Here is a 132,730-nt window from a genome sequence, read left to right as displayed (position 1 = left end):
AGTATAGGAAGAAGGAAATAATTTATACATTTTTAGAGGACAAAGCATTTCATTCAAGCCCTGTTAATAGGAATATTCAGAAATGTACTGCTGCAATGCCTTAGTAGTGAGCCCATCAGAACTCAGGCCACTCACCTATTTTGGAAGAGGAAGTTATTTACCTCAGATTATACCTCATGCACACACATCCTGTCTCCCATGCAAGTTCTTCAGCCAGGTGGATACTTAAACCCCCCCAGCAGCTATTCAGCCAAACCAGCTTGTTAGCAAGATGCAGAGGGTACGCTAAGTGGGGCTAAATCTGGTTGGCTGCTCATTCAGATGTCCATCTACCAGTTGTGGATTGAAACTCCTCTTGACTACAGAGGCCCTTCCTCTCCTGAACAAAACCTCCTGGTGTAGTAAATACTAACCAATATCAGGATGAATAGTCTGGAGGAGAGATTAAAGAGCAATAGAAAAGCAACCATGAAGAATTCAACATCTCCAAAGGAAAAAATTCAATAGCATTGAGCTTAACTAGCTTGGGAAAATGTTACAGAGGAATAACCCTTACTTGGTAGTTAAAATTATTAGAAAAAGTAGCAGGAAGCATGCTGGAGAGAAGGGGAAATCCTGCTGCTATGCCATAGACAAGTTGAACATCATTTCTATTTTCCCTCTAGGTTGCACTCTGTTTGTGCTACTCACTCCTACTGACAAAAACACACACACCTTCAGTTAGTAGCAAGACCACATTCAGCAGAAAACTTGCACAAAGTCTAGCTCTAGTAAATCACAAACTGAAATCGTTCACACGGTAAATACTCCTATTCACAGCTTCCTGAGTATGTTCAATAGAGCTGGATATTTATACTTATATCTGACAGATCTGAATTTCTTAGCTTGCTTATACTTCCTTTGGAAAAAGCTATATTTATAACAGTTTTTTATAGAACATAGTCAATGAAACTAATATACCATACTGTAGCTAACTTACATCTAAAAGGACATTGCTTTAATATTTTAAGAGCAGAGGAAATGCATATAGGTCCAGAGAAGCAAAAAAGAAATGTTTGAAGAGACTGATGATAAGAAAAAGGGAAGATCTGAGTTTGGAGTCTGCAGTGAACCCCAGAGGAAAAAGCTAGAGGGGACTGAAAGAGAATATCATTCAGATACGTTCAAAACAGGGGTGAGAAGGAAGTAAGAAAGAAGGTGCAGAAAAAAAATTAAAGTACACAGGTAAGGAAGAAGTGGCTTCCAGGAACATAGCCATTGTAAAGCTATTATCCCTAGTATTCTTTGGCATTTTTACTAGATACAGTTTGGTCTGAGATGAGATGGAATCTGATATTAATTTGAAAATACTCAGTAAAATGTCCTATCTATGAACCCTACAAGGACTCCCATTCTTCTGCATTTATTTTAGTATAAACATTTTCTTATTTTATTATTCTAAAAATGTTGTTTATTTGTTTTAGTATAAAAGAAGAATATATGCTGCAGAGTCCTGGAAGAAGGTTAACACAACAGAACTTTTCTGTCACTAGGGCCCAAACTTAAAAGGGCACAGGCACTCGAACAGCCCTAAACTTGGGCTGGGTATTAGGTAAGTGACATTTAAAAGATTCTGGTGGAGAAAATATTATTGAATATCAAAGTGCAATTAAATGGATTTCTGGAATGGTATGTTAGGTTGCTCTGAACTATATCAGAAGACAATGTGTATACATTCAGCAGGACTTTAAAGCACAATTTCAAACAATAGACTGCTGAGGTTAACTCAGTGACATCTGCTGAACATGCTCTGCAATTAAACAAAGCAGGAGGTTGCCAAGAGTCATATAGGTAGCAAAACATTTTATTCTCCTTTTAAACAGTTCTTTTTTCAAGAACCAACCTTCCAAAATTGAGTATTGAGAGGGGGCTCTGAGCTCCAGCTCTAAGTACAAAAAAAGATTTTGGCACAATTCTGATCATATGCTGGAAACAACATGTAGGTCTAAGTCCAGTTCCCAGATTGCTGCTAGGGAGAGCAGAACACTGCAGAGCTTGTGTGCAAGTGCAAACTGTGAATGGTTTCCACAGCAGCTGCAGGCCAGCATGGCTCTTGACATAGGTGATACTACGGGAGGTACGAAGAAGGCCCTATGTGGTACCTACCCATGGTAGGTACTAAGGTACCTATACTATGGTATGGTACCAAGGTACCTACTTTAGGGTAGTTACCTGCTTGATCTGCAGTTGACTGGAACAGATTGACTAAAAATCTGTTAGTTGACATCAGAAACAGTATCAATTAGCACATATGCAGCAGCCGTTTGTTTCAGGGACAGAGAGCTTTGTGTGTCGATGAAGAAAATCGTATGCGTGACAGCAGCAGATCTTCAGAAGTAAAGGGCTATGGGCTATTCTTTTAGGCTAAAACTAATGACACGAGCAAACAATCCACTGTTTATAGATCTTACTCTTTTATTGATATTAGGTGTGGAGAGCAGGCATTAGCCCTCCCACAGTGAGATCAAACTTGTTATGAAAGGCTTCATCTATCCTAGGATCTTAAGTCTTATCCTGAAGCCAAACCGCTCCTTGAATCACAAGACTGCCAACTGCCAAAGGGCAAGTCAGAGATCTGGTTGTGGGTGAAAAAAGAAAGACTTCAGCGCAAACTCATCATTCAGCTGGGACACCCCTTTTTCTTCAGCTTACTGCTCTCAGCCTTGTCTCCTTACAGCTTCGTGTCTCGTTCCTTCCCCATGGTTTTAACCGGCCTAACACAGCAACAAACCAAAATCCACCCTGTGCCTTGAGGGGAAAAATAGCAAGCAAACATTTAAACCATTTTAGTCATCTCAAAGATAAGAGTATATCAAAAGTCTAACTACATTAAAAATACATTAAGTTCTTCCTGTCTTCTAAGTCTTTGACTTTCAGCCTTACGAACCTTACAAGGTGACAATTCAGAAAGACAACTGTGCAGGAACCAGGAGTTGAAGCACAAACTGTTCTACAAGGTCAGCCACTACTAATGAATTTCCACACTAACTTTTGGCCTAATCAGGCCTGGTTTTACAGTGCTACAATTACTTGGCCAACATAGTTACACCAGTATATGCTCCAATGTGGAGTCCACTCTCCACTCCAGTTGGAATTATCTGTTCTAGCCTAAGGCACCTCCAGCTCAGGGCATTTCTAATCATCTGATGCTGCTGGACTCCCTTCATTATAAACCTACAATCATGAACAAGGACTTCTACCTTTAGATGGACACCAGTCTCTATTCTAGAACAAGATGTGGAAACTAAAAGGAGTGGTAATGGCTTCATACTTCTTACAAATACCTCCCCTTATGCGAGTATGCTTCTGCTTGAGAACAGCTTTTTCCTTTTGAGAACAGCTTCTTCCTTTTAACTTTTGGTACCAATTTGTTTAAACTACAAAGTAAGGGCTGTGTACATGCAGAATTAAAGATGAGATATGATCTTTAAAAAAAAAAAAAAAAAAGCACAGTTATTTTCCCACATCCTGGGCAGCTGCAAGATCCTTTACATGTTATTAATGACCTTTCTATGTACTTCACTTTCAGACTCAACCATTCTGGGAGATTACCTTGCTTTAATTGGCTAGCATCAACCTGAACCCCAAAATTTTCTCAATGTCTCACTCCTGTGTACCACTCCTAATTATGGCAGACACTATCACTCTGAGAATATTTTCTTCGCTGCCTGCAGGGCTGCATATCTGCATCAGCATGGAACTGATCTTTCTCTTAAAGGCTTATGGTACTACTTCAAAGCTGTTTACACACCTGTTTACAACAGTGTATATGTCCTCTTTCAAAGTGATCCAGAAAATGCCAGAAACTAAAAAGGACTGGGTAGCCACCAGCTGTCCTAGTGGGATAGACCTTCCAGTGTTTAAGTGCCTTTGGGGCACGTGCAGCAGAGTGTGACTTACAGGAAACACAGATTGTTCCCAAGTTATGTAGAGCTCGGCTGGTACTAACAAGAACTTCAGCCAGAAGAGTACACTCTGTGCAGGCAACATCAGCTTACTAGATGTTACAGCACTCTTAAGAGATAAGGTTAAAGATATCATATGCGCTGTGTGCTAAATTATTATAGTCAAATGTCTGGCAGGAAATTGTTGATGTGTTCTCTTCCAGGAACGTTTCCTGGGAAAAACAGCTGGCGATTCAGAACAGAATACTTCAAGGCTGCCTCTGTATGCCCGCTGCAGCTTTGCTAGTAGCATAGAGAGTAGAAGTTAACTTATATTCATATTCAGAGTGTGCTTCCACATAGTTAAAGGACTCTATAGAGAAAGGGCATCTGTGAGTAGGAGCAGAGTAAATTCTGCAAGCAGGGCTAACTATTAGGGGTTAAAACAACCCACAAGCTCAAACGTAGCTGGAAAAAGCACTCTAACAAACACAGCCTGTCCTGGTGCCCACTCCCAAATGATACAAGGAACTCAGTCACTTTGCAACCTCAAATTTAGGCAGCCCTTGCTGGTTTCAGGCTATGTCTTCTTCTCTCATATGTATTTTTAGTATAGGCAACTGCCAAAAATCTGAGGATATGGAAAACTTATCTTCTGCATCAGCTTCTCCTTTAGCTTGAATGCACCCGTAGGAAGAACTGATCTAGTCAGCTGAGCTAGAATAATAAGCAACTTCTTTGCACTACAATTGCTTTTGTGGTCCTTGCTGTTCTGTGTTTGCTTTTTGCTCAGGTGATGGGAAGGAAGTGAAAGGAGAGAAGATGTAACCAAAGGGGTTTGCCTTGAGAAGCTGTTCTTTCACAGGCATTTTTTTTTTCCACATCATTACAGCATCAGATTTTTCCAGCAGTGCACTTTGAAAGTTGTAAATCTTTGGCTAACAAGGATCAAAGTTCCCGCAGACCTGACAAGCTTAGAAACGCTATTCCACAGTACACTGCACATCATCAGAACCATCATGTCTTATTTAAATGCTGATGCTCTGACAGGTGCAGGCCATTTTCATGCCTGTGGTCTAATGTACATGAGCTAGATTGCACATTGCTAAAACAGCACAGCGCCTGCTAACTGTGGACACTTCAAACTGTGCAGCTCTCTTGCCTTTCAGAAGAGGTAAAAGAGCAGGGAGTCCCTGCAGATGCCTCCACAGTGAGCAGATATATGAAGCTGTCATCATAATGATGACTGAGCAGGATCCTTCCCTTGGGTACATCCTGTACCGAAAGCCAGAAGTGTATAAGAAAACTAATAACCAAATATCCTGTTATTTCATCTGTCGTGTATGGAACTGAACATGTTGGGGTTTTTTCAAGGACATTACCAGCACTTCAACTTACAGAGGCTGTAAACCCAATCAATCACTGAGGCAAAGGATGAAGCATCCTTCCCTTTAAAAATCAGGATGTTCCTGTGGGAAAATGATGCATGGTAGAATGCGACCTAGAACTGCATGGCAAAAGAAGAATTTGGTAAAGCTGTTAGATGAAAAAATGGAGAATATAATTGTTGTTGGGTAAAAGTCAGAATGGATGAAAATAGCAGAATAGTTTCAATTGTGCTAATCTGCAGTTTATTAATTGTGCAAAAGCAAGCACAGCTGCATCTGGTGACCTCAGATTTGTGATGCAATTAAAAATAGGATAAAGCAAGCAGTGAGGGAGAAAATATCATGAGGTGACCTTGATGTGTCTTAACACTCAGCAAAACACAGGAGGCTCAGGAATGCTCAAAATCTCTGAATTGGACCCTGGAAATTGATAGGATTGAGTGCAATTGTGAAACTTTACTGTTAACTGTGGATCCTGCTGGCAAACAGGTTTTTTGGTCTGGAGTCTCAGACTTTATGGTTTGTATTTGTCAGCTTTTTCTCCTTGACAAAAACTTGTTTTTGTTTGGGAGATTTGTTTGTTTTTGAGAACAGACTGAGAATTTTATATCACTAAATATTATGAATCCATAATGAAACTGAGAGATCTGATAACATTGCCAAAGCCACTGCATGAGGCAGGTTTTCTGCTGAGCATTCTGCTCAGCCCTTCACCCATGCCTTGCACTTTGTCTGAGTTCAGGTACTCTTGCCCAGATGCAGTGCTCTAGGCACTACGTGACCTGTTGATGCTTCCAGCTGACCTACCCTCACCTTCCCTCAAGGAGACAAGAACCAAACAGCAAACACTGGCCAGTTTGCTGCCTACCACATCTCCTACCTGCCATGCCTCAGAGGGCTGATTCGATGCAGTGAACCTTACTAGTGTCCTCTGCTAGTGAGGACAGGAAACTCCTGCTAGCAAAGAGGAAAGCACTCAACATCCTCTGTTGCTCTCTTTCCCAAAACAGCAGCAGCCCTCTGGGAAGAGAGGGGTTAGCTACTCTCTGAACGAAGGAAGCTGTGGCCTATAAAGACAGGGGTCTTAAATTCCAGCTCTGATCCCTGTGGCTGCAGATGTTGGACCAATCCTTGCCAATTAAAGAAATGACATAACTTCCTATTGCAAAAGAGTCCAAAGGTTAAAAAAGAAGGCAAAAGTGACATAGGATAATCGCACTGCACAAAGTCAAATCCTGGTGTAGCCAAAGTAAAACTTAACCAAGTTACAGTCTTTAGTAAAATCACAACACTATTCCACTTTTCAGATTGGTAAGAGACTTGCCCAAGTAAGTAGAGAGCTCAAAGAGCTGAAAGAGCTCAAAGAGTGAGGTATTGATTAAATATAGTCATGACCTTGATTGATACGGACACTAAAGAGTCTAGGTGTGTTTCATCTCAACCTAAAGCATAATCTAGCATAATGTAACACACTTTGGGGAATTTGTGCCTTCAAAATGCTTATTTCAGTGAGCTTAGGGTACACACATCCATGCTATAAGTAGCTAATGGCCAGGGAGGGGAATCCCACCTCTGCTGTCCTGCATCTCAGTATCCAGTGGTCTCTCCTACCACAGAAGCAGGCACTGTGTGGTGGTGCCAGCTCTTTCAGCTGCACTTTTTGAGAAGGAAAGGAGAAAGGGTGTAAAAAAAAATATGGGGGTAGGAAGAGGGAGGCAGTTTCCAAGAAGAAAACAAAGAATCAATTCAATTGAAGGAAAAAGCAAAGAAAAAGTAGCCTGAGGATAACTTGGCCTCTGAAAAACAATGGACCATGAAAAAGGAGGAAAACATGGGTAGGAGAGACGTATGGATTACTTCAGTTTTTCTGTTAGAACATGTGATTTATAGGAATTTGAATTTCATTTCAAGGGAAACTGCTATTTCTGCCCTCTCTTCTGAGAAGCCTTCTGAGCAAATGGCAAAGATGTGCCAGCATCCTGCTCCTTAGGTGACCCCTCCAGATATCAATGATCCCTTGTTTTCCTTGGAAAGCCATTAACAGGTGTACACAGAGCTGCCTGCTCTCTGCTGCAGCTGGTACACATAAACATCCCTTCAGGTGATCTGATCAGCTCCCGGCTTGATTTACTACCTGGCAGATCCTCAGCGGCTAGTCTTTGTATTTTGGGGTGGAGGGAAGAATATTTTGTTTCTGCAGGGATTAAAACTGAAGTCTGGAAGGAGAAATCCAGTTCCCTTTTTCTGAAACCTTGAGATCTTAGTCATGCATCAGTTATGATGACACTGGGCCCCAAGAGGAGGCCTAGAAATAAGCCACAAATGAGCAGGGAGCAGCACAACTGATATACCAGCACAGCTGTTAGTGCTCTGCAAGGAAATCTTCCCTGAACACTGCTGGAACACAGTCAGCAAAACATGGCACGAGTGACTTGGGGGCCTCCCACTACTGGCACTCTGTCAAAGGACACCATTTCGATAATTAGCTGAAAGCAATTTTATTATTGCCCTGTAGCATACTGCTGTGGGTGTCTGCTTAGAGTCACAAGTTACCTTCACTGATCATGTGTACAGGCAGGCTTAAGCAAGACTGAGAGAGGATGTTGTAAACCTCCTGTTCCTTGACTCCTTTTCAAGCTTGTTTGCTCTGTGGTATCCTACTCTCTGTGTCCCTGGCACTCCTGCTTTCACCATTCTCGCTAATTTAGTGTTTGCAGTGTGAGTTCTCTCTTAATTTCTACTTTTTTTTTTCTTTTAAAATTTAATTGGAAAAGGAAATAAGTAAAAAGAGTGCTGCACAGACAGCCCTTAAAATTGCTGTGTGTGAGCTCGGCTTATGGAGCTTTGTAACTCTTCCAGCTCAGGTGACTGGGATGCAAAAAATGTACTGCAAATCAACACCCTTATGCATCACACCTCCCTGGTGTGACACCACACACACACTCAAATCCTGTCTCAGCCTCTTCCTCTCAAGATAAGGGTAATGCCGTAGCAACCTCCAGCATAGTCGTATGACACATGTAAATGATTTTATTAATGTTATTTATGAAAGGCTCACCAGAGTCTCTGTCCTTAAATTATGATTTAAGGGTGGGGATGTTATTTCATTAGGAGATAAATCACATTATAACTCGATGGCAGTTTTTAAAAAGAAACTGCCCTACAGCAGTTGGACCAGCTGATTAGATATTTTCCTCCTGAGTTTACAGGCTGGCCCCAGAAATGAAGCTGCTGAGCAGAACTGAGCCCATGCCAAGTTATTGTTATGCCAGGACAAACACCGAGTTATTCTCCCTGCTCTTGACATAATACATCCCTGCACAAACATGACTGCTTTGCAAGTCCCTTCCCACCCAAGAGAAAATCCTGAAACAGCTGGGATCTCTATCACCAGGGCATCAAGCCTATTTCATTCACATGACAGGAGATCTGTGCCTGTGTTGGGAGGCGGGGAGTGTTGAAGCCCCACCTTTCCTCTGCAAGAAAGGTTCATTTAGCTGACTGGTAAAGCATACTTAGAAATCTAAGCAAATTTTGTTTTTTCAGATGAAGTCATTCATGCTCACACCACCTGAATTTAAGCTGATGCTGTTTTCATTCCTGTGGATGAGCTTTAGAGCACATAAATATGCTTGTTAAAAATAAGGAAGAGGCCACAGTCTTTTGGGACTGAGTATCACAGAGGACTACTAGTGCATTGTTCCTACTGTTATTTGTGGTCATTGGGTAAAATCAGCATCTTGGCCAGAATTCTTCATTTGCTGAGCTTTGATACAGGAAAGAAATGGAGCTGGAGTTTTAATTTGAAACAGGAAGAGGGAGTTTTTGGTCTTTTCTGCATCTGCCACAAATGAACCATTCCCTGTAGATTGCAGTCAACACACAGTGAAACCAGAACCGTCCTCTCTGCCTTGCTCCAGACACTGCACTTTGGCAAGAATTGCAACTGCTGTGTGCCTGGCAGTCAAAGCCAGCACTTTCCTTGCTCAGAAGAGGTGCCAATAAGAGTCAAAGCTTTGAACCAGTGAGAAGAGTACAGAGCACATTGTCAGTATGGTAGATTCATAAGTGCCTAATAGTAAGATGAGAAAAAATGACTCATAGCACTATGTGTACACCCCTCAAAATGAAAGCTTTAACTTGTGAAGTGTAGAGGAAGAGAAGCCTCATTAATCCTAGCAGTCCTTGATCCACTGTGTCTGGGGAAGGGGTCACTATCTACCTGATAACATGGAGGAAAGAGGTTCCTTCCTAACTTTCCCTCCTTCTTCCCATATCTCCCTATTCCCCCATCCTCAAACCTGATGTTCAGCTCTGCCAGGTATACTGCTGTCACACTTGTCCTTGAATAACTCCAGTAAAGTCAAGCAGATCAGAACAGGCATAAATCTAACTCACTGGCCTGGAAGACCAATATAGCTGCAGTATTTGTACTCAGATGAGGTTCCCAGATGGGAGCAGCCAGGCTAGGCGATGGCTGGACACGCTTCTCGATGGCTGGACACGCTTCTCGCAAACAATCCCAGCTCCCAGGAGAGGGGCTGAGTCAGTGCTGGCCCCCTGTCATGTGATGGGAGGGGGCCCACAGCTCTCTCACAGCTGGTTTCTTCAGGAGCAAGTCATGTTTTGCTCTGACCTCCATCTGCAGCTAGATTTTGAGAGAAGCAGCACAAAAATCAAAGGACCTGCTCTGTAATCTTTGTTTAACCTGTCACTCATGCTCTGCAGCTTCTCTTAACAAGACTGACATTGTTGGCTTTTTTCTGCTGAAGGGAGGGCAGTAGGGAGGGGATTAACGCACTGTTTTGCACTACATCCCAAGTTATTGTTACGTTGCAAGCCAAAGGCACTCCAGGCCAGTCAGTAATTTGATGAATCATCACACTTTTGTTCCTCAAGACCCTTCACTCTACCAGTCACAGACAGATCTCACAATCAAAGTTCCAGATTTGTCTTTGGTTCAGCCTTTTTACTCAGACCCTCTGCTCAACATTCCTAGGATTTCATGTCTACCAGCATGTTTAATTTCGCAATTAAGCTGTCACATATCCCTTGTTTCTGGGGGCAGAAGGCTCAATCATAGGCCATCAGTAACTTTTGATACCAACACACAGACATCATGGCTCATCCTACACATACCACAATAAACCACTAGTCATTGCAGATATATCTAAATGTCTTGGAAAGTGCTGTGTATATACCAATAAAATCCAAATAAGTATTTTATATTTTGAACTAACATATCTCTTTTCAGCATAGCACCTGCTAATCAAATACTCTAATAATCCCATGAAGTACCACATTTGATCACAGGCAAGGATCTGGCAGCACTTCAGAATAACTCTCAGAGGCTCACCCTTTCCTGGAAACTGAGGGCACTGGCACAGAGCCAGTTTCCTGCCCCGAAGAAGGTCCCCTCTGCCTGTGTGCCCAGCCTCGCCCATCTGCCCTTCTCCTTCCCAGCACCAACCATGTGCTTAGTTAAGCTGTCATCAGACAGCTTAAGAAAAAGTGAGGCACATGTCCTTCCTCTGACTCTCACCGTCCTCCTCACTGCTGGGTCTGCCCACTGCCAGCATTGCTTCTCCCTCCAGAAGCCAGGGGAGGTCTCCCCTCTCCCTTGCACACACAGACACAGTCTTGCTCATGCAAAACATGGTTTTGCTGTCCCATGAGTCCACTGCTTCAGACAACTGTTGGTTTGTGCCAAAGAGGCCCCTGTGAAGGTCAACACTTACAGCCAAGTACGTAAGACACTAGGAAACAAAGCGATCCTTCCAAAAGCCAGTGTTAGTGGTTCAGGCTGTAACAGAAACATAAGGGCCCTTATGTTCAGTTGTCTTTAACACTACCTTTCTTCTGTTATCATTAGTATTTGCCTGGTCCCTAGACTTCTCTTAAGCTGACCTCCCTCCAGTTACCTTCCGCTGTCTCTCTGAAACCATGCTGCTTTAATTTTCCAGCTGCAAGTCAAGTTCTTTTCAGGTGAAGCCCTTGCACAGAAGCATGGCATTGTGGAACAGTTTTCACTGCATAATCCACTGCTGTGCTGAAAAACTTGCTTCTGAAGTTGCTTTCAAGCAAAATTATTTAGCTTGGGAGAGCTAAATAATTATGATTTAGCTTGGGAGAGTGTCACCATGCCTCATGTTTCTCTGTACATCTCCACACCTTGCTGTCTAACCGAAGTTTAGTTCAGAAAACTTACTAGCTTTTGGGAGTAGGATGTTAAAAAATTTCCCCAGTGAATTCTCATCCTTTCCTTCAGAAAGTTTAATTAATAAAATAAATGTTTCAGGTTACACATTTGAGCTGCTATAAAGTAAACCATAGCAAAGAGCCTTGTAAAATGCAACTACTTGTTTTGTGTGGTGCAACTCAATACAGCATAGTGTTCCCACAGCTATGCAATTCTCTGTCCTTACATCCCCTGCATGGCTGTGGTGGCTGCACTGATGCTGCAGCACACCAGTAAATGATTCCACCGAAGACATTTCTGCAATTCAGTCTCATTTCTGAGAAGTGATCAGAATTTTCTATGGTTCCTTCAAGCACTTCTTAAAAACCAACAATGGTTTTAATAGAAATGTGGTCATTATTAATATTTGACTGAGGCAGAAGGTCTCTGATGCGGGGAAATGGGAAGTGGAAGATGAAGACACCAGGGTGAAGGAGTGCGCTGTGGCCGTGCAGGTGGCACTGTGGCAAGCATCGAGGGGCAGCAGTGATTTCTAATGCAGAAAAGCTAAAGACAAAATATCTCTCCTGTTGCTGTACTGGGAGGAGAAAAATGCTGCCTCCTGCAGGAAAGTCAGTCAAGGGCTCTCTGATTCCCATATGTTTCTAAACAATTTGAATCTTTGCTTCCTCAGTTCAAGGACACAGCCTTAAATTCCCTTTTTTCTTCAGAGACCACAATCAATTTTGGTACCAGTGATACTAGTATGGGAAGCTGTAGAAGTCAGGGTTTCAGAGACCGGCTTGTATTTAGGACAGAAAATGGTGACAAAGGCATAGCATAAACTGAAAGTATAATCTATTTTACTAATGTTCATACCTCACACAGACACCTGAACTATCTCCTTTCAAAAAACCCAGCCTGGCAAAAATGTCCGTTTCCCACATGGTAATGTCAGTCAGGATCAGACTCCAGATTCTTAGTCAGAAAATGATCTCTGTTCCTGCTCTCCTTTTCCCAACAGTAACATCACAATATATCTTATCAAGTCTCAGCACTTGTTCAAAGAAATGCAGCGTGTAAGAATCCCCTTAGATTTACCAAGGGGAAGTCATGCTTGACCAACTTGATAACCACCTATGAGGAAATGACTGCCTTAGTAGATGAGGGGAGAGCAGTGGATATTGTCTACCTAGACTTCAGTAAGGCTTTCAACACTGTCTCCCATAAGATCCTCATTGAGAAGCTATTGATGGCTGGATGTGCTGACCTTGAAGTGGATTGAAAACTAGCATGAAGCCTAGTTGGAGGCCAGCAACTAGTGGTGTACCCCAGGCATCAATACTGGGTCCATAGTGTTTAATAACTTCATTAATGATCTGCATGATGGGGCAGAGTGCACCCTCAGGAAGTGTGCAGATGACACAAACTGGGAAGAATGGTTGATATACCAGAGGGTTGTGCTGCCAGTCAGAAGCACCTCAACAGGCTGGATAATTGGGCTGGCAGGAACCTCATGCAGTTCAACAAGGAGAGGAGAAGTGCAAAGTCCTGTACCTGGGAAGGAACAACCCCATGCACCAGTATATGCTGAGGTCACTCAGCTGGAAAGCAGCTTTGCAGAAAAGGACCTGGGGGTCCCAGTGGACACCTAGTTGAACATGAGCCAGTGATGTGCCCTTGTGGCAAAGAAGGTGAATTTGCGTCCCAGGCCGCATTAGAGAAAACATTGCCAGCAGGTCAAGGGAGGTGATCCTTCCTCTCTGCTCGGTACTGGTGTCCATTTCTGATGTCCCCAGTACAATAAAGACACGGACATACCGGAGAGATCCCAGTGAAGGGCCACAAAGACGATTAAGGAACTGGAGCATCTCTCCTGTGAGGAAAGTCTGAGAGAGCTGGGACTATTCAGTCTGGAAGAGAAGGCTCAGGGGATCTTATTAATATATATAAATACCGTAAGGGTGGGTGCAGAGAAGATGGAGCAAGGCTCTTTTCAGTGGTGCCCAGTGACAGGACTACAGGCAGTGGGCACAAACTGAAATACAGGATGTTCACTCTGAACATCAGGAAACACTTTTTTACCAGAAGGGTGGCTGAGCACTGGCATAGGATGCCCAGAGAGGCTGTGGAGTCTCCATCCTTGGAGATATTCAAAAGCTGTCTGGACATGGTCGTGGACAACTGGCTCTAAGTGTCCCTGCTTGAGCAGGAGGGTTGAACCAGCTGACCTCCAAACGTCCCTTCCAATCTCAAACAGTGCTATTCTGTGGTAAGGATATCACCCAGTAAGTAACACTAGCACAAACATTCCTATGCCTACTCTGCTTATCAGCAGTTGTAAGCCTAACAGCTACATTTGAGCATATTCTAAGTGAAGAATTCTTTCATTCAGATTCCATCATGTCTGAACAAATTTCTGTCTTAGCTGGAACCAAGTAGTGGAACTATATCTCCATGAACTTAAAAAAGCTCATTTTCATGTACAAGTAGAAGTCCATAAGCTAAAGAATAGCAATTTGAGCTCTGTTTTCAATTCAGCATATAAACACTTCATGCCTGGCAAGGGCAGAATCCAAAAGCACAAAGTAATAGAAACTGAAACTAATTTCCCATCCACCTGAAAACATCTTATTTATATATGTATTTACTTTATCAACCATAACAATCACATTTCTATATAGCACAGCATCAAACCCTCCTAAAGACAAAGAACAGAAAATCTGTGGACAAATGCTATGGCTGGGACTAGCAGATTTTTTAATTCTCATTGCAACAGACTTTTTTACAGCCAGAAACTCCTATGTTGTGTGACTTCCATTAGAAGTGGATGAAGGCAGAATTGAGAAAGGCAACTGATTTAGAAGATGGCAACATCCAGCAGGCACTCAGGCAACATAAAAAAACCCTAGTGAATCATGTTTCACACCACTCACAGTGTAATATATAACAACAAACACACTTACTGGCTGAAGTCTCTTGGGTTGGTAGGACATGGCAACTCTGAATCTGCTGTACACTACTATGTTATGAAGATGTCTGAACTGCAGTGAAATTTCCTCTTCCCAGGAGCCAAGATCTCATTCAGTCATATGATGAACTGTAAAGAAACAAGACAGACGTTAAGAATGAAAAAAGCTTGCCTGAGACAAAGTTACTTTGAGAACATCAGTAAAGGTGGATCTAATGTAAAGCACTGAGAGTGCTGTACACCTCCAGACCTGCTATAGATAGAGATCTCTCTTATCAGAGACAGACAGATACTGTAAGGAACCCATTCATTGTTGACTGCTTTAATTTCCCACATAGCTGCTATATAATAAATGTTTCCAGCAATGATAGAGCCCAAATATTTTTGTATGGTACAGTTAATATTTCTTTCAACTATTACTCAATGAAGTTTTGGACTTGTTTTGGTAACTATGAATCTTCTGCCATTTACTTTCAATCTGATATTGATGGGCATCCTGCATCCTGGAGGTGGTTCCACACAGTTATTTTTTGCAGCAACAGCTTATTGTCTGTTTTACGATGAACAGTTTCCTAGTTGTTTAATCAGTGACTTAATAAAGGACTAAATGCAGAAGAATGGCCACAGATGGGCTGGTTTTGAAGCAAGTTAATAGACTAGCCATAGTATGAGAGATAGCAGTTAGAGGATCATCAAAATACTGTACAATAGAGAAACAGCATCATTAGCCTTAGCCTGCATTAATTCACTGTGTAATGTGCTGAACGCAAACATCGGCGCAGGCTCTACAGTGTTCAGCTGTGTGGTGATGCACTATGGTCAGCACAGATAATTTTAAACCACATAAACCTTAGCTTAGCATGAACTACACAGTTTGCACTGATTTCTTTAACGAGATACCGTAGCTCCCATTAAGTCAGGAGGAAGTAACTCCTGTTGATTTCACAGGAACTTCCCTCAGATAGTGTAATGGTGTGTAGCATAATCTAAATTAAAGCTAGATGGGAAATTTTCTGTGGACTTTAATAGAAGCAGCTAGACCTCTACTGCCATGCTGAAAGGCTCCTTCCTGATAATGCAATATAGAATACCAAGTTTACAGCAAGATACAATCTGCAACAAGCTGCCCACTGACTTTGCTTAGTAGTTTATATCCACCAGTTTCTACTCAAGAGATTATTAGAAGGTTAATTTTTTTCAGTAAATCTACTGAGGGAAGAAGTTTAAGGAGAGTAAAACTGCCCTAGATGAGAGTCAAATAAATTTTTAACAGTTTTGACTGATAACGTTCTACTCTGTGCTTGCCTGAACCAAAGCTATCCAGCTATTAGGACTATATAAACCTTACACATTATATGATGGAGAAACATAAGCTTACATAACAGATTGCGCACACATACAAAGAGTTTTATAAGATCTATGAGGGATGTTGCCATACCTCTCATGGACTCTAGTCTTCTTATTTACCTCCAAAATAACCGTCTGGGGATGTACTTCAAATTTAAATTCATTGAGATAGTATTTGGTTACTGTTTCCTCAATGGTATTTCACTGCATAGCTCAGAGCTCAGCTAGACTGTGGTATGCTGGATGAGGCAGGTAAGCCTTCTTTGAGAAGTTATAGGAAATCCTCTCAAAGCCTCTCTCAGTAGCTTTCTGAGCTTATTGGTCTCCTGATCATTCTGCCCCATCCTACTGCCCTCTGTCTTCTTGCAGAAGTTTTCCTCTAGTCAGCTTTTGCTAAAATGCTTTGTTGAAAAGAAAGATGTGCACATATACATATCTCATATTTGTATAGGCTGAACTGGCTCGTGTTCTCTACTCTCCAGCAGTCTTTCTGGCATGGTTTCCTCCCTCTCTCCTAAAAAGCAATTTGAGAAACATCCTTTGCATTACTCGTTGTGATTTCTGTTGGCTTACTTCCGATACCTAAAATAAACAGAAAGAAATAGAAAATTGGCCCCTGCCTAAAAATTCATCCCTCTTTTCTTCCCACCTCCCAATTACATCTGGAAGTGCAATTACAGCTCGTGAGCATCTGTGTGGCTTCTAAAGGGCAGTCAGAGCCCAGAGAATGCTCACAGGAGGAAGATTCACCCCCCAACAGACACAGAAGCTTATCACAGCCAGAAGGATCCTGAGGGAGACTGTAACATACAAAAAGCACTTTATTTTGTGAAGAACAGGAACCTTTCTCCTCCCCCAGTCATAATGCTTACACTGAGCTCAGCCCCAAAAATGAGCAGGTAAAGTCTCTCTCTCTGGACAGGGATTGTGGTAACATCAAAGGGAATGCTCCTACATTGCTTTACACAAAGTAAAATTTCTCTGTTATGGGCTTCATTCTAGTGACTTGCTGGGAAGTTACAGAAAATGTGGCTTATTTTTGTCCCGTTCCTTATTATAATCAAGTGTTGGTCCTAGCTTACAATTTCCATTTAACAGCCAGGGCTTTGTATTCCTAAAATGTAATTGCATGCTTCAGTATTGTCCTTGCAGCATCATGCACCATTACAAAATCCTGAGCTGTGCCAGCTTTAACAAAGAAATCTATTGCCTTATCATTCCAAGAAAAGACTGTAAAATTCCAACTATTCCCTGGCCTTGTCATATTTGCTTATCATGGACTGGGAATTTGGTTATAAAGCCTATACAGTCACATTTTATTACCTAACAGCAATTAAGAAAAACAAATTTCACCTTCTGATGAATCAGATACTACTTCAGTGTTTCTAAATGCTTCAGTTGAGCAAGTAATTATCTGCACATTTCATGGAATGAAAACAATTAGCAGAAACAGAAAGTGGATAGTCCTTCTTCGGGAAACATGTCCTAGGGAGTTTCAGTGATATTAACTAGAAAGGAGGAAGCAGCAGCAATGATTTAATTTTGAAATAATGAAAACTTCTGTATTTTTACATTAACAAAGTCTCTGCTGAATATATTCCTTACTGCTAAGGCCTATTCGCATACATACATCCACACCAGATATCCATCAACACTGTAAGTCTCCTTCAATTATACTAACACTGTAAATCTCTAGCTCAAATGCCAAGTGGCAGCCCAACCAAAATATGAGGATAAGCCAACCTTTCTCTAGACCTATCTCATCCCAGTCTATTATTTCCTTCTTCCAGTTCACCTAAGTTCTGATCCTCCTTCCCCCATCCTGGTGCAAACCAGAAGCGCTTTAGGAAAATATGGTATAAGAGAACCTGGAGTACACCTTCCTGCTGTGTTCAAGATGTATGTGTTCAGAGTATGAATGGCTTTGGTAGAGTCAACAGATGACATAGATGGGAGAAATGAGGTGGCAGCTTATATAGCTCTGGCTAGCCTGGATCACCCTCTAGTCAACTCTAAATATAACCACTCATATAGGCGCTTTTGTTGTATGGGTTATAGGCCTCCTTGTTCCCCAGCAGCAGCTTTTGTGCATTGATTCTAGTTACATGTTATCAGAAATCTGTTGTAATCAGAAAACCCCTACAGCACTTGGGTCCTTGACTGCATGGAAACATCTGCAGTTGATGTAAGGCTGCCTTCATATTAAGGGCAAGATGTATGGAAGGGGGAATTGGAGATGAGCTTTACAGAACTCGTTAAGGGTTTGAAGGTACTGGGCCACAAATCATCATATGGATATACTGATAGGATTTTTATGCAAATACTTAATGTCACCTTATTTACCTTCAGAGTTCTGAATTTTAATATGGGGCAGCGAACAAGGAGTTCAAGTTCAAACAAGGATTACTATTTGACTATGCTCAAATCTGATTACAGCCTTATCAACTTAATGTTTAATGTTTGATTCCAAGTTTGTTTCTTTTTTTCAATTTTCTCGTCTTTCCTGGAGCACAGAAACAATTATCTAAGTTTACAATGAGGTCTTTGCTACATCCAAAATACAAAACCCAAAGTTATTTTCAGGCTGGGATCCCTTCTGAAATGGAGAGTGGGTTTGTGCGATTTGGTTCCTCCGTATTTTTCAAAAGAATTTAAAAAAATAATTTGAGTATACCTATGGTAATATCTAATTGAAAATCCAAGGTAAGCTTCCATGTAATAAAGAGAGGCCAGAGAAGGTGTCAAACTCATATATAACTATGGCTGTTTGAGTGCTAATACCATTGCATTATATCTAGGCAGAGAAGAGGGGAAAAAAGTAAAATCCAGCTAAGTAGTAAGTAACTTTGGTACTTCATCTTTTAACATTTTAAGATGAAAGGAAGCCATTTTCACAAAGTCATTGTGATCATTTCACTCTAGTTAGGAGTTCCTGAATTCAAGAATCTTTAAAAACACTATTGTTATGATCCTAATATCACACCCTTATACATGATGAAGTAATACTAACCAGATCAGGCTGTTTTAGGAAAAAAAGCATGAATGCAACTGAGGAAACAACAAAACAAGATGTGGCAAAAGTAGTTAGTGGGTTTTTTTGGATGCCTGGTTACCCAGAACAGATTATTGTGCAACTTCAGTTCCTAGGCATCGGCAAGTAAAAATACCTAGTGGCAGTAAACTGACCTGCTACGTTTTCAACCATTAAACCAACACTCATTTATATTTTGTGGTCCACACATAGCCAGACAAGCTTTCTGCTGTATTATTTTTGAGCACAGAGGCAGTTACAATAGTATGAAAGACATATCCTAGATCTATAGGTAAACATCAAAAAACTCTCAGGCCTACTGGGTTTCTCATTTTAACTGCAGTGTTGCAGCTGAAGCACAGAGGCAAGGGAGATGCAGGCTTAGACTCAAGCAGATGGAGAGATTACTGAGAAGTTTCTACTCCCAGCACTTGGAGCTCGTGCACAGGCAAAAACCTAGAACAACTCTTTGTGTTTCCACTGCCAGTTTGCCTGGCTCTTGTCTATCTGCCATTTAAGTACCATCCACAGCTCTGCATAATCTCCAGTGACAAAAGGGATTGAGAAGTGCTTTCAGCTGCAGCATTAAAGTCTGTCCATGCTTGCTTATAAAGGAAGATAAAACTTTCTCTGTTCCTTTCCCTTTAAACAGCAAACACAAGACAGTGAGGTTTTGGGGGTTTTGTTGTTGTGGTGACTTTTTTTTTTAACTAACATTAGACTTTCTTTTTCTCAGGGAAACTCAGCACTGACTTACAGCCAATGGGCCTTACTGGGTAGCTGCCAGATGACGATATCACCTCTCAAAAAAGGTTTCCCTTTTTAGCTATCTCTGTGTTATTTATAGGCAAAAAGCAGTGGCTACAACTCAGGCGAAAAGGGAGGGGCAGCATCAAGGAACTGGAGACTTCATTCAATTACTGCCTGATAGAGAGTATTTGCCAAGGTCTTTCTGAATAGCTTAAAGAAAGTTTCTAGTACAGGGAAAAAAAGTCCATTATTCATAGATCTGGCAGCCTGGAGATAAGGAAGAGGCTTGAATTTCTAAACAAAAGGACACTTGGTATTAAAGCCATCTGCAATGTACTCAGTTCTAGAAAAAGATGAGGCAGGGTTTGTTTGCCTTTTGGGGGGGGGGGGAGGGAGGGGAGGGGAGAGGAGCATGGAGGATGGCGGATTGTTAGCTTACTTTAGAAAGAGTGCCTAGGATAGAAAAACAGCTGGAGGAGAAATACAGTGTAGGCAGAATTGTGGTTCCATGGGACAGCCAGGAAATTTCAGTGGAAAATTAGGCATCTGCTTATGCACATAGCAGAATTTTGCCAAAGTGCACTTTTTTTGTCATGATTTTTCTGAGAAAATGAAGTTCATGTTATTGTGCTGCTTCTTCTGCCTCCTATTCCTGCCATGAAGGCTTCAGTGGGTTGGTCAATTCCAATCTAATTTGCTACAAAGCTTGAAATACTGGAGTTATTCACTGCCTCCAGCCCTTTGAAGACCCGCAGTTGCGAAGAGAGGGGAAACTGCTCTATTCTCCTCTACCCACCTAATCTCAGAGGAAAAAGTACAAACAGCTCAACTTACATTTGTTTGGGATGGCCCACCTCATATTTGGGAGGCAACAGAGAGCATCTACTTAGCTTTTAACCAGGCACAGGAGATGCTGCTCCCTGCCTTGTGAGCAAGCTAAATAAAGGTAGGTGAAGAAAGTGGAGAGTGCTGAGAGTGTGTGTTTGGTGGGTTGGGTTTTTTTTTTGGTATACATGTGTGTGCCCACATGTGCATGACAACAATAGGAGGCTAGACCACTACATACTGAAACAGGGAGGGAGCTCAAAGTACGTTTATGTAGGAGTTTATGCAAGACTTGAGCTCAGAAATGCAGGACAAATTAATAAGAAGATGCAGTTCTGTGATGTCTGCTGTTAATGGCCTAGCTGCTCTCCCACTGCACTCATCACCCAAGAGGCAGAGCACCCTCTTTCTTAATTAGCCCTGGAAAATTAATGACCTATCACTTTAACTTGCTGTATTACAACTTCTGTTGATAAACAATAGATAAACCACTTAGGGAGCAGCACCAATAGAGAGAGACTTACTTCAGCAATCATAAAAAAAACCACCAAACCCCAACAAGCCAGTACTCAAAGGAGGTTCAGTGAGGAACACTTGAACATGCATACACATTTAAGGAGCCCATGTGCTCCTAGTTTGTCATGACAGGCAGTTAGTCTCATAATCAGTAGAAACATTAAACTAACTACACTTGATGGAAGGCCTAGTATCTACAGACCTTCCCTATACTGCTAGACTTAAATTCCTATGCTTTTACAACATTATAACACAGAAATTAAAAGCAAACATCAGAAACAAGGCTATGGAGCAATCAATGAAATTTCTGATAAGGCACTGAAGTCCAAAAGAAGCAAAATTTCAACATTTTGCCATTTGAATGTAATCAAGTCTTGATTTAGACAGTTATCCAGAAAACAATTAAATATATTGTCATTTTATATGGCCTTTTCATAACAACCTGTAGCTCAGTTATCTTGCTCTGCAAATACAGAGGAGAGGTGGCAAGGCAGATCTAAAATGGGACAATTAACGTTGGATCTGCAGGTTAAAAACTCCCAACGCCAGTAAACAAGGCCTGCTATCATTCTTAATTTAAACACTAAAGCTCTTTGACCATTAAACTTCTTTTAGTGTTAATTAAACCACTACAACATCAACTCTTGAATTAAACTAGGCAATTTCTGTGTTTATACAAGTCTGGCATTCTTTCAGTTGAAGGTAGAAAACCTATGGACTAGAGTCCACTCACCCGGCTGCTGTGCCTAATCTCCTAGAGTAAGTAGGTAGCAGCAACCCTCTGCCCTCTTCAAATGTCTTACTGCAGACCTATCCAGAGAGATGAACCATCTTCTCTCCAGAGGCTGTGATGGACAGTAAGGGTGATCAGGTCCCCCCAGATTTTGCCAGCAATTGAACTGAATAAAGCCTTTCTCCAGTCAGCTCTTTGGCCAGTCAGGCCTAGAACCATGGTGACATCTTAAGTGTATTGAATTTAGATCTTGCTGAGGATTTTGTATATTATTTATGAGAATGGATTGATTTTTCTTTTCTGTGAGGGAATAATATAGCATGTTGTATCCCTCCCTCCCCCATCTGTACTTCTGGTAAAATAATTCTTACATAAATACTGATACATCACTGCCAGAAGTGTTGTACAGTTTTAAAAGACTGCCTCATTTTGTAGCTCCTATCTTCACCAGGGATTCACAAGGAATTTATCAAGAGGAAAAAATCTGAATACAAAGGAAATTCACAGTTACCTTTCCTGCTTGCTGTTGATTGTGCATTACAGTATAAGGTTAAGTTCTCTAGCTACTTGCTTGCTGTCCTTCAGTCACAACTACATGTTATACAAATATTTATTTCATCTTGTTCCAAAGCACATTAAAATTGAGACGAACTGAAGCATGGAGATGGGTAGTAATAGTATCTTTCTTCCTCTCACCGTATATTATGCACACTTGCTCTTTCCTAGCTTACACTTGATAAATCAGAAAGATGTACACAACTTACACTCATGCTTTTCTTTCATAGGATGAGGTTTCAATTCTTATAAGACATTTTTAAAAAATAGCCTGTAGGGCAAGAAATATAGGTTTATGAAAGGGGATTATAGCAGAATTTGGGTTCCTAAATTCAAAACTGTGATCATGAATGTGTGATTATGCTGAACAATTGTTGGGCCCTGAAGGTGCTCTTAACTCCAGAGATTACTTTTGGCTTTACTTCTACAGATTTTAAATACTGTGTGTTGAGTTGAGCAGCTCTCCAGACAGCATGCTGGGCTTGGATCTGATTCTAAGGGTGGGATTATAACAGAGTTCTGAATTATGGCTAATGCTATCAGTGTAGCAGAGGTAGAATGCTTACAATTAGGTGCCAGTGGATTTGTTTATCTGGAGCATTTGATCTCCTGTGATCCATTCTTCATCAACCATTGTATCAGAAGTAGTGTGGCCAGTAGGACTAGGGAAGCAATCATCCCCCTGTACTGGATACTGGTGAGGCCGCACCTTGAATACTGTGTTCAGTTTTGGGCCCCTCACTACAAGACAGACATTGAGGTGCTGGAGCGTGTCCAGAGAAGAACAATGAAGCTGGTGAAGGGTCTGGAGCACAAGTCTCATGAGGAGTAGCTGAGGGAACTGGGGTTGCTTAGTCTGAAGAAAAGGAGGCTGAGGGGAGACCTCATCGCTCTGTACAACTACCTGAAAGGAGGTTGTAGCCAAGTGAGTGTCAGTCTCTTCTCCCAAGTAACAAGCAATAGGACAAGAGGAAATGGCCTCAAGTTGCACCAGGGGAGGTTTAGATTGGATGCTAGGAAAAATTTCTTCACTGAAGGGGTTGTCAAGCATTGGAACAGGGTGCCCAGGGAAGTGGTTGAGTCACCATCCCTGGAGGTATTTAAATGACCTGTGGATGTGGTGTTTAGGAACACAGTTTAGTAGTGGACTTGGCAGTGTTAGGTTAATGGTTGGACTTGATGATCTTAAAGGTCTTTTCCAACCTGAATGATTCTATGATTTTCTAGAACAAGGTTGTCCCTATTCAAATAAGCCTTTGCCCCGCATCCTACCTTATCATTTTTGCTTCATTATTTATTTCAAAGCTTATCTACTGCTTTCTGTTAATGAACTTGTCTCTGCTTCTGTCCCTGTTTTCTCCCCCTGCTTTCTCCCACAACTATGAAGACATTAGTACTTCCATACACTCCCTCAAGGAGAATAAATCAGGCTAAACCTATAAGCAGGAAGACAAGGAGATGGGCCTGGGACTAAGCAAGGTTTGCTCAGAAATGTCCTACTGGGAAACAAAAGGCTACAAAAGTTAGCTTAAATTGTGAGCCAATTTCAAAATGTCACAGTAGCTACTTCTAAATGTCTTTTTTTAAAAAAAAGTGCATGCTGAAATCAGAAGAGGTCCATCTTTTTATTTCATGAAAGCAAGTTTTTATTTATTTAAACTAAATAGAAAGATTTAAAATTACTATTTCTGCTTCAAAACTCAAGAAGAACAGTTGTATTTAAGCAAGTGCCCTACCATTCACTGCATCAGGGAAATGCAGTAAATCCAAGAACCTGAAAGTGAAACTTACAGTCTCGTAAAAAGTTAACTGACTCCGCTGAGCTGCAGCAACTCAAGAATTGATGAACAGAAACTGAGGCATTTACAAGAACACTGTCATACTAGTTTTCAACAGCCAATCATGTACAAAACAGCTGCAAAAGAACACACATGGCTTCCCACCCCCAAAGTTGCTATTAGACAGTTCAGTGGCGACACAAAGGAACATCTTAAATCAATCAACAGGTAAGCAAGAAAACACTCAGTAGAAAAATAACTCTCCTCTCAGATTTGGGAAAAGCTTCTGTATAGAAGCAGCCTTGCTTGGTGCTGAGGGAGAAGGGGACAAAAGTTTGGAGGAACAAGCCTCCAATGCTGAGATCAGTTCAGCTGCACCAAAGTCACAGTCTTGCAAATACACATTGATAGGATTAATACCCAGACTGTACAAAAGGCAGTTTATCACTAGAGTTGCAGTGCCACCCCCCCGACATGGCTGTTGGTTATATCAAGGTTAAAGTGGTATAGCTAGAAGCTTGGCAAGGAAAAGAATAAGCTTAGTTTTCCACTGGCTTAATCAGATCCAGGCTACAGCAGTTGCCACTACTGAAATTACCCTGCTAAAAAACCCCTGCTATTCTTTCTTGTCCAACGTTGCCTTCCCATTGAGTGTGCTAATGCCAATCTCCCACAAGTCCAGATAAAAAAACAGCACTACAAATCACAACTGGGCTTGCTCTGCAGGAAGTTACTCTAACATCTAGGACTGGGCCAAATACTCACCAGGGAAAAGAGCTTCACCTCATTCGTAACAATAAAACCACGAAGAGCAGTTTACAGGCACAATGGTAAAAGACTGGCCTGTAATCATAGTACCTGCATTACACCGATATAGTTATACTTGGCCCATGCTGCCACTCCTACATCTAAAGTTTTGCAAAATATTCATATGACCTGCCAGACATCTCCTCCAGCACTCACTCCAACTTATTTGCTGCTGCTGTGGCAGCACAGCCTGGGGGTGCTCTGCACCTCAGCACCCTTCAAATGTGCTGGGCCTGGATTCTGTGGGCAACACACAGATGGAGACACTGTCAGTGGGAAAAGCCTAAATGTAACTGCACAGCCCAGTCACACCTATTGCGTTAGTGCAGAAATGAGCATTTGAGAAATTGTAATTTTTGCACTTGGAACTGTGCCCCTGGACCGCTTACCCTGCATCGGCCAAGCCAGCATCTTCCCTCTCTAGACCATCCCTCATGCTCCAAAGAGCAAACTGAACCAAAATAAAAAGCAGAAGAATATAGACTCTTCTGGCTCTGACACTGGATGCAGTGACTCAAAAATAAGGCATCCTGCTTTTCTCCTTCCCCTCTCCCCTCCCTTTCCCCTTTCTAGGCATTTAGAAGAAATCTGTTCATATTGTCTGAGCCCTTGTTTTAAATGGGAAGGATACTGTCATCATGCCATTAAGGACTACTTGCAAATACAGTTTTGATCTCGAGCCAGTGCAAATCCCACAGATCTGCTCAGCACCTTTCACTTGATACTTCAGACTAGGAACAGAAGTAATTCTGTCCCTTTGTGTGCAGATATTTGTATGATAGGTAAAAACAAAAGGAGGCTACAGTCCACAGTACTGGTGTACATACAAAGTCCTGACGAGGATTAAATCATAGCTCTGAAGGGCTTCCTTTAAACTGGATACTGATGCAGTAGTCATAAAATGAATTATAGGTTTCATTATTGAGATAAGAAGGCAGGAGAAAGCAGCAGCAGCAAAGGCTGTAGCTCAGAGAAAGCACATGCCTGGCACCCAGGGCCTGGGACATGCTGAGAGTTTTGAGTAAGATTTCACAAAGTTTAAGTGAATCTCAGCCAAGATGCTGTGGTCCTGTGCCTGTCCCTCCCTCTTCATCTCTCTCTCGTGCCAGCAGTAAAGTTCATGTGGCTCTATAACAAAAATGTGTAGCAAAGTAAGATGAAATAAATATTGGACTTTTATTTCTTCCAGTTAGAGTTCAGGCAGATTAGCTCCCTCACCACAGTCACAGGAGCAATATTATAAATGCAAAGGAGAGGAGAGGCAGGGCTATACAGCAGACTCCAGGGAGAAAGGTCTGCCAGGACCCACAGCAGACCAGCTGAAGCTGATGTGGAATCATGCTGCTGTCACTTGATTCTTTATTCACAGAATGGAGATATTGATCCTCTTTGCTAGTAAAAAAGTTCACAAAGTCCTTTCCTCAGTTCTTTGCACACTTCTAGAAAAAAGTATAAAATAAACCAAATCTCAAACACTGACAATCCACTTGGGTCAACAAGGGTAGCATTGCCTTAATGAACTGAACCACTGGAGCACTCTGTCTTCAGACTCTCCAAGTTGAGTGCAGAAAAGCTTTCCATCTGAGCTGTATAGGCTATCTCTGAATACCAAATGGACAGTGATGGAAGGGGAGAAGAATTTCTGCTATGGGAAGATGACATCTAGCCAGAGAATGTCAAAAGCTTGGAAGCCAGTTCTTAGGAAACAGGCTGTGAGACATAGAAGGTGCCAAAGCAAACTTGTCAAATACATGCCAAGAGAGTGAAAAACAAAACCAAGGTTGACAGAAAGTGACCGTGTCTTGATATCCCACACCTGAGAGCAGAAAGTGGCTGATGGCTGGCCAGAAAGGTTCTATATCATAAGCCAAAACAAATGAAGGAGATTCCCACCTTATAAATGCTGACACTGAGTGGAAATCTGCACAGCCACAACTAGAGAAAGCATGCTTCAAGCCTCTGTTTGCCTCCCCTCCCAACAATGTGACCATGTCCTCAATATCAAACTATTTCAAGGTTATGAAAATGTGTTCCCTAAGTGCACCTCTTGTCAAAACACAAAAAGGTTTCTGAACAGGACAGGAACAGGTAAGATGGCATGGTAATGTCTGTAAAACACAGGCAGGGTAGGAGCAGAAAACATCCTTCTCTGCAAGGTCTCCAGGCACTGAGTATCAAACTCTGGAAAGAGTCTAGATTGCTGCAAAATACTCTACAGTAAATACAAACACTGCATACTGCATCCTTCAGTTTGGTATTCTTAACTTTCCATTTTGTCGTCTCCATGGGATTATCAGCTGGAAACAGACACACTTGATGGTTTCTGAGACTTCAGATTCCATTATTCTGCCACAACACTTACTAATTATAAATGCTGTGCCAAATATCTGATGTTTTCACTGGCTGAAAGCCCATGCTTAATGGGCTGATAAAGAACAAGTGCTGTCAGAGAATGGCATGTGATTGGTTACAAGGGTCAGCTGAAACTGTGCCCTCAGGAGGTGCCTGCCTGAGCAAACAACATAAACGAACATTTCCTGGGTGAGAAGCTGAATGAATTCTACTCCTAGAAGAGAATGTCATATGTTTAACTATTCTCAGTGCTACTAAAGCTTCCCCTTATGTGCTGAAAGTTGAACATCCAATGCTTGTTACTCTCCCAAGAATGCTGTGTCCTATCTTCAGTGACTAGAAAGCAAAACATCAATCTGAGTTGGGCTCAAAGATGAGTCTGTGTTTGGCATAAATACCTGTTTCTCCCTTTTCTGGGCACAGTGAACATATAGGAGGATGCTTCCAACGCTAATCTGCATATTCTGGGTGCTGTATAAGACATTGTCCTTTTTCCTCCTTCCATTCTGCTTCCTCTCGTTTGCTCTGATGTCCACAGTTCTCTCACTCTGTCCTCTCCTTTTTCTGCATTACTAGTCCACACCATCATCAATTCACACCCACAAACCTGCAAGAAAACAAAGAGAAATGAAAGTTTCAGTCTTCTCCTCCACTCCATCCTATCCACTCCCACTTGATCACTTTGAACACTGTTTCTTAGAGAAGGTCTGAGACCCAAAACCCAACATGGGTCACTGCCAGGTGCTGTATGAGTAGTGTTCTATCTAATCAGGCAGAACAGACCTAGGCTGCGGAAGGGACAAAAGACAAGCAGATCTATAGCAACGTGATAGTGCCCACATGCTCCAAGTACTTTTTGGTTTTAGGATTAAATCCTTTTTGGGAAACCATTAGTTAGTACATTAGTTAAACAAAGGGTTGGAGTGAGATAACAGAAGACCAAAGAGCTGAAATAAGATGGCAATCAGCAATAAAGCTTCAGAAAGGATGTCAGTGGTATCAAAGACTTGTTTTCCAAAAAGCTTAAACAGCTGTTCTTCTGGCTTCAGACTTTAGTTGGCTTCCTTTGCTTTGCCATTTCATTTTTCAAAGAAAATCTTGTGCTAGTGGAAAGGGGAAAATACTGAATGAATGTTAGTATATCTGGCTCCTAGATTCCTCAGGCCTTTCTCATCCAAGCTCTCTCAACAGCTAAAAATGCCCTTCTCTCAGCTTCTAGAGGTTACACTGATGACATGTCTAATTTGACTTATCAGCTGAGTGGATGCTCATTCAGTAATGTGATGGCAGGCATTTGTAGGAAAATTTCCAGAAAAAAACCAAATACTAATTTTCCTTGAAATCAAATATTCTAGTTCCTAATAAAAAAAAAAAAAAAAATCACTTATTTCTTAAACCTTGTTCCATGAAGTCTTTGCTTCTATTGCAACAAATTCAGGAAGTTAACACAGTAGAGACGGGGTGGGGGGGAAAACAAAGCAAAAAAAACTCCCACCCCATCCCATCACTGAAACTTGTCAGAGACTTAGAGGAACTGTGCAAGGGAACGGCAGGGAACTACAGGAGAAGCAGTGGCACAGGTGTGCAGAACACTCTGAAAATGAATAAACCCCAGGGGTGGCTTTCTAGATACAGTCAGTTCCTGACTTTTGCTGTTATTATCATTCATTTTACTTGCCATCTCACTCATATTCTTTTGGTAGTGCTGTCTTCTTAGAAATATATTCAGTAGTTTATTCAGTCCTGCCAGGGAAGAGAAGGGGAACAGAAGCCGCCACCACCTGGAGGCTGAGCAACTAATCTCTCTAAAGTATTTGTAAGATTACAGAACTGGGTTTTACAGACACCTTTGTAGGGCTGCCTTTCTATTACATCCAACATTATCAACTCAGTTCTGGTTATGATACTTAGGCTTAATTCCATAACCCATGTCGAGTGAACACTTTGGTATCACCACATCAGCATGTAGTGTCATATTAAAGGTGAAAGTAACTTCTGTGAAGGGTGCAAGGCAGGGGAAATTAGGCCATTTAGTAGCATCAAAGTTAGCATTACCATAACCCATTCAGGTTCAAAGCTAGCCAATATAAAAGGTATCTATCTAGTTTGTTGGGAATTCAAAGACCACATTAAAAAGGAATAAATATATGTTTTAATATTTTCACAGGTGGTTTAATAAAAAAGCAACTTTGAACTGAAATAACTTTGAAATGACATACCTATTTCAGTGGTGGGCATGCTACAGCACAGTCTGCAGACAAGATTTTCACCACCTGTGGACTCCTGTGTTTTGAGTCATTAGCTGCTGTAGCTGCATCAGCAGAAAGCTAGAGGGTGGATCAGCAGAGTAGCAATTTGTAGGAGTTGAGCCAGCTCTGAGTTCAAACTAGGTAAAATCTTAAATTGCTGTTCATCACTGACTTTGTTGAAATCTCTGAAGTGGCAATGATAGTTTCACTTTTCATTTTCCCGGTTCAGCTGTTGTGCACATCACCAAGGGAGGAGCTCAGTTTCTATTTCTCAGCAATAGCCTCTTCACTGTTAGGTTTCCTGCACTCCAATGAGGAATTTTTCCAAACTGCAGGATTCTTAAACATTTCCGCAAACATTCCCAGGTTCCTCAAGAAAAGCAAGGACATTGACCACCCACATCTATTCTTGTTTGCAATGGACCAGCAGGTGCAAGGCCATTCCTTCATAGCAATTGTTCAGTGCAGTGGGCAGTTTTAAATGTCTTTATACGCATTCTTCACTTTGCTGAAACAGCCCAAAACATATATTTTGTCATGGGAACCAGCAAACTTCCATGACATAAGCACTGTGTTCAAAGGTCACTGGCAGGGAATGCATAAAACAGACTTCCCCCTCCCGGCTACTTCAAAATACAGAAGTTCTGGTATTTTAGTTCTGGACACAGTTCCATTTATTTGAGCTAAATTTATGTCTGGTGTTTCATTTGTTCTCACTGATGGACTAAGCATGACAAAAATACTCCTGCTAACAATTCCACATGAGCTACTTCCACTTTTTTTTTTTTCCCATCTGGTATATTTTACTTTTTTGTACTTTCAAATCCATCTCATTTAATCAAAACTGGTTGCAACACACACAACCCAAAAAGAGTTGCATCAATATATACAAGGACATGGAAACCTGCAAGATAAAGGCAGGTGCAAATGACTTTTTAAACCATTTTCTGCAAAAAAAAATATATTGAAATGACACGCTCCTGAATATAATTTAAATTTAAGCTTCTGCATGACTAACTTGACATTAAAAGTCCATCTCTTGAACACAAATAGTGAAATAGTCACCTATAGGATGAACTTGCAGGCATGGTCTGTTTCACCAATGGACAAAAAAGGATGATTAGATACTTTTTCCATTCAAAAAATGGTTTGGGGTTTAACTAATTTATTTTGGCAGGACAAGCAGTCTGTAGTGGGTATTACTGTCTTGATGGTATTACTGTCGTGATGCTTTGAAGAACACTTTTTTTTTCCATATTCCCACAGAAAATCATTTGAAGGACAAAAAAAAAAAAAAAACCAACCCTTTGCCTTTTTATGTAACAAATGGCTATGGACTAAACCAATAAGAGGGCTTAAAATTAGTGCTTCTAATGTGACCACTGAGACATTTCAGACTTAATTACATGTGAGGCAGGCTTAACCACCCATTTCTCTCCAGTTTCACACAAGCAATAATTGCCCCTGCAGCCACACTGCAACATTGTAAAATTAACCACATCCTAGAGGAGCTGGAAAAGAAAAAAGGGAAACAAAACAGACTCCAGAGTATCTGTCCAGGCAGAACAGGCTCACTGATTGGTCAGCAGGTCTCCCTTCTGCAGTAAGAATTAGAACCATTCAACTGAAGTCAGAGTTTTCTGTACCAAACACCTAAAGCAGGTAATGATCTACTTCCTCATTTGCCTTTCCACTTTAGCTCTTGTTGACTTAGATGAAGCCAGAGATACAAAGAGATTATTCCTGAGTCTGTATGTACACATGTACTTATGATCATCCTTATTAATCTACTTTCTAAAATTTTTTTTAAGAAGCTGTGGAGATTTTACTGCAAGCTGTAATCTTGTGCACCAAATGATATGCTACCCCAAGGCAAAAAAAAAAAGTGTTAATAAAGTTAGTGCGCTAATATAAACCCAAATAAATAGCCTCTATTAATAAAAATGTTGAAATTAACCCCACATAAATCTTACACCTGGATCTTACGTTAGAGGCTACTGACCATACCGTGGAAGCTGGAATGTGGTTCTGTTTCAGTATGGCTGGACCACTCCAAACATGCTCCTCTGACAGGCAACAAATCCTTAGCGAATGAAAGAGATAACAGAATACTTTTCGCACACTTAGGTCCTGTGAACGAAGACAGCAAAATATACACACTTAAGTCCTGTAATCAGCAGGGCTATACATGAGCTTATCTGTTAAACACAGAGCTAGGATACTGTGCAGATTCAAAGCCCAGAGGTAGCAGAAAATTCCAGGAGTTTCCTGACATGGTAGATAGTACAATTCAGGATGCCTCTGCCTTGCTGCAGTGCTGCTCAGCACTATGATACTCTTGCATAGGGAGATAATCCCCTCTCATTTTACAGCCCATCTCCGCTGCATACTGTTCAGAGTGTACAGCTCCCAACCACCTTCCCACTACTGCATGTTCCAGACCGTCTCTGGAAGCAGCATGGAACAACAAGCTGCTTTGTTTGCTCCAAGGTTGCAAAGTTCATTGAGGGACATGTACTTATTTTATGCCTTGTACATATGGGTTTTGTTTTTCCATCTTAGCTCAAGCACGTTAGGTTACAGATTCCCACCTTATTCTATTTCTTCACTGCCTGCTTTCATATAACAGGAACAGGATTTCACACTGCACATTGATCCATCCTCCCGAGTCTCCTGGAATGGAGGAGGAAAACTAACAAAACAAGGTGGAACTGCTCTTTGTTGCCTGCCAGGTTAGAGTTTGCTAGAGATCCTCTTGGTTCACTATACAGAAGTGATTATTGGATCTACCACCTAAAAATAAAACAAAACACCTTACAGGAACACGTTACTGTGCAGATAGATTTCTAATTGCTCCAGAATGAACCCTCCACATTGTGAGCCAAATGCGTCTGAAAGGCTGCTGCTCTCTCAGCCAAAGGAGTGTCTGAGTGAAGAGGTACAAGTTTACTTCTCTGAGTGAAGCTGTATACAGCTGCAGATCTAAATCCCAGTGTAAGCACATGAGTGCATCTTTACAAAGGCCCAGCTCAGAGGTTGTGGAAGTATGTATGTTTTTCATTTTTCTTTCTTACACTGAAACTAAAAAAAAACAACAAAAAACCCCAACCAACAAAACAAAATCACAACAGTAAACTAATAACTGTCCTAGAACTCAAGCCTGAGCTGTATCTCAAACACTGACAAAGGCAGTGTATTTTGCTGTTTGTACTGCAATGTCTGAAAATTACCCATTTGTGGAACTATCTATACTTTAATTCTCAGAGTTGAGAAATACTGTGGTTTTCTTTCATATTGTTTCCCTAATCTAGAGGCAATTCAGAGACATGGAGACTGCATGTGTAAACCAGAATAACGAGAGCTAACACAGACATCTCCCTAGCCAGAACTAAATCTGTCCGTTATGTCTGCCTGCATTTCCCCTCTGACATTTTTCAGAGCAAAAGTGTATCCTACTGAACTCTGAAAGACACCTCGTGCCTCTGGTCTGGTTGGATAGAAGAGCTAACTTCTTGCAAGATTTCTAGTAGAGTAATTTTGGCTGAGGTAGGTTTGCATAAAAGTTGCTTAATACACTTTGAATGAAATACTGTCTCATTTAAAAAACTGAAATATCCATTTCTCCATTTCCATTTTCTCCATCAAAAAGCTTGAAATCATATATTTTGTTCATTTATTGTCCCCTAAAATACGTTGGTTTAGATTCATCATATGTAACCAAATGACGAGTCATGTTTGAAACTTACCTATAGCCCCCTTTAGGCACAGCACTTTTCCCTGCATATGACATGAAATACAGTCTGCACAGGAAAGAGACATAAATGACCATACAGGTATGAAGACTTCTCAGCTACTATTCCTGTGAGGCTCTGCAGAAGTGTAGTTGGACTGACTGGGATCATCACTTCATGTCAACGTTAATATTTCTCTGAACTTTTCAGATTACAGAGGAGATGGGAAGTGGCTCTTCAATCAACTCTTGTTGGCAGCTGAGGCAATATCGCAGATGATTCTCATTCAGACCGGCTGAACAAACATTCTGAGTCTCTCCTATTGCTTTTCTCAAAACATCTATTTACTCATCATAGCACACCATTCTAAGGAATAGCATTACATGGAAGAGTTTCCTCATACATACTAGAAAAAAAATCTTGTCTAGAAGACGTATTTTAACATCGGATATTACATATAATCTCTCTCACTATTGGAAATACAGATCAGTCACCAGTAAAGGCACTTGCTTTGCGTTCAGTTCTTGAGTCATCCACAGACTTTATGTACAATTTTGAGCAATCATCCTGTGATATGCTTTCCTCATCTTTAATACAGAAATGATGCCACTACCTTACACTCAAGTCACACACGCTACCCTACACGCAAGTCATCACTGCAGACTGTAAACTCTTTGTAACAGGGTTCGACTCTTAATTCATGTCTGTACAGAACCTAGTACAACTCAGTTTCAGTGTCATCAGGGACATCTGTGCAATATAGTGGTGGAGAATGAGAAGTTCTTGAATCAGCTTCTGGTCATCCAGCTCAGAGTCAGTAAGGAATTAAGAAAGAATACAGCATTAAGTGTTTCAGGGCTTGAATTACACATTAATAAGGTTCATCATGGGACTATCCAGAAAATTCAACTGCCAGAATGAATGATACATTATCCACCAGGGAGCTGAGGAAATCCTGCCAACAGACAGGGGTACATTCTAACACCAGGCTAGGGTGACTTCTGCATTTGTTTTCTTGAAAATACTGAAAATCAACAGACTAGTTTCCCTCAGATACATTCACTCAGGATAATCTTTAAATTATTGTTCTAATACATACATAATGAGTGAGTCTTGGTTAAGTCTCATTGCTAATAGTGCCTTACAGGAGCTAGACTGCTGGCCACTTTTGGTTCTTCATTTTGGAATATCTAAAAAAAGCTTTACAAGGATTTTTTTTATTTCTTTCTGTATACAGACTTCCTGTTCCCACTCCAGTTGTTCTCAGCTGCTTCCTGAGAAATCTTTTTCTAAAGACAAGGCTCCACATGAAAAACTGTACAGAATAGCATACAGATACTCTGTGCAACAGACTGATAAGTGGGATTGTTCAGTTATTCTGATGAACAGTTATATATTGGATTTGAACTTTATTGTGGGTTCTTATGCTCATAGATGCCATATTTTCAGTACTGTTACTTATCAAGCTCAAGCAGTTGAAGATTTCTTCATGCTTAGCAACACTTAACACTTCCCTCCTTTGCCCTATGAGAGGGAAGTCTGTCACAGGCCCAACTCAGAGACAGCAAAAGGGAATGTCTGAGAGCTACTCACCTACACCAACCCTTCCACATTATTTCAAAATACATTTCCTGTCACTTTAAGCTAAGACATCTGACCGCCACTGAAGCAGATGAAAAGTGTTCACATGTTCCTTTCTAGTAACTCTGGTTTTGTACTGTAATGTCTTAAACTGTGTCATTTTTGCGGATTTTTTTTTCCCCCAAAATAATTGGGCAACCTGATGCTTTTGCAGAGATGGCCTGTACATCATACTGCTATGGCTGAATTTAAGGCAAATGGCTGAATTTAAGGCATTATCTTGCTTTTCCTATGAATTTTTTACTTTAAGTTTCATACTTCTTTTACCCTGTATGACTCTTAGAACAGTTTCAACATTCTAAGACTGACTCACACATTCAGTTTGACTTCTTAGAGGATAAATAATTTCCTTACTACCATTAGTATGAAGCAGGAAGGATGGAAAATATTCTAGAAATACTGGAGTTTTTCTTCTTCTTTTTTTTTAAATTACAAAGAAACCAGGCTTCTTTTCAAACATCAAAACTCTTACCACAAACTAATCAGACTGAGTAATTGTGAACCATTGCAAATTATGACCAAAACTTAAATCAAACAATCCTACAAGATAGGAAAAGACTTTTTTTCTTAGCATTTGGAAGTTGTTCAGATGACTCAGAGTTATGGTACAAATGAAAAAACAAATTTTTTTTGCAGTGACTTTCAAAGTTACAGGTACTCACCGAGAACTACATTCCTTGGTGCAAGCAATAACACTGGAATGATAATTTTAACAACATTCCTTTAAGACATGTAATTAAAAAGATTGTTAGCATCAACGTCAAAGTGCTTTACAAACATGAACTAAGCTTCACAAGGGCACCATTAATTGTTTGATAAAAATATATTTGAAAAGCGTGAACTAAGGGACAGGCTGATGATCTATCCAAAGTCTTATTAAGCGAAAGCAAAGGTGAAGCCTGCTGATGCCAGGATAACACACACACTGTGTACTCAATGTGAACTAATCTAAATGCAGCTATAGAAGACTCAGATCTGATTTCCCATAACAGGTCTGATTTTCTTTTCAGATTCAAAGAAAAAAAACAAACACAAAAAAACCCCAAACCCAAAACAGAGGAAGCTTAGCTCCAAGACTGTGGTTCAGAGAGATCTGTGGTTTTAAAGAATTTGACAAGTCCTATCCCCTGTTCCACCCCCCCACCCAACATCTAATACAAAGATCTGTTCAGGAACTCACAAATAAGTTTGCAAGACCTATTTCAACCAAAATTTAGCCGAGCCAAGCAAGACATTTTCCTCTAAAGCATTTTGGCAGCTACGTAAGAATTACAAGTTATCTAGCAGACAGTGGTTGCAAACAGCACTTTCGCAGGAAAGCCTTGAAGCTGATAAACTGTGATAAGCAAATTCAAGTGAACTGCATGATGCAGAAGCAGCAAAGCAAAAGCCGCTCACATCTTGTTCCCAAGAACTTTGGAATTAAGTTACACCCTTCTCACACCAGCAACAGGATTTGCATAGGATAATATGCATGTGGTGTAGAAAGAGTATGACTTAAATACAAGTGTGGCTGTGGACAGTTAAATCTGATATTCTTAGATATGACATATGTTTTTTATAGTTTTTTATAGTATCAGTTAAGTAACTGATATATTGAATAAAGGTCAAGATTTACATATAAAATGCTATATACTGATGTTTTTTTTTCTCTTGGACTCTCCTGTCAAATTAGCTATTATTTTGGTTCTTTGTATGACTTGGAAGTCTTCTCTCTAAAAACCTCAAAACTTTGATACCTGAAACAAGAAATAGTTACATAAGTTAATAAAGGGTTTCAACTTTCTTATCAGAGAGAAGCCCAAAATGGAACAGCAGCCAGGGAGCACATACCTTTCAAGTCATCCTCTTGGGACAGAAGGCCAAGGAGAATCTTAATTCGCTTTCTGCTTTGACTAAGATCTTCATTTTGGTCCTGTAGCATCCCCATGGCACTTTGTATGCAGGTCCTCAGGAGTACAATGGTGTCCAGGATTTCACCCTTCCCAGGAACAGTGTGAAAACAAGTTCATTGCACTTCAGTTTTACACCCTTGCCCCCAACACATCCCTCTTAAAACAATTATAGTACTCTCTAGAAAGGGCCTGTCCCCCTGGCATCCCACCTCCCAGTTTTCCTCTCATCTCAGGCTGCAAATCTAAGTTCTTCTTTTGGTATCAAGTACACAATGCAACTTCTGTGGCCCTTTCAAATTGGCATGCCCACAGCATTTGTATAGACCCCTACAGGGGAAAAATTCAGCAGTTCAGGGAAAACAGGAGAGCAGACTTTGGCCTCTTCAGAGATCTACTTGGTAGAATATCATGGGACAAAGCCCTGGAAGGAAGAGGGGCCCAAGACAGCTGGCTAATATTCAAGGGTCACCTCCTCCAAGCTCAGGAGCGACGCATCCCAACAAAGAAGTTAAGCAAAAACACCAAGAGGCACCTGTGGATTAACAAGGAACTCCTGGACAAAGTCAAACAAAAAAAGGAAGCCTACAGAGGGTGGAAGCAAGGGCAGGTAGCCTGGGAAGAATACAGAGAAACTGTCCAAGCAGCCAGGGATCAGGTTAGGAAAGCCAAAGCCCTGATAGAAATTAGTCTGGCCAGGGATGTCAAGGATAACAAGAAAAGCTTCTATAGGTATGTCAGTGATAAAAGGAGGATGAGGGAAAATGTGGGTCCCCTCCAGAATGAAACGGGTGACCTGGTTACCCAGGATATGGAGAAGGCTGAGGTACTCAATGAGACTTATTTGCCTCAGTCTTCACTGGCAAATGTTTGAGCCACACTGCCCAGGTTGCAGAAGGCAGGGACTGGGAGAATGCAGAACCGCCCACTGTAGGAGAAGATCAGGTTCGAGAATATCTAAGGAACCTGAAGGTGCACAAGTCCATGGGACCTGATGAGTTGCATCCGCGGGTCTTGAAGGAATTGGTGGATGAAGCGGCCAGGCCACTTGCCATCATATTTGAGAAGTCCTGGCAGTCCAGCGAAGTTCCCGCTGACTGGAAGAGGGGGAACATAACCCCCATTTTTAAGAAGGGTAAAAAGGAAGACCCAGGGAACTACAGGCCAGTCAGTCTCACCTCTGTGCCTGGCAAGATTATGGAGCAGACCCTCCTGGAGACTATGCTCAGGTACATGGAAAATAAGGAGGTGACTGGTGACAGCCAACATGGCTTCACTAAGGGCAAATCACGCCTGACAAACTTGGTGGCCTTCTATGATGGGGTTACAGCATCGGTGGATAAGGGAAGGGCAACTGACAGCATCTACCTGGACTTGTGCAAGGCATTTGACACTGTCCCGCATGACATCCTTGTGTCTAAATTAGAGAGACATGGATTTGATGGATGGACCACTCGGTGGATAAGGAATTGGCTGGATGGTCACACTCAAAGAGTTGTGGTCAACAGCTCAATGTCCAAGTGAAGAACGGCGATGAGTGGTGTTCCTCAGGGGTGGGTACTGGGACCGGCACTGTTCAACATCTTTGTGAGCGACACGGACAATGGGATCGAGCGCACCCTCAGCAAGTTTGCTGATGACACCAAGCTGTGTGGTGTGGTCGACACGCTGGAGGGAAGGGATGCCATCCAGAGGGACCTGGACAGGCTGGAGAGGTGGGCCTGTGCGAACCGCATGAAGTTCAACAAGGCCAAGTGCAAGGTCCTGCACGTGGGTCAGCGCAATCCCAAGCACAGCTATAGGCTGGGCGAGGAATGGATTGAAAGCAGCCCTGATGAGAAGGACTTGGGGGTATTGATTGATGAGAAGCTCAACGTGAGCCGGCAGTGTGCGCTTGCAGCCCAGAAAGCCAACCGTGTCCTTGGCTGCATCAAAAGAGGCATGACCATCAGGTTGAGGGAGGTGATCCTGCCCCTCTACTCCGCTCTTGTGAGACCCCACCTGGAGTACTGCGTCCAGCTCTGGGGGCCCCAGTACAGGAGAGACATGGAGCTGTTGGAGCGAGTCCAGAGGAGGGCCACAAAGCTGATCAGAGGGATGGAGCACCTCTCCTATGAGGACAGGCTGAGAGAGTTGGGATTGTTCAGCCTGGAGAAAAGAGGGGAGATCCAGGGAGATCTAATTGCGGCTTACCAGTACCTGAAGGGGCCTTCAGGAAAGATGGTGAGGGGCTGTTTATCAGGCAGTGTAGTGACAGGACAAGGGGGAATGGGTTCAAGCTGAAGGAAGGTCAATTTAGATTAGATGTTAGAAAGAAATTCTTTCCTGTTAGAGTGGTGAGGCACTGGAACAGGTTGCCCAGAGAGGTTGTGGCTGCCCCATCCCTGGAAGTGTTTAAGACCAGGCTGGATGAGGCTTTGGGCAACATGGTCTAGTGGAGGGTGTCCCTGCCCGCAGCAGGGGGGTTGGAACTAGATGATCTTTAAGGTCCCTTCCAACCCAAACCATTCAATGATTCTATGAGTCTGTGACCAGTCAGACAAAGCAAGGGGACTTTATTTTGAGCTTATGGTATGACCTATGAAAAATGCATGCCTATGCATACTGGAGAAAATGGCTTTGGTTTGAGAGATGTGAGCAATCCTAAACATTCAAAAGGTTGTTAGCGCATATGGAACATTATATGTCTGTCTTGTTAAAGATTCTGGAAACTACTGTATTCTTTTAAGACACTTGAGCTTTTTTTTTTTTTTTTAATGTAAGAAACTTTTTTAACTCTCATCCACTAGAAATGTATGTAAAAACTTCCCAAGGTGGTTATTCAGAAAATAAGACCCCAAGATGCTAACTTCAAATTTTGCAGCAGACTCTTCTGTTTTACCAAAATTATACATCAAGTAGCCAACAGTTTTGGTATAAATTCTTGAAGTCACTCTGAAACATTTAAATGGCTCTTAACATGTATCACTGTCAGCAATGTGAGAACCATTTAGGCCATAGGTAAAGTACCTCCACTCTGCCATCTTATGGGAGAGTGCAAAAAGGTGATGGCCAGAGTTACCAGGAGGTAGGAACAAAATAATCACACACAGTGAACTTCAGGAACTTGCTCCTTTTCATTCTTGTCTTGCAAGCATTCAGCAAGATGTGCTCATTTCTCAGGTTACTGCCCCCTGCATCTAACAATTCTCATTTTGCTTGTTGGGACCTTTTTGAGAAATAGGAATAATGGATAGAAAAAGGCAGAGTTCATTCTACTATTCGTGATTTTTCATTTTCCACACAGCCTCTACAAAAAGAGGTAGAAGCAAGCCAGTTGCTCTACCTTTAGCCAAGCCTCTATCCTAAGTTGTAATCCTCACCACAGTTACTACTTGCAATGCCATTGGTTTAACTAATTGGGGAGGGATGTGTTAGCTAATAAGCAACAGGTAAATCTCACATTTAAAGACAATCCCTCTGTAACATACTCATTTCATTTAACTTTAGAATATCAGACAGAAATCATAAGATGTGCCAAGGAAGTATTCCCAAATCATAACATACCCCAAACTGTATTTATATAGATTAACAGATGTATCAAATAAGGTAACAAATACTGGAAATACAAGGTTAGATTATGACTGTCCAGCTAGATTTTTTTTATGGTGTTTTGCTGGGCAGGTTAGAGAAGGAACTGCTTCTTTATCGGATCCTAAGCCTCCCCTTAGAGCTAGAAGCCAGCAGTTTCACCAAATCTGAAACATTCAGGTGGTAGACCAGCACAATTTTGAATCTACTTTGAGGTCTTGTTATTGATGCTTTTGTTCTTACTCATTGGCAGCCGCCCCTCACCAGATGTGCTACAACCACCACTTGTGCAATTTCTCCTGTCCCATGATGGACGCACACCTAAAAGACAGTTAACTCCACTGAACAACATGCCAGTCAAGGTGCACCTGAACAACAGTTACCTACATCTGCGATGCTGCGCTCTCAGTCCCCAGAAAAAGAGGATAAAGATCTTAAATAGAAACCAATAACAAAACACCAAACCATTTCACACGCTGAATCAACAGTGAGTCACAACACTCCTAGACTCTGACTAACAAGACCAGAGAATGAAGCAACATTACAAAGAAAAAAAAAAAACCTCCTCTATTTAGTATGGCCAATAAAAGGTATTCTAAGAAATAATAATGGGAAACAGTAGCTTTTTTGTTCAACTGTCAACTGCATTGGTGATTTCTTGAGTGGTGTTTTTTTTTTATATTTATTTATTTTAATTTTTATTCCCTGGCAAAAACCCTCTTGTAGTTCATAAAAGCCAAGGGTAAATGTACTCATCCTCACATATCTTCAAAAACTGTTGAAGTTCTCACCTTAACCATGATTTGTCAATTAGTACTTGTTAGTAAGGGTTACTAAGAGAGATGCTTCCCTCCCAACGAGGATATATTCCTTCCCACCTCCAGTTTGTTGCAGAAGTATTAGGGTATTTGTTCACTTTTAGCCACCTAAAATTGAATTTCCACCTTCAGAATATTATCCTAAAGCAAAACTATGTAAATGATTTGCAATTGGGTTTGCAAGGGCCCAGAACTGGTAGGAAAATTTTGCAAAGCCATTTTCAGGTATTTAAAAACACCTTATTGCCTCTTGCAGATGAGTATTTTTTTTGAGCTTCTTGTCATATTTTCTCCTTTTTAGTACTTTCTCTATAGTTTAAACAAGTTGAGAAAGGCCTAAAGTTTTCCTCAAAATTAACTCAGAGAATTGTTTTGGTAGAAAAAGAAAAGCAGCTCTTCCTGAACTGCATGTTTTAAAATCGCAACAGAAAGTCCCTGTAATGGTTTATGTGAGAAAGGTTTTAAATCTCAGAGGATCAAGATTCTGCTCAATTTTACCAGCCTACGTGAAAGGATTACCATCTTCTTGTGATTTTTCTAAAGCCTTAAAACAAAACCAAACAAACAAAAAAATCAAGCTTAATTTCCACATCCTGAAAAACCCTAACTACATAAAAGCAGAGGATAAGGGCAATTAGAAATTTAAGTAATCTCCTTTAAGAAACTAGAAGATTAGATAAGAGGCTGACAGAATTTTCTATTATTTCCACTTTGGCCATTCTGCAGAGACTTTCCTTCTACCTTCTGACTTTAAGAAATTTTAGGAAGGACAGTTGTTGAAACTGAAACTCTGAATGCTAGCCACCAAAAAACCCCAGTGAATATACTCACTGTCGCATACTCAAAAAGCAAGCCTTATCTCTGTATGTCACCGGTCCTACCCACTACTCAAACAGGTTGTCCTAAGCATGCCATCTCCCTGCTGAGGAATCCACCTCCAAAGCTGTTTAGTAGATGTTAATGAGTAGTATTTCCTGTGCATGTTATTACTCATATCACCCTGATGTGTGACAAAAATTACATGAGGAACTCTGCTTTACCAACTGCATAAAATCTGTTGCAATGACAAGTAATATAAAGTTGCATCCTTCCTACACCTAATCTAAGACAAGATGCAAAACAGAGTCAAAGGAGCACTAGCAGCATGTGTGGTCTTGCCAACTCTTGTGATTTTATTATGAATCTTTTAAACATGGAAAGGTTTTTAGAATCCTAATATTGGAATAGTATTACCTGAGAACCTCATCTTTTACTGAATAAAAGCGTTTCTAGCCTTTGGGACAGGTCAGAAAAACAGGGATACAGAAATCTACTCCAAAAAGAAAAATTGAAATCCTCACACAAATGAGCATCAATAAAGGACTATACAATCTCTGAGTGAATTCATGCTGCTGTGAGAGATCCCCTCACTGATGAGACACTGAAGAATCATCTTCCAGCTCTTCCTCTCCACCTCTCTTAGCCTGAACAGGGACATCAAGAGGACTGGGGGCGAGGGGGCAGCAAAATGCTGCATTTGGTGGTAAGGCATACTCACCTACAAACAACTTCTGTCTCTAAACTATCAGAATTTGACGGAAGTACATGTCATCATCCACTGAGACGACTTTGGCTCCTTTTTCCCCTTCTCAGCAATATGTAATTTCAAAGACCTTACGTACTAGACTTAATAGTATATTGACAACATTATAGTATTAATTAGTAGTCTATCAGAATGTGTCAGAGGAGTAAAGCATGTGGGATAAGTGTGAGTACAGTAATTTTAGTTCACAAACAATAGCCAGGAGTAAGTCTGATTGTTATTGCATAGTCTATTGGCTTCTTTACTGCCTTTATTTAAGGGAGGAATGATGTAAGTCATTTTCCCTCAGCAGAGTGTTTTCAGTTTTTCAGGGCAGGAAAAGTGTGTGCACACCCATATTATCATTAGAACCAGGTTCTCTTAGGAAAAGAGACTACTTTTGTCCTTTGTAGGCCCTACCTCCCTCTGCTGACTTGAAGTTCTTTTCTCTAAGACGTTATGGTGGTTCTGCCTCTCTTCTCCTTCAGAAACTCTTTTACTTCTGGTAGCTCTAGCTGTTGCGGGAGAGCAACAAGCTCTGTCTCTGTAGTGGTGATATAGTCTGACTTGGCTCATTTATCCATCAACATGCAATTTCAAACAGCAGCTGGAAATAAAGAGCAAGTTAGCATAATCGTGTAATCAACTTTTCCATAATCCCCAGTTTAGTCACTACTACCAGATCAACACAATCCTTCCCAGCCCTTTAGTAAAAGGGTGAAGTTGATATATTTGAAATATTACTGCAACAACTACAGCTTTCCAAAAAGAGCTTGTGGGGACGCTGATGCTGGTACATACACTGAGGTAGCTCAGATTTCAGTTAACTTCTTAGCTTCTTGCAAACTTTTCTTCTATTGCTTTGACTTCCTATAGAAGTCTCACAAAGTAAGTCATGTTTACAGCCCATTTAAATCATTGACAAGAGCCAGGTTGTTGAATTAAAGAGCGAAATGTTTCCTGGGAATAACTGACCCATTTTGGGAGAGCAGCAGAGGTAGGAAGCCTCAGGAAGTACTACTATTAATGACTGTACTAAAATGAACCTCCTCTCCAAATTTTGTAACAATTGTTTTAATAAGTTTTCTGGCAAGAGGCTAGAATAAATTATACTCTTTGCTCCCGTGCCAATCACATTAACTCCTGCAACCAGCTTAGCTCAGACAACTGGGTCAATACAACTGTTCATAGTACTCATTTAATCTACATAAGTTTTAAGTGTACCTTGTTGTTTTAGACATTTTTCTAAGCTTTTCAGCAGCCTAAATCTGCTTCAAATAAATGACCCCAAAATGAGGACAAATTTACACAAAGATGTCTTCATCCAATTAACTTAAAGTCAAAATTTATTTCTGCAATAAAACAACAGCTTGTTTTCCCATCCTGTGTCACAATGTTTATTGTATACTAAAGCTGAGAAAAATGACGTGTAACTAGGAAACAGAGCCTGAGTATTCCTCTGTCCTTATCGGTCATCCAAACAGGCCAAAAAAATTATACTGTAGCCTATGTGAAATATAAACCTTTATTTGGGGGCAAGACAGTGAGGATGGAATGATGAGATCAGTATTTTCCATTAAACAAGCACAACATTTCTCAGCTTTGTAGAATGAGTCTCTGAGGACAGGCAAAAGCCTTCAACGTATTTCAAAAGATCTCATAATCTAAGCTTGAATAGTAAGGCATTTGATAATCTAAACATTTCACCTCCATTTAGAGAGAAATCCATTTTAGAGAACTGGATTTAAGAAAAAGCACTAATAATTTTAAGACCTAGACATGTTTGTAGATAAGCTGTTGGTAGAATCCTTGAACTAAAAACAGACACACAACTAAACACCATCCAACCAGACTGAGTTATTCCCCATCAGCTCAACTGCTTTAACTGTGTATGATAACTTGTCCAAAACCTTTCTTCTAATTTTGCCAGTGGACAGTTGCAACTCCAGGTGTTGCAGCTCTTACCACCTCTCCTTATTTGAGTGATAAAAGTTACCAGCTTAAAGTTCAACAGAATTTTCAGGGAATACACTCACATAAGCAGTTAGCTGGCATTCCCAGTTGTATGCATCACATATTCAAAAAGATCATCAGGAAGTGTCAATACAGCTTTTATCTTGACACAAGCTTTAACGTGGCAGCATAAAAACACATTTAGGGATGCAATTTCTTCCCCCCTACCAGACAGCTGCATCCATGCAATTCCAGTGAACTCTTGCCTTGACATAGAAACAAACCAAGCAGTTTGATATCTTTATTCTTCGACACCTAATCTCCAAATTCTGCATCTTTACTTAGACAAGAGTTACTGTGATAAACACATATATATTGATGCCATTTCACTTATTTATATAACTATGCTGCAATGAATTCTTAATGATAAAGATGTGGATTTACCTATTAAAGGACTGTTCAAATGGCTGCACTTATATATTCACAGCGACTAAGAGTGGACTAATACAGCATTGCATTTCTGTCAAGTTCATTTTCATCCCAGTCAGAATGAGAAGACGGCTTGAGGCTGTGCATTCATTCCATCTCTGACCATTAGTAACGCAGGGCAAGATGCTGAACCTGACTCAATGTCCAAGTCTAAAAAGATCTTGTACAGAAAACAGAGGAGACAAGACAAAAGGCTGCAAAAGTTCTGAGGCATCAGAAAGATAAAGGAACCACAAAACAGTTTCAAACAAAAAAGGGAACTTCCTGGCCACGAATTATCCTTAAAGCAGTATTCTTGGCATGATGTAGAAAGTCTGACTGTCAGGTGCAGATTTAAGCTCATTTTCCCCAGTACACCATGTTTTAATATTTGCATCTTACAGAAAATCACAGTGTTGTCTCCTACCTATGATATCTAGCTTGCTTATTTCACAGTACAATGTGATTTAATGTCTTCCTAAGAAAGCTTCTGAAGTAATGCCTAGTTTGAGAAATAACATTTCACAAGGAATGTATATTGACTGTAATTAATTCCTATAGATGGAGAGGCTCATTAACAAGAATCCAACTAATAACTTGGTTGGATTTAATCCATATACTGAACTGGCAACATGCACCAGAGAAAAGAGGCAGAGGGTGCAAGGATATATTTGGGGAAGAAATCACACATGACAGGCACTTCCAAAGTGGTTCACAGACATTTTAAATGTTGCCCAGCCACTCTTAACCCTTGGTCTTGTCTACTTTCCATCACCTCCACAGGCTTCTTTCCTGCTCTCACTCTCATGGTATGTCTTTCCTGCATACACAATGCAAAAATACCTTGTCTGTTTCAGTCTTCTGCTTGAAGATTAAAATGCCTGACATTTACATATGCACACCATTCTTCTTAACAAAAGCAAGCTTCTGCAGATTTTCCATTTCACTGTTATTGAATGTCCTTGTGCATCAAATCCAGCAATAGAACATGAAAGGGAAGGAAGTTTTCTTAGTAACACCATTTTTATTGCCAAGTTCCATTTACAAATAAAGGTCTATTGTTCATTCCTGTTCAGGTTTTCAATAGCCATGACACATGATTAATGCCAGCAAATACAGACTCAGCTATAAGAAATCTGGATTTCAGAAACATACACCAGTATTTTCCAATTTCACTCCCTTCCCAGACACTTATTTACATTTTTCTTTGAATTAACATAAGATATTGTCACATTTACTCCAAACATCTAACATAACTTACATTAAATAATACTTATTGCCTGTAAAAAGACATTTCAGAATTCAATTCACCTTGAGTTTGGGCTTTTTTCCATGTAGATGTAAGTGCATATTCAGGACTTCTTGCTCCCCCCCGCCCAATGAAGTACATTTCAGATACAAATTTATTGAAATATATATTTCACGGGAGGACAGTCCTTCATGTCATTAAATGCTTTATGTAGTGTTTAAATCCCAGGTACATTCATTCTTCTAGAAAAATACATTTCCCCCTCTTTGCACTTAAAACAACAAAACTTACAAAACAGCTCAAAATGAAGTAAAAACTTTGCAACAAAAATATCAACACATCTTGTCACAAGTGGAGATGCTTAAAGTTATTCCCTAAAAGTTTAAAATGCTTGCAGCAGGTCCCCTAGAGCTGTAACAATGTATTATTCAGTGCTATCCCTGGGTGAAACAAAGCTTCTAGAAATTCTAATAGTCTATAAATTTGCACACTCTATCTATTCTCAACACTTTTCAAAATTATCTTTGTGTTCATTGTAAATATTTTTGCCACAGTTAGTGCTTAAATACACCCAAACACAAAACCTCATTCCTTCTCACCTCCTTATACGTACCTAAGTTATCAGATTGCAATTACTGTGTCTTAAACTCATAGTACCCATAACCAAAAGTAACAGAGAACAAGAAAAAAAAGAATCTCATGTATCTTAAGATTACAATCTTAAAAGAATCCTGGGAACACTACATACTAGTCTGAACCTTATTTTACTCTAATTTTTGTCATCAACAACTATTCTTAGTCATTACCTGCTTCTTAAGCCCTTTTTAGTTTTGGGTTTTTTCATAAATGCACTCCATTTATTTATGCTAACAAGACAGTCACAACAATGACTCAAGTTTTTCCTTTTCATATTAAGAACCAATGAATTCAAGTTAGCAAAACCATAAAACAGATACCACCACCGTGCACATTTATTAGACAAGCAAAATTTAGCCTTACATGTATAATACATTAACATACAGAAAATACATATTTTATAACACCTTGCAGAAGAAATCAAATCTGAGCAATGCGCAAATCTAGAAATTTTGGGAGATCAAAATAGGGAAAATTCTGTACAAATGTAATATAAAAATATGTTTCCATATGAAAGAACTTCTCTTTGAGACTCAGTCCAGAACTGCATCTTCCATGTCTTTTGCTGCTCAAAAAATCCTGAGCAGCAGAAAAAAACCCCAAGCACTTCTGCCCTCCCACCCCCTAAAAACATCCCACCCTAGCAAGCCCTGCTTGGATCACAATCTGCTTTTCAGAAGCCAACAGGAGACAGTAAGAGTTACTATATTTGTTTATAATTCATGCTGCAAATGTTGGGAAAGGTCAGAGCAACAGAGCAGGCAAGCACAGGAGAACCACTCCAAAAACTTCTACGCAACAGAAGTGCAGCGCCCAGGTTATCCTAGGATAGGCCAGTGATGGTTAGTCAGTGACATACCACAAAACCTCTTTCAAGAAGAATGACAGCAACAGTTAGGAAGAGAATTTTCAACATATATTTAGATGCGTAACATTAGGCTGCCTGAAAATAAGTAGGAGACTCATCATCTTCGAGGCAAAATGCCTAGATCTCACCAATACCCCCATGTGAAGTCTCTTTGCAAATCTTCGATTCAACTATAGGACTAAAACACTTAGTTTCCTAGGCAACAGCTGCCTCTGCAATGTTCTTTTAAAAGCAACTCCCCATTTAACTTTAGCTGGCTAGTGAAGACAACATCAGAATGTTTAGGATGGTGGGGGTTTTTTGGAAGAGTACTACACGCAGGTTAGTAAAACTACTCGTTAGGCTATTCTGTAGTTATCTACCTATAATGTGTGTGGCGAAAACTGATTACACTAGAGCACTGACAGCACCATGTGATTAAAGTGTTTACTTTTATGAAGTGGCTTCATACTTATACATAGTTTGACCTGCTTGCCGGATAGCTTACCTACATCTTCAAGCACACAGTTTTAAGTTTAATTTACTATTAGCAAAATGACACTCAATAGCAGGGCAATTATTAAATTCCTAGATTGCTTAAAGTAATCATCCCAGACCACTTGGAGTAAGTGCGGGAATTATAGTCACTTGTGTCTTACTGCATAATTCGAGAAAAAAACCCCAAACCACAGTAATTTCAATCCTAAAGATTGCTGATTTTGCTATAAACAAACTATTTTAACCATCAGTTTTAAAAGTCTATGTATAAGAATACTCCAAATCCACAAAAGGAACATTATTTTCTCCTGTATTCTGTCTCTACTGGGCAAAGGGTTCATATGAATCACTGGACATTGACTTAAACTCTGAATACTGATCTAGATTTGAATCTTAAAAGTCTGGATATGGAAGAAGAGTTTTTAAATGTCACATACCTGTCCTTTAGCAACAATATTGCAAAAGAGTAAACGAATTCTGGAAGATATTCCCAATTTTTCCTCACCAAGTGACTTCACGGAAAATTCCAACTGTGTTGTAAAGTGAAGAACGTTGAGGAGCTTCTTTAACAGGTGTAGTATCTTTTTTTTTAAGCTCAGCTTAATTTAAGGAAGAGAAGTCAGAATTTTAGTTTATCATGAATTAGCAGAGGAGAATACAAATGAGATCAGTTTATACGAGATTGTATATAATTCATGACTCCACACACAAAATACAGTGTTTAGTGTTAAATATGTGTGACCACATTTCTAATTAATTTGGTTTAATCCACAGAGCTTATAAAATGATGTGCAGGAAGCTTAACCTTTGGTTTCTTTCTATATCACAGAATTTCTGCAAAACAATTTTTCACGCAAGTTTTACACTGCAAGCATTACTTCCGTGGTGAAGCAGACATTAGAACTGGGCACTACTGTTTCCTCCCTCCTCTCCTTTACCAAATTACTAAGTGTATGCTGCCATTACTCTCTCCACAAATGAAAAGCTCGAGTCTTGCTTCTTGTTGTACACTGGATGACAGAAAAGCAAGAGGGACCAGCAAGAGGCAGTAAGACCTAACAGTGATGGCAACACATAGTTCTGTTAAACAAGTAATATCTTGGTAAAATTTTATAAGATGAGACACACAGACCATAAAATAGCAAAGTAACATTCAGTATGCCTTGGCTTCTTTGGCTTCTCTTCTCAAAAGGAAGAGAATAATAGTACTGTTTTATGTTAACAGAATATGGCTGAAGATAGGCATTGCCTCTACAAACATTGAGAATTTAGTATCTCTCCAAAATTTTGGCATTTTTCTTCAGAACATTTCTACATTTATTTTAGAGTGATTCTACCTCCCCTCTGCAGTACTACACTGAAATAGTGAGCCTTTTGAATGGTCAGTTGTTTAGCTGCTGGTCTCATTTGCAACTTGGTATTTGGTTAAAAAGGGTGATGTTACACTGACTCAAATCAGCTTTTGTTTAGGAAAAAAGTTACATTTGTGGCTGGTGTGCTAATGCTTTCTTGGTTGAGTTTCCTTTTTACAATGAAAGAGGGATAAGGAAACAGGCCTTGAGTTCTTCTGATAAGGGAGAGATAGATACGATACTCTTCAAGGAATTGTAGATTAGTAACACCAAACTTACAGAGATAAGACTGCCGATGACAGATTATTTCAGCATCTCCAGAGCTTTTACATTCTTAAGTCTCCTAATGCAGCATGAAGCACAATCAAATTGTATACACATATGCCTTAATGTTAGAAGCAAACAAGTCAACAATCAATTGCTTCTGTGGCATAACCATTCAGCTATTAAGGTTGGTCTGTACGAGTTGTAGCATTTATATAAGAACACAACACTGGTAGAGCTGGTGCAGTCAGAGCTTTCCTAGTGTAATTCCATCTTTGCAGAGAGCTTTTGAAAGAACTGCTGAAAGATATCCCACCTTATCACCCCTTGACCAGCAATGCTCTGCCAGCAGCAGACTAGACAGTAGACCTTAGATACTATTATTAGGAAAATGGAAGACATCTCAGTCATTTCCTGTGAAGCTCTCAGTAGACAACTCATCATGAGATTTAAAAGCCACTCAAAGGCAATGAAAAAGCACAAAGTCAGCTTTCCTTCCCTTTGTCCCATCTCTTGTGCAATATGGCTCAAGGGTGAGATTATGCATACCTATTAAAAATTCTCTTTGTGCATAGTCCTAATCTTGCTAGAACTGAATTTGAAATTAGATAAAGATCAAGGTTTTCCTGTCCAAAATTAATTCTATTCAAGGGAACTCAGCCTGCATAGTGGCATTTTGTGTAAATTAGGTCAAGAGTTAAGGTTAACAGCTAACATAATGCTTTCAAATTAAGTAAGGCATCATATTTTATAATGATCTTCAGAATATTACTGGGGCTACAGTGTAACACTGCAACATACTATAGAAAGCAATCAGTTCAGCTAATAAAAATGTATGTGGTCCTTGTGCCCAAATTGCTACTGATGTCTAGGCTTGTTCAGGTACAGGTACATTAGCTGCAGTGTAAACTCACCCTAGGCATATGACCAAAAAAAGGTAGGATCTTACTCCAGCCATGCCAAATTCTCATCCCATACCCACAGCAGTGCTTAGAACGCCTAACTCTCAGAATTCATTTAGAATTTGGGCCACTGTGGAGTGGTCAGAATATTGGTTAATTCAATTTGAGACAAAGTAGAAGCCACGGAAAACTAGAAATCAACAAAACTGCATGCAAAAGCTAATAAGGTAAGAAAAAATTGCTGGTGTTCAATAGCAGACACCTTGTATACACATTTTACAAAGATTAAGTTATTACGTGAAAGAAAAGGGAAAAAGTGAGCAAAGTTATACTTGTGGATTAGTCAATCCCGTATATAAACATAACATTTAGAATCACTTCAAGTATTCCATCTGACAGTCAGGAAGAGGTATTATAAGAGACTGGGAAGTAGGTAAAAACTTTTCAGATTCACCTAATTGATATGAAGTCAATGTTAGTAGAGACAGAATGAGGAAACAGATTGCAGTGATGACTGGCATCACAATACCAAGTAAAGGAAACGGTAGTCTTCAGTCTTTGAGAGCCAGAAAGCACTGTGTTATGTGCAGACCAATAATGACAATCTGCTAATTTTCCTATTAATTTAAATTAACACAGATGGAAATTGTTGAGAAATGTTAAATTCCATTCATGTTAAATTACGTATCAAATCCGCAAAGAACATTCCAAACTTTAATCAACACTTTTCCACTACTTTCTGTCAACTTGGTATCAGGATCTAGAAAGCAAAGTAAGGCAAGCATAAACTCAGAATCACTTTTATGTATCAATGTTGTTTAACTGTGATATTATCCCAGATAGGAAGAAAACTACACAATACCTTTTCTTCTGACTTTCAGATTTGCAAAGGAATTATCAGTTAGCAGTGGTGACCCTTCTTCCTACATGAAGATGAAACATTTGAAAAACCTCCTTAGAACAAAACTGCTTCCATCTGCTTCTAGAAGTTGTCCTTCAGTAGAAAGAATATCATCATTCCTCAGAGGTGTAGCAATTTGACTGTCAGAAGCAAACAAACAAGCTATAGCAATCTCCTAATACTTCATGTTCCTCTGTAGCTGGCTAAGCAAAGACTAAAATAGTCTCAAAAATCCCTTATGTTAATTTGAATAAGCATCTGTCATTAAATTTCAGGCTTTTACCTTTTAAAAAAAATGGTTGATATATATCTTGCTTTGAATTAAACCTTGAAATAAATATTACACATGGAAAATACCATATTGAATTCTGGAGTCCTACGAAGACACTATGGAAAGCAGCCAAGCCTGCTGGTATCATGCAGACCTCCAAAAGATGAATGAGATCAGGATTTAAAACCAAAAACCAAACAAAACCAAAAACCAAACAAAACCAAAACTGAAAAAACACACCATGTCTCAAATGGAAATGTTATTTTGGTACTACAATATATAATTTTTTTCTGGTCAATGGTACGTCTCCAGTTTCAGAGAAGTAATGATACAATATCCTGAAGCCAGGAATCCAAAAATTTCTTCACTTTGCCATAATACTGTAGACCTTTTACAATTAACTTAAGTTCCTGCAGCTGGAACTCAAATAGAAAGAAAGTAGGTGCTCTGAAATACTTTCCTGTTCTTGTATAACATAAATTGGTAGGAAACAACCAGTCCAGATTCAGAAGTAGGTTTTTTTTTTTCGGTTTTTTTTTTTTTCCTTTTTTTTCTTCTCCAGTTGAAATATGCTGAGCATCTGATGTTTACTCTAAAAGTTGCCCACATTCTCTTTCATCAGTGGGCCTCCTCTTGTGGACCAGATGGCCTCTCAGACTTCAAGAAATATCTGCACTCCCAAAGAGGAAACAATGAAGAATTTGGTTGCATTTACTTCACTGTTTATCAGTCTGCAGGTTAGCTTTAGTCAGAACATTCTTCCTCTACCTCTTTTACCTTGCAAACTTCAACTTCAGATTGCAAAGAGGACTGAAGAATGCAGCTGAATGTTCGAATGCTGTGTGGATCGACTGGTGGCACTAGTGTAAGTGACTCTACACTTAGTGCATCTGTATTGTCATCTGTTATTAATGATATTGTGGGCTGCTGTGCAGGAATCAGGCTAGGAGATAGGTTTGCCGTTTCTATGTCACTGTTTTTTACAGCATTCTTGCTGGACTTTGAGACAGCTGAAAGAGTTTCATCAGTCAACATCGTCTGACCAGAAATGGTCATCTGAGGCTGCTCTGGAGCTGAAGCGTCATCTAATAAAAGAAAACACCAAGAAACAATCAATATTCAACTTGGTATGTACATTAAGTCTAGCAGTATACTATTATTTATGAATATTTAAGAATAATTGGGTGGAAAATACAGTTCTGTGAAGCACTATGCTTACACATTCACTTTTTAGTAATTAGAAATAAAACAAAATATTATGAAGGTGTAACATAAAATGCCAGCAGGAATCTGCTCAAATTAGGAACTGGAAAAATTTACACATTTAGTATTAGAATATGCAGCAATATCAGAAATATTCCTAGAGAGAAGAAATTGAGGGGAAGAGTAAGAAAGCCTCTCCATTATTTAGTATAGACTAAAATGAATAGCCACACCACACCAGGAAGCTCTTTAGAAACAATAAATTTAAAAAAGAACCCCTGTATATCTAGTTTTCCCAAGAGGTGGCTTAATCCTTACAAAAATTTGGAAGTCCTTCTCTCACTTCATTCTCCAGATTTCACATTTAAGTGACACCTCAACCACAGAAAGCAGAACTATGGAAGGAGAATAGTGTGCTTACTGTAACTGAAAGGTGCTGCAAAATATGCCTGTTTTTATACAGGCTTGTGTTATACGATTTTGTGTGTGTGTGTGTGTGTGCTGCTAAGCATGGAGCATACAACACAGATAAAACTGGGAATAAGCATTACATACAACAGAAAAACTGATATGCTACTACACCTTCCCACACAATGAAAAAACCCACCATGTTAAGAGCTACTTGTACTGTCCTTTCCCCCCTTAAAATCCTAGCTAACTATTGAGTAAACTGCTCATTTGGCTCAGATGGATAGTGAAGAAAGGGGATGAGGCGATACAGCCTTATATGAGCAAGTATGCCCAGAAAAGTCAGGGTTTTTTTCTTTTCAGACTAGAGTAATAGATGCCATTAAAGGAACAGGTATCCAGCTTCAAGACAGACCATTTTTAGAGCTCTTGTAAGAAACAGCATGTGTTCAAGTGTACAGGCATCTGCAGAAAAGTCTACAAGGCAATGTAGTGAATACAGAACCTAAGAATTAGGTTCTGTTTTTAATACACAGTGACCTTAAAAATATTTCAGTTTCAATATGATTCCAATTAATCCTGTAAAAGAACAGAAAGCACAAATATAAGGAAATAAAAAAGACAAACAAAGCTGAGAATGGAATGGATATCAGTAAAGTATCAGTGGGATAACAGTAAGATTATTGGGGGTTTTTTACCTTTCTGGTAAGATAACCCCAAACAATGGTATATTCTCACTTCAGAAAAACACTCAATTTTACTTTTTGCTGAATCGGTGGCTAAAGCTTCTCACTTCAATAAAAACAAAATTTATAGATCATAAAAAAAGTCTCCTTTTAAATAAAAGGGACATTACTGGTTATTTTTGAAAAATAAGGACAGATTCAAAGTACCTCTGCAGATTCTTCTTTTTAGCTATCAAGAAGCTTTAGTGAGAATGTAGCGATCAATAACAGAGGAAGTGATGCAAGACTTGCATGGAAAAAGCACTGCTAAAAACATTGAAATAAAGCCTTATTTCTCTGAATTCCAAAATAAATGCTAACATTTAAGTATGCACAAAACAGTGTCTTTGTGGTAATTTTACTTTCTGAATTTATAAAATCTTAAAAGAATATAAAACTTTCTTTGCCAAGATTATTTCTTAATTATAGTATGAATATTCACCAAAATTCAGGATTCAGAAACCTGAGACATTCTGGTAAATAAAGTATTATCAATCAATGGCATTCTGCTCAGGAATGTTATACACATTTTTATTGCAGTTCTGCTATTGTATTTCTGATCCTGCAGTTTATTTGTTAAATAATTCCTCTCCCTTTCCCAACAAAATATTAATATATTTTTTCAATACTTTCATTTACTGAAATCATGACAGACATACATATTCTTTTGTTATGCTGTACTGTCCCCAAATCCTTCCACACAGGATCTAAATTAATGCTAAAGTGACTCCCTTGTTTTTCTTTGTGACATTAAGAAAGTATTTTAAAAAAGTCTCTGTAAAAAAAAAAAAAGTAGGATCTGGAGTCAACAAGTCCAAAGTTTCTATCCAAAAGTCTGAAAAAAAATCAGAAATACAGAAAAAAAAATCAAAAAATGTAAGCAGAAAATATTCTGTCCAGTATTTTAGCTGCAGTATTTACAGAGAATACAAAATTAAAGATCTTCCCTCCTGCTTTAATTACTATTGATAGAAGTAAGTCTCTCTCCTTTCAATATTTCATTAACCACTGTCAGAGCTTCACTTCTGTTACTCTGTTACTGTATTTAAGGTAGCAGTGACAGACTTGCGTAACCCACCATGGCATTACTGCCAAAACGACCAGGTATTCGCAAACTGCTGCTAGTCCCTGCTGGGGCAGAAAGCAAATACCAGTACAGAAAGGGGCAGGGGAAGGAGTATTTTTAACATTGTCTAGAAAAGGTCAACAGTTCTCAGTACTATTTTGCAATATATTATCCCTTCTGGACTAATACTTAACTAAAAATCCTACTCTTTGGTCACAGCCATAAACTACAGCTGTGAGAGTGGTACTTACAGCTTTGTGACCAAACTCTCAAATCCACAGGCTACTTGAGGTGTATACTTAGCTTGCAACTGCAACTATAAGCTTGTGCTAGGTAAGTTTTTAAGCGTGACCATCTACCATGTCTTTTGGATACAAGGATAGAGGAAAACAATCCTAGACTACAGATGAATGAAACTAAATAGAAAAATAGAATACAGAGATTCAGCGTTTTGGAATTAAAATGTGGTATGTAAGAGGCATTAATATGAAAAATCAGACCATCCTCTTGATGTAAAAAGTATTTACATATAACATCTACCAGTTAATTGAATACATAGCTTCAGGACAATAATTATTAATGAGAAAATCTTTGAGGCTCAAAATTTCAAAGCCTTTTGAAGTCATACTCAATTCAGAGAAGGATCCAAGTAGATAAATACATATTTATGTATGATCTTAATTCTTAAAGTCCCTGAAACCGGAATAAACAATTGACAAAAATATGCACCCTAGCTGGAAAAAGAAAAAAAGCTCAAAAAGGGATTATTACAAGAATGTCTGTCTCTAAAATCCAGATCGGTACCAAGCTCTTGATTCAAGAGAGTTTCAAGGCACCCAGTATGTTGAGAGATTAAGTTCTCTACCCGTTATCTGGAACTTTTGTCCATATCACACATAAAAATACTAACTGGCTTTCAGAAAAACCCGAACCCCTAACACTTGGTTCCAGTTTGACTTTTGGATAGAGAGAGCAAAAACAGTTGTCATTTTTACCTGAAAAAAAATAACTAGTCACTAAGATATGCTCTACTCTTAAATATAAAAAAGTTATCATCTAATATGGGAAAATAGCATTTCTATTTACTGCTCCCCAACCCCCATGTATTTAAGCAAGAGTGTTCTGGCAGAAATTATATGCCAGATCTGCAACAAAACCAGGGAGAGTGAACTCAGTTTCTTAAAACTGTTGTGATGTTAACATTTATTTCTAACAAACACCTCCCACATACCCCCAAACTTAAGTACTAAACAAGGTTTAAAACAGGGTGTCAGTTTGCAAGTTTTTGGGTATTAGTGCTCTCTGGTTCCAGTGGCTTCAGCAACCTTAGATGTTTTTCAGCACTTCTACAATGCTACCAAGATTATCGTTACAGCAAAAAAATCCAAACCAAATTGCTCAACTTCTGTTATTAACATATTAACTTATGTTAAGGATGATTATTAGTGAAAGAAAATAGAAAAGAACAGGAAAAGGAAAGAATGAATATCATCTACAGAGAAGTGTCCTAAACTGTACAGCAACATATTATGAAAGGATAATAAAAACATAAATAACAGGACATTAAGTGAAAAGATACAAAGTAAATCTATAAAGATGAAAAAGGATGTTTATAGAATATTAACAGAGTAAAATATCTTCATGCCATGATAGTAAAAGAAGAAATTAATTAGATACAAGTTAAAACAGGTAATATAGATAAGAAGGTAGTCTGAAGCGTATTTTCATCTTTTTTGCATCTGCTTCCCCTCCTCACCACCTCAGGCAATTAGGCAGTCCATAAAGCCATCTGCCTGAGTATGATGATCATAGAAATATTAAGCTTGTACCGTGACAGTCCAAGGACAGTCTTATGCTGAATGCTTGTCCATTTAACCCAAGTTATAAATAGTTTTCTTGCTGCTAGTCAAATACCTTCATTACTGTCCGTTCAGGAGCCTGTGCTTACTAAATTCCACTACAGCCATGGCTGCCCCTGTGCAAATGAAGACATAGCTGCTTTGAAGCTGGAGGCTTGATAGCAGAATTTCCATCTTTGGCAAGAGAGCCAAGAAACATGGGAGAAGTTGCAGATAAGGCTTTCAGAAACAGCTAATTATTGCTTTACAATTCTCCCCCAAAAACAGTAGAGAGAAATATTTAGGATGCTTTATTCCGTTTCCTACCTCACTGTCATTTCTGTCAGCATGGAAACCAAATATGTTCTATTAACTGTTACGGGCTTTTGAAAGCTTATGGAGGAACCTGCCTGAATTGATATTGCGCGAGTTTCTGTTGCAGCTGCTGCTTGAAGACCTAAACCCAGTGTCCACCGTGACTGTCAGCCTCCGACAGACTAAACACCCGCCGACGTCCTTTCCTGCCAGACCTTACTAGAGGAAAACACAGCGATATATCATACGAAGGCTTTAACAATGAAACAAGGAAGGGAAACTGGAATGAAGACAAAGGATAAATGTTAGAGTAGCAACGAGAATAAGTGACAAGGACATATCTGTAACTGCTGGTATCTTGAATACAACTTGACACCACACCAAGAGTCTTATAAGTTTGGGAAATACTTCTGAAGCTGGAAGTATTCATTCTTTAGAAATATGCAAGTTTAACTGAATTTATTTTTTGCTTACCTATCTGGAAATGTTCATTATACAGTTTGGGCTATGTTTGGCAATACTGATAGCACTTACAGTGAGGAGGGATGGAGAGGCGTTTATTTGCATTACAATCTACTCACATGCTTTAGAAATCCTGAGAGAAGCTATTTATCACAAATTCTGGTGGTATACAATAATTCTGATTTCCACTGGCCATAAATTATAAGACGTGCATTATTGTGCAGGTGACAATACTTCAGACCATTCAGCGCTACTATTCTATGATATGAAACTGAAGTATTAGATTTGGCTTATAATAAAGCCAAACAGTGTTTTAAAAAAGATAGCAGCAGTTCAGATGATGATGCTTGGTACGTAGAAAGTTTCTAGAAAAGAAACTTTCTAGAAACAAAAGTACTTCCTCACCTAGTTAGAAAATTACTAGCATCATAGAACAGAAGAGATCAAACCACATTTACGTTACTGCTTATAGAGAGAAGAGACAGGGATGGTTTCAGTAAGATGGCAGGCACTGCTCTTTCAGGCTCTCCATGCTTGATTAATCATGCTCTCCTTGGAATATATAATTTTATTTTACAGACTGAAATCCAATATATTCTCTGCAACAAAGGACAGCTCTTTGTACTTATTTTAGACCTTTTACCATCAATATCTGCCAGAAGTGTGAAATATAGCTAAAGTGGCATAGAAAATCAATGCCTTCTGAAGTCCTCAATATTCATTGCTCCAATGTAAATATTTTCTTAAGTACTGAAGCCAATTGCATTTTAAAGCTTAAGACAACTCAAAAAGTGATAAAATGCAGCATAGATGACATTACACATACATAATTCTGCAAGATTGCTAACTTACAGTAAGAGACCTTCTTTATCTCAATCCTTGGCATATATAAAAATAAGCACTTTAAAGAAATGCACAGTTACAGCAGGTGTAGCGAAGAAGAGACTGTATGTATTCTAAGCTCAGAAGCTTGATGATTAAAATCTGCCTAGCAAGAGAACATTTTTATATTATGCATAGCAACACATCAAATGGACATGTTAATTAAAAAAAATAAAATCATGTAAATACAAAGCAAAAAACCAACCTGATAGCAGCATTTGCAGAACCTGATACTGCTTTTTCTGTGTTGCTAGGGATTCTCCTATAAGGGATGACTTCTGCTTTTTCAGTTTTAAGGAACGGAAATCTTGTAAAGGGCTAAGCTTAATTCCCAAATACTGCAGATGGGGGAACTACTAGGCTTTAAAATATCTGTGCCATGAAGTATTGTGACAATTATTAGGTAGGACAGTTGATAAACTAAGGAATCATAAGAGTTTATTTTACTCATGACAAAGCAGTTAATGCAACTATTGTTCTCTTACAATGACTGAAACATGCACAGCAGTCATATGATTTTATCTAAGCTCAGTTAACCTCCCTCCTCACATTAAGATAAGGTGTGATTGATGCAGGTAGGAGTGATACCAAGTAAAGTATTTTTACAAAACACCAAATTAAAGTTATTTTTTTCCTGTGATATATTTTTGAAAGCTCTTTTACTATTTAAGCATTAATATATATTCTATCTTGTAACACTGTTTTGTCTCAACTAACAATTATGCAATTTGTCTTTATTTTGTTGTCATCTATCACTATTTTATATAAAAGACAGTGTGTACATTCCAAATCTTATTTCCTGAAACAACTCTGTGAAGTTCAGAAGTACCATCTCAAATATATCAAACTCTGAACAATTTAAAACTGTCAGTAGACAGTAACTTAGAACTCTATAATCACAAGTTTACAGTAGAAACAGCTGTTGTGGTTTAAGATGTTGCTCTTAAGGAAGGTAGTTGAGGTAGTTTCCTTGAAATCCACATACACATCTCCCCTTTACCTTGTCTGGCCTTCTTGACTGAAGTTCCTGAGCAATCTAGCATGTTCTTCATGGTGAACAACCTGAGCAGCCGCCAGAACAAACAGGGGAGCAGGGAAGGAGGGAGGGACAGAGAGCACGTGTGTGTGCTCATATGCATGTTTAAAATGGAATGGGAAATGAGAAGGGAGATTCAAATGTCACAGACGGCGGCAGCATTCAAGTGGGCTTATTGGGGCACAAAACAGGTCTTGGTAACTGCTTGCTGTTCATCAGCTACTTGTTACTTCCTCCTTGAAGGAGCCACCTCACATCATGCAAGCCGCCTCTCCTGCTTCACAGCAGAGTAAGGCAGTTGAGTTTCAATTGCCCTCAACAGGTTAAGGGAAAATCACATTGTTTTACACTGAAGTGGGTGAATACCAACAATTGTTTCCGTAACTCAGCTGAGCGGTCAGTAAGACCTGATGTAATGCAGACAGTGGTCAGGACACTATCGCTTATTTCAGCAGTATACTTCTGTTCAGGCAGAACCTTAGGGAACAGCTATCTCTTTCATGGTCATGCTCCTGGCAACAGTTTTCAATACAGATCACAATTACGTACAAATACTATAAAAAGAAGAACATTCATTACAAACTTGCAGTAAACTGGTCAAATCAGTTAACGCAGAAACATTGTTCCCAGGAATAGACAATACTATTGATCTGATACTGAAGATTAGCAAAAAGTGTCAACAAAGCTCCTCCGGTTGGAGAACACCCTCCCCACCCCTCAAAGACTCAGCTTCAGGGATTTCAGAATCCTCTCTAGTTTATACTAAGGACCTTGAGACACCATCAGCCACTCAGCTATAACTATTTGAAACATTATGTGCTCATTATTGGCTGCAACTACATTAGCAGTTTGGTTCAGACCAATAGAGCAGCTTTGAAGAATTATGCACACTTAACTGCTTTAGTCTGATTTTAGGAACAGTTTCTGTGCATTAATGAGATTCTTTCACAAGTAAACCAAACTATAAGATATGCTGCAACTATGCACCAAATACACCTTAAATATTAATAGCAACATACGCCTGAACTAGTAATTTGTCCTTCAGAAAATCACATACAGAGCAGGGATGCTTGATCCTAAAGGTCAGAGTAAGCGTGGTCCACAGCAAAATCCTTAAACCACATGCAGATTAGATGCACGTACCTCAGTACCAACTGTTCATCCTCCTATTGCACTGAATTACCTGCTCAAGCACATACAGTCAGTGTCTTCCTCTTTCTTACTGCTATCAGAGTTAGCATAACAAAATCCAGGAGTTGAGCTCAAAAGTCATCCCTGCAGCAGGTTAATGCAAGCTGCTGACTTGGGATTGAAGTAGCTGACACAGATTCTCCTGTTCATTTCCACTGACTTGGCTGAAGGTTACTATGCTTATACTGGTAAGGCAGAGAATTGTATCCTCACAACTAGATTTGCTAAAGCATCTACATCTGTGCACCTAGTTCCTGTGCAAAAAACCAAAACCCACCCAAAGACTGTTTTCCTGCATCACACATGGAATTTTGAACATACTTTGTGATTAAGCCACAATGAAGGTCATACTAAATGTGGACAGTTCATGCAACCCTACCCGTAAAGTGCAGGCTGCAACCAGGTATTTAAAAACCCCTTTCCTCTGTTTTTTATTGGGTTTTGTTTGTTTGTTTTTGGTGGTGGTGGTGTTTGTTTTTATGAGGTTTTTTGGTGGGGTTTTTTTGGGGGTGGAGTGGTTTTGTGTTGGTTTTTTTTTTGGGGGGGAGAGTTTGTTTGGGGCTTTTTTTAGTTGTTTTTATTTCTTCTTTTGTTTTTTGAAACCTATGAGCAGCCTCCTGTCATCAGGCTTTTTAAACTGCAAGAACAATAAACAGAATTTTATCTTATACAAATGGGAACATATTGTGCAAGTAGATTTTAATTTTGTTAACTACAGTCTATGATTATGCTTCAATAAGACACCATGTTTTTATGCTAGATGAGGAATTACGTGTTCTGGATCTACTCAGTTTTTCACAGAAGTCAGATTATATGCACTTGAAAGACCTCAGTTTCAAACATGTAGTATAGTCTTGCTTGGTATTTCTGTGAATTAGCATGTTGCTTACAGCAACAAAAATAATTTAGATTTTTTTATTTTAATTTCTTTTACCACAGTTTTCTCTTAGCCACTATTGCCAAGAACTTTTACTTGCATTTCACTTCCTGATCACAGGGGATTCAAACACAGCAAAGGACATCATAGATGAGCCTGTTTACACTGCTAAGGAGAAACATGTAGTCAAACAAATGTTTTCTTTTAGTGCCAATGCATACTAACTTTTAATAAATGATACCACTTCTCTGTGCAATCACTACATATTATCTATGTAGGCCATCAAGAGACTGGATAACAGCACTTACCAACACAGAAAATAAAATGAGGTTCTTCCAAAGTTTTGAGTAAATTGCATATAGAAAAATATTCCAAATTTTATTTTGGAATTACACATATTGCAGCAATATTTTGACTATCTCTTAGTCTATCACTGTTCATAAAACTTCACAAGCAGCCTTTGCTTACCCTTTCCAGCAATATCTCTTGCAGGGGTAGTCACTTTGGACGTATAATGTACATTGATCTCCTGACACTGTTCAGTGAAACCTACAAAACACTGTATGTCTAACAAAGATTGCATCATTTCCTGTAGGACTGCAAAAAAATTTAGATCTACACGAAGCTTCCAAATAAAAGCAAATTGAAGTCTTAAAGTGGGCAGAATCAGAACAACCATTTCAAGGAGCGATCAGCATTGGAAGTGACTGTTAAAATGAGGGGGCTGTTTGAAAAGGTCTTGAGAACCAAGACCTCTATTGTTTTGTAACCAAAATGAGGTAGAGTAGGTCAGTTCTACCATGAAAGCGTTTCAGTACGTACCCATCAGGATTTACTTCTTGTTTAGTCTCCAGCTTGAGGCTTTGTACCTCACACGTAATTTGTACTCAGATCAAGCATCGTTATAAGACTCTCTCCAAACACTATCCCAAAAAGGAGGAACGAAGGCATTCTAATGCAACAAGAAGTCCCAGTATAAACATATCCACTAAATATACTGACCAACTCAAACACATGGTAGCTACATTTGTGAGTTATACTGTCAGTCTGTTTATATGGCAGCTTCTTCCGCACCAATGAAACAGCATCCTCAAATGTGGTGGTGTTCAGCCAGAAGAGTGTTAGCGCAAAACCTTTATGATACTAGCATCCTAAATAACTATTTTCAAATATTACATATTTGGCCCATTGTTTAAAATTAACATAAGTATCAGACAAACATACAAATGCACGTGTCACCAAGTTCAAAAAAGACGCTTCATGTGGAGATCAACTTATCCACAAGGGTGAAAAGTTAACGGTTAAGAGTACAAATTTATGCAAAGCAATACTTCAGTTTCTAAAAAAAACCAAACCCCAGCATTTTAAGTTGTATGTGCTAGGAGACAAATCAGACAAGCAGGACATTATTTCACCAGTACTTAAAATTCTGGAACATACCAAGTATTTACTAGAATTCCAGAACGCTGCAGAGATCATTAAAATTTGCACCACAATTTACTTTAACTGGTTTAGTTAAATGATCGGGTGATCTAAAAACATAAAGCCCTACTCTATATTTAAGCCAATAACCTAGTAACTTAATTTTACAATAAACTACTCTGCATCACTTGGTGCCTAGGCTGAAAATCGTGATTTAATACCTGATGGGCTCTGTGCAGCAGAAGGAGTGGATGTTGAGCTTGCAGTCACTGAATCACAGCGCCCCGTACTCCCACTGCCACTGGAAGGTGATGGTGATGACAGCGGTGATGGATTGTGCTGATTTATACACTGGGCTACAGCAAAGCCTGAAAAACAGGACAAGGAAGTTTATGAGTTAATAATTAACTTGAAAGAGTTAACCTACATCAACCAACTGAGAAAGGGTAAGAGTGAATATTGCAAAGTGGTGTTAATTTCATGCAGTGACCCTGAGGATGCACTCACTCTCACCTTCATCTCAGAAGCCTGAAAATCTGAATGAATCTTACTGAAAACATGCTATCTATAAATGCTGATCAATGAACAAGAAAGTAGAGGTCAAGGGATTCAAAACATTTTAAAACTTAGACCTTACACAAACACAGTCAAAACATGTCAAAACTCTTCAGTTTTTGGTATATTCAATAAATTAATGGGTTACAGATCTTAATGTGATAAGGAAAATGGTTAGTAAAAGTGAATCAAAAAACCTCTTGGATGGAAAGCTTGCATTACATTTTTTTATTGCAGAAATGATAACTTCAGAAAATTTTATCAATCAAATCTAATGCTGCATTGGATTTCAACCACCTTCTTGTAAGTCAAACAGTCTATACAGTGTCTGACAGCACTTTTAAAATAAGTCTTCTTCTGGTTTTCAGTCTAATATTTCCTGAAATTCTTTGCACTGTAGCATCCTCTTCTTTCTAATATAATCTTGTATTGATTCCTTTCTCCTTCCTCTGCACCCCCCTGCTTCCATCTTTGACATGCCTTAAAAAAAACCCCAAAAACTTCATTTTAGTTCCTTCCCTCCTCACATACAATGACTCACGCACTTTCTCCTACAAGATGCAATTTCAGAAAGTATCAAGAACCTGCAGCACAGGGAAATCCATTGGAAGTAAGCAATTTAGGAAAGAAGTGCAAGGAAGGGATTCAAATCCCTGGTTTCTTAAACCAAACATCTCAGAACTGAATAACCTGAGAATGATGTACTATAAAATATTTAATTTCAGATTTAGTCAAGATGAGCATTCATTACATAAGACTACACTAAATGAGAAAGTAAACAATAATTTTACCCTGTACGCTGTGCAAAATATTTTGTGAAGCATGTTATGAGCCAAGACAACTCAAATTTATTCTTCAGGTTATGTGTAAATGCGTTATGTTGCCATTCAGTCATATTCTACTAAAATAAGCGCCCACAAAGGTGTCTCCTCTAAGTCCAGTAGCACTGCAAGCACATGCTGAACATTTAGTAGAAGTAAACAATTAGTTAATTTTTCTTTTATGGGTGAGAATTATTATATGGTAACTTTGTACAAAACAGATACTATATAAAAAACTTATTTGACATAACTAGCTTGTATTTATGAACATCCTTATTTTTTATTACCTTATTGGTAATCTGTCTGGTTTACATGATTCACTGGTGATAATTTCAAATTAAATTTAACACTAAATTTCAGACATTCACGCGTTTAACCATTATTTCCTCTCAACATAACCAGAAATACAAGAGTATCTTTGGAAGAGAACACTTTACAACATCAGTCTTGTAAGAATGTAGTTAGTATTTGAGAAGAGTTGTAATATTGAGCAAAAGAAAGAAAACCAAAGAGTCTACTTGGTGTTTCAAAAGCATGTTGCTTTAACAAAGGTTTTTCTTCTTTTTCTTGAGAAGTCATCTTCTATTATACCTGAAAATACATTTTTGTTTATTGTTTAAAACATCTTGTGTTTTCCACAAGTGTTAAGACTTTTTTAAAGATAATATTTTCATTTAGCAACAAGATGAGTTTATCATTGCTAGGACAGAAGCAAGTAAGCATGCTCTGGCTTTCAGCAGACTTCAGATCGAGAAAGTCAGAACACTTAACTCTTGCATCAATCCTCTGCCAGATTATCAGAAAAAAGTTGTTCAGTGACACTATAAAAGGTCCAGGCTTGATAACAAGTTTACTTGTTACTCCAGCTCTGAAAAATTTCAGAAATTATTTTCACACACTCTGTTGATCCTAATATGTTGAAGACCCGTGCTTTGGGATGACCTGCTAACTCACTTGTGATTAGACTGAACAAGTCAGGATATCTCCCAGTTGCCCTTTACTGTATCTTTCAACTAGTAGTAATTTTCCCTGTTTTGCTCTGATTTTTCAGCTGAATTTTCAACTTGCTGTTTTCATAGTTGTTGTTATGTAAGTCAATCATTTGATCTTGAACCACATCGGTATTACAAAAATGCAGAAGAATCAAAATCTTAAAGGTCTAGCATCTTAGAATGCTACGGAATTACCTGCTGGAATTTACAACATGCTCTGAAAGAAAAGTTCATGAACTGCCCTTCCCACGCAAGTCCAATGAAGACAAGAACCGCTGTTCATATTCCTCGATCTCTTTCTTTCTTTAGATTACACCCTTCTCGTGGTTTTCAGCAACTCTCCTCACAATGACATGCCTATAGGGATTCCTCAGTTATATTAGTAAGACTTTCCTTTGGCAGACATTTCTTCTAGTACTTGGAAGCTTTTAGTCATGTCTTCAGGTTTTGATAGCAAGCAGCTTTACAGAAGTTGAAGCACTTCTTACAGCAAAAGAAGTATCTTTAATATGGGCTGTATTTCAGGTGATGTACACAACTCAGTTGCTTCTGCAGCCCTCCTTGCTCTCCCACGGAAGAGTATTAATGCAAAAATTTACTTTTCATTGGTAGTCCTCTGAATTATGGAAAGTAGCCACAACGTGCACTATGAAACACCAAACTACATACTACTTGTTGTCTTCACTGCACAGTGAACACTGAAAAGGAAACTATCTGACAATCAGGTAAGAGAGAAAGCAAATGCACCACACAATTCTTTACTCTCTTATATCAGGAATCTCCCATGGCACTGGATGGACCATTCACTCATTATAGAAAGTCTCCTATATGGGGCATTTGCTGGTGCCTTGCAACAGGCAGCCAGTCAAAATTCAATTTAAATGGACTTGTTACAAGAAGCATATGAAAGCTTTAAAACACAGGCATGACAAGTCAGGAAAACGCTGTTAGCAGCAACACATACTGACAGCTTGTTTTACAAGGAAAAAAAGCCAGAATGGACGAAGAAAGGAAAACTCAGAGAAGAAGCTAACAAACATCAGTCCTGTTAATAATCTGACTTAATTCGTGGTCCCACCTCTTACCCTCTACCTCCCCTGCTTATACTCAAGAGCTAGACTAAAAACCATTTACCAAAACACAATGCTATCTGAATTGGTGTAGTAGTTGCATAATAGTTTGAGATGGGTACATGCCACTTTTACCAAGCTTTTCTCTTATTTTAAGTTACCATTCATTATGTCCCAGATGAACACCACTTGAAAGAATTAAATAACCACCATGGTAAGAGACATCTATTTTAGTTAAAAAAAAAAAAAAAAAAAAAAAAGTACTTCGGTAAGCAACTAATTATTCCATAAACGTAACTAAATCCATGTATTTTATTTCAGAAACCAAACTGATTGATCTTCTACAATCATTTAGATAAGTTAAAATGAGGTTACACAGAGTGACGCCTGATAGTCTGCAAAAAGTTAACCACAAACTAAACTACCTCAAACGTGAAAGACTTCTATAGCACTCAGAGCCACTGATATGTATAGTTTTTAATACAGCAAATGTGCATTAGGTTTCTCATACATACTTCATATTTTGAAACACCAATTAGGATGGGAAACAAGGAATAATCAATGGACTTGTGACCACAGAAATGAGGCAAAGCCATCTGTTAAAATGAATGAAACTTGGTTTTGGAACAGTTACTAAAGCCATTTGTATAAAAGTGCTTATGGCAATATATTTTGTTTCCCTTATAGGGCTGGAAAAAGTTGTACACATCCAAGGCATTCTATATCCACAAAAGGTTTGCACTTCAAGGCAGAAGAACTCTTACATTCTCACCAAAATAGTAGAAACAGTAGAAAAAGTAAACAAGGTCTACTGTGACTATCATAGGAAAACCTGGTCTAATTCAGTAAGATTGCCTGCCTCAAGTTTCTGCAGAACAGTGCTCAGATTCATGGCCTTACACTGAAACATTGCTTGCAAGTGATCTTAACATATTTTCTCTCCCAACACAACTGCAGAGGAAGGATTTTAAGTGTGCTTCAGGAAGAAAATTTAGGTGACAGGGAAGTATAAGTCTAAATCATTCAAAATACTGTAACTGGGAAACTACCGATCAAGAACAAATATTCTAACCAGGAAACTCCTTCAGGAACTACCCGCCAAGAAAAGGTGAGCAGAATTAATCATGGCTGCAGGAAGTAAAATAACACTCAAAAGGTTCTACAGGTGCCTTTGTTACTACTTTATGACTCTTAACTTTCTATTCAAGACTCAGTAAGGTATTACTGTAAACTTGTACCTTCCCAGTTCCTTGGAGAAGATCTTATTTCCATAATCACAATCTTTCGTAAGTCTGGGTTTCTTTCATAAAATATGTATCATTAGTTATCCTTTTGTCATGTTTTACACAACAGCAGCAAAATTTCATGCCAAAACCTGAAATAGCTTTGCAGCTTTTCTTTAAAGAAACTTTTTCTTAAACAATTAATGCAAATCTTTCTTGTAAATTTGAGAAAAATCTTCTTATTGTCTTATAAATGATTTCATGTAAAAGACTGCCTGAACTATAAGATCTCCCAAGATTAAAATTTGAAGATGAGAAGGGGAAGGGGTGGTGGTAGCAGAGGACAGGACAAGCAAGACAAAAAGAAAAAGCCTGACAAGTAGAAAAAAAACCCACGGCCAAGAAAGCAGAAACTGTCTTCTCATTGTAAACCATATCTTCATTACACCAATATCTTCATTACCCCAATACCCAAGAAATATTCCAATTTCTTTCTATTCTGTTCTAAGTGTAATTATCTCAAAAAAATTCTCAAGTCCTTCCACATGGTGGAGGTCAAGGCAATGCTGAACTCAGGCTTTTTTGCAAGTATGAATGAAAAAAACATCCTCACATGCCTGAAAATTATTTCTTTCATTAGTTATGTTGCATCTTTGCAAGGTGCTATTCTGCCTTATAAAACCTGATGCGCTTTGTAAAAATTTAAACTTGTAGGGATTGTTTACATTTAAGAAAGTCTGTTACAACCTCATAAAACTGAAGAATAACTGGTTTAATGCAAAAACTGTTTTTGATGGCAAGAAAAACCACGTACAAAAAAAATCTCACTTGGAGCCCTGTTGCCAGTAGCTGTTGCAACTTCAACCAGCATTAAAAAAAAGGATTAACTGACATTTTCAGTCGCCACATTTGCCATGCAATGCCACTATACGATGACTGTACCTTTGTTCGCAGTTCTTCTCATTGATTTAGTATACTCACAGACTAGTTTCGAGTCCAGTGATCAGGGGACTTAAGTCTTTGCCAGCACATCCTGATTATAAGCGATGCTTTGTTGAGACAGCATTTATTTTGCCTGTCCTTTAATGCACAAAGGAATTCTAATACTAAAGAATGCCACAATTTCTTCTATCAACCAGAGAAATCCCTTCCACAAGTTGAAAGAAATTGGAATAGTTACTGTAGTTCAACTGGCATGGAGAGAGCTAAAGCATATGTCAGCACTAAACCACAAGACTTGAGAATTCTCAGTTTCAGACTGTGCTATTTTGAAGTGCTGGGTTTTTACTGGAAATAATCCTTGTAAATAGTAAACTTCCCAAGTAGTAACAGTGAACGATTGTTTTCAAACCTATTTCTTATTAGAAAAAAATAAAAAAAATCTAACTAGCAGTCCCGCATATTTAACTCAGTTTAAATGGCATCCTTCATTTCTTGCATACAAGCAGTAATTCATATTACACAAATTGAGTTAGTTGTTATCTTCTGTAATCTTAGTGCTGTCGAACCACCTTAATTAAGCACTTTTGCTTGAATACCTCTGCACAGAAATAACTTAGTTCTAGATCATTCTGATGACAGGAAGATTAGTATCTAGTTCATACCCCATAATTTTGATGAACAGGCAATATAAATATGTATAAAAAGGTAGCAGAGTTGGGTCTTTAAAAGCAGCAGCCATAAGTAAATATCAAACTTCGAATGGTTCAAAGAATATTAATTAGAAAAAAACAAACAGAGGTGACAAACTGAGTTAGCAGTTGTCTTCCATTATTCCTATGTAGAACAAAGGAATTAAAAACTACTGGGCTATATAAGCAACTGTATCCTAGAGTTATGGAGCATGAGACAATTCAACCATCTCGCACTGGAATTCTCCCAATCTGTTGTTGCTATGGTAGTTGTGGTTGATGACAACCATGAAAGGGTTGATCAGAGTCCCACAATACAGTTCCAGAATAACTAGACTATGATATTCAAATGTGCTGAGCAATCTAACCCCATGAAATCAGTTAACAAGTATAGATGCTCATCACCTGTGAATGTCAAGCCTCTCATTAGTACTTTGATCAAAACTATCTGCTTTCTTACTACAGATGGAGAAGGCAAATTACAAAAGATTATATGCATTTCAAGAATACATTCATATTATTAATTAAAAAAAAATCTATGATTTTATGCCCACCTGTGGTGGCCTGCTAAAGAAGGGCACACCATTTTTTGCAGCGTACAATATGCTTTTTGAGTGAATAATATTTGACAAAACTAAAATACATTTTCTTCACATAAACCTGGACTATCTCAAACACTGCTTGAGCAATTCTTGGGCTTTGTTTAAAGTTTTCCTATTCCCACGTGATGCAAACTTCATACAGAATTCTCACATTTTCTCTTTCATTTAAAGGGTTACAAAGCTATAGAAGACCATTTTTCTTCCTTCAGATTTTAAAATTAAGATGGCTATACTTTGCTTGCAATGGCTAATATTAACAAGAAGGGTTTTTTCCAACTTTTCCACCAAAATCTTATTACCATCATCATGTACGAAAGTATTAACAATGGAGAAAATAGTAAGAGAGATCTATTGATTTATTTTGCTTCCCAAAATAAATATTTTCACTAGAAAAGTGACCACACTTGTTAAAATATTTAGGTGTACATTTTGCAGGAAATCATTAAGATTTCCCTTAAGACACACTGAGCATATACATCTCAGTACACAGCTGGTATTTGAAACTAGTATTTGTGTTTGCTTGGAGAGGAAGTGATTGTTTACTTACCTTCAGTATAAGACCTATGTTCACAGGGCACCTACTGACACTGCTTGTTTCTTTGAAAACAATGTAATTATTTACATAAAGAGTGCTCAAAAGCATCATATGAATACATAGCAAATAAATAAGATGGTGAACAGTCCAGCCAGCTAAACTATCCTTAAAATGCTCTAACATTCTGGCAAGGGCCATTAACCTAAAATAGACTCTGAAGTCACTTAATCAAGCGAAGGATTTTGCTTCTGTTCTTCTCTGCTAAGAATCACCCAGTTTATCAGGCCAGTCATCTGGGATGATTATATCATCTCACTGCATTTGCATAACCCATACTTTTTTATAAAAAGTATTAACAGGGATGTTCTGAAGCATAGTCTGTTATATTTTTGTCACCTTTCACCCATCTTGCACAAAACCTAGTTTTAAGCTATAACAACCCTCACCCTCTTCCCCCTAGATATCAAGCAGATTTTAACTTTGGACCATGAAACAATAAAGTGAAGCACAGCTTGACTACAATAAGGTAACCACATGCTCTCTAGTGAAATATGTAGAGCTTTATGTAAGCACTACAATAGAAACTGAAATAAGTGTTCTTTAAAATTCTGAATTCATTGAGAAGAGGATTTGGGGAATTGAGACAATAGTTGTATTAAAATTCTCCACAGACTGAAACTTGCAGGAGGGCTGAAAATGTTTATATCATTGTCAATTTCTTAAAAACCACAGTGGATGTACAGAACTGACGTGGTTCTTCTAAAAAAAAAAAAGTGATAATCTTCTAAAAACATAGCTCTCCTTTAAATGAACAAAACCCACAATCACCAAGGGAAAGCGTAACTTGTTTCTTACAAGTACAATCAAGTTAACATCTTTCTATTATTAGGTTTCTCACAGACTATATGAGCTTTGCAGAACTATTAAACACCACTTAAAGTGGCATTAACAAATGAATAGATGAAGCTAGTAATTTAACTGCAACTTGATCAATAATTTTTTAAAAGGCACAAAATCTTTCCTTTAAAGTAAAAAAATCACTCCAAGCCTGATTAAGGGATAAACACAAACAGATTCCTATGAAAATCATTCAGAACTAGGACACCTCATTCATTCATTAGTGAAGATAAGGGGAAAAAGAAGAGGCATTTGATATTTACTTTGTAATCAGATTTAAAACAACATTTTAATCCATTTTTATTATACTACTAGCTATTATAAAATGCATTTTAAAAACGTAGCATTTGAAATACTTCATGTTCTGTGCCTGGTTTCTCATATTTGGTATCAAATAAAAGGTTCAAAATACTTTTTCTTCTAGATTTGCATGTGCATACAGTGGAAGTCTCCATTTCCTGGAATTCAAAGTAACTATGTGGCTGTTTGAAGAAAGTACAGTGCTGCACCACCCCCCAACACCTCCCCCTCCGAGGGGGGGTGGGGGTGGGTGGAAAGAAAAAAATTAGTAGATGAAGTCACTTGTTATGAACACAAGCACACTCTTCCTAGAGAAGGCTAATTCTGAAACAGTAACACTGGCATCTTTTCAACCACACCTTTTCCATGGAAGTCATGTCAAATAAGGAAATACATTCCCATCATACAACATAGACTTGTCTTTTGGGAAACCTCACCAGCAATACAAATGCTTTTATGATTTCTGTTCCCCAGACTCAGGGCTCAGGCAAGATGAGCTCCAATTTAGTCCTAAGGCAGTAGAACATCTGCTTTCTAAGTAGGGCATTTAAATTTTGAATTACTGAATCACATGTAAAGAGAAAAGCTGAGTTTTGTGAAATGATTGGCTGCTAGTGGTAACAAGATTGCACCTTTTTGTACAATTCAGCAAAACTAAGTACTTTCAAGCAGTATGAGATTCAACTTTAAAATGACTCAATCCAAAAGGAGAAAAGTTCACCATCTGGGAAAAAACCTCTGCAGAGAAGTCAATTTGTGAAACAGACAATAAGGAGACAAAAGAGCAAAAACCTTATTGATTTAGAATCATTCCTTTAATCTCAAATTCAAGCTAATGTTTTAGGAGTAGCTCTGGCCCTTTTCTATCTCGCTAGCTCCAAGGTAAATGAAGCACTGCACAGTATCTCATCTATTTTTACAAACTGGCAAGAAAATGATCATAACCAAATTAAAGGAGGAACTATGCACAACTGACATATGTGTTGCATAAATACTGAGTATGTGAAACATGATTTAAACTAACTCAGCTTGTAAAAAAAGGCAAAGTAATAAGACACTTCCAGTGTATTTGGAGAAACTGCCGTGGATGTACTGCTCACAACATACCTGGAATACACACCCAGGTACTACTTGTTTCTCTAGGAGTAAATTTTTCCATAAGCCTCATCCTGCACTTATGCATTCAGAAACAGATCACAGCAAGCTTTTCATTGCTTATACAAGCTACAGTTCAGCTTTTGCAGATACAAATCACAAAGAAAAAACTGCTTGACAATAAATGCTAATCTTACCTGGAACTTTGTCAACAGATGCAAAAACAGAGCGTTGCACTGTAGGATCACTGGTACCACGTCGTGACTGATCATAAAATCTAAATGGGAGGTGTTGGGCTGTAGCTGCAGAGCTGTGTCCAAAACCCATAACAATTTCAGTTGAAGGCTGAACAGGAAGATCCAGGAGAGCTGTGTTTAAATTGATAATTTTTGTTACTCAAAAATACATAAAAGGAAGAGTAGGTGAAAATAAAATTGATAGCTTGCTCAGGATCTTAAGACTAAACCAGATTATTTAACATAACTTGCCTGCATTTACCTCTTAATTACGGCTGCAATTGCATTGGAAAAGAAGAGACACAACATTTCTGGCAACTTTTTCTACCATTACTGTCCACACCACATTCACACTAAGGAAGTCTCAGAATACAGTGGAGGAGAAAAGGATTACAGTCAGCTCCTTGCATTAAACAAGCCATAGGAGTTATTTTAGAAAAAAATCTTCAGTTTTTCCCTGTACAAATGAAGTAATTCATTAGTTACAACTGAATAACGCAGAGAGCCATTTAAAGAGACAATTGGCTTTAAAATGGAAAAAAAATGATTTTGCATTACCATTGAACCTAAAGTTTTACTATCGAAATAGACCTGTATTAACCACAAACTTGCTTTGAAATTTTAAACATGAAACAAGCCATAAGAGTATGACATTTTTATTTTGTAAACTCAAAACATAAAACTGTCTCTAGTTAGCTTCCTACAGAACCATAAGACACTAAAATAATCTTATACAGTCTGTAATCAGAATAATTCTTTGGCCAACTCAATAATTTTAAATGAGCTATGACTTTGTTTTTCACAACTCTGATTAGTTCATTATTGCTCTTGGACAATCCAAGTAACTGAGATAGCTGGTGTCCTTTTACCATTTGCCCACCTATTTTCCTTCCTGTATTTCAAAGTTTCCTTTTTTAAACTCACCAATTCATTCAGTTTATTGGTAAGCGTCAATTTATTCTTCATTCACTTGAATATTTAAGTAATATTTTAATCACTCTTTGCTATTCACTCAAATTAACTCTTTCCTTCATCCCTTCGCATGCATTTTCTCCAAACACAGAAATCTAGCTGCTGATACTCTGCTTAACATTTTGGATTGCTCCTCATCACCACATCCAAGCATTAAGCATTATCATCAACATCAGAATATGTGATTCCTTCTTTTTCATTGTTTCTTTGATGTGCCTATCATTAAATATGAAAACACGTATTTTACTCCAATAAAATCTATTGCTTGGAAACTAGACACTGGTTTACAGTTTTCTGTGGCACACCACTTCTTAGATTTATCTAACACATCCTTATGTTACAGAGTGACTTGCTACGACATACGTGTCTTGTTTCTCAGAATCATTTCAAAATAACCGATTACCTGCTATTCTCTGCATTTTCATACGCCGCGCTTGGATACGGCCTTTTGCAAGACGTTGTTTTGCAATAATGCAGCGAATGTGATCAGAAAATATAAATGTAGCTTGAAGGATAGGGAAAGGCTTAGAATGAGGACTTGAGGCAGGCTTATGAATAATTATGTTCAGAGCTCTACTGTCATCCTCTACCCCCGTCACCTGCATATCCTAAAAAGAAACAGAAGGCAAGCAGCTAATGAAAATTTAGCATTTTTAAGCTATAGATTAAATATCAACATTAAAAGAAAATCCTGTGAATGCTCCACTACAGCTCCTAAAAAACCCAGTTTCTGTGTTAAAAATAATTAAAAAAAGACTATGCAAGTTGTATAACCTTGCATTTAGTTCTTCAGAAATTTGTACTCATAGAGATTAAGTCAGTTTAAAATTCAATAAAATTATTTGAGCATAGTGAATTTTTGGGAAATACAAACAGTGAAGGCAAGAAAGAGACATAAATGAGAGAAACTTCTTAAAGCTTCTGAAATCAATTAGATAAACACAGCTCATATTGAAGTTACAACTTATCACCTTCCCTACCTATGTAGGAAGATCAGAAATCTAAGAGAGTTCATTACTGTGCCACTTAAGGAAAGTGCTTGGGACTCAATCCTAATTGTACATGATTTTGGTGTTCATTTGAACACAGCCCAATATATATTGGAGAAGTTACCTCATTTTCAAGTGTGCCTCTAGTTAGCTATGTAAACTTCTTCAGAAAACCAGAAATAGTTTAAAAGGCAGGAACTAGAAAAAAGACTAGTACGAAGAAGCAAGTAAGCATGGTACTGAGCTTAAATATGTAAGCTAATATTGGTATTACTATTTATCCAACATAAATGTAGATTTTCAGCTGAGAAAAAGTAACCACCCAGATGAAAATTTCTCTTACCTGCAAAAGGCCTGCAAACTTAACTACACCCCATCCAAGTCTGGCAACATCTGGCTCAACCAAACTCATCTGGTAAATATCCACAGCCAGGAATCTTTGAACTTGACCCCCATCCTTTGTTATGACTGTGCAAGCAATTAGATCACTGTTATCTGAATGAAGGAAGGAAGAAAAAAAGTTACATAGCTGCTGAAGTTAACGATTCTGGGTTTTGGTTGTTTTATGTAACATAAAATGTTAATATATACAAGTGTAATTATCTTTACAACACATGTTTAAAGTTATTCAATGCTGGGTTTTTTTAATATTTATTTTGCATTTCCCTATCATATTTTAGTTACATAGAAAGGGCACAATATAGTTTATCAGCAGTGATTCAGATATCTTACAAGTTACACATAAGATGTATATTATATGCACCTTGCTTTCTCTTATCACCTTCATTATATTTTAGTATCAAAAGTCACTTTGTTTCAGGGGTGAAATTGCAACAGTGTTGATTTCTCTTATTAAGTGGAAGTCTCAAAAAGTCTTGTGGAAATACCACAGATACAGTCCTACACCACTGCAGGCAATTACATCTACCTCATCATAAACTTAGGTTCCATTCTGACACAAACTACGTTTCTACAGGTCTGAAACCTGACTATTCTGACTGTTGGAAGCCTTTCAACCTTTAGTCTCCAGTAAATTGTATCAGGTTCTTGCCAGTATTTGTTAAATGAAGTGAAATTTTTTTCTTTATCCACCCATTTTATTAATTTATATTGAACAAACATATCTTCTTTTAACCATTACTCTAGGACCCCTCAAACAAGCCCCAAAAATTATCTTAGAGGTCTTTTCCAACCTAAATGATTCCATGATTCTATATCAGGAAGTAAACACATCATTCCCTGATCCTCCTGCATCTCCTCTCTGCATGTGTTCCATTTCAAACCCATCATTCTTGAAAAGTGACTAAATCACCTTTTTTACACCAGCTGAAGTCTACTAAGTGCCCCATAAACTGGCACTGACACCTCCTAGCAGACCTTTGCTAATGAGTTGCATTTTCCTTTGCTTCAAATTGATCCTTTCATTCACATACTTAATACACACAGGTCTTTTTCCCCTCTCTCATCTAGTACCATTTATAGTAAGTAAAAGATTCTATGACCACGCATACTGTCCCACAGAATTCATCATCTTCGCAATTCTAGGTAGTACTCCACACAGTTTGATGGATTTAGCCAGCTAAGTTGCAGCATTTTAACTATTTCCTGCAATAGTTTTCATTGGGTTTTGGTTCTGGTTTGTTTTTTTAAGGATAGAAACCATCCAATTAGAAGCAAAACAGTGAACTCACTGCTTTCAATCTTAGCTGTAGTTTTTCAACACACTCATTCTCCTTAGCAGTCTCATTCCTTAGTATTGCTAAGGCATTGATAGACTCAGCAGTTTGGAGTTTTTCGTTCAGATAGCCTTTTCTAAAACGAGGGTTCAGTGCTATAGGCATCAATTGCTGCTAAGGTGTATGAGGCTTTTCCCCCCCCTCCTATTTCATGTACGCGTACTATTTTTAAACACGCTATATTTTTAGACATGTGTCTTTATATTGAAATCAATTTGATAAATGGTATCAGTTACAGTAAGGTAAGTATCTTTCAAAAAGGCTGCCTTCTTATTCAGATTTTTATATCTATCTGAAGGGAGCTATTCTGATACATTGAATTCTGTTTACCTCTAATACTTATAGCAGTATCTCCATACTGAACACTGACGTTCGGTGCTCTTGCATCTGAAACCCAGCTGTAGCATTTTTCATGTTATTGACACAATGCATTAAAAATAATCCTGCTAAAGTTCAACCCTATGTTCAATATCTGAATCAAAATGATGGGAAAAAAAATACCTGACTAATGTTTTTCTCCTCTTTCGTTTCCCAAGAAAAAAACACCACAAAACCAAACAACTAAAAATAAAACTAGAAGAATTAGCTAAATGGATAGGTATGAGGCTGCAGGTTATACGAAACAGTAAAACTTAAATTTACTTATCCATTTAAACAAGTAGTTAACACTATATTTCATACTAGAAACATCTGTGGGATAGATACAAGCTACAAGTGGAAGCATATAGCTCTTTGCAGTGGCAGGTCATAGAACTGGGGACAGCAACCACAAATTATGGTCTGGGAGGTAGAGGAAATTCTTTTGTGCATAATACAGCACAGCAGGTTACCAAGAAAGGCTGTGGAATTTCTGTCACCAAAGGTTTTCAAGTTTAAAACAAAACAAATACTCCTCCCAAAACCAACCTCCTCTTCCCCTCAAAAAATCCCACACACTACAGCTGAGAGGTCCCTTCTAACTCACATTTCTATGATTCTACTAATTATGCTTTACTAGCAGGATACATTCAAAATTGATTGGGTGGTAGGAGAGAAAGGGAGGAAATATTGAACCTTAATACAATTAAAACATGATAATTAATGCTAATCCAGTGTGGATTTAGTGCGAGCTTTTGAAATTCGAGAAAACAAGTTTAATCAATAAATACAACACTGCTACTTCTCTGCAATACATACAGGACATGATTCAGTTATATGAGGATTGATTGCTATTACCTTCTCATAAGCCCTAGAAGGCTCAAGAAATCCATACAGGATTGGCAAATATTATTACAGGAACCTATGGGAGATTTATCCCTTTTTATAGAAGCAGCTGAGCCACCAGGCAGAAAATCATAGGAGATCTAAAATGGCAGTGTAGGCTATGTTTACACAACAGAATCCTACTCCAATATTATTGTACCAATGCCATTTTAATAATGTGAAGAATAAAAGATAACCTATTAAATGCATCAAAAGCTCTATCTCAATTTTTGATCCAAAAGTGTATCTGTATTTGTATACATTTTATACATACACATTAGAAGTGGTAACAGAGGTATAGACCTAATACATCCCTCCAGAAATTACTTTCCAATACCTAAATTATTCCACCTTTTTATTTATAACTGGAAAGCCTGAAGTTATTATCATATTTCTAAGTCAGGGGAAAACAAGAATAATGCAAGTGTCATCTATTCTGAACTGGCCTGTGAATTTAGGCAAAAAACACCCCAAAATATTTGACTATTCTGAAATGCATAATGTTAAATACATCAGGGAATGAAAAACAGAAGCTTTCTAGTAGGAAGGATTGTAGCCAGGATTTAACTTCTCTGAAAGAGACTGAGAATTACAGTTGATAACCAAGTGAATGTATTTCTACAATAAAATGGCATACGTGATCTCTGAATGTACACAATGGGGTAATACCTGTGCTTTACTCTGGTGTATTACTGTAGCACTGTGCCAGCTTAAGTATATATAGTTTTAAAGAAGCAAGCTGAAAGAAACTTGAAAGACCACCACAACATAAACTGACATGAAAATTAGAAAAACTTTTTTTTTTTTTAAATGAGCAAAAAGCTTAATAATTCAACTAACTTAGTTTAAAGAATACCTGGGAGGCAGGAAGATTTTAATCCATACATAAATAGTACAAACAGATAAGACATTTAATACAGGGCAAAGTCTAATAGACAAAAGCTACAAATGGCAACAGTTCCATGGTGAAATTAATTGATTGATGAAACTGCACAATCAGCAGTCTGTTCCCTCACAGGACCAAGTCTCTAATCAAGAGCTAACATTTTTCTAGGAATACACTCTGGTTCAAACACAACTAGCTTCAGAGAAGTTGTAGGTAATGCACAGGATATATGCAATGTTTTTCTTCCAAGCCACAGAAACAGAATAAAACAAGAAAATCCCTATGAATATAGCTATTAACTGAAAAGGAATTAATTCTCAAAGAGTTGGTATGACTAAACAAGGATAGGCTTACTATGTGGCCTAACCTCTATATTGCATAAACTTCTATAGCTGATACCTTTTTTAAGCAGTTTCAATAACAAGCATAAAGTGTTATCAGTGTTAATGAGACCTTAAGGCTTTCAACAATTACAGATGTTTTTCAAAACAGGACTCGAACATGTCTGGTTACTTCTCAAGTTGGGATCCTTTATTTATTGCTTCTTTCCTTCTTTAATCCAATTAGTCCATCAACATATTTATTTTAGTCGATACAAATTCCTGGAACAGCCCTATTCTTCTCAAGACCTGAGGTAACTGGATTTGGACCCCTCTGAATACAAAATGTGAGGTTGCTGAATTTTGTGGATAATCTGTTGTGAGATTCTCAACAAACAGGCCACAAGACCACAGAGAGTTGTGAAGTTCTCAAATACTTGGTTTTGTCCAGTATTTATACAGTTTTTAGTGCAACAGCAAGCAGATTAAGATACTTGGAATTACTGCTGTACAAATTCAACTGCCTGACTACAGAAATGTAGTACTTAAGGTAAAGAACTCAAAAGGCAGAAGTTGTTTTCCAGAGCAGAACGTTTTCATTTTAGATTTGACAAAAATATTACTGTAAGAGTTTATCAAAGAACAGAAAGGAAAATTACTCATTTATTAGGCAACTCTTACAGGAATCTTTTAAGTTTATACAACTGAATGTACCCCATTTACTGTTTCTAGCTAAGAGCTGCTGAAGGGTCATAAACTACAGTCATCCTTTATGACAAAAACAGAAGAGAAAGTGTGGTTAAACACATTTCCAGTGAACTGATCTGAGAATACTTACAGCTATGCTATAAAACAGTTACAGATACCCAACTGCATTTAGATGAAAGAATTTAAAGCACAGTAAACTTCAGTACTATTGACATTTGATCTCGGGATCAAAGTGAACCAGAGACTGAAAGGCTCACTGGTGTGACACCGCTGCAAAAAAGTGTAGTGTCATTTCTGATATTAACAGCAATGCTTAATTTTTTTCTCATGCAAAATGAAGCTTGCAACCAGTTTGGACACTACACCTCCAAGACATGGATCCAAAACTTCTCTGGACTTTCTCCAAGAAAAATACAACTTTTAGGAAATATAGCCTAGGAAGGAGAGTTGAAAGACTTCAGCTGCTTGCAGCAAAGAACACTTAAATTAGGTGAGAATATTGCATGAACACAGGCAGCTGGTTTGCTTGGAAAGACTGTATTCTATGAAGTCTTTATGAATATAACAGCTGCTTTAGGAGATTGTCTAAAGGTACCTGACCTGCCTCAGGGCTTGATTTTTAATGATTTTATAATTTACAGTCATCACAATTCTAGAAATCATCTGCAGACATTAAAAGCTCTTACAGAAAACTTTTGGCACTTTGTGTGCATAGCTGGCAATCCAAGATAAGCATTAGACTGCAGATAGTTAATGTACCACCTCCCACTTTACATAAAGAAGTTTTTCCAACAGCATGTAGCCCATTTGGTATGATATTCTGCTTTCTTACTTACTATGACAGTCTTTAATTGCAAAGAACTTCCCTGTTAAAGTTTTGCACTTTGATGAAATGAGTTTATAGAGGAATATATATATATGATATATATTAATATATATAATCATATATATGTGATCCTTGACAGAACTACAACATATTCCCCAAATATACTCAGAGTTTACAAAGCCATTTCAAATTTTATGTAAGTCCTGTGAAACAATTATCTGTACCACACTCTCTATCCAAAATGTTTGACAATCTGTTTTGATCATGTTGTTGAACAGTTTAAAATGAATTATTTATGTTACTCTTCACAATAAACTGCCCTCCTTCAGACAGGCTCAGAATTACTTTCTCATTATGTCTGCCATCTCTCTCTTGTCCAGTAGAAAGTCAGAAACTTAGTTCACATATTAGTCCCTCCTCTTGGTCAGGACAGGATGCCACCACTCATCTTGAGCAGGGGAGCACTGTTCCAATCAGGAACAGCAGAAAAAAGCATGAATAACTGCTAAGAGTGACTTGAAATTACTGTTCTTGCAAGAAATACTAACCACTTTAAAAGAAGAATTCTTTAATGAATTTTTCACCACCTGTTTTAGATAAAGAAATAGGACTCAAAGACACTATTAATGCTAAAGACTTTTTATAAAAAACAAAGACTGTCAGGATTTACTGAACAAGAAGGAAGATTTAGGTAAAGGGCAAACAGGTTTAGGATTACCTTAGAAGGAGGGGAAAAATACAGAACTGTATACACGTGAATTGAGAAGGGAAGATAAACTGAGGAGAAACCCAGGGGACACATTTCAGAATGTAAACCAAAGGACAAGTCACATTAAAGGTGGTTTGGGTTGTGGGGGTTTTTCTTCTGTTTTCCCTATTACTGTTCTTGGTAATTTTTTTCCTCTGAATACAAAGATTTATTTCTGTACACCTCCAAATAACTGAAAATAAGGGACAACTTATAAATGCTAATCACACACAGGGTACTGCAAGCAAGCAGAAGCACGCTTGCTCTAAAACTTCTTTTCCTGTAAACACAAGACTACTGATTACCAGGCAAAGGGACTCCATATTGCAGCATCATTTTCTTGAATTATCACAAGATTCTCATGCTGGCCTTCTGACAATTTTTTTTTAAATTATTTAAATACCTCGATTATATATTTTTTTAAACAGGTACCAAGTTGTTAAATACAAATCTAGCATTTTCTCCTACCAGGCAGGTGTATTTTAAAAATATTTCAAACCAGTACTTATACATCTAACAGACAAAAGATCACTATCACAAGTAAAACATTAAATAATTAACTATTAGCAAACAAGCAAAACAGTCCAATTAAGCTCTTTCCCATTACCACCAATAAATATGAAATTTGAACACCACACATACTACAGGTGAGTTATGTCACTAAGTCCCGAAAAAAACTTGCCTCCTGATGTTATTCAGGAACATGTGGATGTTGGCATTTAAAAGGAGCATCTGCTGGAATTTCTTATAAAAGATGTGATTTCCTCTCAGACACTTACTGTGTTGGGTTTGTGTGGCAAGGTTTTGGTAGTGGGGGGGCTACAGGGGTGGCTTCTGTGAGAAGCTGCTAGAAGCTTCCCCTGTGTCTGATAGGGTCAATGCCAGGCAGCTCCAAGATGGACCTGCCGCTGGCCAAGGACAAGCCAATCAGCACTTCTGTGATAACATATTTAAGAAGAAAAAAAACAGTTAGAGAGAGCTTTTGCAGCTGGAGAGAGGAGTGAGAAGCTGTAAGAAACTCTGCAGACACCAAGGTCAGTGCAGAAGGAGGGGGAGGAGGTGCTCCAGACACCGGAGCAGAGATCCCCCTGCAGCCCGTGGTGAAGACCATGGTGAAGCAGGCTGTTCCCCTGCAGCCCATGGAGGAAGGATGAGGGGGTGTAGAGATTCCACCTGCAGCCCGTGGAGGACCCCACGCAGGAGCAGGTGGAGGCACCTGAAGGAGGTTGTGGCCCTGTGGGAAACCCGCGCTGGAGCAAGCTCCTGGCTGGATCTGTGGACCCGTGGAGAGAGGAGCCCACACCAGAGCAGGTTTGCTGGCAGGACTTGTGACCCGTGGGGGACCCACGGTGGAGCAGTTTGCTCCTGAAGGTCTGCACCCCGTGAGAGGGACTCCATGCTGGAGCAGGGGAACGATGAGAGGAGTCCTCCCCCTGAGGATGAAGAAGTGGCAGAAACAACATGTGATGAACTGACCATAACCTCCATTCCCCGTCACCCTGTGCCACTGGGGCGGGGGGGGGGGGGGGGGGGGGGGGGGGGGGGGGCGGTGGAGGTTGAAGCCGGGAGTGAAGTTGAGCCCGGGAAGATGGGAGGGGTGGGGGGAGGTGTTTTAAGATTTGATTTTATTTCTCATTCCTCTACTCTGTTTCGCTCGTGACAATAGTGAGTGATCTCTCCCTGTCCTTATCTCAACCCATAAGCTTTTCATTATACCCTTTCTCCCCTGTTTAGTGAATGAGGGGAGTGATAGAGCGGCTCTGGTTGGCACCTGGCCCCCAGCCAGGGTCAACCACCACACTTACCAAGTTTCAAGCACACTGAACATAATCCATTTTCTCGTACCAAGTGTGCTAGTACTCACCAACTTAGTAGTGTAACCTTGTTGAAAAAATTTAGTTGTCAGAAAGTCATAAACCTTCACACTCATCTCAGTGGCTCACGATCATCTGGAAAATGCTCAAGACTAGTGTTTACTAGCACCTACAGTGATGCAGGAATACAAAATCAGATACGATATTCTCTTCCGCAAAGAATAAACCTAAAATGACTAGCTATTTTTGCTCAAACTGCCTCTTTTATTTTTAACATAAGTGTATATGTAATTTATATATATGTATATGTGCACACATATAAAAGCATTTAAATAGATGCCATTAAAAAGATATTTTCATCTCTTAAATGCATTATAAATTATTAGAGAAGTATATGGGAAAATAAGCTGTCATTTCAATTTATTTAAAATCAACATGATTCTGTAGCAAATGAGAACTGATAAAAGCTTAATTTTCAGCTTGTAATGAGTATCTGGATTTTAACATTAGCATAAAGTTCAGACAGATCAGTTTTCAAATCAACAAATTCAATTCACTGATGTCTGCTCTGTCATTATAAAAAAAAGCCCAAAATTAAACACCTTTTTACAGAAAGCATCTATCTGTGACATTACAGAAAGAAAAAAATTTGAACTGTGTTGTTTATTAAGCTGTATGTAAACAAACTTCAGTGTCTGAGGAATGACAACACTGGAGTGTGCTAGACTGATTACGTTATTTTGTTGTTACTGTACTCTGACCCCAGAAGGAAAGGCTTTGTGTGAGATTTGGCAAGTGTGATTTCTCAGCTGGACAGAATCTGTAATAAATTCCTGAATATGACAATCCAGAGAGCAAACCAGAAACATTTCTGGGGAGAAAACTTTTCTGAGAGGAAGTATCTGCAGAAGTATGAGGAATGACAAAGACCTTGTTTTACATGCAGGTCTTCCTAACAGGAGGGAAGCCTGGGAACAGTTACATTTTTAACAGGAAAAGTATGCTGGTCTTGCTCTGAAATAACCTCTTTTTAAGCCAATACCTCACTTTTAAAGTGAGAAGAAAATGCCACCCATTCACCTCTGAAGAAAGCTTAGCAACTGTATACTCTAAAACCTCCAAAGCATCTGTTAAAACTTTGAAAATCCCGGTATTTCACTCACAGAAGTATCATTATTTACAAAATAATGCAACAAATCAAGCATCTACCTAGGTATTCTCATGAAGTACATTTAGTTTATTTATATTCCTTGGAAGATATTTAATAGAAGAATTATACGTCCGATGATAAAATCTCTTATGAACATCCACAAAAACCTGTCTGGGGGGAGTAACGATGAAGAAGCCAGTGGTATCCAATAATAAGATGAGAAGCACCGAGCACAACTGAAATACAGGAAATTCCATGATAACACTGAGGGAAAAAACCCAACAAAACCCCACAAACCTTTTTTATTGTGAAGGTGGTCAAACACTGAAACAGGTTGCACTGCGATGCTGTGAAATCTCCATCCTCGACGATATGCAAAACCTGACTGGTAAGAGCCCTGAGCAACTCATTCTAGCTGACCCTGTTTTGAGCAAGGGGGTTAGACTAGATGATCTCCTGAGGTTCCTTCCAACCCCAATTATTCTGTGATAAATTTTCCTCAAATTCTATTAAAAAATTGTTGACTATGATGGCCTTAATGAAGCCTGTATATTTGGTAGAGACAGAGTGAACAAGGAGACTTAACTATAATGTTACTTTTTTCAGTTTTAGCAAAGAAATAACTGCTTTAAATTATTATCATTTACCTCTTGGCCATGGCATTTAAAACATTGTCACCAACAGAATCAGCAGCCCGAAACCAAGCACCGAGGCTGTTAACGTTTGAGCTGCCAGTGAACTTCACACAAACAGAGAGCTGCTGAATAAGATTAAAGAAGCCACCTACATGAGACACCTACAAACTCACGTGCAGTCTAAGGCAGGCAGTTATCACATAACACACAAGTGCTTCAAAACTATTTACAGTAAAAAAACAATACTGAAAGGTAACAGTATATATCATTCTGGTGGCAGCATACCCAGCAATATGTAATGAACCTTCTGTGGAACACCTGACTCATTTCTAAACATACAGTCATATATAGTGCTGACAACCTTGTAAACCTTTAAGTGTAGTTGCAATGAACATATGCACATCAAAATATTAAAATGCTTCTTTACAAGAAACTTCAACCTTTCTCATCGAGATCCCATAAAGCACAAGCATTGCATTCAGGGGAAAAAAAAAAAAAAGCCATTTTGATAAGGTGAGTTTTTCAGGATTTCTCAAAATCAAAACAGTAGCCGAAATAATTACTGGCTCTTGTTAACCTCTACTCCTTCTTGACACTATATGTATACGAATAAGCATAACCACTGGAGGTATCTCAATGTTAAAAAAAAAAATTAAAAAGCATTGCAATAATATAGACTGAGGAAAATGTTAGATCAAAAATATATCCAAAGTGACAATTAAAAAAAGACACACAATTATAATTTTTTGGGTCATGTTTTGCCAACTGCTAAGTCTCCTCTCAAGACATGGCACCCATGCCACGGCATGTATCCCATGTGCTTTATGCCAAAACACTCATACTCTCTTGGCTCTCTTTCTTGGGTAACAAAAAGAGTTGAACTAGAAACTATGTCTTTATGCTACCAGACACACTAGAACTTCATCACTGTACTCACTCAAAGGCCCCAAGGAATGCTGAGTATTTGCTAGTAGCCTTAAAAATATTAAAATTAAAAATCACAAAACAACTCTGATGACTTTGAACAAAGAGTGAGCAGTACTGTAAATGGGAAGAAGCGATAAAGGGAAAAAGGTAAACGTCCCAAGGAAAAGGTTAAAAAACCCCCCAAAACAACAGAACAAAACAGGGAAAACACAGTTAACAGCAACCTCATAATCATGGATACTCAGCAAGGGACTTGGTAAAACCAAGATCAGATCCAAATATTGGTATCTGTGCTACAAAGTATTCTTTCAGCAATTTACTGACAAGAAATGCTCCTCCCAAGGAAACAATTAAAACATGACCATATTGTGTGGACACAGATACTAGTGCCTCTTCTTTGGAAGAGGTCTAACACCTGTCAACTTGATCTGAAAATGAAATCAGTCTATGCCTTTCTAGCTAATGAGGAAAGAAAAGTCTTTTGAAGCCAATGTATGAAATTTTACATCAGGCACTGATTGTTCAAGACAGATTCTGACTCAAAGACAAGCTATGAGAAAACTCATCAGAAAGGGCTTTTTATAGCCTTTTCCAGTTTCTTTCAGTTTTTGGAAATAGGCTAGAACTCTGTTCAAAATTTTGAGATCTCTGACTGACTGACTCCCTCTTCAAATACCGGCTGTTTTCACCAATAGTGGGGGTAAAGTGATGTGTTTAACTGAACTTCTGTAACTCTGCCAACTGTAGAAAAAAATTGTTTACTAATAAATGCTGGAGTATATAGAGAGAGTCATGCTTTGAAAAAATCTATGGCTGTAATTACATATTGCCATCCCAAAATAAAGACTAAAACTTTCTGTGAAAAGATCAGAAAGAAGTGAATAGACTAAGGCACAGAAGTGCGATCATTATGTGGATACTTTGTCTTTAAACTTAAATATGTAACAACAGGACATATAAGGAATGAATAAAACTGTAATACTATTCAAGTGTGTAACACTTCTTACTATAATTCATACTGTTTATAAAGTCTATTATCTGCACTAGATCTTTATTAAACAGTATCTCTGGAGTGTATCTGGAGCTACCAAAACATTTTATAATGAAAGTAATTGTCATTTCTCTAGAGTAAGGACAAAAGGCGTTCTTTTTCTTTTATTTTGAGGGCGGGAAGGAGGAACAAATAACATTTGGAAACAGTATGTCAAATCCGATCTACCTTTTGTTCAGTATGTTCTTAAAAACCTAACAACAACTACTTAATAATCACATTTCCAGTTAATTTAAGAAAAACACCTTTTTTTTTTTTTCCCAGTAGAAGCTGATTCATTATTTCATCTTACCCTCTGAAAAAGGGCCAACATTACAATAAATACCTAACTCATTTGAAACAGGAAAATGAGTTAATTCTATATTACTAATCCTAAAGAAAGTCAACAGTGACTAAATTATGGACATAATTTTTTACCTGACAACTAATAATTGCATAATGTAATTAACATCTTGTGCTGTTCACTCTCTTTGGGAAAGCTTTTTGGGAAAGACCAGAAGTGATGAGTTTGCATTAAGCTCATTCTTACTGCCAAAACAGTACCAGTAGGAAGAGAACAGAATACAACTATTGAATAACACATTTTAAGAAGTATTTTCCCTGTACATTTTCTTCAATCTTTTAAAAATACAGAAATTCAGCAAGTGGGAATTGCAATGACTCAACTGTCAGTCTTCCACACCATCAGCCATGTAGCTACCAAAAATGCAAACAGTGGACTGATATCTTAATATTGTCTCATCTATAGCCTAATGATTATATTTACTTAGTAAAAGCCTATCCATATCCTACAGCTTGTACATTTTTCCAAGTTCAGTTAACTGCTTTGATAGCATTCTTTCCACATTTACAGAGAAACGAGTTTATTCTCAAAACCTTTCACTGCTCTAAGCAACGTGGCTCGGACTTTATGCCAGAGGGAGTGTCCTCTGAAATTTTCAGTATTGCAGACAAATATATTTTCTGAAAATTAAATTTAATAAGTTTTAATAATAATTTTGAAATAGAATTTTTTTATTTAAGGTTTAATCTGGATTTAATCCATTAAGCTACTGCACAGCAGCTCTGATATCACAAAACTTTTGCTTAACTCATTTGATTTCACTATTTTCCTTTCACTCATTATTAATATTCTTGATGGACTTGGTACACAAAAAGGTCTCTGAGATACTGGACATAATCCTATAACATCTACTAAGGGAACTAGGGCAACTGGTTTTTTAGTTGGAGTAAGATCAACAAGCACTTAAACACAGAGAATAAAAAAATTAACATCTGAAACATCAAGCATTTTTTCCCTGTTTTGTAAGAAAAAGAACCTTAAAAAATTAAAACCCTAACAAATACATACACTCTATTTTAGCAATCACATGCCCTCTAAAGCTATGAATGGTACCTGCAAGCTCATATTAAGACAACTGCCTGAACAAAAGTTAAGTACTTATCAGCTAACACCAATATGTCAAATTCTTCTAGGACTTGATTACAAGACATGGAGTTAATAGTATTTGTATTATCAGGCACTTTTCAATTCTAGCCTAAAAGTACACTTCTCTAGATATTTTAAACCTTTAAACAAAAAGCAAATGTCTCACACCATAATAAGATTAATTTAAAACATGACAACTATGTCAGTACTAGAGACAGCTTTATGATTTAGGCCAGAGTTACTTTAGAAGTTGTACTGTTTAGTAACACGTAAGGTCATCTAGAGATGAATATTCCAATGTTAAATAAACACAGCTATACAGAGTTTGCAGACAATTGGTATACTTCATGATTCTTTTCCAACTTTTTTGTTTCTTCAATATGGAGAGTGCAGTAGTATTACATAGTACTACAGGAAGAAGGTACTTTGCCTTTACTCTATAATAAGTACTACTTAATATCACAAGGTCATTCTGGACATTACAGACTGATTCCCCTTGGGAATAGCTCAGCATCCTGTTCAACTATGGGAGTAAAAGCTTCCATATGCCAATTGTAAAATGACAGAAGAGATGTGAAGTAAAAGATCTCCAGGGCAGGGGGGGACATGATGATGACCAAACCCCAGTATTGGTAAAATCATTATCAGCGTAGATAATTACCTCCAGTCTCTTAAAAGTTCGTGAATGGTTTAAGTGCATTTTGAATAGGTGAAAGCAGAATAGAAGAAAATCCTCCTACGATCAGTTAATTTAGAAAACTAACATACCAGGAAACCAGATGAAGGACTCTGAATCCTTTATGTGCTAATATTTAAACACTGGAATATTTATTAACAGTCTTTAAAAAAAAAAACCCACCTGAAACAACAAACCACAAGAAGTGTTCCAACCAGTAGAAGACAAACTTAATACAATCATCCTTGGCAGTCGATTACACAAACAAGGTAACTATTTGGGGTCTTTAACTTTAAAAAAAAAAAGCCAGCATTTTTTCCATGTCATAAACTATTTGGGAAATTGAAGGACTACTTACTCAAGTCAAGAACATCATCTGTCTTTATCAGATCTTCCTCCCTTGTGAGTGGTAACTGAGTTTCTGGCTCATCTCGCAAGTGCAGTGATAGAGAACGGAGCATAAAGAAAACTCTGATTGCCTTGAGAAATTAAGAAAAGAATATTAAACTATTGCTGCACTCAGTCCTACGTATTTTAGTAGGATCTTACAAACGTATACTCACTTCTACAACCCCTGAGTTTGTTATCATGCAGTAAATCTACTTTTTAAATAGAGAAAGTAGAATGCAATTTCAAAGTTAGTTAAAAAAGCACATGGAAGAAGTTGAAACATACTATTTATTTTCAATGAAGTAGAAGCAGCAGAGCTTTTATCCTACTGGCACACTTACACAGATTGTGACTGATAGGCAAATGATTACAACAACCTTGGATTACTTTTTTTAATCATTATTTTAAGACTATTTACAATACCTGTATGCTACAGACAACTACACAACCAACCTTCATAGACTCTCATATTTTGAACTTAAGACAATAATAACTTTTCTGGCTGAGTCTAGCTAGGACATCTACAAGTTTGAGAGAAAACAGTAGGGATTTTTGAGTTTTAATTTGCTGTGTTCATCAAAACTAAGCACGTGCAATATAGTATTCTTGGAGAACTTCATCTATATTCTCAGAAGGTCTACATGAGGGCAAAGCATTCTGAAAGCTGCACCAGTCCCAAGGAACTTTCAACAGCTGCTTTGTGAAATTAATATTCTTGTTTTGATTTAGAAATAAATGACACATGGTAAGCAAAGACTATATAAAGTGCCAAAGAACACTAATCATTTTATCAGCCACATTTTGAAAGGCACCATTTATAATACTCTTCCACTACAAGAACTGTGTTTTCAGTATAGCAAATGAAAAATCATTTTTTATTACTTCCGGTGGTTTTTTTAAAACAGTTTCCTACATGGTAATTCTGTGGTATACTGGAAGTTAACTGCTGCCTTACAGTAAAAGCATCGAATTCATGGATCAGCTGCAGTGCCCAGAAACTCCAGATTGCAGGAAGTATTAGGAAAAATAAATCTAAAATGCTTTCAGGCAAAACCCTTCACCCCTCTACTTTTAAAATCAACAGAACTGTAGCTCCCATGAACCAGAAATGTGAGTGCTTGGCCAGCTATCATACTGGTGGTGTTTTCAGAAACTTCTGGCAGAACAGGGATGAAGAGAGGGAAGTCATGTATCTGGTTCCACCAGAGCACATAAATTTGGTATGCTGTTGAAATCTAACAGGGTAATATGATTATTCAGAGCAAAGAAAGTCAAAGGTATATAACAAAAATATGATATTAACACTACCTTATGAGTAAGAGCAGAGTCACTTTATAATGGGAGATCTCTCCCATTTAGGCAGATTGCATTCTAATGTATTGAGGATTTACTGAAATTAAATAGGATTACTATAAAGCAGTTTTACTACCAGATGCTTCAAAAAGAATTCATGGTATTGGGTTTGAAAGTTTCCAAATTCAATCAAAACCAGCAACATTCTTGCATTTTTGGTAACCCAAAAGTCAAACTCAGCAGGTTGAGTTTTTTTTAATTCAGAGAGCAGCCATCACTCAGTCTGCTTTCACTTATTTTCCCAACAATCCTCTTTCCCTCCTAGGCAGAGCATTAATTTTCCTCGCATAACTTCCTTATAAAACTAATGTCACTCATCTCCAAACATGTAATCACATTTACGACAAAATAATGTACAGGAGTAGGGAAGAAAATTAGAACTTCAGCCTTTGCAAAGAAACAAAAAAATAAATCAAGAACATCAGATGAAAAGGGAACCACACTGTGCTTTACACAATACTGATAACCCCCAGTTTGCTAGCAATATCAATATAAACCCAGAAGCACATGACTTGTGACTTCCTATAACATTTTACTAGATCTCAATAAAATAACAGCAGTTCAATGGCCTAGAATGCTTTTCAGCTGACTTCTGTTTTCTTGGTTAAATAAGAACAAATATAAAATGCCATCTATGTTAAAGAACTATGCATTATGATGAGACATACTTTACACCAATTCCTTCATTTATATACACATACCATGTGCAAAGAAATAGCAATTTGCAGGGAAACCTACCAGTATCTTACTATATTCCCATGAAATAGCGTTCTCACAGATAGTTCAAAACCTTCTCTCAAAGTCTTTGCTTGCTATGTACTCCAAGGTGCAGAGTTCAAGACCCATACTGTTCATTACTTCCCAAATAAGCATGTAAATTAGTTTGTATTAATCTAAATGGCTGGTAAGCAGTACCATCTTTAGGACTATAGAAATCAGAAGGAAGAGATGCGATCAACAATCAGTAACTGGACTATCAGCATTTCAAAAGAGCATCTGATACGGGGCAGGAGGCTTGATCAAGCAGCAGTAGCTGGTTCCAGAAAGCAGCCTAACAGCTTCTGGTCATTTTAATGTTTTAAGTCAGAGAGGCTGGCCATCTGGATTTTGGATATGTGCCTTTGATAACTTAAGAGTTATCTGATTTCTGAGAGTTCCTCCTAAAGTTGTTAAGAGGAAAAGAACTGCCACTTAGAGGGACTTTCTACAGCAAAAGAAGTGAGAGCCTAGAGATCTGCTCTCTAATAGTTAAAAGCTCATGATATAATCAAAGTACAGGACTTCTCAAGTGTTATTTCGCTACCAAGTGGAGAACTTTTTTAGAATCATGCCATGGGATGCTCAGACTTGAATCACTATCCATTTGAAAGCAAAAAGGACCTCCAGCAGGTTAAGCTGCAGCAGCAACGTCACAAGACATACCTGAAGTTCAGCATATTGTTATGGCAATTCATCTAAGAGAGGTAGCCTAGCTGGAAGAAAGTAGTATAGGAATTCTAAGAAATTCTAAAACTTCTAGAGCTATCAGGGAAGGAGGACCAACAAGGAAGCATTCTGGGAGTTCTTGCTGATGAGAAAGACCCTTCTATCCCAAACAATTTACAGTAATATTTGCATTGATTTTTGAATTTCCACCAACATAAATTATTTCTTATTTAGCACATGAAAAACCATGGAGCAGTCAGTTTCCATTAACGTGCATTTCTAAGTATCATTCTGTTAAATGCCTCAGAGAGAATTCTAGGAAGCATTCTTGCTTTCTAAGAACAATACTTTTTAAGATAATTCACTGTACTTTATGAAACTTAACTTGATGTGATAACAAGAGTTGTGTGGCTTATTATAAGTAATGAAAACAAAAGGTTTTCAGAAGATTCCTGGAAATACGTTTTTTTTTTCTCAAGAGTACTTGAATATACTTACACATACACTTACATAAATGGAAAGCTACCCAAAGAACAGCACTTTTCAAATAATAATGTCATGCAGTAATATATCTTTAAAACTTAATGGCACTGCAAGGCTTATAGGTCACTGCCAGATAAGGGCCAAGAACTGATTATCCCAAGAACGCTGATAATGATGTTATATAGGTCAGCATCACCTCTAGAGATTGTGTCAGTCATAAAAATAGATATTTTGCTGTTTTTCTCCTCACTTTCAAGATCTCTATCATGAATTACTTTGGCAACATGAACATTCCTGAGTAGAATTTTTTTTGCTGTGTCTAGAAACACAAGCAATCTGAAGCCAGCCAGCCTTCCACTGGAGATTCTTACTATAGGAATAGAATGAAAGACAGACTGAGATATCAGATCATGAAATGAAGCTGACAATATATTAATGAGCGTCATCAAAATGTCTTTTTACGTAGATGTCTCCACAGTCTAAAAAATTAATACCCCAGTGCAAGAACATATTGAATTGACTAGACACAAGAAATCATAGAGAAGAAGTTTCTCCGCTGGGACAGGTAAATATTATATACTCTACACACAGGTATGTCTTCACCAAGTCTTTATGATTTTATGGATAAAGCTTCCAATGAAAAACATCTGTATTTCTAGAATTGTTCAAAGCCTTTGGCATCATTCTGTCATGAACAAATGTAAGAAAAATATTCTTACTCACTCTTCGTGTTCTTTCCACATCTCCACAAGGCAATCTTTTCACAAAATCAATACCAGTTAGTGGTGTCCCCGTTGGAGGCAACAAGATTGAGGCATCCATCATCAAGTACTCTACATTCATGGGTTTAATCTATAAAAATATTTTAACATTGATTACTATACAGAACAATAAGCATTTGCATCTTTACTTTCAAATACAACTCATGATCGTGTATTTTAAGAGGAAGGAATTGTTATAGAGGTATAAGAATTTTTTATACCATCTGTCTTATTTTAAGCTCCTTACATGTAATCTCTATTTCATATTTGCTCATCATTCCCTAATACACTGTTGAAGTTTCCATACTGAAAAAAATACAGGGAAAAACTCTGAAAGATTAAAGAAAAGCTATTTCATAAGTACTAAACCCCAAAGTTAATCCAGTTTGATTTTAAGTTTTGACTCAAATTTGTTACTACTTCAATCACAAGAAAGTTTCCCACATCTTTTTCTCTCCAAAAAGAGCTCTCCAGTCTTGAATAATGCGATAGCTTTCACACTAGACAGTTCCCTTCAATCTTGCAACTAACAGATTCCCTCCCTTACATGGTTGCTTATTTTCATGAATAAATGATGTCTGAAATATCTATCCTTCCGTACCTTCGGGCAATTTAATCCAAGTTCTATTATATACACACGCACTGGAGACATACTTCTTTTTGCCAGAAAGCCAGCTGGAATAGCTAAAACATCTAAAAGGCCTTCCCACAGCTTGTACGATATTCTGCATAGAAGAAAAATGCAGTCATGTGGGCATGAAAATAGCCAACCATAACTAGAAGCATTCCTGGCCACTTTGCCATGGTCGGATACCATAAAAAAAGTAGACTGAAACAAGGTCCAGAATTTTTTTCACAGTGCAGTCTTGAACTGCTGCTTTGCACATATACAAAATCAAAAATAGTCTTTAGCCAATTTTTCTGATCTCAGAACAATGAATCTTCAGTGTCTAAACCACTGGATTAACAAATTCACTTGATGTGTAGAAAGATACAGAAATCTCATAGACAATGAGACTAGATGAAGACACAGAACTAAAATTTCTAACAAGTAAATAACTACTTCAGATGTAATTCACATGAGCGTACACTGGTTTAAACAGCATTTTACATCATAAAGGTGAAGAATGGTAAAGAAAACACATTACTGTAAGCAAAAATACTACAGACTACAGTGTTTGGTTTATCTGCTCCTCTGAACTCGTTCTTATCTATCGACAACAACTTTTTCCTTTCTTTGTCATTCAGACAAAGTAAGTATACTTCTGCCTTTGTAGAAGCTCTACACCATGTTATTTACATAACTCATCTGACAACACAACATCAGTGTTTCTTAACACTTAAATCAGCCCGCCCAGCAAGTCAGTTGCTAGCTAGGCAAATAAATACACTTTAAGGAAAATAAAGTTCAAGTTCCAGGGTGTAGCTCTGTCTTTTATGGAAAATAAAAAAAAAATGCAGTCTCAGAGAGAGATACAACAGAAAAAACCCACACATATACTGAACTTGCAACATAAAAATAATGCCAGTATCAGTGTCACTTCTAAAACTAAAAGTATATTAATACTCACCTACTAAAAAATTAAATGTTTCGCTAAATACTTCTATTATTTAGGCTGGTAAGATATGTGCAAGATGCTTCCCGTATTAAAGGACTTATTGCAACACACCAACTGTAGATTGAGCTTTTTCAAAAGGACAGCTAGTGGCTGCTCATTAAATCCCTGTACCACTGTGGAAAAAAAATCCCTGTAACTGACTACCCAAAGTAATTTTATCTGAATTGTAACTTAAGAACTGAAGCAAATAATTAGTTTTAAGACATATTTACAGGTTAAATATGAAACGTCTGAGATTAAGTTTAGCAATCTGTTAAAACTTTTGCAGCCAGTACTGTGGCACAGGCAGTACCTCTCCTAGAGCAGACAAAGGCCCTGATATTTGCTCGCTAGAACCCTGTTCTCTACTGGTAAGTAAAGTGGCACCACTCAAAACTGAAATGTTGCTGGGCTTCAGAAAGATATAGGAAGATTTTCACATTGTTTAATAACTAGAAAAAATATTAATCCAATGTCTCATTTCCCACGATAAAGTAATTTTTGTGTACTCACTTTCAGAAAGTGATGGACTTTTATTTAACAGAGCTGTGAAATTTCACATAAATGATTTATGTAAGTGTAGACACAACTCCTCAGAGACAAAAAAACCCCAACCACCCACATTTTGTTATTCTGCTCCTGGAAATAGAGATACCAGCATGTTCAGTAGTTATCATTAAGTACTTGTTCTTGCTGCTGTGCTGTATCTGGGTTTGAGGATTTGGCAGGGCAGAAGGGGTGTCACTTACTGTCATACTCCGGTATTCATCTTCAAACATATCCAGAAAAATTTCTTCTCCCTTTCAAAAAAAGGGATATGGACATATCATGAATCATTATGACTAGGTAGCCATGCTTTTTTGATTTAGTTTATTGATATACTGGGTGTTCCTGCCCAGGATCTGGCATGGGGGTTCAGGGGCTTCTGTGAGGAGAGGTCAGGGCTGCCCCAAGCTGGACACAGCTGGTTCCAGCCACTTTCAACAGCCCTGCTGCAGGACACAGCTGAGCCTTCAGCAAGACTGATGGCACCTCTGGGAAAACACGTTTAAGAAAGGGGGAGAGATTCCTCTGCAGCCCACAGAGAGGACCACGGTGGAGCAGATATCCACACTGCAGCATCGGAGCAGGTGGATATGGCCTGAAGGAACTGAAGTCTGTGGAGGACCCACACTGAAGCAGATTTTTTTTTCCTGAAGGACCAGGCCATGGAGGAGAGGACCTACACTGGAGCAGGGGAAAAGCGTGAGGAGGATGAAGCAGCAGGGATGAAGTGTTATGGACTGACCCAGACCCCCATTTCCCCCCCCCCCCGCACCACTCAGCAAGGGGAAGAGGTAGAAGAGTCAGGAATGAAGGAGTAAAGTTGAGCCTGGGAAAAGGGAGGGGCGGGGGAAAGGTGTTGTTTTAATTTGTCTTTGTTTCTCACTATCTAAATTTATTTTTATTGGCAATAAATTAATTTTTGGGTCTGCTTTGCCCATGATGGTAATTGGTAAGTGATCCCCCTATCGTTATCCCAACCACAAGACTTTTTCATCTTACATTGTCCCTCCATCTTGTTGAGGAGGAGGGAGCAAGCGAGCAGCTGGGTCTGGTAGCTTGCCAAGGTCAACCCAAGTTACTTATTTTTTGTAAAACAAATAAACAAAAACACCCAAACAACACACCACCAAAAAAACCAAACCAAACTCAAACATAAAGCTGCAGAGGTCTCCAACAAGAAAAAAGATTAAGTAAAATTTTAGATCATCATTTCAGATAAGACACAAATAAAAAGTAATGCCAAAAAAGAAACACATTCCACATTAGTGTTAGTAATAAAATCCCAGAAGTGTTCTAATAGTGTGTCTCTGTTCCATGAAATATGCAGCAGTTGCAACAAAAGCACAAGACTGCTAACTTGATCTCCAGTACAACCCCCGAGAGACTTATAACAGCCTTTTTGTGGCATATGGCAGTGTGGCACAGGAAGGACAGGAGAGGAGAGGAATCCTCCAGTGAAACACTTTCTTCTCTACCACAAATATGGAGTTCTCATCTTAAAAAAGTGCTGCCTTGGGCACTATGTAGAGACTGGGCTGCAGACTTGCTGCTAATTCCACATTATGTAAAGGATTATTTTTTTTTAATAGCATTTTGCATATATACCTTATAGAAACGACGAAGTAGATGAACACTTTCTTCCCTTGCACCCTAGAAAAGATAAAGTAATGGTGTTTCAGGGAGCAAACACAACATTTACTCAGAAGTCACATTTAAAAAAACCACCCAAACACTCATACAGAGGAGACTGTTTTCTAATATCCCCGTACTTATAGTCTTCAGCCCAGAATTTGATAGAACACAGTTCTTGCACTTATAAAAACACAGCTTATATGAGCTTGTTAGTTTCAAAAGCACTTTTCTTTACATTGTTGAGATGGATGACATACAAACTTCAGAAAGAAAATTAAACATAACTCTGCTTGTGAAGTTAGAGTTTAAACAGCAAGGTAACAGCAAAGCTGAGAACAGAACATGATTCTTCACATTCACTGCATAGAGCCACCAGTGGAAAGATGTTCTAGAAGCTCAAATTTCACATTTATGCTTATTGCAATCAGAAGTGAAATAAATTTATTCAACTACACTACAAGACTCAAAGACAAGTAATGCTGTGACTGGTAATTTGAAAGAAAATACTTACCTCAAGGCAAGCAAGGTGAACATCTTTTATGATGCTGCCATTTTTAGAAAACACAAGCTGCTTCAGCAACAGGCAGCCAAGTTCTAAAGTTGCCAAACGGATTTTTCCATCTATGAAAAGAAAATGTCAATATACAAAATAGTAGCAGTTTAAGTATTGCTCTTCTCATTACTGATGTTCTTAAATGTTTCTACTTTTCTCTGGAATTGCCATACACTTTGCTCCTCTGTCATACACACCCTATCTGACAAGGATGAATGCTGCTGCTGACTTACAATGCTGATGGCTATAAAAAAGGAAAAAAAAGAAAAAAACAGAAAAAGAGAGAATTGGAAGAGTAATTTAAAGCAGAGGAAAATTTAAAGCAGAACCATGCAATGAGGTGTCAAACAAGATTAATACTATTAGAACAGAAGCCAAAAACAATGCCTTTATCAATCTCAAGCACATGTTTAATTTTAAATTACACTAAAATTATGAAAGAATCGCAGATGTTTGGCATGGATAAAGTTACAAGATGAAAGGAAGTTTTGTATACAACATATTAATAATGGCATAGCTTTTCCTTAAAAAAAGTCCAAAGGATTCAGATACAGCCTGGATGTGAGAGTCAGAGTGAAAAAATGCATTGAGATTTTAAGCTTATAGTTTCAGAAGGATTTTAAAAAAATAAAAATATGAGAAATGTACAGTCTGAGCTCAGTGATCAATGCTAAGACAATATACCCGAGACACACAGACATTTTAGCTTTTGACCCTAACTCCCATCTATTTTACAAGTTTGCACTATGCTGTCAGAAACTACAGATACAAAGGTCAGTAGCCCTAAAAAGAAGAGAAAACAAGATGTTCTACACAGCATTTAGCAAGCTTAATAAAACCCCACTATTTCAACCCCTCCCCAGAAGTGTTTTTATTTAAATAAATGCATTTCCTCATCTTGCAGTCTTTCCTTCTGCAGTATGTACAAACTCTTTATATATAAAATGTGCTTTGAATCTGTGACTGGCACATCAGCATAACAAGTTAATACTCTGTAGATCAGTCTTGCAAGTCAAACAAGCATTAGATTTTATTCTGCAGACAATCAGGAATTTAATAGTGCGTCAGTTTCAGGGGAAAAACAGCTCTACTCATTTGAAGTTTTAAGAGGGAAGTGCAGGGAGAAGAGCTGTGGCTTGCACAAAAAAAACATGTTTCCATGGAATAGGTCACTGAGCCTTGTATCCCTCATTTCACAAAAAAGATGAAGTCAGAAAAAAAAAAACCCCACCACATTTTCTGCAAAACAGTTCAAAACTGAAAATACAATTGGTAATTAAAAAAAAAAATCAGGGGAAAATTTGCTATCACGTCTAGAGACAAATGACTGCTGTAAGCCAGGGTACTATATAGTTTTCAAGACGACTACTCCGCTGGTATTACTTTTACAAGCAAAGGTGCCACACATCATATTTTCAGGATGAAATCCTACATTAAGCTGAAACCACATCTCATAATTTTTGTTTATTCAAAACCACAGAAAGTAGGAATTAAGACAACAGATCCCTGCATAGTTCTGAATATAAAAAACAACTATTCAGCAGAAATCCATGGTTTCTGGTTCCTCAACAACCAAGAAAAATCTGATAATTGTCTTTCACAGACCATATCTACCTATTGTTCATCAAAGAGCATGCTAAACAGACACTTTCCCCTCAAAGACAAGAGGTTAGGTAACATTTTTTATTTTTTTTCCACCTTCAAAAATTTCAGCTTGGCAAGAAAACAAATATTTGAGAAGTGATACCTGGTTGTGCAGCATAATTCATTATCCTGATGAGTCCTTCTGCAAGTACATGATTATATGAATTTCTCTCTTCAGCATGTTGAGCTGGAAGTTGAATTCTCTCCAGCTTGACTGGGTCAATTCCTTTTGTGGGGGAATGAAAGAAGAAAGGTAAATTAGAAGACAGGAGTATGCCTTGAGGTAAGTATTTAATAGACCGTAGCAGTTTTCTCAGATGAGTGTAATTAGCAACACAAAACTGAGCAAGTTAGTTTTGAATTTCTATCACAAGGAAAAAGAGAAGCAACAGAAAGACTAAATGCATTTATGTATCACTGAAAAATCTCAGCCTTAGAAGTAGCCTATTGGGTAAAGACACTCAAATCCCAAAGTGGTTGGTGACATCCAAACCATTTTGCTGCATCTGGAATTCTCAGACTATTTGTTTGCATCTAAATCAAATCGAAGTCAAGCCATACATCTGAAAAACATAAAGGCTAAACGGGAAAAGACCAAGTCTTATTTTAAATTCTGCTTTGGTAGTAAGTGATCAGTTCATATATGTTTTTTAAAAAATAGGAATTTTCTTTTGTAACTAGCAGCCCTTTATTTAGTACCCTTCCCAGCACAAACCACAGATTCTCAATGACCTGTTGTATAAGGAAACTAACCCCATCTTTCTGCAACCTATTCTTCTAAAACAGCAAAGTTATTTCTTCAGAATAGACTGGTTACTGTAAGACCTCTTAGAACAAAACATAGTTATGCCTTGCTGAGGATCTCCCTATCCTTGTTCTAAAGAATGGTAATAAACAACCCCATAAAACAGAAGATGACTATATTGCGGTTTATAGTTTCTTCCAACTCTGAACTTGTAGTTAACTACATAACAACACTATTTGTGATATATGATTTATTTCTTCACTAAGCATATGTACTTGGAACAGTTAATAAAGGTCTGTTTGAAGATTAACGACGGTGATAAAAGTGTTCTCTGTCATGACAGGACTGAAGAAAGCGGGGCGGGGGGGGGGAAGGAAGCATTTAAGGAGCCAGGGAAATCAGATTATTAGTGTTCACAACAATCTGACATTTTAGTAAAAAGCTACAGTTTTTCTTCTGGAAAGCTGCTTATGAGTAACATTTCTTAGAGAATATCTATATGCAAATTAAGCTCTCACTGAAGGAGATAGTCATTAACCAGCAGAAAACAATTAAGGAGACTAAAGAAAACACAGGGGAAGAATGAGACAGGACCAGGCAGGTGTTCAACAAAGTGGCCAAATTGAAATCATGGTGAAAGAATTCATGTTCAGCGTCTTTCATTTGGTTGTCTGCCTGACAAGGATGCAGAGTTCTGCATTCTTGATACACAGTACATGCTCTAGCAATACATATGACGGGTTCCTTCTGGGATTAAAGATCTGAGATACAATTTGCAACAAATCTATTTAGCTGTATCTCTTGTGATTCATTCTTCCTGTTCACAAGGATATTTCTTACCAGTGAAAACAATCACATTTTCTTTAAACTTGTTCAAGAACATGATGCAAAATGCAGACTCAGTATCCAAATGGAAGAAATCACGATCAAAAACCTCATTTAGTGCCAGAGACTGAGAAGGCTGATTCCCTTAGAAGCAAGGACAGAAACCAAAGTTCTTGGTTAACCTAGGACAAGACAGATTTTTTTGAATGAGTTCTGTTGTAGCCTTCTTCACAGTGCCAGAATCAGTAGGATGGGGGGTTGGAGGGAATGTGAAATTCAAACTGACCAGCTAGAGAATCAGAAACTTATCTGAAAAAAACAATATACTGAAATGGAAAACTTCAACTCATTTTCCTGTGGTGCAGAGAGGACAAGCTTGTGTTGCAGTCACAAGAAGTTGTCCTAAATTTCCAATTCATTACCTGTTTGTTTGAACTGATTCAAGTGCTCACTAGAGCATTTATCATCTCTGCCAGATAGGCAGTAAATAGATAATCAGATCCTAGACACACAACTCCTAGAGATTTATTACTTCCTGAAACTGGGGAAACAACTTGGCCTGTCCACGTTTGGACAGAGACCTTCATGCCCTTTTGTAAAAGAAAAGAATCATTGAGCCATACCTTGATAAAGTTTGTAAGCAGACAGATCTCTTGTATTATACTGAATTCAGACATAAACATTGGCCCCAGCTCAATCCTGAGGCACCCTCCATGACTAATATTGAATTTGGTGTAGAAAGGAGCAGCTGTACAGCTCCTGAGCTCGTAAAGAGCAACATTCCACTCTTGTGTCAAATAGGGGCACTAAATCAGCAGCTTGTAAACCCCCTCCTCTTCAAGACACAGAGAAACTGATTCTGTGGCCCCCAAGGTTGAAAGCAGTCAACAGGGCACGAGAGGAGTGGGTTGGTGAAAGACAGTGAGGACCAAAACTAGATGTCATTACTGTCTAGCACCTAAGATCTAGGGTCAAGGAGAGGGGGAGAACGGAAAATAGCTTCCAAAGAGCAACAGGCTAATATAAATTGTTGACAAGGAAAGCCAATGAGTATAGCCTAAAGAATTTTTCATTTAGAGAGGGCTGATGTGACCACCAAAGAATGAAGTACAGATTTTGACCCCTTAAACACATAAAAGGTATCTCCAGTTTTAGGGCCAGGATACTTTTAGTCTCTTAAAAGGAAGATATGTCACTGCCCGTTCTTTTTCTCTTGGTAACCCTGGATATTGGGTGAAAAATAAACAGCACACAGATTGCTGAAACTAAGCAGCAAGAAGCTGCATCTGCTGCATTCCTCACTCTTTACAGCAATGCTATAGATGAAAGTAAATCTTCTTTGAAACAAGAGAGGATATCAGACTTTTTTAATGGGAACAGTATATAGAAGAGTGATTAATTACACTGAAAGCAAATACAATGGGCTGAAGGACTATGGTCTTAAATAGAAGAATTCTTAAGAAATATAACCCTAGAGTGCAGGCTTACTCCTTTACAGTGATGTTGAAAGACTTCCAGGGACTCTCTGAAGCTGCAACGGTTACAACTGATGATTTTGGCTATTCACAGCTTCAACTAATGAATTTTAAGAGAAGAGAATCCATCTCTGACATCAGGGTTTTCTAGCACAGTGATTCTCAAAAGTCCCTCAGGGAAAGGCGTTTTCTGGAAGAAGTATACTGGTTGCAGGGGGAGGCGGGGGGGGAAATCAGAGATGCAAGTCAGAGAGGGTTGGAGCACGGCAAGGCTGTGGTGCTATCTTTGGTGATATTAGTTGCATTATTATCTCTTGTCATAAGAGACTGTGAAAGCCCTGAAGTTGTTTGCAAATTATAATCTCTGAAAACCACTCCTTCATTCCTGGAAAAAGAAAAAGCCATCAAGAGGATGGAGGAGAACAGGAGGGGCTCAGCTTAGCTAGTTCCCTCAAGACTCTCATTTCCACTCTATTTGCACATTAGAGCTACCTTGAAGCTAGAACAGAATCTTTACTTTTAAGCATACCATCACACCTGATGTTCTTTTGCTGAGATTACTGTAGCAGTTGATTTAAATTATTAGTATGTTATAAAAACTATCCTCATAACCAGAAAATAACTTAAATTCAGACCTTGATTCCTGAAACATGTTTATTCACATGTATGTTTACATTATTGCTTCATAAGGAATCTATTTAAAATGCACATAAACAGCAAAACAGCTAACCACAGTCATCCCTTAGAAAAGGTTATGTATTCTCACACTGTCTGAATTATAATGAAGTACACATTTAACATAATTTTGCTAGTTTACAAAATAGTCCAGGCTCCTTGGAAGACTTGCAAGATGTACTATGACAACTTAAACAACCTTTCAATCAACTATGGCACAATGGATGAGAAGGCTGCTGAGGAATTGCATAGTTTAAAAAGAATTACTGAAGGACTATCAAAGCTGGATAGAAAAAGGCAACACATAACTTCCATAATCACACCTGATTCTCAGGCCTTGTACATTATCTGCATGCTTAAAGTATACAAAGATTTCATTTTAACATACAGGGACAAGTTTTACAACATTTTATACTTCGCTTACATGTAGCAATCACAGTATATGCCAAGTGGGGAAGAACTGGATCCCATATATACATAGATTGAATACAGTAGGCTTCAAATGAAATTAAGAGCTTGAAAATGAAACACAATAATCCTATTCCAATTCCAAGAAACCTAAGGAAGAACAACTATCTGATGTGCAGAAAGCTTTCTACCAAATGGTTCTATAAAATGCTGATCCTTAGCAACTGTTTTTACTTACAGCATATTTATTTCTGTCTCCCTCATATAAAAAATTTCTTACCATTTCAGGTATGCATAAATGTAAGTTACAAACAGATCACGCCTGTCTAAAACCACGTGTTTCACTTTGTTTTCTCTGGAAAAGGCAAAAATTGCTTACCTTTGTTGTGTGACATTGCATATAGAAGACAGAGCACAAAGAGGGCATAGTAATCATCTTCAGCACAGTCCAGTGCATTATAGACCATATCAAGAAAAGGCCTGCAGAAAGAGACATTTTAAAATGGTTAAAAAGACCATATCTACAGAAAAACAAGTAACTGTTTGTTCTACATGTAGCTAACGGAAGAGGCAGATCTACAGTAATGTACCTTTTCAGGCATTAAACAAAAATTTACCTGCTTAAGAGTACTCAGATTATAGCTATGCCTTGTATTTACATTCTGACATTAATTCTGATGTTTTAATGGGATTTGTTACATAATGCTTTCCCAAGAATTAATTGTTCACACATTTACTGGCTTGTGTGTAGCACATTTGTACATATCTAGAAGTGATGCACAGCTTGTTTTAAGTAACTTCAAGGAGTTGCTATCACTGTTGCACAAAAAAGACTACCTTAAAACTCATGTACTAGAGTTGAAAAATTTTTACTATTAAAGCCATTTTCACAGACAAAAAAAAAATTAAAAAATTAGGGAAGTGTCAGTGTCACCCAAAGAATAGAGATTAGAACCTTGGTTGAAAAGAGATAATTCTTACCTCTCAAGTAACTTTTTAACATTGAAAGGAAAAAAAATCCTTACATTACCTAAATTACATCCACATAAAATACATTAAAATAACATCCAAAGTCATAAAACCAAATAATTTTTCCTATTTTCAGACCTAGCAGACAAGAAGCATCCACTACAAACTCATCATTGTGGTTAGGTATGGGTCAGAAGGGCTATCAAAGATCAGAACACAACATAATTCTACACCTATTTCAGACCTGTGACACCCTCATGGTCACACTTAATGCATCCCAGTAAGCCACTCAGACAGTGTCATAACACTGTATTTAACGCATCTCATCAGCTCCACACACATTTCAACAACATGCTCTCTTTTACTAAAACAAGGCTATGACAAGAACAACAGAACACACTGTTCAGATCATGACATTGAAGCCATATGTTTGTCCCTTTCTGAAGCTGGAGTACAAGCATCCTCTATGATATACTTAAATGCTACTGAGTTACAATCCCTCTTTGCCCAAGTTCAACACTGCTGCATGTTCCTAAGCCAAACTTCCCACATGCTGTTCCTACTGTAATCTCAAAAGACTGTAACGATTCAAGCAAAAACGGCCTAAAGAATTAGCAATGTTGAAAATAAACCAAGAGTGCCTTCAGTCTTCCTAAGCATTAAACAAGTGCTACAAGCCCCATGACATCCTGAAACAGGGTGCTTTACATAGTGAAGAGAGCTCAGCTTCAAGGTCTAAAGAAGAAAGAGGACCAAGATATCCAGGATCAAGATTATTAAAATACTTAAATGCTAGATAACACTAGGTCTGTTGTCAGACCAACAATAGATGGTAATTACCTTAAGAACTGACCTACAAGTAAAAGTAGTATTTATTTTAATTTTATTTAAAACAATGTTTAGGAGGTCAAAGCTGCAGAAATACCAGTAGCTGTTCCATTAACACCACTACTACATGGTATTAAATGACTTCTGTAATCTCTAATGCATTTTTCATTGTTTTTCCCCCAGGTACTACTTAGATTTGTGAAATTACATAAATTTTTAAAAATATGATTACAGCAGTGAGAGAAATAATTTTCATTGCAGATGCTTCTTCAAAGCATCTATCTATCTGCATTATCAAAGTCTCAGTGGCAATAATCTGAAGCCAAAACAACTTCTAGGAATCCCACTCATCAACAGGTCCTCATATAGACTAAATATAGGAGAGACTCAGAAAAGCTTCAGCTGAAAGAAAGCAACAACAGAAGGCACAATGTAGCATGAAGGTTTCACATTCTGGAAAAAAAACTTTGCTGTCTAGCACATCATAAAAGGAAGTTAATTTAAAACAAGCCTTTAGTCTTAACATCAAAATAAAATTACACCAAAAAATACGTAAACTATCTCTTATGTCCTTCACAGTAGTAAAAGGGCTAAGGGAAACTGAAAACTTGACTTACCTGTTAGAGCTACAGATTTTTAACTGCAAACTGTGCTGTTTTCCATTTATTTTTCAACAACTATTGGACATTTTTTAAAAATCCCTTTTAATATTAAGGCTATATGGCAAATATTTTCCAATGTAAACATTTTCTTCCTTTACTAGCCGTTTACTAGTGACTTGATAGAAGAAACAGATCAAATGCCACACAAGTATTCTTCAAATTATTTATTTTTGTGGAGTGTGTCCACAATTGAAGATTGCAAGACATTAAGAATCACTATCATCACAATCATTAATAATTATTCCAGTTACGGAAGTTTCTCCCACTTCAAGCATGGCATAAAAGATCACTGCATTTTCCACTACCACATGGTTCACCTTATCCACAAGACTCAGTGATTCCAATCAGTGTAGGAAAGAAGCTATACACAATTGAGCAAGTTTCTTGAGATTTAGTTACTGTTTCAAATATTAAATTTAGTATATAGAATAACACAAAATCTTAATCTATAGCAGCTTATCCAGCTGTATTTCCAAAAACTCATGTACAAAACTAAGGCCAGAAATGTCCTGCACAAGGTCTATCCTTATTTAAAGAACATTTTTAGCTCTGCACATTCTTTGATGCAGTTTATTTTTAGAAAATATGCAGGAAGTTGTCAAATCATATCTGCAGATCAAAAGAGTCCTGACATGCAGACATTTGCCAAATGCATCGGCATCTCACCTGTAAGTATTTTGCACTTTTTAAGACCTGAGCATCCTAGTTGTTTTACTATTCAATGCAGTCATTGCCAATTTCTTTCTAAAAGCCATTTGGCACATATTTTAGTCAAAATATCAATAATCTAGAACAATGCATTTTAAAGCCAGTTCAAGTCAAGGTTCAATTTCACTTTTACAATGAAATTAAATGTTATCTTTATTAATGAATGTAATCTAAGCTACATCAAAGCTATAATGGAGACAGAATGAAATTCTGGGAATACCAGGCAGCATTCCCCTAGTTCAAAAATAAATTTGAAAACCTATTAAACATGCATTTCTCCAAGGGACACATTTGCAATTACTTTTGTGTCAGAGATAGCATATTAGGTTTCTTTTCTTTAGCATTCTAATAATAAGAATGCAAAATTCTTACTGAGAAAGTGTCTTATGGGTATTTAATATATGAAGTTTAAATTTTGAAGTCAGAACAATTTCTGCTCCCAGAAACACTTACAAACTGCATTTCCTTGAGAAGTTTTCCATAACACTAAGATATACTAATGGACCTTGGAAACTGTACATAGATAAGTACTATATAAAATTCTACAAAATTCAGTACTGAACTGAGGATTTTTCCCTGTTTTTTCCCTATAAGAGTACAAAATTGTTAGATGTGACCATAAATATCATTAAGAAAACCTCTTCTGGCTTAATTTAGAAGTTTAGAAAATTCTGGAATTAAAATAATTATATTCTGGTTTTATTGTGTTAATATTCTGTAATTTAACTTTACCAACTTATGGCATCACAATTGCCATAAAGGAAAGCACAAACTTTACAAAGGAACAGGACCATGTCTGAAACTGATCAGTAGAAAGGCCATATCCCATCTTCCTGTGCCTCTCTTGTGATCCACAAGAACCCCTGTAATTTTAATTGAAGGCGGATTTGAGACATCCCTTAAGAGAAGTGAGAGAGTTAATGGGAAGGCAAGTAAGGAAGTAATCCAGCAAAATATATCACATTTCCTTTATACCTGTTCCAGTTTGTTATCTCACTCCCAGAGGCAGCTGCACTCTTTTCTTCATCTGTTGTATTCTGTTCTGTCACAGTCGAGATAGACAATTCTGACAGTTTACATCTCTCCATGATTACCATCTCTATTTCTAAAAAACAAAAAAACAAAAAAACAAACCAAAACCCACACACCAAAATTTGATATATTTAACAAACCGTTATTGCAAGCTTCTATATTTTCTGTTTTGCATTAAATATGACTGATGCAACTATATATAAGAGGTATAACCATAACCTCAGAAAGGTTAGTGAATGAAAAGATGTAGGCAAATTTTCTTCCCAATAAAGTAAGTTTGCTTACATTTCTTTAAGGAATGTAACTGCTATAAGGAAGTTCTACATATACATAACATACGTAAAGAAAATATACAGATTATTTTGGCAAATAAACAAGCAATAGTAATCTTCCTCCCCTCCAAACCACAGGAAGGAAAAAACATAGAACCTCTTTCCAGAAAAAAGATTTCTTTGTGAAAATGCTGGTGAGATTGGGGCATGGGTGGACATCAAGTTTCACAGAGGGTGTAAATAAGTCTCTACTATTACAGCAAACAGGATACCTGGTCCTGAGTGCTTCGTACCTATTGGCTTTAAGTATTAGGATCAAATGTAGCTTTTGCTTAAGAATTTGGATAAAGATGACTACTAAATGCACAAGTTTAAATAGTACATCATGTCATATTTTCTTCAAATCATGGTAGACAATACATCATCAGTTATGTGACACCGTTTAAGAAAAGCTTTCTCAAACAGCCTGTTTACCCAAATCAAAAAGCAACTATGTTTGGACAGGGCTGTCAAAGCATAAAGATCTTGTTTTCAATTGCTTCCATGCAATTCTGTCACATTTTTCTCCGTTTATGTCTAAAGTAAAGACTAGTTTCTGACATACATCCTTCTTATAGTTACTAACTAGTACAATAAAATAGTTACGATAGCTGTAAGACCACTCATCCTATAAAACCAATTCTTAAGGTTAGCATTAGGTCAAATATCCTGAAAACATGCAATTACAAATCTGAAAGTTAAAAGATGGGGTTTTTTTCAGTTTTGAACTATTTAATATCATCTTCTACCATGTGCTGTCACTTTTAGCACACTTGTTGAATTTTATCATTGAAAGACATAAAATACTCCAAACCATTTTACACAGGTAAAGTAGCTACACCATTTGCCTCTACCACAGAAGGAAAAGTTACAAAGTTGTGAAGTCTACTTATAAAGGGCCCCATAATCATGTACACCTAAGTGCAAGGCATATATTTGTGATAAGGGTCGAAGACTACAGGAAGATATGAAAACACCTTCATAGTTTTTAATCAGATTAGAAGTACATGCTCTGACAGAATGATTTAACATGAGAAAAAAAAATACAGGCAAAGATTGAAACAAATTTAATAGTCCCATGTTTACCTAGTGCAACAAGAGAACAAGTCATGTAACAGATCACAACTAGGTCCAGAGAGTAAATAAAAGTATTCAAATTGTAACCATCATTTTTATTTTCTGGTATACTCACCTTCATTTTCACTGCTTGTTCTGATGCCCTTTGAACTCGCTTCTGTACCTTTAGTTTTATCCAGGTCATCTTGGTTATCTTCAGATCCTCTCTCCTCTTCATCTTCCTCACCAACATTTTTATAGTTGGGTCTTTTCTGCACCTTCTTCCTTCCTTTCTGTTTGTTAATTTCAAGAGACCTCTCAAGTGTTTCTGTTGGTTTTATGAAACATCTGATACTTGACTTTGCCTGTAAATTTGAAGAGTTTACACTGAGTTACAGTAAGACATTTTAAACTCTAATTGGAAAAGAAACTTCAGTTCATATAAAAGAAGGTTTTTAGAATGTAAATTGGCGTACCACTTATAAATCTCAAATCCATTTTAAAAACACAAGAAAGCAGACCTCAAGTTGTATCAAATCATCAGTAGAACAATTATCTCTAAAGTAACATATCCTAAAGACCTATAATTAAAAAGTATTGCATCTTGAGATAAGGTATAGATATAGCACTACTTAGTTTATCAATATAAGTTTATTATTTTTTTTCCCTTCTTTGAACTTCCTTAACAGGTGAGACAGCTAGTATATATAAAATTAAGACACAATTTGCAAAAAGGATGAAGGAAGCAAAATCCAAAGTGCATGTTGACAGCAATGTATTAATATCAATTACACTCTTTAAATGTCTTTGGCAGTAGCAAGGACAAAAACCAATGCTCTATGCTGTGACCTTTATTTGAATTTTAAGCTTCCCTCAACAGTATGCTAGTCCCTGTATTAACTAGGAACAAATGGCACTGACATCAACCTTTTTTTGGGCTCCAGACATTGACTTTCCTAGTCTGGAAAACCAACACCACTTCATTTACTAAATTTTAATATACTTGTGTTGTACTCAAAGATATCAGAAGTTTATCCTTCAAGTCAAAACACTGTTTTTGGACAAAAAGGTAAAGAGTATTCAATCAATCCCTGATTTTCCTGCATATTAATTTACAGAGCAAGAAAATAAATTTAGATGACAAATTTCTCCCAGAGGAAATAAGTATTTCCAAGAGTCTGTGTCATCCTAACAGCCGAGAACAATGCATTCTTAGAGAGGCACAAGAGACTACAAAAAGTTCTGTGACTAGCAGAACTAACAAAACTTGGTTTCCTGTAATTTTGCAGATTGTTTCTGCACTGTGATGCTTTGAGCTCCCTTCTTACTTGTTAGGCCTGCCAGCTGGATAACCAGAGTACATGTTCTCTCTCACGCAGAGCTATAAACATCCATCAGCCAAACTTCTCTGTTACTGAGAAGTGAAACACATGGTTTCCTGCCAGCACAGGTTTATGCTGAACAAGACTGCTATAGAAACTTCATTACCTTTCAGATCTCAATACTTCAATCACATTTGGCTGATGCTGGCTATGGGGTTAGAAATGTAAGGGCAAGCAAGACAAAAGTAGTAAGACTAAATACAAAACTGATTCCATTCCTTGCCTTTGGTGACTCAAGTACAATAAATATTGAAGATGAGCACAAAGAGATCTCAGAGAAAAAGTCTGGAAAAATCCCTCCCTTCACTTAATAGGGAACACCTATACATAAAAAAATAATCGATCAGAAAAAATCTGAGCAGAAGCCTCTGTAAGTGAAAAGGCCAAAATGTTTCTCTGAATCTTCTGACTTTTTGAAAAGGTTTAATGGAAATCTTGCATAAGTCACCTTACACTTGGCACTGAAACAAACCATACAGTATGAGGAATCTTTCACAATACCAAAAAAAACCCACAATGTGAAATTTACCACACTTGTGTCCCCCAGTAACCTCTCTGATATATTTTTAGTCTGATCAAACTGCAACATAGGAAGGTTATAAAACAACCAGATTACCTTTTATTGATGGCTTCTGGTCAGAAAAGTCATAAGAAAAGGGAAGAACACATTAAGTCCTATTCTTTAGGGAAAAAAAGAAAAGCAGCAGGCAAGTTGCATAATGCCTTTTCCCCTTTCTGCATTTACTTCTTACAGTTGCTTCCTAGAATCCTGTAGCTACTTTCTTTATGAAGAATGCATGTACTAAACATCCTTGCATTTCTAATATGCTGTTAGCTGTGTGAGCAAAATAACAAAAGAGACCAGTAGACAGTCATGTGCTCATAAGAACTGAGCCATGGTCTGGTCTGTCTCAAGAAAGAATGTTGAGAAAAAGTCAACATATATATTTTGTTCTGCTAAATGTAACAAGGCTATATATTTATAACATTCTAAAATCAGACTTAACATTAACTTACATGGTATATGGTTTATCTAAGTTGATTATACAGTTTGAGATACTGCTATTTTATACTTTTAAAACATCTTTCAACCATATTTTCAATTAGGGTTTACCTTGTGCAATGTGTGCTGGTAAAATAAGGCAGTACCAGTAACAACTTTTACGGGAAGGAGAAAGTAGGTTAAACAAGAAATACAAAATAGGTAGAACTGGCCCACATCCGAATTGTGCAGGAAAACAGATCTCACAGGAAATAAGGTAAACAGTCTGATGATCGCTAACAAGTTTAAATACATTCTGTTGGCTATATATATTCAACTCTCATCACGAGATAAGAGTATTTCTTCTGATGCCAACTGAAAATGGAAATAAAGGGAAAAAATATGGAAATAATCTTGATTTGCTATACTTGGAGGTAGAGAACTTGTTCAGTGGAGGCTGGGCAATCATTGCTGCCCTACAATGTTCAGCGGATCTCCATGGGTAGGTTATTGTCAATTCATAAGCTATCAGCAGTTACATCTGCTGGTGATTTTTTCCACAAACTGATTTCCAGTAAAAAGTACCATTTGTTCCTGTCGTGACAACCATCATTGCTCTTTTGCGCTAAATAACTCTGGATATGTTACATTTACATACAGCAACTGCAATCCATCTCAGCTTTTATTTCTGTTAAGTATTCTTGACTCATTTAGTCTCTTATGAGGGCACATGACCCTGCTTCTGGTAATCTCAGTCCATACTCTCTACATCTCATTCCACTTGAATTCATCTTATTAGGAAAAGGAATATAGACATGAGGTTCTACTTACTTCAGGTTTTAGAAACTACATATTAGTTAGAAACTGACAGTTACACTTCAATTTGAATATATCAAGACATCTTAGTTACAAGAGATGAGCACTGTTAGGTACAAAGCAGGGGTTTAGAGATAACTGGGGCTCACCACAACCCACATAGATATCGTAGAATCATAGAATGGTTTCGGCTGGAAGGGACCTTAAAGATCATCCAGTTCCAACCCCCTGCCATGGGCAGGGACACCCTCCACCAGCCCAGGTTGCCCAAAGCCCCATCCAACACCACCTTGAACACTTCCAGGAATGGGGCATCCACAGCTTCTCTGGGCAACCTGTTCTGTTCCAGTGCCTCACCACCCTCATAAAGAATTTCTTCCTAATATCTAATCTACATCTGCCCTTTTCAGTTTAAAACCATTCCCCCTTGTCCTATCACTCCATGCCCTTCTAAACAGTCCCTCTCCAGATTTCCTGTAGGTCCCTTTAGGGACTGGAAGGCTGCTATAAGGTCTTCCCAGAGCCTTCTCTTCTCCAGGCTGAACCACCCCAACTCTCTCAGCCTGTCTTCATGTGAGAGGTGCTCCAGCCCTCTGATCATCTTCATATCCCCAAAACAACAAGCTTCAGAGTATTAGAATGATTATCGTGGGAAATTGTAACAGAAAGGAAGTAGTAAAAGATAAATTTGGGTCTGACTTAATAACAAACACAATTCTAGACTCATTCAAAAAGTAAACTAAAAAAACTTGCTCATCACTTTTTTCTAACAACCCCAGAACAAGCAATTCTGAAGAAGTTTCTGAAATAGCTTCCATTATTCAATAGAAGTTTGTTACTTATTTGTAAGAAAATACACCACAGTAATAACTTAGCAATGATTCTGATAGACCTTATCGTCCAAAAAACAGTTCCTGAAATGGCAAGCAATGCTCAAAAATCAACTTTCTGCTCTAAGAAGTCTTAACAGAGCAACAAGAAACTGCCTCACCTTTACTTAAGATGTCTATGCCTCCATGTCTACAGCTGACTTTAGCCTCGCTGCATTGAGTTGTCTATCAGTAGAAAACACCATACAATATATGTAGTAGTTGTTCATACTCATCAACTGAGAGCAGCTCACTTGATAGCTCCCCTCATTGGAAGCAGCGCATGGAGCTCTTCTGCTGAAGATTACACCCTGCTCTTTCTGCAAATAACCAGCCTCCATCAGTGGGCTTTCTGACAGTACAGGTTTTCCCCCCGCCCAAGGTTTCATTGAATATGGTTGAATTTATTAAAAACTAAAGTTTCTTCCATGGAAATTTTTTCCTCATCCACTGAAAGTGCCACCACTCTGCTCTCCCTGTGACAAAGCTCCACCTCTAGCAGTTTTACTAAGTGACTACCCTAGAAAGCCAATACCCTTCCTATTTACTACCTCTTCAGGTATGACAGAGCTCCCAGTTTACATGCCACAAGAACACATCTTTAAGACCAGTAAGAAGCAGCAACCTAAATAGTATTACAAACATAAGAGAATAGATGAACAGAAGTTTATAGGAAACCCATAATATTCCTAAAATTAGTGCAAGCACACGAACATATGCTACAGATATTTTGCAACTGTACAGTAACTATGACAGGAAAAGAAAATCTCACTTCTGCAACAACTGGTGCCCCACCCTTTTGCCACAAATTTCCTAGTAACAAAGCTGCTTCTACACAAGTTAATACACACGACATTCAGTACACTGCTAGCAGAAGGTCAGACATTTGCTAACACAACTAAGAGATTGCTTTATCTTAAGCATTCAGTCAGCTCCACCATTCCACTGTATTTTTTTCTATAAAAGATTAGATTCTAAATATCAAGGTCAACAGTAGAAAATACCAGAACCCAAAAGCTACTGCCTAAGATCAGCCCTCACACCTTCCACTGCACAGGAAGAAATTTGGAAAAGTTGACTTGTATCATGGAAGAGTTGCAGCATATCTCCCCCTTGAAACTCTCAGAGCTATAGCCGCTGCTGGGAAAGAACGTGCGTAAGACCAATCTATTGCTTGTTATAAATTAAACATTCAGTCAGTAACTCTTTGCTGACCAGTCAGACATTAGGGAACATGTTCAATCTTTAGAAAGAACTAAAGTCAGAAGCCTCTTAACCAAAGCAAGGTCATACCCTTTCTTATTACCATCTCCAAATAGGCCTTTAAAAGGTAACACGCAAGTCTTTCACAAACTGTGAAACCCACAACAAAAGGGCAAAAAAAAAAATCACATACATGACACAGAAAAACACTAACAACATCTACACAGGATTAAATATGAAGGTACAAGGGCAAAGACAAAGTGATAGTACTCCCATCTATTTGTGGCTGGTTTACATACTCCTATGCGCAATGATGCACACTTTCAGAGATGATCAGTTTGACTGCTAAAACATTGGGAATATTCAGACAAAAACCTTTATTTCCTTCCATATCCAAAGGATTTATCATAAGGCCAGATGTTTTTTCTAAGTCTTTCATTTCTACTACTTGCGTGAGGAAATAATTTCACATGAAAGTTGTGATGACTCATTTCTATTTCACTCCCAAAGAGCTGATAACAAAAACTGAACACAGAAGACTGGATTACAAAAGTGTCCATCAAAATGATGGAAGCCTTTGCAGTGTCTGACCCCTGCAGAAGGAACTAAGTATTCTGTGTCCTTCGCATTCATACCACTACCTGAAATATATATCTGCACTGACAAAAAAATTGGAACTTGGACAAGAACATAATATGCTAAGTTGCACAGAGCATTTTTCTGCTACTGTATCTAACAACAAAAGTTGAAATCTCCTATTGCTGCTCTTCTCTTCTAAGCACAATCTCCTTAGTTTACCAGTTTTCAGATACCTGATTGTTTTTCAAATACTTTATTCTCCTCTAAAAATATTAAAGATTAATTGGCTACTTACTGAGTTTTTCTGTATATCTTGCTCAACTTTGGAAGAAAACACTGAGAGGTCACCATTAAGTATAACCTCAGCCAAGGAGTTCACCAAAGGGGCATAATGTATAATTAGAAAAACCTATTAAAAGAGAGTGGAAAGAAATATCAGACATATATTACACAACACATACAGTTTCACAATTTCAGCCACCGAACATACTTTTTCGACCTTGTTAAACTGGTATCTTAAGTTTACATATACAATAAAGTCAAAACACAAAAGACAATCATCTCTACAGGTATTTGACTGTTCTCTACATTTTAAACTACCTAGTTTTAATAATTCTTCATACTCTTCCCTCATTCTGGGAAATGTAAATTCTCTCCGCATCAGCATTGAGATGAAAGTTGTGTGATATTCTAGCAAGGAACCCAAATTAAAACTGCTCCAGAAAATTGTTTTTTTGGTATTTTGATACAGAAACTGATTATGGTACACAGCATCCACTGACCTTCTTGTGTGCCAACAACTGGCAGGACTCCAGTAAGTTCTCTGTTATGCACCCAATTACTTTCCAGTGCTTCACAAGTAAATGTCATGCAATAGGCTGAACTGGATCAGAAGCAGCTTTTCTGGCTATGAAATCCAAATTAATTATGGTCTAGCTACAAAGCAGCTACGTAACACAGGAATAAGGGCCATACTGCCTATAACATTAAAGCACTTATCCAGAAGTGCTTTCATGCTTTAACAGAGTTCTTTGTTTACACTACCCACTCTATTTTGAGGCAAGGCGTACAAGGTTGGGCCAGCAAACAATTGGCTTCTGAACAGAACCAGCTCAAGTCCAGCTGCAATAGCCTTATGTCAGCTTATATCCACTCTCTTCACATGAATATCAAAGCTGTATCCCTAAACAGTAGTTTTACATTAGAAATTATTTTAGCATTTTTTGAGCTGTAAATCTAATAATTGCTTTGACAATATTTAGCTAAACATGATCTCCACAGGCTTTCTGATTAAAGTCAGAACCATTCCAGACCTTCAAAAGTAAAGTCATTATTAGCATGTTGTGATGACCTACGTAGAACTTTTGAAATGTGCTGCGACTTTCCAAAATACTTTGAACAACCTCACAAATCACTCAAGTTTCTTCTAATTCAGAGAGTGTAACTCAACAATATACAGGCACGTTTTGGCATAAGTACGTTACAGGTTCACTTTGTGAACAGTGCATGAAAATCCATGAGTTCCTCAAGCACTTGTCTGTAATATATGAGTAATACCTAAAGTGTATGGCTGGGATCAATAACAGAAATAGTTAAGAAGGTTTTTCAGATCCCACTCCATCAAAGACAGACTCTAGGTTAAAAAGAGGTGGAAAAATATGCATTTCTGCCAGTTCCAGAAAAAGTAGCTTAGTTTTCTATATCACATCCCATTCTCACACACAATATTTGTTCCCAATTATCTATGGTTAGGAAAAAATTTCAATTTTCTTTATTAAAAACAATAGAGAACATAGATTCAAATCTTGAAGTGATACCTACCCAATACTTCTGCTGAAATCAAAGAGGTTAAAAGAGGTCAACACACACAACCCTATGATGCAGATCCCTTTAGTTACAAGAAGCTGTGGCTCCCAAAATTTTATGTGGTAAATAACTCCCACATCACCACAATTTTTTAGGTTTAGATTAAGAAGCATCAAATTATCCTGAAAAAATGTCATTTTTCAGAAAAGTTCTTAAAAAAGAAGATGATATTATGGGCCAGACCATAATAAAACAAATAAAGTAAAATCATAAGTTTGAAGAAAAACCAGAAGTATAAATTCAATGAATACAAGTCAAAACTAATTTCACAGAACATAATTTAAGAAAACTAGTCTCATAGCAATGCACTGAAGACTACAGGGACAAAAGATTATTTTTCTCTACAATAAAAAAAAATCCACTGTAAAACCCTCTTCATTTGAAAATAAGTTCCAGAAAAAAAAACAAAGCGGGACTGGTAAGAATAAGAAATAACAAGAACTTAATAGTAGATTTAAGGTACAGGCATAATGAAATTCAAATTGTGAGAAAGTTTAAGGTTTTGGTGGTGGTAGGGTTTTTTTTGTTTGTTTGTTTGGGTTTTTTTAAAACAATCAAAAAAACCCTCAGATCATTGCTCCCTCTATTTTTCAAAGAGGAAAATTCAAACCTGGAATATTCCATAGCTTTGACAGATTCAAAGTGTGATACCATGTCTATCTAAATTTCACCTGCAATTTTACTAAATTCTCTCCTAGCATGTTGCATGTTTCTATTATGCACCATTTGTCAGGTGCACATAAACTATAATCACTGAATGCTCTACAGGCTACACTGTGCTATAGGATGCTCAGAATTATATTAACTCAAGGAAGAAGTATTTGGTCTGTCCATAAAGAGATAAATGATCTTGCTTTTTTTGTTCTTCTTTTTAAATGGAAACTGATAGGTTTAAAACTTTGTTTGCCAAATTGTCTTTAATGGCTTTGCCAAAATAAACAGAAATATAGTAATTTATAAATCATAACACTACTGCAAAACACGTTCTGAAAGAGGTCAAAATACTTAAAATACTTACTTGAGAAAGAAGATAGAGAGAAACTTGGAGACTTATTTTTGGACGCTCTCCACCCTGGGGAAAAAAGTTTATGAAAAATGCTGATTTATCTATATAAAATTAAAGCATTTACATGGTTTAATACTTTACTTAAAACAAAACTTTTAATAGTGTATTGTTCCACATTCTGCTAGAAAATGTTCAGAAAGCATCATGCTCTTTAACATTCACTTCTTGTAAACTATTTCAAATGAATTCTGAATAAGCATATGCCTTGACATATGCTTCTCTAAATCAAGTAAATCACACTGGACAAAAATATTTGAAGTAAAACTTGAGCACAACCGTGCTAAATTTATATACCAGTAGTAAGGAAAATGTTTCCAAAAACAAATTAGTGATTTTAAATCATCACCAAATAAATTCCCCAGTTATCTCAAGAGGTAAGAATAGCCCAATTTTATGATTGCAAATATCTCTGATGCCATGATAATAGACACATCTGCCTGAAAATAGGAGGACAAGCAGATTTTTCTACATGAGTGAATGGAAATAGAATCAGCTGAAATGAAAGTAAAAGTCCGGAAGTTTGCTTCATGCTATTTCAATGGCCTTATCAATGGCAAGATGAGAAACTAATTGTTAATCAATCTTCAGTGCGCATGCAATATATTGAATTCAATATGCAATAAACCTGACTTCTGGTTAATGAAAGTATGCTGAAATTCACAAAGCACTGTGTATCTTAAGAACAAACAGCACTACAGAAGATGAAAAGGGGGAAGAAGGGGGGAAGGAGAAAGGGAAAAAACAGGAATAAAAAAAATAAATTCACTGTTCTGTTTAAAGACACCGAACACAGGAACCTGTACAGGTTTTAAAAGAACAGTTTCTATTTCATCAAAAATTATCTTTCCACTACATTTAAAGGTTATGCTTTAAAAATAAATTCAACTAGATCACATTCAAACACAGCTTATCTGCAAATAGAAGAACCAAGTATCAAACTCAAAAGTTTGTATTTTCTACCTAGAGTGGATTTTTACACCATGGAAAATTTGCACATATACTGGGAAAAGGCACAATAATCTGCTTTTGTCAAGAGACAACTTACTATATCAGAAAAGGAAATCGAATCTCCCAGCATCAGAGAAATTTAAAACTTGTCCCAAACTTGCAGCTATTTTCATCTCCACTATTGCTAGCATTTAACAACCATGTCATCCAAAACAGTATTTGTTTGGTGAATAAAGTTTCATCTATTCTGCCCTTAAATTCAGTCTCAGGATACTTCCCCTACAGTCACCTTATTTAAGCTGTCTCATCTAAAACACAAATATAGATATCAATAGTATTAACCCTACTACAGCATACACCTGCTGAACAAAGCATTATGCATACTGAAAGCAAGTAATACCTTTAAGACTTAACTGCTTGAAGGTACTAGCTTACCTTATCTTGATTTACTAATGAATACACGTAGAGGGGAAGAAAGAGCCTATTAAGCAGGTGGTCTGTCAGCACATCATTTAAAAATTCACAATTAATGATAAGGATATCATTAAGGTAATGTAAATGATCAAGATGTTCTGCTACCAGGTCACTCAGTTTGCCTCTATTTCTGTGCCTGAAAAAGAGAGCAGAAAGTCTCAGATATAATCAATTGTCAAAGTCTTAAAAACATAAGGCAAGAATTAATGTGCATCCCTTCCACGGATCACTTTGCACAGATTGACTGCCTAAAGAAGATGTTTTCAGTAAAGTCAACTAATGCAGCTAGCAAACAGTATTCAGGCTTAGACGTGCTTTAGGATGCACATACCAAGTTTTTCCCCTAAATTTTCAGAAGCAATGCTTTTACAAAAACTTGGCTTTCCACTACCAGAGTCTTTTCCAAGCCAACCATAAAAAATGGTGAGATTTGTTTCCAAAAATAAAAGAAGAAATCTATATTGTGTTTAACGTCTACCTCTTCAGGTAGAAAGCAAGAAACAGCCGCCCATTCTAAGGTGGAGGTGGGAAGGCAAACCAAGAATAACCTGCATCAACAAATTATTTCTATAGTTGATAGTGGGGTACTACACAGGAATTCCAGATCTGATGGTTCACATATTAAATAAAGTTCACATTTCCGGTTTAAATTTTTTCCTAGCATCTTTTCAGAAAGCTGTTCTACTGAGATGATACACAGAAAAGGAACATTAAAAAGACAAGTTAATAAGATTGAGAAGCACAAAATACCTTTTGTCTCTTCTGGATATCTACTAAATTTAGCAGAATTAAAACAAAGATGAAGAAAAAGCAAGTTGGCAAACACTTATTTACTTGTACAGATATTAGCACAGATAGTGGTTGGTGCTATGTGCCCTATTAACTCAAAGGATCTCTAAAATCTTTGCATGAATGAAAAGCTTGAACTGTCTACAAGGGAATGTATTCAGAAACTAACTTAACTGGACTACTACTGACAAAATAAGGAGAGTATCAACATCTGGGAAAAGCATTTCCATTCAATACCCAGCATTTGTAAAAGCTTACTCTTCATCCGTCTGCACACAGTTATCCAGTTCTATCACGTGGCTTCCGATAAACCAAACGAGGTTGGAGAAATAAGGGACAGCAGTTTTATCTCTAATGTAATGCAGCATAGGTTGGTTGTCCACTGAAGAGAAATTGTTAAAAAGAAAAATCAGTTGCCATATTTTTTTATTAATTTTTATGAAATACAACAAAGTATCTTCTGAATTTCGATTACATGCTAGCTTTTCATATGAGTATATACCTGACATGATGAGTGAAATGGACATCTACAAAAGCATCATATCAATTCTTAATTGGCTTGAATGAGCCTAATATTGATATATTTACATAGGTCTGAAAATAAACAAATCTAGTGGAATTCAGAAAGGGTTTTTTAGCACATTCTTTAATAAAGAAGAGAAAAAAGTAAGAATAAAGCAGTAATGCTGAAAGTCAAGCTAGTTAGACTTACATGACACTGCATTAAGGAACACAGGAATCATCAGTGAAGGAAGGGCAAAAGAAACAGACAACAGTTAACAGGATTAGGAACTGGGATAGTGACATCGTCCAAAAGGGTTTAAAAAGCTAAAGCACAAAGCATCTAAACTAAAAGATACAGGGTAAGTGTTAGATCAAAATATATGCAAAGGCGTAGTCAGAAAACCATGAAACCTGAACATCTGAGCTGTGTTTTTTTAACTCTAACCTTTATATCACTACAATATTCAATGAAAATTCTTGACAAGTACATTTTTTTTTTACCATAAAAATATTTAGTTACATAAATATATAACAAATAGGATATGAAACCTGCATTTTGCTCTTTTTGTGAGCTCATATTTGGGTTTACAGCTCCTTGAAGTAGAAAACAAGTACCAAGTGCCCATTTCTCAACATACAAGAGACAGACATATTGTCCCTTGTAGTCAACACTATAAAGAACCTATATGCTATGAAGGCTATCCAGCTATTGGCAAAGCCAACTGTTCATTGTTTTAGGAAAGATCTTATATTCTTTTATGATGAAGACTGTCATCAAATCATTACTTCTTTTAATTGATAGAAACTTATGTAAATTCAAAATGTAATTTAATTTAAAATGGATTAAAGATCATGAAGCCCTGCATGAACATATTCCATAATACATACTACCTTACAGCATGCTGATTTCAGAGCTAGAAGTTCTGAATACACACCAATTTTTCCTACAGAGATCACTGTGATATTTTAAGTCTATTACAGATTTTATACACCACAAGAAAAATTCAGGGAGAAGTGACTTTTGGACATTGTCTAGTCCAAATCCATTCTCAAAGTAGCGCTAACTTCAAAGTTCAAGCAGATTGCTAAGGGCCTTGTTGAGTTTTGAAGATCTCAAACAATAAAGATTCCTCACTTTCTCTGGAAAAACTGTTGCAGTGCTTAACTATTCTCACAGTGAAGTTTTGGGTTTTTTTCCTTATGTCCTACTTGAACATCCAGTACAGGAATTTGTAACTGCAGCCTCCTAGCCTTCACTGGGCACCTCTGCGAATGGTCTAGCTCTTCTTTAGACTGGAATGACTTCAACACCTAGGAGCTCTACAATCATATTCCAGTGCACCTCAAATCCCAAAGGAAGTGATGTAGCCAGCAAGGTTACTGCTTCATACGTTATAAAGCTCAAGTTCAAGTCCAAAAACACTTGATATTCTTAAAGCACTTTGGTTTTGGGATTTTTTGTTTGTTTGTTTTTTAAATAGAGTCAAATTCTAATCTCCATTGGAAGGGAAGCTAAAGTTCCTTGTGTATGCTTGATACTCTTTTGTTTTTTTAAATCAGTTTCATTCAGGAAACAGTACTATTTACAAGTACATACTGTAGGTCTGGGGTTCTGTTTCATAAAAAACCAAAATGTGTATCTGAAGCACCTCAACATGCTAAGTTTTTCAAACTCATAAAACAGACAGAAAACCCTTAAATGTAAATAACGGAAAATTAAACTACAATGAAAGAAGCATTTTGTACACATGCCTTTTTAATATATAAAAAGGATACCTTTGTAGACGTTTAAAGTTATAGTCCTAACAGCAATTCTGACCATGCTTTCTGGGTGGTTAAAAAATTTAATAGCTTCAGTGTACAAAGCGAAGTCATTAGTGTGCTGTAACAAGAGGAAAGAAAGTATTTAAAAATTAACCAAAACATGTACAGAATATTTATTGGGATTCTGTATGAAAAATGTTTTCCATGTATTATTGTGATATTTTTACCTTCTACTTAAGTAATCGAAATTATTTTACATTGCACAGTCAGCTGCATTTGTAGCTCTGCATTAACTGCTTTAAGCGGCAGAGCTTTCCACCTTAACTCTGCCCATATTCAGTGCTTTATTGCCCTCTTCTGGCAAAAAGTGGAATGAAGTGAGGAAAAATCCATTTCAACTTTGGCCTTTGATTACTTAAGACTTTTTAGACTTTGACTAAGCTGCTTAGAACCAAGTGGTGCAACAGAAAAGATCCTGTCTATAAAACCACAAGAAAACAAGGCATAAACAAATCGATTGCTCAGGGAAGTGAACTTCAGAATTCATGAAACAGTCCTGAAACACTAACTTCCAGATTTTTATTTTATTATACCTGTATGAGGACAAAGGGCTGCTTTATCATGCTTTCATAGAGATCCCCAGAACTGAATTCTCAATCACTGATATTATCATTATAAAAATAAATGCAGGATGTGCTAAGACAAGAGACTAAATAGATAATGAGCCAAATTGCTATCAATTTCTAGTTAAAGTCCTCTTACCGTTATACTGCAACTCCTTCTTCACTCACCTCATTATAAAAGAAATGTACAGTATGATTGTTGAGTTTCAGGGAAAGAGTTTTCAAAAATGATATGTAATATGCCATGATCTCCTCATCAGAAAAGTCAAATTTGTGGACAATAATAGAATTTACATAGTTATTGGAGAGCAGGTAGTCTGAAAAATAAGAGACATTACACAGTTAACAGAAAGAAAAAAATAATCACGCTAACTAGCTGTACTTAAAGTAACAGCTAGCAACAAACTACCTGATGCTTGAAGATCCCAATTTTTTGCCAAACTCCTCAAGTGATGGCTTCAAGCAGTAATATAAGGAAATTGCTCCCTACAAAGGTCTTTGCTCCCAAGAACAAGACAACTGAGAATATACTTCACCTTCCTTAATTTATGTCAGCTTTGGAGTTAATAAGTAACAGTTAAAACAATTCTCTCTTCCTCCCAAAGTCATAAATTCTCAAAGGGTTGTATATGACTTTCTCTCATGACAGCTGTGAAGTACTTTAAACTCAGTATTAATTCTCTGTCCTCTTTATATGTTTCTAAAAACTTTGAAGTAAACGCAACTGGCTGAATGTCAGTCCCAATGATGTCAGAACAGTTCCAGTACAAATTAAACAACACAGTTCCACCGCATAATCTGTGGCAGCAAGGCAAACATTTCAGACCACAACTAATTTGCTGACTTAAAGAACCCCTTGAAATAAGCAAAATAAGTGTTTCAGTAGTACCAAATAACTACTTTTGTACTACTGAAAATTCACATTAAAAGGTATTTTGGAGTCAAATTATACTGTATTTTCAGTAGTGTTCAATTAAAAAGGTAAAAGGTTGTTAGGAATTCACATAGTTGTTCTGTGAAACGGCACTAGGATTAAATTTCATTAAATGAAAGGGATTTCAATCAAATCTTGATCACTTAATACTAAACAGTTTAAAAGTGTGCCCTTACACAGTGATGTTTCATGACTGATGTTCTCAAAAAGGATGTTCAGAGTCTGCAGAAGCTGTACACATACATAACGTCCAGACTTCTGACGCAAGATGTTCAAGAAGAAAACAAACATATTCTTCTCCAAGAAAAAGCTGAAATGAAAGAGAGGTGCCATTTAGTCACTTGCTGTATTTAACAGGAACATAATTTTGTTAGGATCAGGGACAATTCTAGGCAAGTTTGATAGCACGTTTTACATTTATGAAGAATTATTTTGCAAAGTTTTGTCTGTACAACAGAAGAGTATCTTCCAAAAACCTTAAATACTAACTAGGCCACTTAAACGTGCAAATTATGCAGAAAAGGGATACCAAGAAATCAGGGTCTTTTTAACTTTATCTTATTTTTAGTGTATTCAATTTATCAGGCAGCTTCCCTACCTTGCAATCATAATTTTGAAGGGCAGAGCCTTTAAATGAAGGTTGTTTCGTTCACTTGCCCCTTTTAAAGCTAACACACTTTTTGTCTTTAACACTGTAGACCTTATTTTTGATCCACTTTAATTATTTTTTCCCCCCACACCAGAAGCAAACATTTCATACAATTCAAACAGAAGTGAACATTTGCAGTGTTTTCAAACCAGAAATGCATGCAATTTAAAGAGAACAGTGTGGACTCTTTCCTACCAGGACAAATACATACACTTTTTACATTAACTGCAGAAAGAACTCCCCATTCCTAAAATTCTCCCAAGCAGAGAAGACAGTGAGGAGTGTGATGACAGAGTTACAGTATAGATATGAATAACCAGAATAAGTTAATTTTCTTAGTCCACATCATAACCCAATCACGTTGAAATCATCTTGTAAAAATAAAACCAACCACTCCCTAAATAAGTCATTAAAAACACCAAACACCTACCTTTACTTATCTCAGTCACAAACGCCTTTATTAAAGAGCAAGTGCCTTGAAGCAAGCAGCCAAGCAATGGGCATTAATACAGTCAGATTTGCAACTGTGAATATTTGTTTTGAAGTTTTTCCATCACACTATTTTATGAGGATTAAAATAACATCTGAACAAAACCTCTAAATATCATAGCTAGATTAAGATACCTACTTGTATCTTACATAAATTGAACTGAACAAATTAAAGTCAGATGATATTAATAGATGTACTCAGTAAATCTGGGCTCTAAAATAGGTTAGATGTTGTATTTACATCAAACATTTGAGAGTCAAACAAAAGCAGTAGCTGAAAGGGGCTCTGGACTTGGAACACTTTGCTGTTAACAGAAGCAAATACTCCATTTATTATTATGACAAGAACACAATCCTGCTTACCCATCTACTATAGGACATAGCTTTTTACCTATGGTCACGAAATACGGTCTTGGAAGAGTTAACCTTTTGAACTAGATCTCTATGGAACTCTAATCATTATTCAAAAACAAAAAGAGTCAAAGTTGCTTAGAAGTACTTACTCAAATACTGAGCTGTCATTCTGATCTCCCCATATAAGGATCTCTGTTATAGAACGAATAGTCTCTACCAGCAGGTTGCGGTTGTGATCTGTTACTGTTGTATTTTTAGTCAAAACATGATACATGTACCTAAAAGAAAAAATAATTACAAGTAATATGCTATCCTGCCACTTTCACAGGCACCATGTTTGCCTTTAGTCACTGTAACTTTATGTAGACACACATACATACACACTATGTCAAATCATAGTTCCAGGAAACTGTGCATTTCTAAACAAAATTTTGGAGTGTCTGGTTTAAAGTAAAGTTCAGAAGTTTAGGTCAAAACCAGACTTGAAATCACATTTCAAAAAACAGTATTCCCATCCATGTTATCTACACTAAGAAACTGAATCACTGCACAGGGCAAACATGCAGCTGGAGACTAAAATGCCATTTAACTGAACGCACATATCAGGCTGTTCCAACTATTTATCAGACTTATGAAGACAAAACAAGATATTACCTAGTTTCAGAATCTTTTTCATGCTTCATATGATCAGAAAAGTTTGATCATATTTGCAGTTTACTGAAAATTTGCAAAATTTGGTTTGGGAATCTTCTTCAACCACTGAGCTGCCACTCAGTTGGCCAGAGCTTCGCAGGACTTGTTGCAAGACATAAGTCTGTTCTCTGCAGGAAGCTGAAGCTATTTCAGAGAAGTTTATTATGCTGTTATAGTAAAATGCTATACACTTGCTGATCTTGATATTGCTTAATCATCAAATAACAATTTTATTGTGTTGAGCACTGCACAAGGACACTGAGAGGTAAACAACTCTCAGAAGTTCACAGTTTTAACAAACTTGATATACCACATGCTCCCTTCCCCCACCCCAAAATCAGCAGTGTGATAAAGTCTACATCATATTAAGGTTAACCTACCAGACAGCAGAGAAAAGAGGAAGAAAAAGGGAAATGAGAGCAGAAGGGAAAAAAAGACTGTCTTTTCATATTCTTTCTCTTCAGTAAAAAGTTTTCTTTCCCTCTTCACGCTGTTTTTTCCCCCTCATAAATCAATACTTATTTTCCAGTTCCAAACCAGAAACTGTTCAGATTGAAAACAGTCTAGGAAAAGTTGATTCATAGCTATCTCCTACAGTCATAACTGCCTGGTCATGTGCCATACCATAACAGAAGTCAAAATAGCAAGTCAAAGAGCACCTGCAAATCCTCTTCCACTAATCTGAGGATCACGGTTCAAAATCCCTTCTATGGAGACTGACAGTGTGATGGCTCTCAGTGAAGACGTGAGAGTAAGTTTATCACCTGTAAGAATTCCTGGGGCTTTCTAAAAGAGCACATGGCACACAAGCCCTGCAAAAGCTTCCCATTATGGCACTATGCATATTATCAGGACAGTGAATCAAAAGACAGAGCAAAAACTAAGTCACTGCACTGAGCATGCATCAATCAATGGAACAATGAACAGTTGAAGACAGAAGGCAATTAAATCAGAACAGTTCATTCCACGGCAATCTGTATAGTAAGTATTTTTCCTGAGACAGTTAAAGAAAGTAATTAATACTACTGTACATATTTTAGCATATTTATTTGAAGCCTATTATTTGAAGTCATATATAAATTATTGCACCTGTGGACATAAATTTCTCATTAAGAAGTTACATTATGCAAACTTGGCAATAAAGTTTACTCCAACAGCAGAACTCAATGGGAAGAATTACATGCTATCACCTCACCTTGGTAGTCTATGGAACATAGAGCATTACAGGTGCAAAAAGCAAGAAACATTTAGTCAGGACTATATTAAGTAAATTAATTTGGAGTTAATATCAACATTACTGCAAAGTTCCTTGAATTCCTAAAACACTGATGCACTTAAAGCAAACCTGGTTTTCACTTTCAAGCTATTCCTATTTCTACTTACTTGAAAATGAATGAGAAAGCATGCACATGCTTGTTTCTCTTACCAGACATGCAACATGCCATATCGTGAGAATACAAAGTATCACACAAAACCAGTATTGTTATGTTTACATAAATCCTTAAAGCCTATCTTTAAATGTTGATTACAAACGGTTCAAGTTTGTGCTCCAAAATGCTAAACTCTCCAAGAGGAGGTTTTTGTTATGTTTCTCTGCATCTGAAGACTGGGTTCAAACAAACAAAAACCTACCAAAACCCCACCATACAGGAAATGTCAAAGCACCTGATACCATCAAAATTAGTGGGAGATTTTACCAGAAACTGAAGACAAACAAAATTCTGAACATTCTTCTGGTAAGATACCACGTTCAAAGGGTTAACATAACAACTCATGAATACAGAAAGCATGTATTAATGACTTTCCTACTTATTACTTACAAAAATACACTAAAACAGAAAAGAGTTTTTGAAGTCAAGCACTCAAATTTAAAAACCCCTGACTTAACCATAACATGCTTGCTTCTTCTTCATGCTGCCTGTAACTACGTAACTACATATTGTTCCCATAGAGGAAACTCGATGTATGGCATAGACGGTGCTTCAGGAAATGAATCAGCTATGAAACAAGACTTCAGCCATACATGTTTATGGACACTGCATCTGACCAAGTCATGAGAAATGTTCAGCACCCAACTCTAATGGTATAAAACCTTTTGTGCAATCAGTATGCAATTAAAATACCAAGTGTAGAAGCAACAATGGGAAACATACTTGAAGGTAACAACAGGGCTATGTAAAATACCTCTTAGAAAAGTAGGAAAAAAATTTGCATCTAGAAACAAAGATAGTAAGCTTAAGTTCCAAAGCCTTTCAATTTTAGCAGGAACACCAGAGATATTACCAGATGAACTCTTCAGAAATGGTTAAGATATCACTATTTAAATACTGGGAAAAATGACATAAATCCTCTTCATCCATTACAATGCAAAGTCTCTCAAAGAGATCTGACCATGCACCTGCTAAGGTTAGACTATCTTCAACTGGACAATATGAAAGACTTTTTTGGTACTTTAACCATAGGTCACAGCTCCCAAGGTGAAGAGCTGCAGAAGCAGAGTACAGTGACTATCACGGTCAGTGCCTGAAGAGAACTATAAGAAACCCTGACGTACACAAGAATGCCTGGCTTACGTGCAAAGGTGGGCTACAAAAGAAAAACATGCAGCTCGTGAGAAAGCATTAACTTAAAATTTGTGTAGCAAGACACTGTTGTCTATAACAACCTTGATGTATTTGCTTTTAGAATTGGAAGCACATAATAAATAGAGCAGAGGACTACACAAAGGGAGAAAAATGGTCTCATTTTAAACTGTTGGATACCACCTTTGAGAAGTGGATTCTGGCCTTTTTTCAGATACAATCTCATGTAAAGATAAACAAGTAATTTCAGACCATTTTCACTAGCAATCATTAACATTGTTCCTGTTTCCAGAATATTTAGGCTTTCTCCTTTTACTAAGTTATTGACCTTCCCTCAATTACTAACCAAAGAGCACAAAAATACCAAGTTCCTTGAAAAAAAAGTCAGAAGTGCACAGTACTGTTTCATAGCCTCTCTAGATGGCAATTCGGCAAAGTATTAGAAAACTGGATTAAATTGTAACTGTTTTCACTAGACCAAGAAACCGTATCAAAACACTTAATACAGATAGCCTCACAATTTTCCTGTAGCCAATCCATTCTGTAGCATGTTTGTGAAAAGACTGAATATTAAAATTTCAAAAGCAAGCCTCAAACAAACTGCATTAAAGCTGATGGGAAAGGGAGTAACAGATCCAACATTTAATGACAAAAAGCTGTTAAATCTCTCAGTATTACTAAACAAGTGTATTGCTTACAATTTAGACTAATCTCTACATGTTAAAAAATAAAAATACTCCCATAAGTATAGTCCAGGTTAATTTCACTCTTGTAACATAGCATAATATATCTTTTAAGGCTAAGCTAACCAGTAATAGCAAGGTTGGTGCGTTCTACTCAACTCATTCACATGGAACATCACATGGGTTTTTGATGAGTTGAAAAGATGAGAATGCAGACAGCTCACAAGATGGTGAGCTTATCAAGACTTTCTTTCATGACCCCGAAACAATGGTTCTTTGCCCTTTTGCCTTCTGTTGCTTTACCCACTTCATATGCTACCGTAGAAAAGCCCTAAATTTCACTTTACCACTAGGTAGCTACCTTTGCTGTTGACATCTAGCTAGAAACTGAAATTCATACAGCCTAGCTAAACACTTAAAATATACATAGTCTAAACAGATCAAAGGTCTTGGCTGTCTTTTACATACTACCATTTTAGATTTCATAATTAAAGAAATCACTTGAAAAAGAAGCAAATGAACCAAAGCTAATATTTTAGTAGAGAACTATAGAGTTCAATTCTAAGATAAGAACTCAAGCGCAAGCCATAACATTTATAGCCTAATTCCCTTCTGCTGCAAACCAAACAGGGTATCACTTTTTCTACCCTCTCTGGCCCCAAGAGAACATATGATCACTTTTCTTGCCTAAAAGATTCTAACATCCCAAAATCTCCCTCTCACCAGCCTATTTTTTCTAAACTTAAAGCAAATTTCTTCACATTTCATCATGCGTCAGCATTCTTGCTCTATCTTCAAGCATAATATAAAAACCAGATAGATCTAAAGCTCTGCTAGAGCTGAATAGTACCCAACAACTATCCCTTGTATGTAAAATATAACATTCCTATGTTCATATCCAAGCATGACTTTTCCCCTTTTTCCTGCAGTGCCAGATCATGTTGACTTACTAGTTCGACCTCCATGCTTTCAAAATTACTTTCTGCAGTGCTACTGCTTCATCAGTTTTGTATTTATGGACTTGATTTCCCTGTCTTTGGTAGAGTCATGTACTTCAATTAGTCTTGCTGGTTTTGAACATTTTTCCAGTTTAGAGACAAGGACCAGAATCCACAAATTATCTTGAGAAAGTAATTGCAAGATCCAAATCTTGTATAAGTGCATCCTGCTCATTACTGTCAAACTCCATTCATGTCCTCCTTGCAATTTGACTAAACATTGAGAAATAGGTGGCTAGCAGGTTTCAGTGAGCTTTGTATTCAGTGATTTCATTTACAAAATGCTTCCCCTCTTAATGACCTCCTTTTTTTTGTTCAGTAGAAAGAGAAGCTATAACAGTGAATCTCATTTTTCTCACAATAGCAGAGCCCTTAAAATGAAACAGAGAATTTTAAGTTGTTTTGCCCCTTGTCATCCTTCCAACTCTCCAGTGTACTCCACCTTCTGCAGTCAGCAGTAACGCAAGGACATCAGACTCCAGAGACTAACATTACAATTCACAAGCTCCACAGCTTTACTTTTCTGCCAGGTGATGAGCACTCTAACGAGAGTACATCCCCTGGACCTGCAAAACCACCATCCTGACTAGCATGAATCACTGCTGACTACTACGATCCCCACACACACCCCTCAAGAGGTCTATTTTGTTTACAGGCTGGGATCAGGCTCCTCGCTTCCCTGTCTAAGCCATTACCAGGAAACAAAGTTCTCCCTCAAGAGGAGTGTGATATTTCTTGTATTTATCACCTCTAACACTCTGTTCCACTGAACGAGTCTGTGACATTATTAAAAAAATTAATACATATCGCAGTCATGAGCGTGACATGACATCACGGAACTGAAGACATTTGCGGATGAAGAGGTAGAAATGGGACTGATTTCCGTGAGACAAACACCAACACACACCGCACCGAGAGCCCCCTTCGCCGCTGGTGAATTGCTCCGGGAACCTTCGGCTCGGGAGAGCTGCGCCAACACGCACAGGTGAGGATTGAGGAGCGACTGGGGAGCGTCGCCTGCCGAGCCGCCTTCCCCCTCAGCCCCGCTCCTCCGGGACGCGTCCGAGCCGCCCCGGCCCCCGCTCCGCAGCCCTCTCTGAGGGAAAACCCTGCCCCGAGCAGCTCCACAGATGGAGCCCATCCGCCTACCGCCCCCCGCGCCGGCTCGTACCCTCCGAGTCCCCTCACAGCCGGCAGAGCCGACTGCAGCACGGCTCGCCCCGACAGCCCCCAGCCCTGCGCCCCCCAGCTCCCCTCACAGCCGCCCCCGAGCTCGCGGCCGGCTCCACGCTTACTTGAGGTGGTCCAAGGAGTGGATGCTGCGGGCGGCCTTACCGTGCCCGCCGCCCACCCAGCTGCGGGAGCGGCCGAACATGCTGGCGGCGAACGGTTACTACACCCGCAGGGCTCTAGGGCTTCATAGCGCTGTGGGGAAAGGCGGACGAGCAGTGCCCGGGCGGGCGGAGACCGGGAAAGAACCCCAACAGCGGCAGCCACCGGCGCACACAAGCGCCAAGACGCATGCGCGGGCGGGGCACGCTGGGAAGTGCGGTCCCGCGCCCCGCCCCAGCAGCGCCGCGCGGACTGCAAGTCCCAGCAGGCACCGTGGCGGGGCGGGAGCCTTGCCTGACTCCTGCCGTAGCTGGTCGGGCCAGGCCCTCGCGCGTTTGGGGGCGCCCGCTCCCACAGGACCCCCGTGTTGGGAAGGGACCCGCCGGGGCTCGGCACCGTCACGGCCCGACACCCGCCTGCAAGGAAACGGGAGAGGTCCTGGAGAGCCCGGAGTTTTCTCCTTTCCTGTCAGGATTTCCACAGGAAGTGTAAAGGCATGCCCTAAGCCGCCCTCCTCTGAGGCCTGCGCTTCGGCAGTTTTTCTCAGAGTAAAGCAAGCGAGACTGTGCAGCACCTGCCCAGCCCTTCCTGGGCACAGGGGCAGCGGTGGGCCTCCAGGGCGGA

The 132,730-nt window shown here is 38.0% G+C and overlaps 1 protein-coding gene across 11 annotated transcripts; it reads right to left on the bottom strand.

The window, feature by feature from the left end:
• Positions 1-35,968: 35,968 nt before the first annotated feature.
• Positions 35,969-132,384, bottom strand: CLEC16A (C-type lectin domain containing 16A). 11 transcript variants are annotated; one of them, XR_008579403.1, is made up of 28 exons: positions 132,070-132,383; positions 125,968-126,096; positions 124,503-124,636; positions 123,561-123,709; positions 122,782-122,887; positions 120,760-120,883; positions 119,674-119,848; positions 118,243-118,296; positions 115,654-115,767; positions 109,664-109,892; positions 108,104-108,233; positions 104,341-104,441; positions 99,937-100,059; positions 98,148-98,257; positions 97,610-97,654; positions 96,208-96,258; positions 93,823-93,951; positions 89,807-89,927; positions 75,644-75,795; positions 74,715-74,919; positions 73,301-73,471; positions 63,604-63,750; positions 57,608-57,727; positions 48,705-53,042; positions 45,014-45,218; positions 43,037-43,223; positions 36,609-36,756; positions 35,969-36,514 (listed from the first exon to the last, which is right to left on the bottom strand). XR_008579403.1 is itself a non-coding variant. In XM_054843013.1 (25 exons), exons 2-25 carry the CDS (start codon positions 126,499-126,501, stop codon positions 52,702-52,704), a joined length of 3,189 nt encoding a protein of 1,062 aa, XP_054698988.1. In that variant the 5' UTR covers positions 126,502-126,655; positions 132,070-132,384; the 3' UTR covers positions 46,042-52,701. The 11 variants fall into 11 exon arrangements, 7 of the variants coding, with proteins under 7 accessions (XP_054698988.1, XP_054698987.1, XP_054698989.1 ...); XR_008579404.1 differs by lacking the exons at positions 35,969-36,514; positions 36,609-36,756; positions 43,037-43,223; positions 45,014-45,218 and adding an exon at positions 46,042-47,745; XR_008579402.1 differs by lacking the exons at positions 35,969-36,514; positions 36,609-36,756; positions 43,037-43,223; positions 45,014-45,218 and having other exon boundaries at positions 46,042-48,866; positions 51,648-53,042.
• Between the last annotated feature and the right edge of the window lie 346 nt (positions 132,385-132,730).

Source organism: Grus americana, chromosome 15 (genome assembly GCF_028858705.1).
Source record: "Grus americana isolate bGruAme1 chromosome 15, bGruAme1.mat, whole genome shotgun sequence".
NCBI lineage: Eukaryota > Metazoa > Chordata > Aves > Gruiformes > Gruidae > Grus > Grus americana.
Note: the sequence above shows the minus strand (reverse complement) of the source record. Positions and strands in the feature narration are given on the sequence as shown.

What these genes read in the sequence shown, in the direction of transcription:
- CLEC16A (XM_054843012.1), bottom strand. Translation starts at nt 132,149, where the DNA reads ATGTTCGGCCGCTCCCGCAGCTGGGTGGGCGGCGGGCACGGTAAGGCC. An exon ending in AGATGATGTTCTTGACTTGA is followed by an intron (nt 75,796 to 89,806) that starts GTAAGTAGTCCT and finishes TCCTTCATTCAG; the next exon opens with ATAACAGTGATCTAATTGCT. An exon ending in ATCTGTTGACAAAGTTCCAG is followed by an intron (nt 63,751 to 73,300) that starts GTAAGATTAGCA and finishes CCTGTTTTTCAG; the next exon opens with GCTTTGCTGTAGCCCAGTGT.